This window comes from Acomys russatus, chromosome 19 (genome assembly GCF_903995435.1).
Source record: "Acomys russatus chromosome 19, mAcoRus1.1, whole genome shotgun sequence".
Classification (NCBI taxonomy): domain Eukaryota; kingdom Metazoa; phylum Chordata; class Mammalia; order Rodentia; family Muridae; genus Acomys; species Acomys russatus.
This window is the reverse complement of record NC_067155.1, coordinates 55,220,046-55,364,224: the sequence shown is the minus strand read 5'-3', so window position 1 is coordinate 55,364,224 and position 144,179 is coordinate 55,220,046. Positions and strand designations below refer to the sequence as shown.

The window sequence follows — 144,179 nt, the reverse complement described above, 5'->3', positions numbered from 1 at the left end:
CATTGTAGCAAATGGCTTCTATCAGCTCTGTCTCCCAAAAGCTCCAGGGAAGGAGGCAGTCCCCAGGTCAGACCACCCAAGAGCTGGTGCTCACTTGTGCTTTTTGAAACTGAGCAAAACAAAGTCTCCTACCCGGACAGCACCAGATCCTGATATTCACAGCTCCATGTCCTGTGAGTTCTGCTTCTGAGGTGGGAAGGGAACCAAGCCGAAAGCACCGAGTCCAGAGAAACTGCATCTGCATCCCCACAGCCACTTTCGACCTCCAAACTTTTCCATACACACAGGCAGCTTAGTTGGTATTCATGGGATGGCTAGGCCTGACCGAGCTCCAGCATTCACCCCAGGTGGCATCCCCTCCCTCCCTAAGGCTTTGCTCTTACTGCCCAAACAGGAGACAGAGCAAAGAAAAGGCTACTTCTGGCCAACAGCGTCTGCTTTGCCACCAAGAAATGAGGTGCAGCCCTGGCTGCAGGGGTGTGAGCCTGCTGTGCCTTTCTGAGTAGACACTGTCAAAATAATTAATGTAAACTGGATCTCGTTCACTGGTTCTCCTTGCTTCTAGCACTGCAGCCCTTCTTCCCTGGATTTCATTATTCTCTGTCTCATGGCCTGCAGCCACAGGCCAGTCAGTCCTTTGAGACTGAAAAGGACTTCAGAACTTATTCAGCTAACCACATTTTGTGCTTTCTGTCACTCTCCAATCCAGAACTGGGATCACCTCTGTGGTCCTGGCAAGCATTCTCCCAGCTCTACTGAACTGGTGAGAGAGGGTGAGAGAGAGAGAGAGAGAGAGAGAGAGAGAGAGAGAGAGAGAGAGAGAGAGAGAGAGAGAGAGAGAGAGAGACTAGTAGCCAGGCAGGGCCTGAAGCTATAAGGCAGTCTCAGAGCTGAACATACCTACCTTCCACAGACTAAGCCACACCCACCTCCCCACTGACAGTCACACCCACCTCCCATAGGCTAAGCCACACTCACCTCCACCCCACCCCACACACACAGGCTAAGCCCCACCCACCTTCCCTAGACTGCTAGTAAATAACCACTGAAGTGTTTATAGCACCTTGCTTCCTACAACCGCCCCCCCCCCCAAATTTCATGAGTTCTGGGTTACAGCTAGGGCTATCTACAACCATCATCACACCACCTGGAAACAAAATGCTTTCTTCCCCAAATGAAGGTCTTTCTCTTTACCTTGTTGTCACAGGGAAGACCTTTAAATATCATGCCAGCTGGGCATGGCCAAAGGGAGCATCAAGCTTGTTCTCGTATTTGGGGCAAAGCTTTTGTGTGTCTATTGTTAACAATGAGACTGGTTATAGACTTTTCATAGATGCCCTCCTGTGTCCTTTCTTAAAAATCATAAATAATGTCATTGTTACTATTAATATCAGGAAGAGTTGCTACAAGAACAAGACCAAAAGATTGGACACGAAACCGCAAAGGCTGCTGGGCTAATGCCACCAGCCTCCTCCACAGAGGTAAGTATTGTGATTCTTTGAAGACAAAATGAGGTAGACCAAGACCAAGAGAGAGGGGTGAATGGAAATAAAGACAAGACCCCCCCTCCCCCGCCGCTGTCCATAGAGGAACAAAGCTAACCCATCATTCGAAAGGAAAATGGCCTTTTGCCCAGAGCCACATTCTTCTGAATGACTCCCTCTTTCCCTGAGGAGTCATCCATGTGTGACATTGTGTGGCTGCATGCAGGAGACAGACATACTGCTCATGGGGTCAGGGGGGATGAGGTGAGAAAATAGACTAGTGAGCTTGAGTTGAACCTCAAGTGGTGACAGCTTTGCTTGTTCTTACTAACACTGTGGGGCTCTGAGCTTCCATTTGCACAACTGTAAAGCAGAATGCCGGCAGCATGGACACGCAGTATGTAGGGTGAACGGGGGGGGGGGGGGGGGGATCAAGCACAACATCCACTCACCTGGTACTTGACAAACTAGGGAGACTTCTGTCTGCCTCCGAAGATCATAGAGAAATGAGCCAGGGAATACATGTCAAGGTCAGAGCTACAAACTAAAACCGGGCTTGTGGCTGGATGTGGAAATCAGAACCCAGTTTAAAGATTCATGTGGGGTTTTTTTCCCCCTGCAAATCGATTTCCCCTCGAGCTAGCTACCACTTGTTCTTTTGTTGACATGATTCTGAGATCAGGCCGCATTATTTCTGTAGGCCATGTTTCCAATCTTTAAAGAAGGATTAATTTGTTTACTCTAGAACGAACACTCTTTTTTTTTTCTTTTCCTCTTTTAAAATGGTTAACCTTTTCAAATCAAGTCCCCAAAAATGGAATAGTGTTGGGCAAACCTCTCGAACTGATAGATTTTTTTTTCTTTTACACCCGTTAGGACACACACGGAGAACAGGACCAGTCATCAGAGGAACATTTATCCCTAATCTTTGTCGATGGATAAGGCATGCCAAAATTCAGCAGATGAGAATACAGAGTACACTCTTATATTTCAGTGTTGGTGGGGAGGGGAAGAGATGGAGGACAGAGAGACTTGGGGCTGGAGCTGAGAAAGGGAGGGACTGGGGTTAAAGTCAAAGATGAGAAAAGAGGTCAAGTTCCTGAGGCCTTTAGGCCAAGGCAGGAAGCCATGCTGGCAAGACCAGAAGTGGCAGCTCACATCTCCATTCCAGCACTCAGAAGGCTGATGCAGGATTGCTGTGAGTTCGAGGCCAGCTTGGCATACATAGTGAGCTCTAGACAGCTTTAAATACAAAGTAAGAGCTTATCTAGGAAGAAGAGGAGGAAAAGGGAAGACAAAGAAGGAAGGAGGATGAAGAGAGAGAGAGAAGGAGGGAGGGAGACCTGCAGAAGAACCTGGATCTCCATATGCAGAAGAGACAAGATCCCTTCTCACCTTGTATAAAAGCAACTGGAGCAAAAGCCTGAAACAGCAGCAAAACAAAATGATGTAGCAAACACTTTCTGAATGAGCTTCACAGGCTCAGCAACCAATAGCAAGAATTGACAAAGGGCACTAGACAGAGTGGCACACGCCTTTGATCCCAGCACTCAAGAGGCAGAGGCAGGCAGATCACCACAAGTTCGAGGCCAGGCTAGTCTACAAAGGGAGTCTAGGACAGCCAGGGCTACACAGAGAAACCCTGTCTCAGAAAAACAAAACAAAACAAAATAAAAAGCTTCTGCACTACAAGGGGAAGAATTACCAGACTGCAGAGGCAGCTTACAGGGTTGGTGAGTCTTTGCCAGCTACATATCTGGCAGGGAATTCATATCCAGAATATATAAAAACAGAAAACATTAAATACAAAAAGAGCAACCGAATGGAAATTCTGCAAAGGGGAAATCAGAAATGGCTGGCAAACACATAGATGGATGTTCCACATCCTGTATGAAAAGAAGAAAGAAGAGCATGAAAGTCAGTAGAGGGGAATAGGAGCAAATTACACTGTGTGTGTGTGTGTGTGTGTGTGTGTGTGTGTGTGTGTGTGTAGACATCATTAGAAAGCCTCCGTGTAGGACAGGAGATGTCTCAGCTGCTGCTCTTACAGAGGACCCGAGTTTGGTTCCCAGCACACACATCAGGTGACTAGAAACTACTTATAATTCTAGTTCCGGGGGTGGGGGTGGGATCCAGTGCCCTCATCTGGATCTGTGGGTGCCTGCACTCATGTGCACAGATTCATAGACACACACACACACACACACACACACACACACACACACACACACATACACACACACACACATACACACTCACATAAGTGAATCTTTACAGAAATTGCCACATGATCGATATAGGATAATAAAAGAAAGGAGGAATAGAGGGAAAAGGAAAGAGAGAACGCCCAAGTGTAAAAGCCTTTGATGGAGCCATAGTGGCAGAATGGTTCTATTGCCACAGCCTATTGAGACAAGGTAGAGCTACAGGTATGATGTACAGGACCTAAGGGAAGTCAAAGATGACCCTCATCGTCCAGCATGACAATCGTCCAGAGTGGCAGCAGTGTCAAGCTCTCACCCCTTGTCCCTGATATCAAAGGTTATCCAAGGTCAAGGTAAAGCCTATTGGACAGGTCCTCGAACTGCTGGAGATGGGAAGTGTGACCTAAGAAGCCACTGAAGCAGGCAGATAAGATGGCATTTGCCTGCAGTCTCAGTAGGAGGTAGAGGCAAGAGGATTGAGAGTTCAGGGTTAGCCTCTGCCACATAGCAGGTCTGGAGACAGGCCAGGATACATAAGACCCTGTCTCAAAAATAACAAAAGAAGAAGAAAACTGGGTCTGGTGGTACACGACTGTAATCCCAGCACTCAGGAGGCAGAGGCAGGTGGATCTCTGTGAGTTCAAGGCCAACCTGGTCTGCAAAGTGAATCCAGAACAGATAGGACTAATACACAGAGAAACCCTGTCTGAAGTAGAAGAAGAAGAAGAAGAAGAAGAAGAAGAAGAAGAAGAAGAAGAAGAAGAAGAAGAAGAAGAAGAAGAAGGGGCAGAGAAAGGGGAAAGAAAAGAATGCTCTCCCAAAATACTAGGACATTTCTGGGTTTTTGTAGGGGAGGAAAGAAAACTGAAAATTCTAGAGGAAGATATTCCTTCCTTGGTTTTCAGAAAGACATAAATCACTTTCAGAGGAGACATGCTTGAGGATCCCAGCTTCTTTGTTCTCACAGCTCTGCTTTGACCCCTCTCTCCCCTCACCTGCCTTCTCCCTGTCCTCAAGCACCTTTAAAAGGCCTGGGGCCATCATCAGCACTTGAGCAGAGGTGGATGTATCTCCTCGTTGCTGATCGTGCCCTGTTCAAGTACCACCATGGTTTTGTACCTTTGTCCACAGCGATTTCGAACCACAGGGTGAAGGGGCCAAATGTCTGACCCACATTGATACAGCTCTCTGCCTTAGAGTTGATAACAATTGGTTTTCGATGCCCTTGCAGTAAGTAAATTAGCTTACAAGTCAGCAAGGTAAGGGGCTGAATTTGGCTCTTATCTATACTTTTAATCTTCTAGTATGTGAGCTATTATAAACATACATACAAACACACATAGTTGCATATATATGTTACCTGTATGTGTGTGTTTAGTGCTTTAAATTTTAACTGACTACTGGCCTCAGTACACAAGCACACAGACACACATACACAGAGTAGGGAGGAGGGAGGAGATTTTATAGACTTTAGCAGGAGGTAAGTCGGGCAGGTGTTTTGTCCAACAGGACGCCCTGCGCATTGATTTTTTTTCCAGTGGAGCTGTTGGGAATTGAATTTGTTGTTATCTCTGCATTAAACAAGAGCAAGGAAAGATCTAAGATAACCCAGGCAGATCAACTTTCAAGCACCCTTCATTCTTGTCCCCATGTTGACCTGATCGTTCTGATCTCTGAGGATAGATTTGGGGTGTGGGGAGGTGACAAGTGAAGACTGTCCCCTGGGGAGAAAAACTTTCTCTGGGGTTTGTTTAATTATACGGGGTGCTGAGCCCAGCTTGTTAGCCCTGGCTGTGTTCATATAAACATTGCTGACTCATTTACAAAGGGACTCTGCAGATACAAAATCTTTTCTTTCCTTGTTATTAGCGTGTGCGAGCACACATGTGCTAAGTTGCAGGAGTCGCCTCTATTCTTTCACTGTAGATTCCAGGGATCAAAATTGGGTCAACAGCCTTGGCTGCAATCCCTTTTGCCCATTGAGCCCTCTCACAGGCCCTGGGATTATTCTAAATCTAATTTACAGAAAAGAAAACTGAGGCTGGGAAAGATCAAATAGCCGGTGCACAGTCATCAGTCTCGGGAGGGCAGGCGTGTCACCCTGCACAGTCATCAGTCTGGGGAGGGCAGGCGTGCCACCTTTGAATGACTTGCCAATGCTAAAGTCCCCAATTTCAGCACTGGGACCCTCTGTGCTGGACCAGGCTTTGTTTTTGCTGTCTCTTTGGTAGGACCTGAGACCCGCCCACTTCGCTTGCAAGCAAGGCTTGTTTGGTCAATAGCAGGGCAGCCTCCATGCACTATGAAGATGCTTTTCCTTGCCAGGTGCCCAGGCTCCTAGGCTCTTTTGTAGAGAGGCACCAAGTAACTACAAATCTGCAGTAAGGTTCTATGAAAGGACTGCAGGCCTCACTGTGGCCAGGAGCAAGCACTAGGCTAGAGAACTCACAAGACAAATCAAAACCTGGGGTCTGTGGGAAAGCTCCCCCTCAGCAGGACAGGCCAGGTTGCTTCTCCCCTCATCCCTCCCATCTCTTCCTTCCCTCCCTCCCTCCCTCCTTCCCAGAACCATCTGATTTACAGCTGCCCTCTTTGTCCTCCTGAGCCTCTAAGGACAGCTCAGGGCCTTTAGTGGCTTCTCTCCCAACAAACAGCGCCAAGGATTTGCAGCCATCTTCAGCACTGCGGACAGCGCTCGCCGGGCAGGAGGCAGGCTTGGCGCTGGGTAAGCCATTAGAACGCCTGAATAATTCACCACCCTACAGAAAGAAGCCCCTCCCTCCCCGTGCAATTTCATCTCCCTCATCTTCAGGTCTCCTCTGCAGGGCTCCCATCTGTCTGCCGACAGGAGGGGACAAAGTGGCGTCCTGAAGGGAGGGGAGAGGATCTGAGGTGTATTATTGCGGGACAGAATCCAATTTTGAAATCAAAGTCACACCAAAATTGCAGCTTCATTTGTCTCTCTGCTGGGGAGAGAGAAGGCAGCTCTGATGAGGAGCCTCAGCCAAGAGCCCTGGTGCCTGTGTTGTTAGCAATTAGGAAGAAGCAGGGGTGGGGAGGATGGGGGGAGGGGGAGGTGCAGAAACAAGCTGGTGAGAGAGAGATTGATGGAGGCCTATTTGGGCAACACCTGTGCTACTCTTGGACCCCTTTGCTTTTAGAGCCAGCTGGCACCACTCTGCTATTTGGTACCCAGACCCTCTTGCTAACTCATATGAGGATGACTCAGACAAATGGGCATCCTGGTAGAGATGAGAAATATACTGCCCCCCCCCCTGGAAACTGTCCCTGCTGGGCAAGGAGCCCTGGTTTTTGCTCCCTACAGAGAACTCAGATCACCTCCCTTTTCTCTGTCCCAGCAACCTGATATCATTGCTGAGCTCTGATTCCATCATCATCACCTTCACCCTGGTCTAGTTTGTGGTTGTTGCTGCTGTTACTATAACAGAATGCCTGCAACTGGGTGTTTTATCGAGAAAAAAGGTTTTGCTCACAGGATCAGCTGGAAGTCCATACAGCATGGTGTCTGGTGAGGTCTATCTGGGCTCACTTCACAGTAGCACTTCTATCATCACGGTAATTAATCCAGTTACGTGACCCCTAGGACTTGTCTATGAGATAGTCATCCACCCGTTTCCTGTATGGGGTCTCTATAAGTTAACCACCCTCTCACCTGTTTAAAGTATGTGGCCCTCAATGTGTTTGCATTGGAGACCCAGGTTCTAGCATGGGAGACAAGCCACATTGGAACCACGGTGGCCTGTTTAACCAATGCCTGCTTTTGAGTCTCCAATTCTCCCTGACTGGGAAACCACCTCTGCTGACTAACTCAGCCCCAGAAACAGAAGATCCTTAAGGACAGTCTTGGGGTTTAGAATATAGCCCAGTTGGTACAGCGCTCACCCAGCATACAGGAAGCCCTGGGTTCCGTCCCCATGCGCCAAATTAACTGCACATGGTGAGGCATGCCTGTCACCCCAGCATTCAGGGAGCAGGGAGGTCCTAAGTTCAAGTTCACTCTTGGCTGCATGGTAAGTTTGATGCTTTCCGGGGACACCTGAGACTCAGAATCAGAAGAACCGGCAGTACATATGCTCCTACACCAAGAGTTCAGCCCTTCAGAAGCATGCAGAGCTAGAAATCAAGCCTTCAGGGATCAAAGCCCAACAGGACATAAAAACTACAATGAGGCCTCTGCCCTTCTTGGACTAATAAAACAAAAGCATGGAAGGTGAGTTTTCACACATGAGGGCCTGGGTTCACATCCTACCTCTGTCCTTCACACTTGCCAGATGGAGAGAATGCCGTTCAATTTTTGTAGGGTTATTTGAGTAGCTAGGGCTGTCTCATCTCATTCCTGATATTGATTATAAAAACACCCTGGCATAAATAACCTATGGGAGAAGAGGTTTACTTTAACTTACAGTTGCCAGTCACAGTTCATTGCAGTGGGGGAGTCAAGGTGAGAGGGATTTAAGGAAGCCAGTCACATCACACTCACACTCCAGAGCAGAGAGCAGTGAATGCACGCATGCTTGCATGTGTCCGGCACCCCACCTCCTCATTTCTACAGCCTAGGCCCAAACCTAGGGAATAATGCTGCGCACAACAGGTGAATCTTCTCACCTCAATATATACAAGGAAGTCTCCACCCACATGCCCACAGGCCAATCCCTCCCTGAGACTCTGTTCCAGGTGAGTCTTGAGTTTGTCAAACTGCCAGTGAAAGCCAATGATCACAGGAGGATCCATGCAGTGTGTATGTGTGCACACACACACAAGGGGATATTTGGGTTTATGTATACATGTGAGGGGTCTGTGTTCATGTGTAGGGATGTGAGGGCACATGTATGCGCATGCGTGTAGCAGCCAGATATCAACCTCAGATGTCAGTCTCAAGTAGCCTTCTGCCTAGTTGTCCTAGACAGGATTTCTCACTGGGACTTGGGACTCCCAGGGATCCTTCTAGCTCCGCCTTCCTAGAGCTGGGATTACAAGCATCATCACGTCTGACTTTTTACATGGATGCTGGGGGTTGAACTCAGGTTCTTGTGTTTGCGTGGCAAGCATCTCACCTGCCAAACTACCTACCCAGCCTCCCAAAACCACATTTTGTTTGGTTTGGGTTTTGGTTTTTGGTTTTTCAAGACAGGGTTTCTCTGTGTAGCCTTGGCTGTCCTGGAACTCGCATTGTAGACCAGGCTGGCCTCGAAATCACAGCGATCCACCTGCCTCTGCCTCCCAAGTGCTGAGATTAAAGGCGTGCGGCACCACGCCCAGCACCACATTTATTTTATTTTATTTTATTTTTTGAGGCAGAGTTTCTCTGTGTAGCCTTGGCTGTTCTGGGGCTCACACTGTAGACCAGGCTGGCCTCGAACTCACAGGGATCCACCTACCTCTGCCTCCTGAGTGCTGGGATTAAAGGTGTGTACGACCACCACCTGGTAAAGACACTCTTAAGGATGGTGCCTTACTCTGCTTTTCTGTTGCTGTGATAAAAGTCATTTGTGGAGGAAATGGCTTGTTTGGCTTACACTTCTGTGTCCCCATCCATCACTGAGAGAAGTCAGAGCAGGAAGTCAAGGCAGAAACTATGAAGGGATATTACTTAGGTGTTTGCTCCCTCTGGCTTGTGCTCCTTACATAATCTGGGGCCCCCTGTCAGGGTGAGGACCTCCCGAGGTCGGCTAGGCTCTCCTACATCAATTAGAAAAATACATATACCCTACAGGATAATCTGATGGAGGCAATGCTCAGTGGAGACCCCTTAGGATAACTCTGGGCTGTGTCAAGGTGATGGCTGAAGCTAAGGAGAAGTGGCAAGTCAGAGCCCTACATTTGCTGTGTTATTTTCAGTCATTTGTGAGCCTCTGGGATACGTGAAATAACGTCCTCTGTCCACTTATAGGGGTCGGGGAGGCATAGCATCTCTCAAGGAAATTCTAGAAATAAGAAATTCATCAGTGTCAGGGAGGTCTTAAGCATAAAAGTAACACCTTCGGGTTCTGAAGAATGAAGCCTTTGACACACGCAGCTCTGTGTGGGCTCAGCAGCGCATCGGAGGAGGTGCGAGAAAGAAAGCCTCGCCTGAGACAGCTCACTGACACCATCTCTTTAGAGCCAGCGAGGACTCAATATGGCTTTACAAGTTTGGAAGCTTCCCCCAGGGGACCCAGAGTCCTCAGAAATCCTTGTCTGTCACTGCTGTGATGACAGGAGCTGAAAACCCACTCCTTACTCTGTCTGGGAATGTTTGAAATAAGCCGAGGAAGTAAAAAGCTCAAAGCAAGAAAAAGTGCTTCAAGTGAGAAAAAGGATCAAGCAGGAAGGGATTTCAATTAAAAACAAAAAAAAACAAAAACAAATCACCCCTTGCTTACAGCCGCTGATCCTTCTGTTCTGTGGCTCTTTGGACAGTGCCTGTTTAAAGAAAAACTTGGTCTGATCAAGAGGCTGGAGGAAAAACCCTAATCCTCACATCTCAGTGGATTGCTGGGACAGCAGATGCTTCTGGGAGGCAGCCAGGAGCAACCCACCCCTCCCCTTGCTGTGTTGGGAGTCGTCCCTCCCTCCTATTAGACAGTGATGAATCCAAAAGGTGGCTGAGCCCAAACCACAATCATCCAGAGCTGCAGCGACCCTGGTAGAGGTGGCCTGTTGCAGTAGCTTTGATGAGTATTCCCTGGAAAGTTTGTATCCTGGAAGCTGGGTCCCTGGTGTGCCACTAATGAGAGGTGGGGGGCCTTTAAGAGGAGGAGCTAATTTTTGAGAAATGCTAGAATCCTATGAGGCCCCTCCATGACCTAACCACCTTCCACTTGACTCCTCCTCTCTGGCTTCCTGTCTTGCCTTGTGATTACTCTGTGCCTTTCTTTTCTTTCTTTCTTTCTTTCTTTCTTTCTTTCTTTTTTTTCTTTTCTTTTTTTTTTTTTTTTTTTTTTTCTTTCTTTTTTTTTTTTTTTTTTTTTTTTTTTTAGATAGGGTCTCTCTGTGTAGCCTTGACTGTCCTGGACTTGCTTTGTAGACCAGGCTGGCCTTGAACCCACAGCAATCTGCCTACCTCTGCCTCCTGGGTGCTGGGATTAAAGGTGTGCACCACCATGCCCAGCTTCTTCTTCTTCTTCTTCTTTTTTTTTTAAATATTTATTTATTATGTATGCAGGGCTCTGCCTGCATGTACACCTGAAAGCCAGAAGAGGGCATTAGATCTCATTGCAGATGATTGTGAGCCACCATGTGGTTGCTGGGAACTGAACTCAGGACCTCTGGAAGAGCAGCCAGTGCTCTTAACCTCTGAGCCACCTCTCCAGGCCCTCTGTACCTTTCTTACACACTCCCACAATGGTGCCATGTTGGGGTACAGCCAAAAGGCTCCTCACTGGTCAATCTTGGGCTTTGGGTGTCTAGAACTGCCAGCTAAATAAAGCTTCTAGCCTTGGTTGTTGTTGTTGTTATAACCACAGAACCTAGACTCATACAGGATCATCAGAGCCCTGTGTTGCCTTTGCGGTGCCTACACCCCCCTAGCCCACCTCCATGGTAAGCAGGGTAACAACTTCATCTCCGTCTGCCTCACCTCCCCTTGGGCCATGAACAACCTACACAAGTAGCCTCAGAAGCTCTGACTGCTTGCTGTAGCACCATCTGTGGTGACTGTTAGCTGTAGCACCATCTGTGGTGGGTTTCCATGGAAAGGAAAGAGAGAGAAGGGGTCTCTTTTGCTTCCATTGTTCCTGAGGCTACAGGGAAGACACACGTCTCTGCAGAACTCCATGCTGGTCTCCTGCTCTGCCCAAAAGAAAGTAAAAGCCACACAGAGCAGTGCAGGCGTAAAAGGAGTCCAGAGTGAAAGACGGGGCTGTCTCCATCTCTGCCTCGGTGTAGCGCTGCGAACCAAGCACGGAGATGATAGGTTGAGGGCTCACAGCCTTTTTCAAAGTCATTACTGGTCACCAAGAACTCTCTTTAGACCTCTACCATGCTGGGCAGTGGGGACAATCTTAAGGTGGTTCAGGGTCTTCTCCTACAAGCATGGGGGCAGAGCACTTGTGCACCAGGAGATGTGCTGAGCACAGGTGATGATGTCCCTCACAGGCTAGTGAGCTGGCTCTGCAGGTAAAACAAATAGGACTTGAGTCGGGGTCCCCACCACCCATATAAAGTAGGACGTGGTAGTGTGCATCTGGGGAGACAGGAGGCAGAGAAGGGGGACTCCCCAGAGAAGCTCACAGGCCAGCTAGCCTGGAGTTCACAGTGGACAAATACAATAGCTCATGTTTCAAACAAGGTAGAAGACACGCATTGACACCTGAGGTTGTTCTCTGTCCTTGACAAGTGGCACTTGGGGACACACACACACACACACACACACACACACACACACACACACACACACACACAAATAAAAGGTGGTTGACTTATTTTCCAGGATCTTTGCTTTGAGGATCGTGTTAAAAACATGGAGAAGCAACGATATCCTCCCACCCCATTTCACCTTCCAGAACCTTCCATGAAGGTATAGGTACTCCCTGCACCCATATTTCTGACTCAGGCATCTCTCTGCCATTCGAGTGACTGCTTTCTTGTTTGATTCGCTTCAAGAAGAAATTTTGCAGCTAAAAAAGAAAAATAGCCCCTCTGCTTTTTTATTCCCTGGTCTTAACATGTGAAGGGAAACAGAAGGAAAGTGGACTTTCACCCCTTCTGCTGCCCCCTGGACTGTGGCAGTGGCAGGAGGGGTTTCAGGTGGCTCTCACACAAGCTGGAGGTGCTGGAGATAGGAGGCACAGGCTGCTTTCAGAAGGGAAGATGAGCACCAATAAGGGCTCCGAAAAAGCCAGGGAGAAGCCACGGTGCACGGACATCAATCAAGTGCATAAAACATGGGCCCAGAAGGTAGAGCAGGCAGGCCCTTCCCCCGCCTCACAGCCATTAAAAACGCCTCTCAGCGCCGCAGGGCAGAGAAAAGGCGTAAGCCATTAAGTTCCATTTCTGTCTGAAAAGGCAGGGAGCTAATTCCCCACTGGTGACCTACATTGTGATGGCCACCAGGGCTGTCGCTGCAGAGACAAGACGACTGCTCCATGAGGTGGAGGCAAGCAGCTGCAGCAGCCATGGAGGGTGCCCATGCATGTGTCCAGTGAGCGGCAAGGATGCTGGATCGTCCCCGGGCCTGTGAGGAATCCACCTAGACATTTCCCAGCAAGCACCCCCACAGTAGTTCTCAGCTTTCTTACTTCTGCAACCCTTTCATACAGTTCCTCATGTTGTGGTGACCCCCCCCCAACCCCCAACCTATAAAAGTATTTTTGTTGCTACCTCATAACTGGTTTTGCTTCTGTCATGGATCATAATGCAAATATCCATGCTTTCTGATGTTCGTAGGTGACCCCTGTGGAACGGTTGTTCAACCCTCAAAGGGGTCGTGAGCCACAGGTTGAGAACCACTACTTTGTAATATCTTTGCCCCATGCCATCTCCACCTCCAAAGAGTTCACAAGGGCCAGGGAGACATTTTTGAGGGCACAGCAGCCTCAGGAAACATCATAAAGTAGCAAGTGGGGGGGGGGGCACACACATTGTTCAACAATGTTTCCTCCAGTGGGCTCCAAACTTTGAATCTAATCTCATATCATTAAGCTTTTGTTTATGGTCCAGAGATCTGAGCAGAGATGCTTCGTTTGGGGAAAGGGCGCTAAGAGAAAAGCGAAGAGAGACTACTCATTACTAAGGACTGGAATGTGGCAGAGCGCTTGCCTAGCGAGCAAGGCACCCCAGGTTCAGCACCCCAGAACTGCATAAACTAGGTGTGGTGCCCCACACCCATGACCCCAGCATTTGGGGAAACAGGAGCAAGAGAACCAGAAGTTCCAGGTCACCCTCAGCTACATAACCGTTTGAAAGCCAGCTGGGCATATGCAAGACCCTGTCTCAAAAGCAAAAGCAAACAAAAGATGGCAGGCATGTGCCCGCACACACGCACAGGCACAGACAAAGCAAATAGCCGAAAATCAAGAATCATACAAACGCTCAGCATGTTTAGAGAACTACTGTGAGCCCTTTTCTGCATTTGTTTCTCCACCTTCGTTAGCAGTTAAGGGACAGGGACAGTGGTTTTTCCCATTTTACAAATAGGAAACTGGGCCAGGCGTGGTGGTGCATGCCTTTAATCCCAGCACTTGGGAGGCAGAGGCAGGTGGATCACTGGGAGTTCGAGGCCAGCCTAGTCTACAAAGTGAGTCCAGGACAGCCAAAGCTACACAGAGAAACCAAAACAAAAAAACAAAAAGGAAATTGAGAACTGAGGGTGGGCAGTCAGACTAGAGGCGGGCTGGGAAAAAGCACTGTTGTCTGAATTAATTCTTTATATAAATGTGAACACTGAATTTATTTTAAAAAAATAAAAAACAAAACTTTTTTTAAATTTTTTTTAAACCACAGAAAACAACTTACATGCATGTAGGTTTTGAAGGGAGTGAAATGAATGTGTTTTTCTTTTTCTCCTGGGGTTCTTTTTATTTATCTTCTTGGCTTGGCTGGCTGGTTTATGTAGAGACGATTTGAGATGCTACCCTGTTCTAATCAAAAGTGAGGTTTTGTAGTGGGACCAGAAATTACTAAGCCCTTCCCACCCCACACATGCCCAAATTCTGCTGCATGGAAAGTTCACTACTTGCTGTCAAGGCAGAACTCCTGGTATCCCGTGAAGATGCTGCCAGTCTAGGGCCCCTGCCGGCATCAGGCATCAGCCCTGTTCCACACAAGGGTGCTTAGCAGCCAGAGAGCCAGAATGATACTTCAGTTCTGACCTGTGATAGCAAGAGTAGATGGCTGCCTTCTCCCTCCCTAGGAAGAGCTAGTTCTCACCATCCACCTGCAGCCCAGGGGCTGCAGCTCAAGAGCCAGGTATAAGAACCTCCCCTTAGGCCGGGCATGGTGATGCACGCCATTAATCCCAGCACTTGGAAGGCAGAGGCAGGTGGATCTCTGTGAGTTTGAGGCCAGCCTAGTCTACAAAGCAAGTCTAGGACAGCCAAGGCTACACAGAGAAACCCTGCCTTGAAACAAAACAAAACAACAACAACAACAAACTCCTCTTGTCCCTGCCACCTCCGCAATTCTGAGCCTCATGATGGGTCTTCCCCACACCCCTTGCTGGGCCAGTCAGCAGCCAGATGTGGAGGAAGATGCGAGAGGAGGGTATAACCCTAAGATAAAAATGTCTTGGTTGCACCTGTTTGTGGCTTAGCTTTGTATTTAAATAGCAAACAAACAAAAGGAAATAAACTTGAAACTTATTTGTCATCATAAAAAATAAAGCAAAATACCCAGATCGAGCCAATGGACAGGACATTCTCCACAGTTGAGTGGAGAGTGGGGTATGACTTTCACATGTACTCTGGTGCCTCATATTTGACCATGTTCCCTGGAGGGGGAGACCTGGGGGCACTCAGAGGAAGGATAGCAGGCTACCAAGAAGAGACTTGATACCCTATGAGCATATAAAGGGGGAGGAGGTCCCCCTCAGTCACAGTCATACGGGAGGGGAGTAAGGGGAAAATGGGAGGGAGGGAAGAATGGGAGGATACAAAAAAAAGCAAAATTAAAATACTTCTTGTCAGGCCAACCGCCTCGACACAGACACACACACACACATACACGCACACACACACAAATAGGAAACTGAGAAAACAGGAGGCTTGAGTGGTCTGTTCACATCTAGCAAATAAAACAGCCAGACCTGGATATTCTAGACCCTGTATACCACATGAAGCTCAGAATTGGGTAGGACAAACTTCTTGTTGAAGATAGGTTTCTGTCAGGTAGCACGGGTGAACTTGAACTCCTGATCCTCCTGCCTCTGCTGCCCCATGCTTCTAGCAACTCCTTACTGCAGGCATTCCCTGTATATGTGAGTCCCATGACATTAGAGGCCACTAGCTAAGCAGGGCAGTCACTCCTGCTTCCAAATTGGGGGCCACTCTATTAAGGGACTCTCAATATGAAGTCTGAGAGGTTGTCTTGGGTGTAGTTAACTTGGGAGGTACTCCTGGGGCCAGAGTTGGAGGAATAGGACAGTGGGGTGGGGAAAGAAGGAAAGGTGTTTTATGTGAAGGTAAGCTGGTTACCTTCATAAGCAACCAGGGCTCAGCCTTGTAGGGCAACTTCTAGGGATCTCGGGGAATCTGGAAAGTTACCCACCAACTTTCATCCTCCATGGAGGAGGGTCAGCCCCAACTCCCCAAAGCCTTTCTAGGGCTCTTAGGGCAGAGAAGGGAGCCTTTGAGCAAACTCCAAGGAGCTGTCCAAAGCCACGAGCTGAAATAATGCTTTGCGGGAGAGGGAACTGTCCTCCTGGCGGTGCTGAAACTATGCCAGACAGAACGCAAACACCATCTGCAAGAAGCATGCGGCCCATCTTGCTGACGTCCATCCCAAGCTGGAGGGGACCCCTTCCCTGTTGGAGGGCCTGACCCCTTTCTGTCCTTCCTCCTGGAGTCCTCTCTTCAGTGTGGGGAGGCCATGTGTCTCACCACACAGGGAAAACAGTCTACGAGAAATGGTCGGATACAGTGGATAAATGATAAAAAATAGACATATAATAGATTAAAGACAGACAGATGATTGATAGTAAGGTAGACAGGGAGGGAAGAAGATAGATAGGTAAGTGGATAGATAGATTTAATAGAAAGATGATGGATGATAAATAGAGGTACATACATACATACAGGTAGGTACACAGGACTTTCACAGACTCAGTGCCCCGCCCACAAGCAGTCCATATAAAAGGAAGGGCAGCATACTCTGCACCTCTCCCAGAAGAGATGCACAGCCTGATCCTAACATCAGAACATGTGCCCCGGGTAGAGGGATGCTCTGCAGAAAACCAGCCTGTGACCTACACAAAGGGTCAAGGTCCTGAAAGCCAAGGAATGTGTGTGAAACCATTCCAGAGTGACGAGGATCTTAAAGACACATGGCCAGTAAATGTGATGCTGGATTCTGGGTTAAGTCTTTCAGAGCTAGGTGACTGAACCAGATACCAGGCTGTATGGCGTGACACACATTCTTGTCAGCTGATGGTTTTGATGGGAGCATTGAGGTTAAGCAGTAGGCTGTCCCAGTCTGTAGGAAAAGGGGGTGATTTCTAGCCTGTGACAATGGTTTAAACTAAATAAAACTTGTACTCCAAACTTCCCTTAAATGTGTGCCCGTTTTGGTTTTTTGTTTTGTTTGGTTTGCTTTGGTTGTTGTTGGTGGTTTTTTTTTTTTTTTTTGTTTGTTTGTTTTTGTTTTTGTTTTTGTTTTTTAAGACAGAGTTTTTCTGTGTAGCTTTGGCTGTCCTAGACTAGCTTTGTAGACCAGGCTGGCCTTGAACTCACAGCAAACTGCCTGCCTCTGTCTTCCGAGTGCTGGGATTAAAGGTGTGTGCCACCAGGCCCGGCAGGTGCCCATTTCAAAAGGATTAAATAGCTGGAGAGGTGTCTCAATGGGTAAAGGTACTTGTCACCAAACATGATGACCAGAGTTTGGTCCTCAAAGCCTGTGTAGTTGAAGTCCATGTAGTGGCACGTGTGTGTGTGTGTGTGTGTGTGTGTGTGTGTGTGTGTGTGTACAGATACACTAAATAAATGATATTTTAAAAAGCATTAAGCATAAAACAATGAGTATCTCTGGACACAATGAGTCGCCGCAGCTACCAACAAAAGCCAGCTTAAGTGCATTCTCAGCCAACATGGATGTCCTCATTATCCACATCCATCCAAGCCAGGATGGATGGACCACAGGCACCAGCAGCTGCAGGACAGTTCCTCTGACATCTGGGCACCAGCCCAGTGAGAACTGCATCCTATCGCTAAGTGGATCTTGTCCCAATCCATCAAACACTTAGCAGCCATTCCTGCCAATAGAGCAGCCATCCCTTTTCCTTAGACCATTTTACTGACAGACCACACAGTCCATCAGCCAACATCCTGTTGGCTCTCCAAAACAACCCCAGAATCCAGAAGTTTCTCAGTGCCTCCACAGCTAATGCACTAGCAATGTTCTGCCATGCCCAGCACTCTAGCCACTTCCTCACTGATCTCCCTCACCACCTTTGTCCTCAATCCCCTGAAGTCTACACAACACTATTACAAATGAAATCAAACTTAGAAACATCGCTCTGCCTCTCCTGCTGCTGGCATCCCAGTGGCGCCCTGTTTTGTTCAGAATAGGAGCTACTGGCTCCCCCATGGCCCTCAAGGTTCTGCATAGCCTCCTCTCCTCCCAGATTCCCTCCCACCTTCTCAGCAGGAAGTTCCTACCTGATAGTGTCAGCACTGGCTGTTCCCTCTGGCGTGGAATGCTAGCCCCTTCTCCACTAAGCCAGCTCCCCTGTGTTCCATCCAGGTCCTCACTCACATGCTACCTTCTCTGTGTTGTATGCCTTGGCCTACTGAAAATCACTGCACTCATCAGCCCAGAGTTCCCTCCCCACAGATCTATTGTTATTTTCCCCATAGCAACCTCTACTACCTGAAACATCATAATTTATTTACTTACAGGGCTAGCAAGAAGGCTTAGCAGTTAGAAGTACTGGCTGCTCTTCCAGAAAACCCAGGTACGGCTCTCAATACCATGAGGTGAATAATAACAAATCTGTAACTTCAGCTCCAGATGGGTGGTGGTGTCTATCCATAGGAGAGAAAGGTTCTTCTCTCCTGAGTTCTTTCATCTCCTGCTCAACCTTCTTAGTGCTTGGATGAGAGCTATATACTGCTACATGTGGTGAGTCTGTGTCTTCTCACATGTGTGCATGTAATGTGTCTGCATTGGCACACATATGAATGTGCATGTAGAGGCCAGATGTTGACGTCATGTAACTTCTTCAGTTACTCTCCACTTTATTTACTGGTTTTGCTGTTGAGAATGGCACTTACTGTGCAGCACTGGTTGTCCTGGACCTCACTCTGTAGACCAGGCTGGCCTCAAAACTCACAGAGGTCTGATGCTTCCACCTCCCAAGTGCTGGGATTAGAGTGTATACTGGGTTTGGCCTTGTTTTTTTGAGATAAGTTCTCTCAATGAACCTAGACCTTACTGATTTGGCAAGGCTGGCTGGCCAGTGAGCCCCAGGGAGCCTCCTGTCCTTGCTCACCCCCAGTCTGCTGCTGGTGTTATAGACATGCACTGCCATGCTTGGCGCCTTACACACTCATGGCTTGTGTACCCAGCACTTTACCAGTTGAGCCATGTTCCCAGCCTGATTTCATGCCTCCTTTTTAAGAAAAAAAAAAAAAAAGTTTCTCTTAAGGCCCACGCAAGTTTCTCACATCCCGTGTTTAAACAGATCAAAGAAATGGAGCAAGAAGGACAGACTGATATATCCCAGAAGTGTGTGGAATGCTTGCCTTCCCCGGGAGTCCTGTGTTAGAATGCATTTCCCAAGTGTCATCTCTCTCTCCACAAGTTCTTCCTATGAGCTAACTGGTACTCTCCACTGAGGTCTGGGAGTTGTGTTCCCTCCCTCAGGACTAGGTGCTATGAGGTCACTTCTGAAAGCCCAATGTGGCTTCCATTTTGTTTTACTGGATGCTTGCTCTTGGAACCTAGCTGCTGTATTGTGAGGGAGCCCAAGCAGCTTTCAGAGCTCAGTGTGAGACTCTGCCTCAGCATGGCCTTGCCCCAGTCTGAAAGCTAATGCCAGCTTGCCCACCATAGCAGTACAGCGCCCATACGGCCCATTCTTCGCCTTCCAGCCAAACTGCCCTCCATCATAACAAAGGAACAAAGGAGATGCCTCCCCGAATGCTGCCCGAGTTACAAATCTATGAGCAAAATAATAGATGCTTATTATGCAAGGCCACTCAGTCCTTTGTGGCACTTTCCATAGCATGAGCTAACCAGAGCAAATGAGGGATTCCTGGACCAAGGGAGCCTCGCAGGAGGAAAAGAGGCAGGAAGAGATGGGAACAGAATATTTAACAAAAAAAACTGGAACTAACTTCTTGCCCTAGAGGAGAAACACACCTCGAAGCCCACCTTCACACTCTCTCCAGATCGGGTTATGCACACAGCTATTGTAAGTACAGCCAAAGAGCATCAGCCTATTAAGTGTCCACGTTTAGACTATACCAAAACTTTTGTCCTGGTTTGGTAGTTCCTAGTTATTTATCGGTGTATCAGGAGTTAGGTAAAAACATAAATATGACTTGAATTCCTCTCTGTTGCTTAGAGTCCTTGTTGATGGGTGTGTTATCTCACTAATCATCTCTTCTTATTAAAAAGGAAAAAAAAAAGATTTTAGCCAGGCTCAGTGCCGCACGCCTTTAATCCCAGCACTCAGGAGGCAGAAGCAAGTGGATCTCTGTGAGTTTGAGGCCAGCCTGGTCTACAAAGCAAGTCCAGGACAACCAAGGGCACACAGAGAAACATTGTCTCAAAAAATAAGATTTTTAAATTTTATCTTATTTTATTTATTTGTACACACACGTGGGCATATGCATGTGAGTGCAATGCCAGTGGAGGCCATATGAGGGCATCAGCTCCCCCATGGAGCTGGAGTTACAGGTAATTGTGCCTCTTAGTGTGGATGCTGGGAACTAGAACTGGGTCCTGTATTAGAGCAGTATACTCTCTTAACCACTGGGCCATCTCAGCAGACCCTGTTAATCACTGCTTACTTTTTCTCTAGTGTCTGTACCCTCGCGAAATCCCATAAAATACATGTAGCCTGTGATCCAAGTGTGGAGATCAGGGGACAACTTTGTGGAGTCAGTCTTTTTCCAGCTTTATTTGGACCCCAATGATAGAACTCAGGCGTCCTCAGCAAGCGCTTCCCCCACTGAGCCATCTCGCTGGCCCACTTGCTTCTGGCCAAATGTGGGCTTCATCCTCTAAATCTTTAGGCGGTGACGAACACATTCATTTATTCATTCATCTGTTCTTTCCTTTGTGTCTTGCCGGAAGCCTAGACCCAGACCAGGGCAGTGAAGAGCCCCAGGAATGTCCTATCAAGGAGGAAGGGACAGCTGTGAGGGAGCCTAGGTTTAGGTGAATTAAGGAAAGTCAAGCTGGGCTCCGTAGTACTCACCTTTAATCCCAGACCTCAGGGAAACATAATCAGGTGGATCTCAATGCATTCGGAGCCAACCTGGTCTACATAGCAAGTTCCAGAACTATGTAGAGAGACCCTGTATTAAACTTTAAAAATCAACTTTTTAGAATATCACAGGGCATACTTGCTTAATAAATGTCACTGTCGTTATTTGTTTCGCTGCTAGTTTTAAGAATGGAAGGCTCGTTGTGAGGAAGAAATTTGGGCTACACATCTTCCTGATGTCACATGTGTATTTAAGAAGTCGGTTTCATTTCCTCTGTGTGGAGAAAAAGATGTCTATAATTACAGGAGGTAATCTGGAGAGTAGAGTAGGGACAGATGGAGGCTGTCTCGGTTAAGTTTGCTGTGGGTCTCCCACTGGTATTTCTTACATGTGGAGTTTTTAATTATCACAACCGTGGCCACTCTCTGGATCATAGGCAATTTTATATTTTTCTCTTTTAACTTGGCTGGTTCCTCGGGTCATAAGGATTTGTCCTGGCTGAGTAATATTCTACTGAGTGCAGCGGTTCTTAATGATTCCCCAGGGAGCGGATGCTTAGAGTCCACTTGGCTCCACCTACACAACACATTTCCCTCTTGCTCTGTTAAGGCAAAGCGACATCCTGGAAGCTCCCTGCACAACCTGCAGGCGGTTCAGTGAACAGCACCCACATCTCGTCTGTTTAATTACCTACTCTATGCATCCACTAGGGTGGCCATAAGAGGATCCCAACGCCTGGACTGCTGGGACAGTAGGACTGCTGTTTTTCTGTGCATCTCTGAGGGCTGGAGATCTAAGACAAGTCACAGAGGCTAGCTTCCCTGACCCCTGACCCCTCCTTTTATGGTCACAGTGAGAGAGAGGTCAGTGAGGAAGAGACTCCGATCTTGAAGTGTTGCCACCTGGTCTTGTGATGAATTTGGGCCCTTTTCTCCCTATGACCAAACACCTGACAAGAAACTTCTGGAAGGAAGGGTCTGGTGAGGATGGTGTGGTGGCAGGCGTCTCCATGGCAACCGAAGTGTGCGGCTGGGGCTATTCATCCATCACCTCAATCTTCTGAGAGTGGGAAGCAGGGAGTGGACAGGAAGTGGGGCAGGGCTATAACACCTCATGCCCGCCCCCAGCGGCCCACTTCCTTCAGTGACGCTTCACCACCACCACATTCCACAACTTCCCTAAACACTGCTGCCAGCTGGGAACCAAGGATTCAAAAATGTTTGCCAGTGGAGACATCGAGGAAGAGGGTCTCAGTTAGACTCTCTCTACATTGGGTTGAGCTGTGGTCATGTCTAGGGAAGGGGGATGTACCTTAATTAAATTAATCAGCATGAGAAGATCCAGCCAATGTGGACGGCATTATCCCCTAGGCAGGAGGCCCTGAACTGTAGCTGAGCACAGCAAGCATGCCTGTGTCCACTTCTCTCTGCTCTGGATTCTGGGTGTGACGCAAAGAGCTGTTTCCAAGTCCCTGCCTTGACTTCCCTACAGTATCAGAGTATAACCCAGAATGGTAAGCCAAAATAAATGCTTGCACACACACACACACACACACACACACACACACACGTTGCTTTTTGTCAGGGTATTTTGTTGCAACAGAAATATAACAGCAATAGTTATCAATGTCTGAAATTGAAGATTCAGTGTCTAATACATGAATGGGCCAGCGCCATGTTGAAACACCAACCACCACTTGATACAGACAAGTGCCATTCACGTGTATGTGATGGTGTGTGTGTGTGTGTGTGTGTGTGTGTGTGTGTGTGTGTAAGAGGGAGGGCGGACAGACAGACAGACACAAAGACAGAGGCAGAGACCGAGTACACATGTAGAGGCTAGAAAACAGCCTCTGATGTCGTTTCTCAGGCATGAAGTCCACCTTTTTCTTTTAAGGCAAGGTCTCTCATTAGATGTTAGGCCTGGAGTTTACCGATTAGACTAGGCTGTCTGGCCAGCAAACCCCAGGAGCCTGCCTGTCTCGGTCTCCCCAGCTCTGGGATGAAAAGCACATGCTGCCACATCTGGCTGTTTTGTTCAGATGCTGGTGCTCCAACTCTGGTGATGTCTTTATCTTCATTTCTGAAGAGGATGAGAGAGAGAGGGAGAGGGAGAGACAGACAGACAGACAGACAGAGACAGAGAAATCTGGATCAGAGACTCAAGGCAGAGCTAGGATCAGAGCCTGGGACAGAAGTCCTAGTGTCTCAACTACCTTCTATATCCATCCCTAACCTTGCTTGGATTTCCAGACAGATCCAAAATAATAGCTGTGGCTCCTGCCAAGTTAGGAATCTGCTCTACCAGAAGCCCCTGTGATCTTGTGTGTATGTAGTGTGTGCAAGTACTTGTGAGAGCATGCGCATGCACACATGCATGTGGTGATCGGGGGTTGATATTAGGAGTCTTCATTAGTCCCACTCTACCCTATGTTTTGAGACAGAGTCTCTCGTTAAACCTAGCACTTTACCCATATAGCTTTCCTGGCTGGCCATCAAGCTCCACGGGTCCTCCCTGTGCCAGAATCCCAGGTGCACACCATCATGCTGGACTTTGCATGGGAGTTGAGGGTCTGAGCCAAGCCCTCATGCTTGCATGGCAAGTGTCTCGCTGAATGAGCCAGCTCCCCAGCCCCACCCCCACCCCCCGTGTTTCAAGACTGCAACACTTCCCTGAAGACCCTTGACAGCCAGCCCCCCTGTGAAAACCAAGCAAGCTGTGACATGGCGGGTGCCCAAGGACAGCCACTCAAGCCACAGCCTAAGTGTGGAGATGGAGTTTGGGAGGAGAGGCTTTTCAGCTCTGAAGTACACTCCGCCTGCTCCCCAAAGCAAGATTCCAATTTAGTTCAAGCACCACTTGTAGAATTGCTTTCCCCACTTGCTGACGGTCCTACAACACAGTTCGAATGTCCTTCCTCGGGTCCGTAACATGCCTTCCAGAGGACTGCAAGCTTTCCTGGTGATGAACAGAGCAGACCCATTAAGTGCCGGGTTGGTATGCACTCCGAGAATCTAAAAAGAGCCGTAGAGGTAAGAACGCCATTTGACACGCTGTCAGATGTTTAGATCAAGCATCTCAACTTCAGACATATCAGGAGCTCAAATGCTGTAAGCCGGTGAGTGCCTGCACACTTGAAGCCCTGAACAGAGAACCGGCCTCCCAAGGAGCACCTGACAATTGTTCATATTCCTGTCCTTTTTATTCCTATTGTTATCTTAGTTCAAAGTAAAAAAACAAAAGTACGTCGCCTTATTATCACAATCCAGCCAGAAAAGTAAAGTGTTAAAATGCAAACACCAGTACCGACTTGTCCCAAAGGGTGAGACTGGGCTCTGGGAAGCACGTGCTCCTTTGTGGTAAATGACAACACACACACACACAGGCCCTCTTCATGGAGGCAGAGAGAGAGACGCTCATCCCAGGGAGATGAATGCCCTGAGTGCTAAGTGAGTCTGGACCTGAGGAGACTTTATAGGGTGGGAGGCATCTAGGACCCTTGCCTGTCCATCTGGAGCCCAGTGACCCAAGTCTCCAGGACCTTCTCTGGCTCTTGAACAGATTCATTGCGTGGGCTGCTGTCTGCTCACCCCAGTTTTCACTCTGTCCCTAAAGGCCTGTGATGTGTAACACAGAAAGTTCTAGAAGTGTGACGTGCTGGGCGTGATGTTTTCCTCCCAGGTCAAGTGAGAATAAACAGCCCTCTGTTTCTGTCCTTGACACACACAGCCCCATCCTCCTGCCCCCTAACTGCTGATCATGCCCCTCATACACATTGTCTTAGTCAGGGTCACTACTGCTGAGATGAAGAACACCATGGCCAAAAAGCAAGTTGGGGAGGAAAGGGTTTGTCTGACTTATACTTCCTCCTTGTAGTCCATCCTTGAAGGAAGTCAGAACAGGAACTCACACAGGGCAGGACTGTGGAGGCAGGAGCTGATGCAGAGGCCAAGGAGGGGTGCTGCTTACGGGCTTGCTCCTCGTGACTTGTTCGGCCTGGTTTCTTACAGAACCCAGGACCATCATGGTGGCCAGGAGTGACATCTCCCACAGTGAGCTTGGCCCTCCCCCATCAATCAGTAATTAAGAGAATTCCCTACAGCTGGATCTCAAGGAGGCATTTTTTTTTCCTCTCAAACTGAGACTCCTTCCTTTTAGATGAGTCTAGCTTGTATCAAGTTGGCATAAAAATAGCCAGGACACAAGGGTTTTTGTTTTTGTTTTGTTTTTTGTGTTTTCTTTTTTTAAGACAGGGTCTCAAGCCGGGTGTAGTGTCACATGCCTTTAATCCCAGCACTCAGGAAGGCAGAGGCAGAGTTATCTCTGTGAGTTCAAGGCCAGCCTGATCTACAAAGCAAGTCCAGGACAGTCAAAGCTACACAGAGAATCCCTGTCTTGATAAAAAATTAAGTTAAATTTTTAAAAAAGAAAAGAAACAAAGAAAGAACAGGAATTCACTATGTAGACCAGCCTGGCCTTGAACTCAGAAAAATCTACCTGCCTCTGCCTTCAAAGTGCTGGGATTAAAGGTATGTGCCATTACTGGCTCATTTCTTTTTTAACTTAGCTTCATTTATTTTTATATGTACATGCATGCCTGTATATGTGTGTGTGCCACAGTGTATGCGTGTGTGCTACAATGTGTGTACCACCACTGTGTATGTGTGTGTGCTTCAGTGTGTGTATGTGTGTGTGTGTCACAGTGTATATATGTGTGCCACCACCGTGTATGTGTGTATGCCACAGTGTATGTGCCATAGCGTATGTGTATGCCAGCATGTGTGTGTGTGTGTGTGCCACAGTGTACATATGTGTGCCACAACGTGTGTGTCGAAGCCAGATGGCAACTTTGCAGTTGATTCTCTCCTTCTTCCTTACTTGGGTTCTTGTAATTGAATACACATTGAGAGGCATGGCTGCCAGTGCTTGACCTGCTGAGGCAATTACCATGCCACACATGTGCATGTTCACATGTGCACACATACAAAGAGAGAAGGGGGCCGGGGGAGAGACTCTCTTATTAAAAGGTGAGTCACAGGCTGGAGAAATGGCTCAGAGGTTAAGAGCACTGGTTGTTCTTCCAAAGGTTCTGAGTTCAATTCCCCACAACCACATGATGGGTCACAACCATCTATAGTGAGATCTGGTGCTCTTTTCTGGTGTGCGGGCATACATGCAGACAGAATACTGTATAAATATTAAATAAACCTTTTTTTTTTTTTTAAAGTAAGTCACAGAGGCTGGGTACAAAGCTCAGTAGAGAGAATACATGAAGCCCTGGATTCAATCCCCAGCACCACAGGAAATGGCATGTGGTGGCTCATGCCTGCAATCCCAGCACTATAAAAGGTGTTTGGAAGCATCTGTGGACAAATGATGTACAGATGAGTGAGTAAAGGGGCAAAGGAGTCTGGGCTCTGTGGGTAGTATTGGCCACGCCCACAGGCAGTAATAAGTTCCACCTGCTTTTTCCCAAGCTCATCCTAGGAGACTGGCTCAGGAACAGGAGTAGCCATTTGGGGGATGCTGAGCAACCCCCAGGTACCCAAGAGTGATGACAGTCATGGCAACACCTCACAGTGGGATTTGCAAACCTGCTGGACACAGGAAGCTGGCAGGGGGTGGGGAGGTGGGCCAGAATGCTGTCTGCAGGGGCTCTGACGTTATCTCTCTCACCTTCTTTCTCTCTTTTTCCTCCCTGAGCAAAGAGAGGGCATCAAGGAGACAAAGAGGAAGGGTGGCTTGGCCATATTGTCCCTTCTTGCTTTGGCTTCAGAGCTCAGAGCTCATGAAGAAAAAAAAATCTATTTTCTTATAGTTTGGAAGGTGTGAGGAGGACATGGGTGTGCAATTGTGTGTACCCATGTGCAGAAGCTAGAGAAGTACAGTGAATGCCATGTTCTGTCACTCCCTGCCTTATCCCCTTCAGTCAGGCTCTCTTACTGTACCCAGAGCCAGACTAGCAGCCAACAAGCCCACCACCCTCCTGTATCTGCTCCTCAAAAAGCTAGGGCTACAGGTGTGCCTGTGATCATGCTCAAACTTTTTACATGCATGCTGGGATTTGAACCCACGCCCTCACACTTGCATAGCAAGCACTCAGGGTGTAAGCCCTGAGCCGCCTCCCTAACCCTTCCTCTTCTTGCATTTTAAGAAGCAGTCAAGGGGCTGAAGAGATGGCTCAGAGGTTAAGGGCACGGACTGCTCTTCCAGAGGTCCTGAGTTCAATTCCCAGCAACCACATGGCGACTCACAACCATCTATAATGTGATCTGATGCCCTCTTCTGGCCTGCAGGTGTACTGTATCCATAATAAATAAATATTAAAAAAAGAAGAAGAAGAAGAAGAAGAAGAAGAAGAAGAAGAAGAAGAAGAAGAAGAAGAAGAAGTCAAAGGTGGCTGGGGAGCCAGATCCTTGCCCAGCTCCCAGATCTACCTAGGAGAAAGTCATGCTTTATACTGAAGTCTGCTCAGCTGAGCTGAGACACACTAAAGCTGCCTCAGTCTCTGAGGAAGGCACAACCTCCTACATTAAAGCTATCAGCTGGGCAGTAGTGGTGCATTCCTTTAATCCCCAGCCCTCTGGAGGCAGAGACAGGTGGATCTTTGCATTCGAGGCCAGCCTGGCTTACAAAGTGAGTCCAGGAACTGCCAGGGCTACACAGAGAAACCCTGTCTCAAAAAACAAACCAGTGTGCATTTGACCACTGACTGGTGCAGCCTGCTGTGCATCCTGGGATCAGATGAGGAGGGGAGAGAGGAGAGTGGTACAAAAGAGCCATCGCGGAACTTTAAATCCCAGCCTCACCGCTTAGCTAGGCACATTGCTCAGCTTCTCAGAGCTTCATTGACGCCATCTTTTTATTCCACTTCCTTAAGTCCCCCACTATCTAGTGCCTCATGACTTTTCTCCTCCCGAGACTTTGTCTTGGAATTAGTATCAATCCCTTGAAAAACTCAGCCTCAAAGACTTACAAGCGGACTTTTGTTTACCAGATACAGACAAAGCAGAGATTGAGCAGAGCCCTGGTGACAGTGATAACAAGCAGGTGAGCTTAGACTGGGGAAGGAAGATCAAGAAGCTCCCAGAAGAAGTAATACAGCATCCTAGGAAGAGGATCCAGGCCTTGGTTTTCCTCCATGAGCTCGACTGTGCTAAGGTTTCCCGTCTGCCTCCCTAGTTCCTGTTCCCACACAAAGTCCATTTTACAGATGATGAAATTGAGGTCAAAGAGACTAGGCAGCCCACTCTGGGTCTCCCAGCAGCATGTGGGAGAACTGTGTTGAGGTCTCAGAGCCTTGTGGACATCTCGTGGTTCTTAAAAGACATGAGCGTGAGTCCTTGGATGGGCTGGAGCATGGGGACAGGTACAAAAGAGAAATCAGGAATGAACAGGAGTCAGGGCTCAGTGACAAGCCCCCGCCCTCCTCTACACAGGCACTGATAACGCAGGCCTGAGCATGAGCACTCTGGGTCTCTGAGGGAGGCTAGCTGCTGCAACACCTTCCCTCCCTCCGATTGCAGGCAGTCCTGTCCCCTGAAACTGTTACCATGGAAACCACTTCTCCCTGGGTCCAGGGCAAGGAGCTGAGGCCAAGTGGCAGGAGGCTGAGAGAAGGAGCTGGCACACAGCTGAGGAGTGAGTGCTGGGGGCCCAGGAGGTAGAGACAGGGTCACCAGATGGCTGCAGGGCCCGAGGCCAGCACACTCCACAGCACGAGTCCCAGGTGATCCCAGTCTGCCAGGCTCTCTTCAAAATGTTGATGCTTCTACCTAACCAGAAAAAAAAAATAAAAAGAAAAGAAAAGAAAGAAACTACAGAGAAATACATGTTTCCTTTTGCCCAGATCCAGGCCTTCTGAGTGCTAGGCAAGCACCAGTGAGCCATAGCCTTGGTCTAGACCTGAGAAACCCAATTTTCTCTCTTTAATCTTGATTGGGTTTTCTGTGTACCAGATATCCACAGGGTGCCAGGATACAATTTCAGAGAAAGCACAGATCACTACCTATCCCCAGTAAAAACAGCATTGAGAACCTCTACAAGAAACAGGTATAGTGTTGAGCAACTCTAATCCTGGCATGTGAGATGCTGAGGCAGGAGGATCACCAGTACTTAGGAGGTTGGAGACAGGATGTCCTGGTGAGCTTTAACCATCACCTAGACTCAGCCTAGAGTCATCTGAGAGCCCCAACTGAGGAACAGCTTGGATCAGATTGGCTTATGGCTGTGTCTGTGGAGGACTGTCTTGATTGATACAGGAAGGTCCGGCCCACCATGGGTGGTACCATTCCCTAGGCAGGTGGCCCTGAACTGTATAAGAAAGCTAGCTGATCATAAACCTGTCTGGCAAACAAGCAGCAACCCCATGATTCCTGCCATCCTTCTTTAGCTGTGAAAGGAGCTCCTTGGTTGGAAATAATGCACTACAGACTAGCCACCAGGCCCACCTTTAGGTTCCTGTCTTGACTTCCCTCCAAACTGGAATATAACCCAGAGGTGTAAGCCAAATGCACCCCTTCCTTCTCTGGGTTGCTTTTGATCAAGGTGTTTTATCACTCTGATACAAATAAAGCTAGAACAGAAGAAGATCTGAGGTTCAACCACATCTTTAGCTGTATGGCAAGTTCACGTGACAGCCTGGGCTACATAAGACCGTGTCTCAAAAAGCAAATCAATAAACCCACTCCAAGCAGAAGATATAGATTAGATCAAAAAGAAGCCACTCCTAGGTAGGTTTGATTTTAGGGTCCTTCACTGACCAGCTTGCTTTCATCCCTGTGTTGATGATACAGCAATAGTTATAACCCAATAACCCATTAACCCAATGGTTATCATGTATCAAGAAAGGTCTAGCCTGTGCCAACTCCTTCCATTTTCATTGTTGGATAAAATGTTAGTACAATTGCTGCCATCCCATTGCACTGAGAAGAAATAGAGGCTTAAAGAGCTTTGCCCATCAGCTCAAGAATAAACTTCTGCTAAGGTATGTGGCAGGGTGAGTGACAACAGAGAGGTGGGCTGGTAGCTTGGTTCAGATGGACTCTGCTACAGCTCTGAGACTCAGATGTCTGAGTCAGTGTGGCCGGGCAGGAACTGGTGGTGAGGGGGACCTGCTTCTCTGAAGGCTCCCAGGTGCCGTCCATCTCTCTGCCTCACCAGTGCTGAGGCTGGCCACACTCCTGCCTCTCTCCACCCAGCACTTGGAGTTTCTGTTTCTATATCACTTATGTTTCTTTGCCTGTGAAACATAAAATGTCTGACAAAAGCAACTTCATGGAGAGCTTTGAGGACTCACAGTTCATGGGTGCAGACCATCATGGTGCAGAAGGCATGGCGGGATCACGAGGCAGCTGGCCACACCCTATCTGCAGTCAGGAAGCAGAAAGCAATGGATGCCGGGGCTCGGCTCCCTGCCTCCTTTTCTTATTCAGCCCAATACTCCAGCCCATGGATGGTGCAGCCCACATTCAGGGCAGAGCTCCCCTGCTCCGGTGAGCCTTTTTAGAAACATCTTTATAGGCATACCCAGAGGTGTGTTTCCATGGTGACTTTAAATCCCATCAAAGTTGACAATGGAGACTAAGCATCATAGGCCTGTCATTTTGTCTGCCCTTTACCCTGCCCTCCTACAAAGACACTAATGATGGCATCTTCCACAAATAACCCAAACCCTCTTTCATATCAAGACCCTCAACCAGACCTCATAGGCTGTGTCTCCTTCACCATGGAAAATGACGAGGGTACAAAGACCCAGGATGAAGAAGTAGACTACTTTGGGGCTGTTATTCGCCCAGTTTGAGCTGGTAGTGGCAAAGCCAGGATCCAAGTTTGAAGTCTGTCTGTCAAGTCCATTCTGTGAGCTGTGTCATCCTTCATGCCTCATTCCCAGGAAGAGAGGGCCTGTATTGTACAGCCAGCTCACTGAGGGGCCTCACAGAGTCACCCTTAGTAAATAGCAGCCAGCACTCCAGGTAAAAGCTTTTTTAAAAATTTTATTCATATTACATCTCAATTGTTATCCCCTCACTTGTATCTTCCTGTTCCCCCTCCCTCCCTCTTTCACCCTACTCCCCTCCCCTAGGCTTATGACAGGAGGGGACCTCCTCCCCCACCATATGATCACGGCCTATCAGGTCTCATCCAGGTAGCCTGCTTACCCTTCCTCTGAGCGCTGTAAAAGCTTCTTCTATTCACCACATATAACTGTCATCTCAAAGGCTTAGTGCTGAATAAGCTTACCCTTTCTAGCTCTTTCTGAACTCTGGCTGGCTGGCTGGCTGGCTGGCTGCCTCAACTCAGCTGTTCTGGCTCAAAACTCCTCTCCAAACTGGTTCAAACTGGCTTCTCTCAGCTTCTCACTGAATTGCTCTGCTTGGCCTCAAACTGACTCTGGCAATCTGTTCTAATATCTTGGTTCCTTCTCATTCTCTGTCTCATTCTTTCCTCACCTGTGTCTAGCTTTTTTTTTTTTCTCTGCAACCTGTCTCTGTAAACTGGTCCCAGTAAGAATGGTCTCCTTTCTCTCTCTCTCTCTCTCTCTCTCTCTCTCTCTCTCTCTCTCTCTCTCTCTCTCTCTCTCTCTCAATCTCTCAAGTCATTTATTCTTCCTATGTTGTTTTCGTGTGAGTTGGACGTATCCTATCTCTGATTCACTCTGTCAAATCTTTCTCTGATTCATCACTTTGTCTGCTCCTCAAGTAGGCATTACTTTCAAACATGGCCACTTCCTTCTATAAACTATCCTTACCTACATTGTTTGGGATTAAAGGTGTGTACTAGTGGCATGTCTTTATTCTAGTCAGAGGGATTAAAGGTGTATGATGTGTCTGTATTCCAGTCGGATTACACAGACCTAGGTCTTTGGATGCAAATCTTTGCCAGAGCACCCATGCTGCTGGATTAAAATTCCTTTTCACCCCAGAGTCTCCATCATCACAGTGGCCTTGGGCTGCACCCGGCCCTTGATGGAAAATGGATATAATCAGATCACCCACCTCACAGGACTGCTTGCAGAGGGAATAAGGTCATAGAGAGGAAGGATTTAACAGGCCAGCGAGTGTGGACTCTGAGCTCTACACAGGCCAGAGTCGTTGTGGTTGTCATTACAAGAGCCATAAAAGTGAGTGGCACCTGTCACAGCCAACCCTTCCTGAATGATGCGTTCACACCTGCATGGTGTTGGGCTCCATACTAAAGGTGTTGCAGTTTAGACTGGGAATGAGTCACCACAAACAATTCCAGCATTCAGGAGAACTGAGACAGCAAGGTCACCACTTAGAGGCGAGCCTGGGCTACATCGTGAGACTTCAAAGAGTCACAGTACAGCCCAGACACCCTCCGTGGACACTGCTCAAATGTGTATATCCCTCAGGGCATCTCAGGGACCATCAAGAGAGCCCTGATCACAGTAAAAGCTTTAATGGAATGCTCAGGTGTGCTGCTGACATCCTGAAGGGGAAATGACCACAATCCTTCACTCTGATCTCAAAGCCTATCTATGTAAAGTGTGAAGCAATCCCAGGACAGGAGGCAGGGATGGTATTCTAACTTCAATTACCCAGCAAGCTCTCTAAAGCCAATTACATGGCACAACAAATAAAACAAAAGCAGCTCAGCAACACGCAGGCACTAGAGGCTGTAATTAAGGGCCTCCTGGGGTTATTCCAAATGAACAGCACACTCCCCCCAAAAATTATTTTGACAGCCGAGGCCGAGTTACTCCCTAGATAGTATGCTTATTTAAAGCAAATGTGGCTGGCAGAGCCACCCAGCCTCCAACTTACCTCTTTCTCTCTTGCTAAAATTATTTTTAAAAATAAATAAATTAATAAAAATAAAAATAAAATAAAAAATATTTTGAAACAAACTCTGTGAGTTCGAGGCCAGTCTAGTCTATAACGCGAGTTCCAGGATAACCAAGGCTACACAGAGAAACCCTCTCTTGGAAAAAGATTAACAATGTATTTATTTTATTTACATGAATATGTGTGCATGGGAGCATGTTTGCATTTACATGTGTGAAACCAGGAGGAACTATCCGATCATCTGAGGCTGACATTACGTATGGCTGTGAGCTGCCAGGTGGGTGCTATGAACCAAACTCAGGTCCTCTGCAAGAGGAGCATGCATTCTTAGCCCCCGAGTCACCTCTCCAGTTCCTCTTTTTATTTAACTGGAGTCTTTACAGTCCAGAAACCTCATGATGATCCCAAAAGTACATCAGTCCCGACAGGGGACTGTGACAGGGCCAGCTAGCATGGTGGTTGATGATCTGTACGTGGCAGGCAAGTACAGGCACATCCATTAGATGAAGGGGTGAGAGGGACTGTTGTCTACCTGCAGACTGCTGATCTCATAAAGGGGAATCTCATTACTTTTTTTTTTTTCTCTTTCCTAGCTAGAGAAGCAATAATTTCTATAAGTAATAAAGATTACTTCTATTATTCAGAATTGAATGTTAAAGTAAAAACATTACAGTTTTTGCACACACGCTGGGTAGGATGAGAGCGAATCTGGGCAGGGCTGAGAGGGTTCCTGGAGAGTGGTAAGAGTGACGTCAGCCCGGATCATACGAGGGAATGCTTGAGCCTCGGCTGGAGGCGCGTGAACTCAGGATGGCCTGCGTGGAATCCTGTGGGACATTACATTCACAGTGTCTAGATTCATCCCACGGAGGATCCAGAAATCAGCTCTCCAGAAAAAGAAAACATTATCATCCTTCTGGACCAAGAAAAATTGACTAGAAAATAAGTATAAAAGAGTGCATGGGCTCCACCCCAAACTCATGGTTAACTAGCAATGAGACAACAGGATGTTGCCTGGGGAGATGGTCCTACCCAGGTTAAAAATAAATATAAAATCAGGGCAGAGTGATATGTGACTATGATGCCAGCACTGAGGAGACAAAGACAAGAGGCTCCCTAGGGCTCAGCGCCAGCTAGCATAACCTACATGGTAGGTTCCAGGTCGGTGAGAGACCACCTCAGAAACAAGGTGGATAGTGCCCAGGGAAGGCTGCTGCATAGCATCTCCCTCGGAACCAGAACTCCTCCAGGGATGGTAAAGAAGGGAGGAGGCTCATAAGACTTAGGCTGGGAGCTTCCAAGTTGTAGCTTTCCTGGCTGGGGGGTTCACCAGTGTTGGGGTGGACTTCAAGGATGCTGCTGCTTCTGAATGGTCTCTGTTCCTGAAAGTAACCCCAATAAAATCTCATCGTGTGGGTGTAAATAATTGGCTCAGCAGTTAGGACCCAAGTTCGATTCCTAGCCCCCACCAAAAGCAGCTCACAACCACCTGTAACTCCTGTAACTCCGGCTCCAGGAGGCAGGCGCCTGCACATATGTGCACAGACATACATAGTCACACCAATTAAAATAACAAAAATAAATGTTTTAAAGTCCCATTGGGAAGAAGGATGATGCTATTAGGTTGCACGGTGGTAAGACATAGACACGGTGGTCAGGGTTGTCTCTCTAGAAAGTGGGATTGGTCTGTGTCTCACCACAGGGCTGCCTCTCAACAAGATTCAAGATGGTAGACTGACATGGGCGTGGCCTGTTATTTATTCAACAGCGAACAAACAGCTCTGTTATGGGGGGCTGTGGAAAGACCAGTAAGGAACATGGGACACCAACTGGGGTGGGGGTGGTTCCTGCAAAGGCTCCTCAAAGGAAGAGAGATGCTGAAGAACAGACAGGGAGAGGGAGAGGAGAAGAATGGGTCGACAGAGAGACAGAACATCACATGCAAAGGCCCAGAGGTCACAGAAGAAATCCACAGAAGACCGAGACTCTTTTGGAACAAAAGAGTGTGAGGCTACAGCTGCCACTGAAGCCTTAGAAGTTGGGTTGTGGAGCTCAGTGTGGCCCCAGGGGTCCATAGAGTCATGGGCAAAAGCAGCCATGCATGTGAGAAAGAGAGGAGACTGAGAAGACGGGTCCCCAGTGAGGAGCAAGCAGCAACTCTCAGGATAGAAAGTAGAGTTCTAGTTCACACTGGTGGTGGGAGAGTGGGAATAGTGCGTTCAGCAGCACTGGAGCCTGGTGGGATGCTGGGGTGGAGCAAGGAAGCTCCAACCCTCAGGTCAATTGTATGGTAAGGCCAGTGGATAAAATGAGTCTTCATGGGCTGGAGGGAAGATGGAAGGAACCTGCCTAATAGTGGCTAAGTTGCTACGCCCAGTGATGGCGACTCACCCTGGACCGGAAATGGGTCGGTGATGAAAGATGTAGCCTAGTTCTGTTGAGTTTTAAGGAGTTAATTCTAACATCTAACTCAGTTCCCTTCCAGTGCTAGTGTGATAGACATGCTCTCTGCTCCACCTGCTGTAAATTTTCTAGACCAAATCCAGAGCAAACACTTCTGATGAAAATTTAGTCTGTCTCCAAATTGATGCGTGATGTGTCCTGGTTTCACTTCTGTCGCTGTGGTAAAGCACCTTAACCCAAAGCACCTGGAGAGAGTTCATTTTAGCTCCTGGTTCCAGACCACAGGCTATCACAGCCAGGGAAGCCAAGGTGGCTTGCTTTCTCTACTCCTACCTAGGGAAGGGCACCGCCCACTTTCAGGCTGGGTCCCTTCGAGTCAATTAAGAGAATATATGCCACAGATATTGATCTAAACCAGTCTTCCTGGATAAGTCTAGATTGCATCAATTAAAACTGGCCATTGTGTGTTATAACAGTTAAACACACAGATATTTCAAAATACAGTGCAGGAAGAATTGTGTTGGGCGTGGAACAGCATGTCTGTAACCTCAGCGCTTGGGTGGCAAAGGCAGGATTGCAATTCTAAGATAGTCTGGGCTACAGGGTGAATTGGAGGTTAGTGCGGGCTACAAAGAAGAAAAAGGAAGGAAGAGGGGAAGGGAAGAAAATGGAGGAGAGGAGGGAGGGAAAGAGTGGGAGGGCAAGGGGAGGGAGGGGGAGGGAGGGAGGGAGGAGGGAAGGGGGAGGAAAGGGGCCTTAGCTTTCTACTGTCTTGTCAATACTATTACTAGCAATCTGAGCAGTGGCTGAAACCACAGGAAACGTCTACCTAATGTCTCCATTGGAAGCAGAGCCCTTAATTAATGAAACAAACAATTAACCTTGAGCGCAGGAATGTTCCCCAAGGCACAATCCAGGAGTTTACTCATTCAATTCAATAAACATTCATGTGGAGCCTCTCCTGGGCAGCATTTAACAGGTATTCCCTTAGGAAACAACCATCAACCAATGATCTTCAACCTGTGGTACATGCACCGATCAGATCATCCATCCCAGGCTGACAGGGGCCACCCGATTGCTCTTCCGGCCTCCAGGACCTCTTCCACTCCTGAGACCTGGGCTGCCATCTCACCATCTGGCTCGTGTCAAAGCATAACCAGATACACTGTGAAGCCAAAGCCAACCAACGGATCCCAGGGGTTGAACTCAGATCCTCAAGCTCGGCGGCGGCAAGGCCCTGTAGGTGCTGAGCCATCTTGTAAGCTCAATTTTTTTTTTTTTAAACGTCAAGTCGCTCCCGCAGCTCTATGTGTTTCTATACAACTTTTATCCTCTTCGTGTGTTTGTAGGGATTCACAGCCCCAGATCATTTGCTTCTGGGGAATATGCTGTACGTACCCATTTTCCTTTCAATAAAGGCCAAATTTCCATCCAATTCCCAAAACCACTGTGCCCAAGACTGTAAAGGAGACTTGAGTGTTGAAATGAGGCAAGTGTCCTTAATACCAACCTCACGAGGCTTCTGGGAGACATGGAGAAGGAAATGATGATAAAAGTTAACGTGGTCCTGATGGGCCAGAGTGTGAGCCTGACCGAAGCTCTACTGTTCAACTCAGGATGTTAAAATCCCCGAATCAGCCCTTAAACCCACTTAAGGATTTGAGATGGAACAGTCCTGAGGGGAGGGGGATGAGAGGACTGGACATTGCTTAAAGGCCCCAGTTAGAGTCATGTGGCCACAAATAGGATCACCCTACAAGCCTTTAAAGGAGCCTGGGGGTTGGGGGCTGGAGAGATGACTCAGCACTTAAGAGCACTGACTGCTCTTTCAGAGGTCCTGGGTTCAATTCCCAGCACCCACATGACGGCTCACAACTGTCTGTAGCTCCAGGATCCAACATCCTCATACAGACATTCTTTCAGGCAAAACATCAATGCACATAAAATAAAAAGTTAAATTAAAATTAAAAAAAAAAAAAGAGCCTGAGAGCTCCTCCTTGGGATCGTTGCCATTTTGTGTGTATGCAGGCTATTTCTGCAGAATAAACACTTTTTGTTTTTACATTCTACTTGAGTCTGGGGTCTTCCTTCAGCGATTTTTATATCTTTACAGTTGGAGGCTGGAGAGATGGCTCAGTGGTTAAGAGCACTGGCTGTTCTTCCAGAGGACCCGAGTTCAATTCCCAGAACCCACATGGCAGCTCACAACTGTCTGTAACTTAAGTTCCAGTGGATCCAACACCCTCATACAGACATTTATGTAGGCCAAACACCAAATGTACATAAAAAATAAATTTTTTAAAAAATTATTTTTTTCAAAAGTTACCATGATCATGTGACCTCCTACAACCCCTCAGGAAAAACTTTGTATCCATGAGGCATTTAACCTTCAGCTCAACTTCACTGATACAGCAGCAGCGTCCCCATTTATGGGTCAGGGATGGAGGCTGGCCTGAAGACATGCCTGCTTCTAGGAGGTAAGCTGAGGATTTGAACTCAGAACATTCCCCTCACTCTGCTTAACATTAGACTCACTCAGCTGACTGGTCTTATGTCAACTTTACACACAAACTAGAGTTCTGATGGAACCTCAACTGAGAAAATGCCTACATAAGATTCAGCCATTGGGCATTTTTAAAAAATTATTATTTCTTGAGATCCAGGCACAGTGGCTCATGCCTGTAATCTCAACACCCAGGGAGGTAGAGGCAGGTGGATCTCTGTGAGTTTGAGGCCAGTCTAGTCTACAGAGCGAGCTTAGGACAGTCAAGGCTACACAGAGAAACCATACCTTTGAGAAAACAAACAAAGTAAGAAAAAAACAAAAAAGCTAAGCATGGAAGTTAGCCTGTCATCCCAGCACTCAGGGAGGCAGAGGCAGGCAGATCTCTGTGAGTTTGAGGCCAGCTTGGTCTACAGAGCGAGTTCAGGACAGCCAAGGCTACACAGAGAAACCCTATCTCGAAAAAAAAAACAACCAAACAAATAAAAATGTATTATGTCTTAATTATTGATAGGAAAGGGCCCAGCCCATTGTAGGTAGTTCTATCCTGGGCCTGGTGGTCCTGGGTTCTATAAGAAAGCAGGCTGAGCAAGCCATGGGGAGCAAGCCAGTAAGCAGCACCCCTCCATGGCCTCTGCATCACCTCCTGCCTCCAGGTTCCTGACCTGTCTGAGTTCTTGCTCTGACTTTCTTCTATGATGAAAAGCAAGATGGAAGTGTAAGCTGATTAAACCCTTTCCTCCCCAACTTGCTTTTTGGTCATGGCAGAAAAAACAAACAAACAAACAAACAAAACCCTAACTTAGTCACTCACCATGGAAAAGACCCATGGTAGGGCCTGGCACAGCCTAAGCCCTCAGCCACTCAGTGGTCATTGTTGCTATTGGTCATAATGGGCCATGTTTGGTCCTGAGGGACTGTCAGAATTGGCTTTAACTCTTCAGCCACCTGGGGACAGTAACCTGCGATGTAACCTATAATTAAACTGAGAAGAGGCAAAGAGATCACACCTTTCCCAAAATCCATTTCTAATTCCCCTCCCCTTGCAAAGCACTCTAAAAAATTGCCTCCACTTGGACAAAGAAATCAGTGGGAGTAAGCCTTCTCTTGCCAGGTGCTGGGTAACAGGTGAAGAAGCTGCCCTGGTCTGAGCATCTGCCTGAATCCTCTATGCAAATTAACTCTGTCTTCCCAGCACCTAGGAAGTTGCTGGGGTTAAAGCCAGTTAACTAAAGCTGCCTGGATAGGGAATGGTAAACACCATGCACTTGCCCACCACTATGCCAGGGACAAGAGCAAGACCCACAAGAACATCACCTTTGTTTTGTTTTGTTTTTTCCAGACAGGGTTTCTCTGTGTAGCCTTGGCTGTCCTAGACTCACTTTGTAGACCAGGCTGGCCTCGAACTCACAGAGATCTACCTGCCTCTGCCTCTCTGAGTGCTAGGATTTCATGCATGTGCCACTGTGCCCAGCTAGAACATCACCTTTAAATTAAAAATGAAAATAAAATATGCCGGGCAGTGGTGGCACATGCCTTCAATCCCAGCACTTAGGAGGCAGAGGCAGGTAGATCTCTGAGTTCAAGGACAGCCATTAAGGCTACACAGAGAAGCCCTGTCTCAAAGGAAAAAACAAGAGGAGGAGGAGGAGAAGGAGGGGGAGGAAAGGAAGGGAGGAAGAGAGAGAAAAGAAAATATCAGGAGACCTGAGGAGATAAGTCAAAGTGCAAAGAGCTCACGGCAAAAGCCAGGCAGGGGCTGGGAGCAGTGGTGCATGACTTTAATCCCAGCACTCGGGAGGCAGAGGCAGGTGAATATCAAGCCATCCTGGTTTACATACGGAGTTCTAGGCCCTCTGGGAAGGTGATGTGTTGGGATATCTGAAGGGAATAAGAGGAGTCAATGGGAGTGGACATGATCGAGATAGAATGTATATATGTATGAAATTGTCAGTGAAAACATATTTTAAATCAGATAAAATGGGAGGAAAATCCAAATAAAAAAATTAAAATACAACCACAAAGAATTACAATACTAGAGTGGAGAGTTGGGTGAACTGCCATGAAGTAGTTGCTGAAACACTGCATTATGTAAGTGTGGACCGAGTGTCCCTTTGGATTTTGTCTTTCTTCCAGTATTTCACAGGCCCTGGTTCCCTGGCAGGATACAGATCTTCCACCCTGACTCTTGAGGCTCAGGATGGCTCCCCACAGACATCTCAGCCCCAGGAATAGAATGCCACTTTTGTCCTGCTCCACGGACTCCGTGGCTCGCTTTTGCTCATCTCCGCTGCCATCCTGGTAACGCGTCAAAACCAATACAGCAGGCAATGGCGTGGAAAGATGCAGACAGATGCTGACAGCAAGCAGAACGCTGGGAAGACAAATGACTCACAGGCACACCTTGGGACACAGAGGTTAATTACCAGCACCTCAAATATCTGAGGGGAAGCTGTGGCACACCCAGATCCCCAATTAACCTTTTTTCATCTGAGAGCCCACGGCTGTTACAATTCATAGCACTTTGACTAGCGGGCTGGCAAGATGGCTCAGTGGTTAAGGACACTCGCTGCCCTTGCAGAGGACCCAAAGGAACACTGTCCACCTCCTTTGTGACAGAGTCTCTCATTGGCCTGGAGCTTGCCAATTAAGTGAGGCTGGCTGGCCAGCAAGCCCCCAGGGATCCACCTGTCTCTGCCTCCCCAATGCTGGGATTACAGGCTGTGCCACCACACCTGGCATTTTATGTGCATGTCAAAGTGGGCCTTGGACCCCCCATGGTTGCAAGGCAGGTGCTTTTCCGACTCGGCCACGGTCCCCTCCAAGTTGCTATCTTTTCGTGTAACAGTACCAATCCCACTCACATCACATCACTCTCCAGACTTCATCACCCCCCCCCCCACCCAATGGCCTCCTAACACCACCAAACGGGGTGTGGGTGCACATTGTGCGCAATTTCTGATAAAATGATTTTAAAATATTTTTTAATGTATTTTTATATTTTGGTTTTTTTGAGGCAGGGTTTCTCGGTATAATAGCCCTGGCTGTCCTGGAACTCTCTTTGTAGACCAGACTAGCCTCAAACTCACAGAAATCATCCTGCTTCTGCCTCCTTGAGTGCTGAGATTACGGGCGCCTGGCTCATCTTTTTTTTTTTTATTTCTATTATTTTAATTATACATATGTACATGTGTGTAGGTGCACATGAGTACAGGTACCAGTGGAGGCCAGAAGGGGGCAACAGATCACCTGTGAGCCACCGAACATGGGTACTGAGAAGAGACCTCTGATTCTCTGCAAGAGTAGTAAACGTTCTTAACTGCTAAGCCACCTCTCCAGTCCCTAAATGATTCTGGTCATGCGCTTACAACAAGAGGCCTTCTGCCATCCGTCACACAGCAGAACAGAACGTGTGGGGAACAGACTGTACTCTCCTTGGCCAGACCCGGCCACATAGTCCCAACGCACTGAGAATCGCCACACGGGGACTACTTCTTGAGTGTCCCTGCCACAGCAACATGAGTCGTTGCATAAATAAGAACATCTTTACCATGGTGCTCCCTGCCTGCTCGTACTTAGTAGACAGGTGGCCCTGACTAAAGGCTTCAGAGTGCAGCTCACACAGGTGAGGAGAAGGAGGCGGCTGGCTGTCCTCACACACAGCCTTGTGTTCAGCAAGTCATCTGTCCCTGCCGGCTGCCACCGGCCTGACGACGGCTTTGTTTCAAAGAACAAATCACAGGAAACAAGGCCACAGGATTCCCCTGGGCTCCATGAAGCCACTTGGTGTGGCTCTCTGCCCGGGACTGATCTGGGTCCCCTGTTCTGAAAGCCTGAGCCTGCGGGGCTGGTGCTGGGAGCAGATCCAGTAGACTAATCCTGGAACCGAAATGCCTGCAGGGGGGGGGGGACCACTGAGGGAGGAAAATGTCCTCTTTCCTCATGGGGACAAACAGGGACAGATTCCCTAGCTCACTTAAAGGGACGGTGGCTCTCAATCTGCTTGATGTGGCTGCTTGAAGCTATTTTCTAATTTGTTGTTGTTATTATTGTGTGTGTCATTGTCATTATTGTCACTGTCATTATTATTATGTGTGTACACGTACATGATGTCATGCATGCGGAAATCAGAGAACAATATCATCATGGGTTCGGTTCTCTCTTTTTACTTCTAATCTGGATTCTGAGGCTCAAACTCGGGTGCAGAGGCTAGCACTGCAAGCTTCTTTCCCATCAGTAGCCCAGATTCCCAGTGAGAGCTCCTGGTTAGTTTTTGGTTTTGTCTTTTTTTTTTTTTTTTTTTTTAAGATAGGGTCTGCCATATCTAAAGCTGGCCAGGACTTCATTTTCTCTGGGTATAAGACAGTTCTAACCTCCTGATCCACCTGATTCTGCCTCCCAAGGTCTGGGATTACGGGCGCCCACCACCGAGTATACCCCATTTAATGTGGCTGGTAATCACCCCAGAGATTTCTTGCTCAAACTCCGAGTGAGCACTCTACCAGCTGAGCTATATCCCCAGCCGCAAGATCTCTTGGTTTTTAAATGTGAGGATTAAAAAAACAGTATTGTACACACTGTGGAGACTGGATGAAAAATCGCTGTCAGCTGGGCATGGTGGCGCGTGCCTTTAATCCCAGCACTTGGGAGGCAGAAGCAGGTGGCTCTCTGTAAGCTTGAAGCCGGCCTGTAGAATTACTTTTATTAATAATTAATGTTGATTAATATTATTAGCAATGCAGCAGTTACTCTTTAACCAGCTATTTGCCCAGATTAACCAAACAGAGAGACTAGGATTTATGTAATTTGCCTAGAGCACAATACTGAGCAATAATTACTTCATCCTAACCCTCTAAGCTAATCTACCTTCCTCCCACGCAGATTTCCCACATTATACTTGCCTTTTAATTATATCCTAGGTCCAGTTCATTTCTCCTGATATTTACCAGTGCTCTCCTCTGTCGCTCCATCTCCCACTTCCTCTCTCTTTCTCCACCCCTCGCTGGTCCAGGATGTCCCACTCTATCTTCTGTATTGCTCAACATTGGCTGTTTGGCATTTTGTTGGCAGTACAGAGAATAAATGGTGGCATGTTTACACAAACTTCAGACAGGAGATACTTAGAATAAACATCACAAGGCAGTGTCTGGATTGAAACCAGATAGTGGGGCAAAGAAATCAGCATTTGAATTAACAAGGATAGCTTGTACACAGTTCACAAGAACACCATGCCAACACCAGCCTGGTCTACAAAGGGAGTCCCAGGATTGCCAAGGCTCCATTACACAGAGAAATTGTGTCTTTAAAAACCAAAAGAAGAAGCCAGGGGTGGTGGCACACGCCTTTAATCCCAGCACTCAGGAGGCAGAGGCAGGTGGATCGCTGTGAGTTCGAGGCCAGCCTGGTCTAGAAAGTGAGTCCAGGACAGGCAAGGCTACACAGAGAAACCCTGTCTTGAAAAACAGAAAAGAAAGAAGGAAGGAAAGAGAGAAAGAAAGAAGCAAGCAAGCAAGGAAGGAAGAAGGGAAAGAAAAGTTGCTATCTAGTCCTCATCACTCTATTGCTGTTCAAATTGACACAATTCCCCGCCTTGGCTGGATCCAGTCACAAACCATCCCAGACCACCCAACCAAGGTGAAGGAATGAGGTGTCTGCCCCTACCCATGTAAACTTTCAGAAGGCCTAAGGCTTTGTGATGGGCACCCAGCTCACCACACAAGGGAAAGTCACAGAGTCAAGATCAGACCTGAGCTGAGGAGGTGGCTCAGTGGATCAAGTTCTTGCCCCACAAACACAAGGATCTGAGTTCAGTCCCCGGAACCTATATTAAAAAGCAGAGTGCAAGCCAGGTGCAGCAGCACACTGCCTCAGGGAGGCAGAGGCAGGCAGATCTCTGTGAGTTTGAGGCTAGCCTGGTCTACAGAGCGAGTTTAGGACAGCCAGGGCTACACAGAGAAGCCCTGTGTTGGGGGGGGGGGAGCCAAGTGCAGTGATGTGATATGTGCTTGTAATCCCAGTTCTGGGGAGGTGGGGAGGGTTTTAGGGTTCACTGGCCAACCAACCTAGGGAAATCAGTGAGTCCTGGGCCACTCAGAGATCCTGTCTAAAAAAACAAAATGGGCAGCTCCTCAGGAATGACACTTGAGGCTAGACTTTCACTTCCACACATGATTGTGCACACATATTCACACACACACACACACACACACACACCTCAAGTTCCATAGTAATTGACTCCCCTGCACCTCTCACTTTGTTACTACTCCTTGCTGGGAAGTCCGGTTCACACATAAAAATGAGGTACCTTGTCACGACCCCTCTGGTGGAGTCTGTGTGACAAATGATACCACACAACCCGAGGCGACAACCCCAGCCCAGGGAGAGCCTCCTGGAATGGTTCTGATGTTCCTGCCAGGAGTAACTGATTGCAGCCTTCTTGTTTTGGAACATTCTGCCTTTGTTTTTGCTTTCTTATCAGAACTTTTCAAACGTAACTGTGTTGCTAGGAGACGCCCTAACTTGGTACTACAGCCAAGGGTCATTCAGGTTCTGCTCCACTTATTAAAACAAACATGACTAAAAATTAATCACCAGTTAATAGTTTATATTATGACTTACAAATAAAGTGTTTAAGAAAGCTCATTAGTAATCCAACACAATGCATATGTAGTAAAGTTTTCATATCAAAGCTGTAAGAGAATAAGATAAGGTGGTAGAAGTACAGATGAGAAAACACTTTAGGGTTTATAGTGGAACTTATACAATAGTCAAATAGCATTTTTATAGAAATGTTATACATAGGTCCATATATATATATATATATATATATATATGTTTTGTTTTCTCTAGATATATAATGGCAGAAGTTGAAATTACACAGGATCAGAGTCCATCAGAATCATCAAGCATCAGTGTCCTTTTCTGCTGGTGTATCCAGTGCAGGCAACAAAACTCGAAATGTTCATGGATGATGTGGGCATAAAGAAGGCAACAGGGGGAAGTCTTTGAGCTGGAGAGGAGCATTCTTGGGATGTGTCTGATCTGGGACTGGTCTGTCATAAAGTTCAATTAGCAGGTCAGGACAAAAGTTCTCCCCGGATGGACATCCAGTCTTTTCTATCATTTGGTTAGTGGTAAGGCATCATTTTAAGTATGATGAGGAGATGAATATCTACTATCTCCAATTTGTAATTTTAGATATTTGTGCATTTGAGCCAGTCTCTGTGAATTACAGAGAGTACTAGTGGAATGTAAGCTGAATCATCAAAGTAAACCAGTACTGCTTTGGAATGCAGTGGCTTAATTGTGTAAACTGTCATTTCTAGATCTTTAATATAAAACATGTTAATCTATAGTATAATTACTTGAACCCAAAAAACTTTGTCACTTAAGGCAAAACTTGTAGCTCTGAGTGGAGCCTGAGTAGCTGGGCTACCTGAAACCTGATATGGGAGTAAAAGCAATTGACCAATTCTTTGTTCTGAATGACTCTGAACTGTTTTGTAGGGGGCAGTACAATAATCTTAATTTCTCCTATAAAGTCAGAATCAATTATCAGAAGTTAATATTATTTTAAAGGTGGCACTGAGGTCCAGTCCTGTACTGTCTGAAGTTGCTCACTGCACCTGTTAGATTGATCTCCATTGTCGAAGGGATTGGTTTGAGGCAGTTGAGTTACCCCAATTGTTTGAGGGGCCTGGGGCAGGCCCCTGACCCAGGTTCCTGGATTTAATGGTGGTTTTTTATTATTAGGATGTACAGCAATATTAGGTAAAGGATTGCCATTTCTATGAAAACGAGAAAAGCATTCTCTTTGCCAATGATATCCTCTCTGGCAGCGAGGGCATAGCGAACCAGGTAAGTTTGGGTTTGTACCTTGAGTGGGATTAGGAGAATTAAGGTTAGTAAGACCTCTTGTCTTATTAGGACACTGTCTGCTAACATGTCCAGGCTGGCCACATGAATAGCATTTGTAGGTCATGCCTCCCTGACCAGACTTTCTGCTTTCTTCGATAGTTGGAAATCGAGGAGTAGTCTGACTTTGCAGAGCTGCTGCAATTGTTATGATCTGGAGGTAAGAGGGTGTGACTTCAGCACAGGCTTTTATAAAGTCAGATATATTTCCAGATTTTTTATTGGCCTCAGCAATGACTGACAAGTAGGATTAGCGTTTTCAAAGGCCAATCGTATTAAAAGGATATCTTTTGCTTCAGTGGTAGAAACCATTCTCTCCATTGTTTCTGTTAGCTGAGCAATAAATTCCTCAAAAGGTTCCTCTGGCTTTTGTTTTATACTAGAAAAACGTCTGGTATTTGTATCTCCCACAGGTATGCATTTCCACGCTTCTATAGCAGCAGCTGTAACTATCAGCAATGCTTCTCTAGGCAATTTTAGCTGAGCTGATGCTCTAAACCATTCTCTCACACCCATAAGCATATCATAGGTTAATTCTTTTCTTTCTTTCTTCTTTCCAGTCACCTTAGACAATTTGCTACAAACTGAGTCCTCATACTCAGCTTTCCAAAGTAAGAAACTTCCTCCTCCTAAGCAGGTTTTTGCCACCTGGAACCAATCAAAAGTTGTCATACACCTAGAGGCTAAACCTTCTACAAGAGTCAGAGTGTATGGAGAAGTAGATCCATAGGCAGATGTGGCCTGTTTTATCTCCTTAAGTAGTTTAAATGGCAGAGGCTCCCAGGAAGCCTCCTCATTCTGTTCATCATCTCCCATAATCACAGGAAATCACCTCAGTGGTTCACCCTGTCGTTGGGCTTGCTTAACAGCAGCAGCAAATCCCACAGGTCCTTTTGGTTTCCTTTTACATTTCTTAGGTAATCCTGGGGAGTGGCTTATGACCAAGTGCTGCAACGAAGACCACTTTGGGTTATGGTGTATTTTGGTTTTCTTTTCTAAGTCAAGTTCCTCCTCTGAGGCTGAAGTTTCATCTCCTGATTCATCATTATCCGTTTCTGAACTGCTTTCCTGGTGCTCTTTTACTAAACTATAAACAGTGTTCCTAGATCCTGTGTCAGATTTCAACAAAGGGGTTCCTTCATGAGGAAAAGAGGCTAGAGACTCTGATTTACATGGCGGTTTTCCTTCATTTGTTAATGTCTGTCTGAGCACATTCCATATAGTAAGCACTGTCATTGGCATGCCTTTTCCTCCAGTCTCCTTCAACCGTTTTTTAATATCTGTTTCTATTTTATTTTTTTTCTTAAGAGTACGTTTGATAATATCAGTGAAAATCTGTCTATCTGTACATTTGATAATATTGGCAAAAATCCGTCTATCTGTGGATTTACCTTGTCGCATCTTGAGGGATATTCAAGGGATATACACAATAAAATCAGGGCTGGTGGCACCTGACAGAAATTGGGTACTGCTGGTACCCACGAACGCAGCTACGTGCTGATGGCATGTAGCTTATCGACCTGTACTGATGGCAGCAGGTGAATTCAACTCTAAGCCTGGCTGCTGAGACTAGCTATTCTTGCTTCCTTCTCTTGTTCGGTGCCAGTTAGACTGCTGATTGATGCTTCTTTCTCTATATCTGAACAATTAAGGCTGACGATTCTTTCTCTGTTTCTTTCTCTATATCTTAACTACTAAGACTTGATGATCATTCCTGTTTTTTTCTCTCTTTTCTGGAGCCAGTTAGACTGGCGATTAGCGTTTCTTTATATCTGAACTACTAAGACTTGACGATTCTTCCTCTGTTTCTTTCTTCTCTGGGGCCAGTTGGACTGGCGACTAGCATTTATCTATGTCTGAATTACTAAGACTTGACGATTCTTACACTGTATCTTCTCTGGGGCTAGTTGAACTGGCGACTGGCATTACTTTTTCTATATCTGAACGAGTAACATTGATGATTCTCTCTTTTCATTTCTGGGGCCAGTAAGACTGGCGATCAACATTTCTTTTTCTATATCTGAACGACTATCACTGACGATTCTCTCTTTTCTTTTTTGGGGCCAGTTAGACTGGTGACTGACATTTTTTTCTCTATATCAAGACTCTTGCTTCTTCCTCTGTTTGCTCATCTATCATCTTTAGGCTCCCAAGAAAGGCATATCAATAATTACTTACCTATCCAAGGTCCCTGTTCGAAGGCGCCAGTTGTTAATGCCCAGCTAGTGCTCTGGAGAGAGTCCAGGGTAGATTATCTGGTATTGGAATGTGAATGCCCTTCTAGTTTACTTTATCTCTTGGGTGACCAGAGCTGATGGCTCAGGCAACTGATCAGGATTGAAAGAAGAAAAAGGAAGGAAAGGGAAAAAGAGCCCAAGGTTTCTTCTCTAGGGACTGGCTGTACTGTGGCTGAGGAGAACTTAAACTGACCACCTTTTTTCCTATGACTGAGGCTGTAAAAGCGGCTTCTGGCTAGAAACTGTACGAGGGTTGTAAAAGGAGGCTCTTTGATCTGTAGATAGGCCTCTTACGGAGATCTCCAGTAAGTTGGTGTAAACTTAGGCTAAAGGCTTATTAGCCATAGAAGGCTGATGCTCCTGAGTCTGATAACTTATTTGGTAATCTATAGAGAAATAAGAAGTAAGACAGAGAGATAGAAAACCAACCACTCACACACATACGTTCAAGAGAAGAGGGCCAGGAGAAAAGGTGGAAGAAGTCAGGTGTCTTAACTTCAACTGAAGTTAAGCTGCTCAATTCTCCTTCCTTTTCTCCTCTGTTCTCCTTCACTTTCTCCTCTGTTCTCCTTCATTTTCTCCTTTGTTCTCCTTCATTTTTCTCTCATTCTCCTTCCTTTTCTCCTTTGTTCTCCTGCTCACGTTTATTGTAGCCCATATATATACTTCTGAGAAAAGGGAATTACCTCATAGTTAGAAGAGTACAATTAATCACAAAAGCAGGTGAATTCTAAAATACAACAGGTTACATGCTTTAAATCTAAACATTTCTTATCCATGTATCCACTACGTAAGTTCATGGTGAGTTCAAAATGACGAAGGTTGGCAGGGTCTAAGGTTAAGAGTATACAACTTATCAGTTAGGACGGACCTGACTAGACATTATCCAGCTATCTCTTAGTTCTTTATGAGCTCAAGACAATAATTTTTTCTGTCTTTCATTTTAAGAAACAGAGTAAATTCAGACATTTATAGGTAACTTCATTCCAGATAGGTTCACATGAAGTTTAAACAAATTTGGCTACATTTATGATCAAGTTCCAGGATTCATGGTGCCATCTGCGGTGTAGGCTTATCTGAAGCCACAAATCTGCTGGTAGGCTATCCTAGTGAGGCATCTGGAGGTCCACAAAGGTATTTATTGCAGCCATAAACTAACTTTAACTTTTAAAACTATTTGAGTCTAAATCAGCAATTCCATAATCAGGGATTAATTCATCTGAATAACAAAAAGTACATCTTCAATAAGATCCTCTAGGAAGTTTGCTCAATCAGAGCTGGTCAGTACCCAGAAGCTAACAATTCACACCAATGCCAGATGTATTTACTTTTGGTTTTTTGAGACAGGGTTTCTCTGTGTAATCTTGGCTATCCTGGACTCGCTTTGTAGACCGGGCTGGCCATGATTGTAGTCCTGGCTGTCCTGGACTCACTTAGTAGACCAAGCTGGCCTTAGACTCACAGTGATTCACCTGCCTCTGCCTCCCTGGGTGCTGGGATTAAAGGCATGCGCCAACATGCCCGGCTCTAATGCCAGATTTCAGAGAGATACAGTAGTGCACAATTGACAGGGTAGTCAGAGGTTGGAAGCAGTTCTGGGGTACATCACAATACAGACCTTGCAAATATTGGATCTCCTCCAGAGAGCTCTTAAGCCTCCTGGACTTTCCCAAATCAATGGCTCCTGACAGCATGTCAGAGGCTGGAAGCAGTTTTGGGGTACATCATGGTATAAGACCTTGCAAATACCAGATCACCTCCAAGACAGCCCACATGCCTAGTGAGCTCCCTGAACAGGGCGGCTCTTGGCATTGACCCTAGTGTTTGGCCATTTAAGCTCCAAGCTCCTCTGCCCAGCAAGAGCTTGTGCCAAGCCACCTTCTGAAAGGAAGGTTTTTATTAATAGCACACTTTCAATACCAGTTTGTTGGGTTTCACATGAATTTAAACCTCTACCTTCACCTGGCTTGGCAGCGCCCTCTCCCACACTCACTCCGCCTCCTCTTTTTTCTCATTTAAGCATTTTGGAAAAAAGGACCAAAGTTTGACAAAAAGTGAAAATGTCTCCTGTTTCATACAGCCCTAGTTACTGGCAACAGTGGGTGGCTTTTCCTTTCCCCTCTTATTTTTTTTTAAGCCGCTTTTCTTTCTATTTTACTCTTTGTAGTTGGTAAATTCCCTGTGAGCAGCCGCTTGCGAAATCAAAGCCCTGAGCTGAAGAGTTCGCGTGAGGCTGCGCGCAGCTCCGGGCTCAGAAAGCCCACATACCAGGAGCAGCTGCACCCATCCGGCGCCTGCTACTTCGAGTTCCCACTCCCACTCCTAAGCGGTCCTCGGGGTCTCTCCAGGTCTCATGGTCTCCAGTGGTATTTTTAGACCTGACACTCACCCATCAAAACAGTGTCTGTTTGAGAGTTGAGAAAACCACTCAGTCGATAAAGTACTTGCTTTTGCAACCCCAGCCCTGGCTGTTGCTGGCTTCCACAGGGGTGCTGAGGATTTGAACTTAGGTCCTCAGGCTTGAGCAGGGCCCTTTGCTAACTGAGCTACCTAGGATGATTTTTTTTTTTTTTAAGGCCAAGTCTTCTCTGTAGCCCAGGCTGTCCTCAGACTCTCAAACCTGCAGGCTGAAATATGACACCTGGTCCACCATGCCTGGCTTAGATTATTTTTAAATGCCAGGTCCTGTCCCAGCTGTACACAGGTCAAGTGGAAACTGCAGACAGCAAGAGGTACAGAGGGCATGTGAGTGTCCTGCATACTGTGCCTGTGCAGGCCTGGCTGCCCTCCCTTGCTCACCACACAACATTGCAGAGGTTTTTCTACGAGAAACAGCACCACACATGTGGTTATTGGAAGATGGGCAACCCCTGCTCCGGACAATTAATTACCAAGCACTCCTCACAGAGACCCTTGACCCTTGTCAGCCTGGGCCTGGATGCTGCAAGAAACAGCAGCTGGGCCGCCTGAGAGTCAGCAGGAACTCCTGACTGGAGCCAAAGCTTAAAGCTCCATTTCCAGGCAGCTCCTAACCCTACCAGAGAGCAGAGAGTGCTGCTCAGTGCAGGTGGTGCCTGTACAAATCAGACTGAGACCTGAGATGACCTGCAGGGGGCGCCACTCATAGAGGAGGCTGTGGAATCTGCCCAGGGAATTTTCCAGGTAAAGCTCATTTAGCATTTGTTTGTTTAATTCAGGTTTTTCTGAGACAGGGTTTCTCTCTGTAGCTCCGGCTGTCCTGGAACTCACTCTGGAGGCCAGGCTGGCCTCGAACTCAGAGATCTGCCTCTGTCTCTGCCTCCCAAGTTCGGAGCTTAAAGGCATGGGCCACTACTGGCCAGCTAGTTTAACCCCATCCTTGGTGGATGCACGGGTTGCAAGAAGTGTACCCTTTAGGTGGCCAGATAAAGGTCTAGGCTGAATCTGGGTGGTACACATACAAGTGATACACACCGATAATCCCAGCTAGAGGATCTCATGTTCAAGGCCAGCCTGAGCTACAGAGTGAGTTCCAGGACAGACACAGCTGTAGTGTGAGACGCTGCCTCGAAATACATAGCTATCCAAATTGACAAAGTTAAAGTGGGTCAGTGGTAGAGTTCTTGCCTGGCATCCACAAGGACCTAGAATCAAGCTCTAATACTGAAAAAAAAAACAGGGTGGGGGGCTCAGGCTGCCAGTCAAAGGTGATGCCATTGAACGTCATAGATCTGCAGGCACAGAAATGTGTGCCATGGAGGCCTGTGTGAATGGCTCTGCTGGTGGAGAGAGAAAGAGAAGGGAGAAGAAGGGAAGGGAGGAAGGAGGAGGAGAACGGGAAAGGGGGAAGGAAAGGGAAGGGGTACCAAGAGGATTGACAGGGCACCCACAATATCTCCTGCAGGGAGCTTCTGGGGGTCTTCCTGGTCTGTCAGTGGAGAATAAAGTATAGGTGACAGGGGAATGAGGACACCCAGCCTCCAACCCCACAGCTTGGCATGTCAGTGGTCTGGGTGGGGGAGAGGTGGATGATGGGTAGGTAGATGGGGAAGGAGAAAAGAAGCGGCAAGAGCAGACCCCAGAGTCCACTGCTGGCAATGGTAATTGCAGGTGGCATTCCCTGAGGACACAGCATCATTTGGGAACTCAGTTAAAGGCGATGTTATGTGTGTCATGGTTCGCCAGGTCCTCGCGTGGTTCTGTTGGAACTCAGGACAAATGATAGGCTGAAAGGTGTCCCCTCTGGGGAATAATACACCACACAGGCTGTGCTCACAGCCCACCATAGCAGTAAGATTCCAGAAAATGCCTTCAGTCTTGGAGGAGCCTGTGAACTGCCCCCAGCTGGCCACGTTGGCACGCTAGCTGGCTTTCGGAGGGCATGGTCACTTCCTGCTGGTGAAGAGCTTCCATATTTTGAAAATCGTTCTGAACTTTCTTCCTAAACGGAGCCTAAAAATAATAAGTGGATGGCAAATGCTTGGGATTCGTGCCAGAAAAAACTAAATCAGTCACTGAAGGATTCAACAAATAAAGCCGGAAGTGGTCCTGTCCGTATGTAATCTCGATGCTTGTGAGGCGGAGGCAGCACGAACAGACTGTACTAACTGTTGCTTCCTTGGCCAACGGCCGCCCAGGCTTGGTCTGAGCTTCACGAGGTCCTGTGTGTGTCTTCAGGACAAGAATACCCATGTGAGGAACCTTGGTATCAGGGGCAAAAACAAAGCCATCCTTAGACTTTTTCCTGTCCTCCCCAGCCTCTGGTGAAGATGTTTAATTGCATATGACAGGGTCTCCTGTAGCCCAGGCTGGCCTCACACTCACTATGTAGCTAAAGATGGTATTGAACTTTTGGTCCTCCTGCCTCCACCTCCCAAGTGGTGGGATGTCAGGCTTGTGTCACTTCAGCTGGTTTTATGTGGTGCCGGGGACCAAACCAAAGTTTTGTGCATGTTGGGCAAGTACTGTGCCAACTGAGCTATCTCCAGCCCTGGACATTGGGATCTAATGGAATTTAACATGTTGAAGACCAAAACTGAAAAGCAGGGCATGATGGCACACACCTATAATCCTAGTGCTCAGGGGTTTGAGGCCAGCCAGGCTACAAAGACACTATCTCAAAATAAAAAAGAAAGAAAGGAAAGAAGGAAGGAAGGAAGGAAGGAAGGACGATGGCACATACTGTTTTACACCTGGAAGTAAAGAACCTTTGTGGAGAAGGGTAGCCCTCAATGGATATAAGGATAGCCAGAGATCTCCCAGAATTTCATACAAAATGTAGTCATCCTGGGAATCCCTGGATTTTTCTAGCCCAGAGATTTTTCCAAGTCTCTGAAATCTTCACGCCTGCCCAGTCCTGCTCCAGGCACAGACACTGTCATCGCTGTCAACTGTATCTCCTCTCGGTCACACCACCTTAGTTCATAAACAGGTGAATATGCAGCCACATTGGACCTGGTCCTCACAGTGCAGCCAAGAATTGCACCTTGGGGGAATATTCATCCCTCCCTTATTCTCTTCTTCCCTCCCCCATCTCCTCCGATTCCACCCTTCCCTCTGTCCCTGATCCCACCTCTCCCTCCTTTACCCCCTCCTTCCCTTCCCTTCTCCTCTTCCTCTCTTCCCTCATCTTCCACCTTGTCCCTTCATGTCAGCAAGTGTCAATTTCTTATCTCCCCTTCAGTGGTAAGATACCACTGAAAACACACCAGAGTTTGGGGAACTGCAGCAGGCAGGGAGCCTGCCATTCCACGCTTCTAAATTGCTCCCGGCTGCATTGTCAGTGCCCAAGGATGGCTATTAAAAATCACCTGCAGGATGACAAAAGGGCTTGCTGCAGCCTTAATTCAGCATTGATCTACGTCTTTGTCCCTGTAATCACAGCCATCTATCCTGTGGTACGGACTTATTACAATAATGGAAAAATACCCCGTCTTCCGGCCCGACAGCCCAGGCTTCTCTGAAGCCTCTTTAAACGTATCTATCATTCACCCAAACCAGTGTGTTGGTTTCAGAGGAAACCGGCAAGATGGGGAGAATGGCTTGTGGGGCGGGGGGGGGGGGGGGGGGTGTGGTGGTGAAGGATGGAAGGTTGCCATGGCAACAAAGGATTTCAGTGATGGGTATCCATGGTGATGGGCGCTAGGTTCTGAGCGGTTTTAAATGCTTTAGTTAAAATATGTGTAGCAAGCACACACAGCTGAGAACCAAGGAGGGGGAACTGGGCACTGTCTGCTCCCGGATGGCTGCAGCCCTGGGTTGTTCACAGAAGGCAAGGTAGTATGAGGAAGGGCACACGCCCTAAGCCATGAGCAGAAGCCGGCCGCCTCTAAAGAGCGCTTTCATGCTTTGGGTCCCCTTGTATCTCTATGGCCTGCTCCACAGCGTGACACCTGTGGTGGACCCAGTCCACGCCTGCTTCTTTCTTAGCAGCCCCCTCCTCAACCACATCCGTAGAATCAAAACAAGCTTTCTTTAGAAACAGTGTTGTCAAGATGTGGCCTTATTGGAGACCTAAAGCTGGCAACACTGGGCCATCCATCTCCTTCCACACCGGTGGTTCTCACAGGATGGGAGCTAGAGAGAAATCCACCGAAGAGCAGTATTTCAGAATGTCCCGACAGAACTCGGGCAGCTTTTAGCTCATTCGGAGTTCACTTTTTCTCCTTTCATACCAGAATATTCACTGGGAACAGTAGAAACCAACAAAGCAGTGACTTTAATGAGATGACGAGGCAAGGCGGGGGTCTATAATCCCAGAACTCAGGAGGCAGAGACAGGAGGATCACCACAAGTTAGAGGCCGGCCTGGCCTACATAGGACAGCCAGGGCTACGTAGTAAGACTGGCTCCAAAAACTACATCAATAAATAACACAACTGCAGAGGTTCAGGAAACCAGATTCCCTCTATGTTATTCAGCCACCATGTAAAGACTCCCTTTTTGCCGGGTGTGGTGGCGCACGCCTTTGATCCCAGCACTCGAGAGGCAGAGGCAGGCGGATCGCTGTGAGTTCAAGTCCAGCCTGGTCTATAAAGTGACTCTAGGACAGCCAAGGCTACACAGAGAAACCCTGTCTCAAAAACAAAGACAAAACAAACAAAAAACAATAAAACAAAACAAAACCTCCGTCTTCATGGTCACTTTGTTATCAGATAGGACTACCCAACTCCAGCCATTGGATCCAAGCTCCAGAGGGGAGCAAGATGAAATGAAAACAAGGATTCTCTCAGCAGCCTTTAAGAGAAGGTCTCTGGGAGACCTTGACACATTCCCATCTCTATCATCTAAGATGCCTAGCCTGTTGGGGAAGCTCACTTTCCCAGTGCTCTGAGCACAGCAGTGACCAAAGGACCCTGCTGAGCCCCCAAGTGGCCCTCTTGGGAAAACCTTGGGGCCTAGCCACCTCAGAAGGCTGTCATCTTCTGAAAGCCCAAGGTAGATGATGCCGACTCCTACAGGCCTGTGCGAGCCATTTGTTAGTCACTTTTTCTCACTGTTGTGACAAAATTCCCACCAAGCAAATTAAAAGGGGAGCCATTTATTTTGACTCGCAGTTTGAGAGGGGAGGATCCCACAGCAGGGGGGGGGGGAGGCATGGCAGAGCTTACAGCAGCAGCGGAGTGGGAGGTGGGAGGCGGGAAGCGGAGGCTGAGGCTCCTCCCACCTCAATGCGTCAGGAAACAGAGCTCAATTTGTCAAATTATAATAGGGTCCTAACTGCCCCCACGTGAAATCAGTGTTGAGTAGGAGGCGAGGGAAGGAGTCCTCAGGAGCAAGTGAATTCCTGGTTACACGGATACACGATGTGGTACAGTCACCAGGGAAAACCCACCCTCTCCTTCCCCTTCCAGTCTTAAGGGCCAGCCAGACCATACAAGGGCTTAGTGTTCACCTTTTAGCAAAGAGAGAGCCTGAGCTCTAGGCATCCCTGAACACTCACGAATACTATCTGTGGTACAGCCATATTGTCACACAATCTGTCCTTGAAGAAGTCAGGGCAGGAAGTCACTCATACTCAAAGAAGCTAAGGAGAGGCCATGGAGAAAGGCTGCTTGCTGGTTCGCTCTCTAGCTTACTCAGCTAGCTTTCCTACATAGCCCAGGAGCGCTGCATAGGAATATCATCGCCCAAAGTGGGCTGGGCCCTCCTCCATCATTTAGCAATCAACAGAATACCTCACAGACAGGGCCGCAGGTCAGTCTTTTCTGGGCAATCCCCCAGGTGAGACTCCCTCGCCAGGTTACTATAGGCTATGTCAAGTTGACAGGTGAAGCTAACTAGGACAGGGCCTTAGCCATCACAGTTGTCCAGCTAGAGCTTACTATTGCTGTTTGTTCACCTTGGTTTGATTTTTACTTGCTTTCTAGTATGGTGAGCAATCAGAATTTTCCACTTATATTTGTGGGGTTGTTTTTTTTGTTTGTTTGTTTGTTTTCAGGAGATGTCTCTTGAAAAGTTTTATTACATTTATTGAGTGTGCTGCTTGTGCGTGTGCTGGAGGTCAGAGTGTAGCCTTCAGGAGCCAGTGGGTTCCAGGAATCCAACTCAGATTGTCAGTCTTGACAGCAAGCACCTTTCCCTACTGAGCCATCTAACCAGCCCCTGTGTCTTTACATTTTCAAAAGTAAATTGATTTAAAATAGGAAATAATATTTACCAAACAGTATTAAGGCAGTGCATAGAAGCTACACTCAAATGCATGATTAAATATGGGACACGATGGGTTTAATGGAAAACAACTGCCGAGAGGCTGGATGAGGGATGAGTTCTAATCTGAGTTCCGTCACTGCCTCGCTGTGTGGTCTTAGACAAATTGCTTCACCTCTCTGCGTACTCATTCTCATATCCATAAGATGGAGGGAGGGGGTTAAGTAAAACAGCTTCAACGACCTCTAAAGGACAGAACTCTAAAGGTTCACAGAGAGCCCCAAATAACTTGGAGACCTTAGCTATCACTTTTTTTTTTTGAAACAGGTTGTCATGTAGCCTAGACTAGCCCCCCAGACCTGTTATGTAGCTGAGGCTATTCTTGAGGCCTGGGGTGACAGGCATGCGCTGGCTCAATGCCACTCTTCTGTGAAGACGGCTCCAGCAGCGGCTCACGCCACTGAGCATCTGAATGCTCACAAACAGCCAACCCAGCTCAGCAGCCAAGAGCAGGCCGCATTCGGCACATCATAAAGATGCTTTAAACCAGTGCAGAGCCATCTTCCAAACTTGTAAAATTAGACTCAATTATTTTTAAAACAATGCCTCCCTTAGTTTGCAAATGAGCACAGCAGAACGCTAAGCAGGGTCCTATTTTGGATGCTAAATATATGGCCTTTTCAATCAAGATTTTAAAGCTGTCTTCACATATACACACACACACACACACACTCACACACACACACATACACACACACTCACACACACACATATACACACACACAATTACACATACACCACCACCAACAACAACGCTGCCACCACTGCCCCTGCTGTCGCACCACCCCCTGGCTGTTTATTAATAAGCCTGCCATTTCCTGGGTTTAAATTAGTCCCAAACATCAAACTGGGGGCACAGAGCAGCTGCTGGTGTTTGCTCTGTGGGAGCTGTTTGTCTGATCTTATTCCAGATCAAAGGACTATTTCCCATTTTCTCAGGACACGTGGGCAGATTCTCCTCAGCACTCTGGAGTTTAGCTGATGTGAGATCACTGTCTCTCACACCTGAGTTCCCTGGCTCATCAAGAAACACATGTTAAAACCACAAGAGGGACCTGAAGAGATGGCTCAGCTGTTAAGAGCACAGACTAAACTAGTAGAGGACCCCAGTTTGGCTCCCAGCACCCACGCTGGGGGCTCACAACCACCTGTCACTCCAACTCCAGGAGATCCAATGCCCTCTTCTGGCTTTCAAAGGTACCTGGACTCATATGCACATACATACATACATACATACACATACATGGATACATACACACACACACACATAATTAAAAATAAGACAAATCCTTAAAAAGAAAGAAAAATTCAAGCCATTTGTGGTGGTGCACATCTTTTAATCCCAGCATTCGGGAGGCAGAGGCAGGCAGATCTCTGTAAGTTCGAGGCCAGCCTGGTCTACAAAGCAAGTCTCAGAAAACAAACAAACAAACAAAGAGGTTCATCTAGGAAGGCGGCGTCAGTGAGCATGTGTCAGGGGAGCAAGGGCTCTGCAGCCCCCTGTGATGAGTCTGGACTGAGCCCCAGCCATGCCAGGCACCAGCTGCTCCTTGTTCTAGGGTACCACAGAGCCAATGGGCCTGATGCTTTGCCTGAACCTGACAGGAAATAAGCCTGAGGGTATCAGAGGAAGGGTATTTAGGCAGAGGGAACAGACTGAGCAAAGGCCCTGAGGGTGGAGCATGCCTGATCTGATTAAGGAAGGTAAGAAGACCCATGAGACTGAAGCACATTAAGGGACGTACAGAAGGAGGTAAGGACAGAGGGTGGCCAAGGGAGTTTGACAGCCGAGGGGGGATGGGAGTCACAGAAGAATTCTGAGTAGAAGGACCCAGTATCCCTTAGGGCTGCTGGGCTGAGAGGCCCATGGGGTGGGTGGTGATAAGGAGGGCAGGAGCAGACAAGAGACTGGCAATAGTCTGAGCACAGGGTGGAGGCGGTTGGGCAGCTGGAAGCAGCTCTGGATGTAGTCAGAATTAGCTGACTCCAGATGGGACCAAGTTCAAATCCTAGTACGTTCCTGATCTTGGGCACATCACAGACCCTCCCTGAGACTGTTTCCCTTGGGGCTATTGCGTGTCAAAGCTTTCTTCAACCTCCTGTGTCCATCTCCTGTGGCATCACAGAGCTAAAGAGAAATGGGTCCAATCAGAGATGGACTCTGAAGAGTTCATGGAAGACCTCTGAGGAGGACCATGGAAGCAGGGTGGGTCATAGCCCAGGACCATCCTTGATCCAACTTTGGCCTTCCCTCTGATGTCCAGTCTCGGCCTTTCTCTTTGCTTCTCCAATTCCTCACCCCCCTCTATTAACTGCAGTCTCTGGTTCCTTGAAAAGGATTCAGATTGCCCCAGGGCCTTTGAACATACCAATCATGTGAGATAGGTAGATAGACAGACAGACAGACAGACAGACAGACAGACAGTCAGTCAGACAGACAGATGGGTGGGTCAATAAGATAGGATAGGTGATTATTATATCCTGTCTTCCCTAATGGCTTTTAGCTGGAGTCCAAGGAGCTTTCATGGCATAAGTGTGGCTGTCAGGACAGCCTAGGACAGGCTGGACACTTTGCTTCCTAACAGCCTACTTCACACCTAAACCCATCTGTTCCATCTACTGTTCCTCCATGTCACCCCCAGTGATCCAGGGCAAACACCAATCAGACCCAGCAAGTCACTTAAAACAGCAGACATCACTGGGCTGTGGTGTCCCACGCCTTTAATTCCAGCACTTGGGAGGCAGAGGCAGAGGCAGGTGGATCTCTGTGAGTTTGAGGCCAGCCTGGTCTACAAAGTGAGTCCAGGACAGCCAAGGCTATGAAGAGAAACCCTGTCTCAAAAAAACAAAAACAAACAAACAAAAAACAGCAGACATGATCAGTTAGGCTACAGCTGGAGACCATATTTGTGCCAATGGCCTGTGCTGTAGCAGAGAGTTGTGTTGCTGTCCCTGGTCTGGGCTGCCACCAGAGTCCATGCTGAAGTCTGTGGCACATGCTGACAGTAGAGAGCATGTTGCTGTCCATGGTCTAGACTGCCACCAGAGACCATGCTGAGGTCCATGGCAATGCTGACACTGGAGACTGTGTGGATGTCTGTGGTCCATGTTCCCACTGACTGTAAAGGGCAAGTAAGTGACTTTTGCAGTGGTATTGATGACTGCAGAATCACAGTTGAGAAATAGAGACATAGAAGACTTCCGTGACAACCCCTCCACTTCCTGCCCCATCCCCCCAAAACCCCCAGCTTAGACAGAAAGCCATGGAAGAGAGCTCTTAAAAATTGTGATAAGGTTTTCCACAGGCTGAAAAGTTAGCGGAAGTGTCCTTCTTTCCTTTCTGCTGGATTCCGGATGCTTGCTGCCGAAATGGGCAAGTTCATGAAAACCGGGAAAGTGGTGCTGGTCCTGGCTGGGCGCTACTCCGGACACAAAGCCGTCATCATGAAGAACATCCATGATGGCACCTTAGACCGCCCTTATAGCCATGCCCTGGTGGCTGATGGCACCTCAGACCACCCTTACAGCCATGCCCTGGTGGCCAGGATTGACTGCTATCCCCGAAAAGTGACAGCTGCCATGGGCAAGAAGAAAATCGCCAAGAGGTCAAAGATCAAGTCCTTTGTGAAAGTTTATAACTACAATCACCTCATGCCCACCAGGTACTCTGTGGATATCCCCTTGAACAAGAGTGTTGTCAACAAGGATGTCTTTAGAGACCCAACCCTGAAACGCAAGGCCAGGCGGGAGGCCAAGGTCAAGCTTGAGGAACGATACAAGACAGGGAAAAACAAATGGTTTTTCCAGAAGCTTCAGTTTTAGGTATATTTTCGTTTCCATCATTAAAAAAAAAAAAATTTTTTTTTAATTGTGATAAGGATACTGAAATGTAGCTCTCCACAACTGATGGCTTCTGGCAAGGGTGCAGGTGAGGACGAATTCTGTTTTCTTTAAGGGGCTGGCTACCAGAAGTTTGAACATGCTCTAGTGAGTATATGGGCAACAGAAATTGGACTTGGTTTTTCTTCTTCCTCTCCTCCTCCTCCTCTTCCTCTTTTTCTTTTGGGGGGTAGAGGAGTGTTAATGGGTAGAGGGTGGACCTAGGAGGACTGGGAAGTAAGTGTGAGTGCATGATGTGAAATTCCCAAATAATATATATGCATGTGACTTCCATATGTCTCACACACACACACACAGAGAGAGAGAGAGAGAGAGAGAGAGAGAGAGAGAGAGAGAGGGTTTCATATAGCCCAGGTCATATGATCCTCTTGCCTCAACTTCTGGAGTCCTGGGATGGCAGGCATGTTCGACCATGTCTAGCAAAAATACAATGTTTCTTTGTTTTATTGCATAATTTTGCCTCTGTTTGTGTGCATGAGTGTGTGCGCACATGCGTGTGTGTGTGTGTGTGTGTGTGTGTGTGTGTGTGTGTGTGTGTGTGTGTGTGACATGTGGACAACTTTCCAGGGAATTCTCTCCCTCCACCATGTGGGCTCAAACTCAGGTCATCCTGTTTGGCAGCAAGCAACTTTACCTGCTGATCCATCTGGCAGGGCCAGAGCATCATTTTCAAAATTAAGTTTCTGTTAGAAATTCTGGGAGCCTGTGCTTGATTCTTTCTGTCTTTCATAAATGTTTTCTGTCCCATCCATTTAGCTCTTTCTTACTGGATGGAGAAGTGGATGATTAATAATCTGGGGAGAAAGCCATTGGCACCATTTACATGCCAGCTGCTATTATGCAAAATTGTTATTCAGATTATGCAAACATTCTCTTCTCAGTCTTGGAGGAGGAAGGAGAGGCCTCAAAAAACACAGGCAGAGGGTCCCAAACCCCTGGAGCAGGCAGGGATGCCACTTTCTACTTGAAGTTGCTTCAGCAACCCCCACAGCACAGCCCTGAGGAGGCAGAAACAGGAGGGTCTGGCAAGACAGCCAGCCTAGCCTACTGGGCATGCTCCAGGCCCAAGAGAGACCCTGTCTCAAAGACCAAGGTGGGCAGCTTCTGAGGAATAATACCTGAGGTGCATGCATGTGTGCATTGCACACGTACACATTCCCATACACACTGAAGATACACACACACACTCACTCCCATACACACTGACAGAGACACACACACTCCCATATACACTGACAGAGACACACACACTCACTCACATATACACTGACAGACACACACACACACACTCACTCACATACACACTGACAGACACACACACTCACTTCCATATACACTGACAGACACACACACTCACTCACATACATACTGACAGACACACACACACACTCACATATACACTGACAGACACACACACTCACTCATACATACTGACAGACACACACACACACTCACATATACACTGACAGACACACACACTCACTCACATACATACTGACAGACACATACACACTCACTCACATACACGCTGACAGACACACACACTCACTCACATACACACTGACAGACACACACACTCACTCACATACATACTGACAGACACACACACACACTCACATATACACTGACAGACACACACACTCACTCACATACATACTGACAGACACATACACACTCACTCACATACACGCTGACAGACACACACACTCACTCACATACACACTGACAGACACACACACACTCACTCACATACACACTGACACACACACACTGACTCCCATATACACTGACAAACACACACACACTCACTCACATACCTACTGACACACACACACTCACATACACACTGACAGACACACACACACTCACTCACATACACACTGACAGACACACTCACTCACTCACATACACACTGACAGACACATACACAATTTTTAATAAAAATGCAGGCTCAGGCTGTGGGGATGAAACCAGTAGATAAGAGTTGCCTCTGGCAGAAAGTGAGCCACTTAGCCCTCTTCTCTCAGGGTCTGGGTTCCTCATTGAAAAAAAGAATTAAAGTTGGGCATGGTGGTACAAGCCTGTCCTCCTAGAACTGGAGAGGATAGGATAAGAGAACATCAGGAGAGCAGAGTGGCCTGGGCTACCTAATGGAGTCTGTGAAAGAAGGAGGAGGAGGAGAAGAGGAGGAGGAGGGGGAGGAGGAGGGGGAGGAGGAGGGGGAGGAGGAGGAGAAGAAAAGAGGGGGAAGTGACCCATTCTACAAGAGCATTTTCATGTTTTGTTTGCTGTTTGGGTTTTGAGGTTTTTTGTTTGCTTTTGAGAAAGGGTTTCTCTATGTGCCCTGGCGGTCCTGGGATTCACTCTGTAGTCCAGGCAAGCCTTGAACTCAAAGAGATCTGCCTGCATCTGCCTCCCAAGTGTGGGGTTAAAGGAGTGTGCCACCACCCAGCTGGCATTTTCAAGTGTTTGAGTGTTTTACCTGCATGTATGTATGTGCACTGTGTGCATGCAGTGCAGAGGAGGAGAGAAGGCCAGAAAGGGGCCAGGAGAACACTGTATCCCCTGGACCTGAAGATACAGATATGCTGGGAACTAAATCCTGGTCCTCTGCAGGAGCAGCAAATGCTCTTACTTTCTGAGCCATCCCTCCAGACACCATGTCTGGGCTGCAAACCTGGTCAAAAGCCCATGGCTCCGAACAGGGGTGGGGGTGGGGGCCGGGCATCAGCAGCACTAGGACAATAATATCCCACGTCAATCTGCTTGTGGGATGCATTACAAGGTCAGAGTGTCACCAAACATAGGGCACATCCCACCCTTCAGGGTACAACCCCAAGCACGGAGTCAAGGGACTTTATGCCAATAGTTGCTCCATGCTCTCCCAATGCTCAGGGCGTGGGAGCAGGAGGTGGGGGGGTGTTGTCACGCGGCAGCACCGGGAAAGAAAGTTCCCAGGCTGCCACGCGGAACCCAGTTCAGTGTGACGAGAGCGACAGCGGAAGCTCTATGAATGAAGCCGAACATGACTTTCTTCGAGCCTAGAAATCTGTCAGGACACAGACACCCGCAGCTCCTGAGACTAATTTCAGCCTCTTCCTCTTTCCGTTGCCATCTCTTCCCATGGTTACAAGGATCTGGCAAGTGCTTTGGGGTTCCACACGCTGGGGTGACAGGCGTAATGTCTAAGAATATCTGCAGCTGCTTCCCAAGCGTCGGTGAGGTTGTTTGCCTTGGGCTTTCTTGTTTTTTTATTTTTTAGACCCTGTCTTTGGATCCCTGCCTGCTCAATAGCCTGGCCACTTGGTAGGCTGATGATACTAAGCAGGCTTCAGATCTGAGGGCCAGCAAGATGGCTCCGAAGCTACAGGAGCTTGCCACCAAGCTTGATGACCTGAGTTTGATCCCCAAGATTCACGTAGCATGTGTGGCATGGTGGCGCACACCTTTAATCCCAGCACTCGGGAGACAGAGGCAGGTGGATCGATATGAGTTCAAAGCCAGCCTGGTCTACAAAGTAAGTCCAGAACAGCCAAGGCTACACAGAGAAACCCTGTCTCAAAAAAAAAAAAAAAAAAAAATGGAAACAAACAAAAAAACCCAAAACAAAACAAAAAAAGATTCACATGGCAGAAGAGAACTGAGTCCCAGAAATTGTCCTCTGAGCACCACATGCATGTGATGCAACACATGTGCTCCTCCCTGCCCACACACACATTCACACTGTGGTGGTTTGAATAGGCTTGGCCCCCATAGACTCATGTGTTTGAATGCTTGGCCCATAGGGAGTGGCACTTTTGGGAGTGGCCTTGTTGGAGGAAGTGTGTCGCATGGAGGCGGGCTTTAGGTTCTCTCAGATATAAACTCAAGCTATGCCAACTGTGACAGTCTCCTCAAGAGGCAGAACCCTCAGCTCCTTCTCCAGTACCATGTCTGCCTGTGTGCCGCCATGCTTCTCACCGTGACGATAATGGACTAAACCTCTAGAACTGTAAGGCAACCCCATTGAAATGTTTCCCTTTGTAAGAGTTGCCTTGGTCATGGTGTCTCTTCACAGCAATGAAACCCTAACTAAGACACACATACACATGAATAAATGTACAACATAAAATAAGGGTCAGAGAGATAGATGCCTCAGAATTTGAGACCCCAGGTCCCTCTTGCAAAGATAGGATTTGATTCCTAGAACCTACATGGTGGCCCTCAACTACCAGTACCTCCAGCTCCAGGGGAGCTGACGCCCTCTTCTGGCCTCCATGGGCACTGCAGACATGTCACAGACACATACACACATAAATGAAAATTGAAAATAAGTTTTGTTTTTCAAAATAGGGTTTCTCTATGTAGTCCTGGCTGACCTGGAACTCGCTCTGTAGACCAGGATGGCCTCAAACTTACAAAGATCCACCTGCCTCTGGTTCCTGAGTGCTAGAATTAAAGGTGTAAGCCACCACCATCCAGCTATAGGCTATAGACTATAGAAATAAATTGTAAAAAAATAAAATAAGCTGGGCACAGTGGCACTCAGGAGGCAGAGACAGGCAGATTTGGAGACCAGCCTAGCCTACATAGTGAGAACCTGTCTCAAAACAATTTTAACTGTGTAAAAGAAGAACTCAGAGGCTCCCCTCCAGAGGAACTGACAGAGGCTTGGCCATGATTGTTAAGAGCATTTATCTCCTTGGGGAAATCTGCACGTACAGCTGTTCTCAGAGTACAGGAGGACAGATGGGTGTCCTGACAGCCTCAAGAAACTGCATGCTTAGGACTGTTGCTCTGTTGTAGGGTGCTCTCATCACCTGCCCACGGTCCCAGGTTCCACCCTCAGCCCTGCAAAAGGCTGTAATCCCAGCATCTGGGGAGTGGAGGCAGGAGTCCAAGGTCATCCCCAGATACTTAGTGAGTTTGAGGCCACCCCAAAGTTAGAAAGAAAAGAAAGGGAGGGAGGAAGAGACAGAAGGAGGGAAGGAAGGAAGGAAGGCAGATAGATCTGATCGAAAGGGTCAGAAGTGGGTCCTGAGACTGTGTTGGCCACAGTCCAGAAGAGAGCGGCCGTTCTTTAGATGGAAGTGTCCAATAAGCCTCCACCCAAGACCATCACCCTCTGCTGGCTCTGCTTTGGGAACCTGAGTCCTGTGCATCACAGTAGACTGTAGCCCGTGCAGATCTCAAGGCCCTCTGACCACAGCGCCTATGCCACTTGGCCTTCTTGACTTGCCAGGGGGGTAGGACAATGTAGCTAGAGTTAGGAATGGAAAAAGGAACCAATGGGTACTTCTTTCTCCCTTCCCTACACCCCTTCTAACCCTGAAACTCCGCCTGGGGGTATCTTCCCTGGCCAGGAACCTCCCGCTCCAACCATGTGACAGAATCTACAGTCATATCTTCATGACTGCCTTGTGCCTCTCGAAGGCAGGGAAGACTAGCCTGTCTTGGGATGCAATCTGTGCTGAGTAGATCGAAACCCCAAACAAATTATTTTCAGTCTAGTTATTATAGGCTTCAGTATAAAGCTGTTCCTGATATCATGGCAGCACACGTCTTTAATCCCAGCAGTGGGGAGGCATAGGCAGGCAGATCTGTGAGTTCAAGGCCAGCCTGGTCTACAGAGCAGGCTGTAGGCCTGCTGTAGGCCAGGCTGGCCTCAAACTCACAGAGATCCACCTGCCTCTGCCTCCCTAAAGGCTGGGACTAAAGGTGTATGCCACCACACCTGGCTTCACTAGCTATATTCTTAAACTTAAAAGAAATGACATATTTCTGGGGTTGCAGTGACATTTCAATCTAGTGTACACTGTGTGGTCAGATTGAGATAGGCAGAATATTTATCATATTCAAGTTATCATTTCTTCATGTTAAGGAGCACTCAAAATCCTCACAATTAGCTGTTCTGAAATACACAATTAATTGCTGTCAACCGTAATCATCCCCCTGTGCTACAGAACATTAGGTTTTATTGCTCCCATCAAACCGCACCCCTGAGCTCATTCATCATTCGTTCCCCATCCTCCCCAGTATGCATACGTCTGACCGTGATGGCATTTGGGGTTCTAAGTAGCTGGGTCCTCACGTGACATGAACAACGAGCTGTGGTAACTGTGATTTGACACAATTGGGAGGGGGGAACCTCAACTGAAGAAGTGCCTCCATCAGTCTGGACGGTGGGCAGACTGGACTACAAGAGGGCGCAGTCCACTGGGCCATCCCTAGGCAGGTGGGTCTGGGCAAGGTAGAGGTTGTAAGACTGTAAACAGTGCTCCTACAGTTCCTATTTTCAAGCTTCTGGAATTCCTGCCTTGCTTTCTCTTGATGATGCAAATTGACTGCGAAACAAACCCTTTCCCTTCCAAGCTGTTTTCAGTCAAGGTGTGCACCATAGCAAGAGAAAAGCAAACTAGGACAACTATTAGCACTAAAATTCTAGCTCATTATTGTGCAAGCTCAGTCTTTGGAACCTGAACCAGTTGTGGGAGGGGTGTCAGGGGTGTCGGCAATGAAAGCTTTCAGGACCAAGGTCCTCGGAAGACGGAAGAATATGATGGAGGATTTGGTCCTTCAAGCAGAATAGTAGCCATCTTCCTTAGGTCAGCTTGTGCCTGCTTGCAAGTCCCTCATGTGTGACTTATGGACTGTTGACCCTCCCTCACAGGGAATGTGTGAAGAAGGTCGAGTCTCTCTAGCCTTCTGTAGGCAGTTCCTCCCTTACTGGAAATGGCCTTAGGGCCTCAGCAGCTGGTAGAGTATTAAAGGCTGGGGAGAGTTAACTGATTGGGGCCCCATCTCCGCAGCTATTGAGAGCCACCATGCATGCTGGGTGTAGACTTTAGAGTGTTACCCACACTCTGTAAGGTACCCAGTAAATTCATTTGTTGCCCAGGGTGAACTCTGGTGAACTTGTACTCTGGTTTGCCATTGGGACCTTAAGAGACAGGGACAGCTGTTGCTTGTGTCTCCAGTGGGGAAGAACTGCACTCATCTGCCCATTCTGGAGAGGTACGGCACTGGCAGGCTTTCTATAAGGACATCACCGGGCCCACCATGTACAGCCCGGGATCTCAGGGGGATGTGAGAGGCACAGAGAGGCCAGCAGTGCCCTGCATTGAGCCAGTCTCCCGGCTCCTCTTCCTTCCTCACCCCATGGCACCTTTAGTAGTAACATGCCATTAGCTACCTCTGGTGTGTGTGTGTGTGTGTGTGTGTGTGTCTGTGTGCGTGTGTGTGTGTGTTTGCGTGCGTGCGTGCGTGCATGCGTGCGTGCGTGCGATGTGTGCGTCGGGGGAGCTACTTCTAGCTCCCAGGTGGCTTTGGTTACTGTCTGTCTGGCATGGCTTAAGTGTCTGGCGTTAAAAAGGCATTCTGTGTTTTCTGGAGAACCAAGTAACTGGCTGGATCCAATAATCTTCATGATATGCCTGGGCTGGACTCTAAGGGTCATAGCATTTTACAGTGTAAGTACCCCAACGCCTTTCCCTCCCACCCTGTGTGGGTGGTCATGAAATGCTTTCTTTCTGTCCAATACATGTGGTAGTCAGAGGGACATGACTAGAGCTGGAAGTCATAGCTCTGCTGTGGAAACCCTCTCTCGAATTCCCCCAGAGAGAGGTCCAGGTGGGCTCAGTGCTAACATGCACACCTAGTACAAGTGAGGCCCCAGGATCCGCCCTCCAAGGTTACAAAATAAAGACAGCACCCTTGCTTGGACATGGCTCGTACGGGGGAGCACCAAAGTTCCCAAATGCAGTATTGTCCCTTGACATGCAACACCCGAACACCACTCTATCCTGTTTCCTTGTCATCCCTACAGTGGTCACATGCAGTTTTGGGTTCCTGGAAGCCACAAAGGGACCCTCAGGTGTGAAGCCACTTACTCTGCACTGCACAGGCCTTCGAGCAGAACCTGCCGCCTGAGGCACTCCTGTGTGAGAGCCCAACTGAGCTGCTGTGCTACTACATCTCACCACTTCTCCCCCAGATATGACAACAGAGCAAACGACAAACACCGCAATACAAGAAAATGGTTTTATTCTAATTTTTAGTTCCAGACAGCTCACAAATACACTGCCTCTGATGACACGTGGAGTATATGCAGATATACTCTGATGACTTCAGCTAAGAAAGCAGCTGACACTCATGACACAAATGGGGAGGCGACAACCTCTGAGGTTTCTCTACACGAACTATTCTGTTAATGTCACTTTTTAAAAAACCGCAGACTACACGATATGCGTGGGCAGAAAGCCAGCTGAGTGCGTCTCCTGACACTAAAGTGTAATAAACAGCAAACAGCCAACATTTACATGATTCACACCAAAATGATGACACCCAAAAACATGTTCCTTTTAAAGGACAGATTTATCAATAAAATATTATATTTCTTTAATACTCTGCCTGATGCTTCATACGCCATGGGGAAGTTAAATGTAAGTCTAGTCATCAGCTTCAGGGAGGGGCCTTTCCCATTAGCTTTTATTAATAAGAGTCACGATTAGGTCATAAATAAACAGGCAAATTATTAATCCCATGATTGAGGTTTAGGAGGAGTTGTCAAAATTAGTTTGATGCCCAGCCAAACTGCAAGCTGCTAGTGATGCAGATGCAATAAACTCTACTCAGGAGCTTATCTTCCCAAGAAGGGGGTAAAGAGTCAACAAAATGGCGGGCTAGCACAGACCCTAAGAAAGGCATCTGAAACCAGGGTGCTGTGCTCTCTGACGAGGGCCAGGAGCAGACCCCGCGCCTCTGTTTCCCTCTCAAGTGCACCTTCCTCAGTCCCAGCGCAGGAAAATCAGGCTTATGCTCTTAAGCTCCCAGAAAAACCCCTAGAAATAAAGCTGATCACTTCTGAGCTGTTCAAGGCCACCGTTTTCTGACCCCAACTTTGCAGTTAGAAAGGCACCTACTGCAATGGCAGAGGCAACCTGGGGCATCAAGAGGGCTGCACACCCGTGTGACCAGCCATTGAGACTCTGAAGTGTAGCTTTCTAGAAACATGTGCTAGGCAACTTCTCCCACCAAATACAAAATTCTATGCTTCTAACTTAAAAGGCTTAGCAGTGAGGGGACTGTGTGTGCGTGTGTCATGTCCAGCCTGCTCAGTGCTGTGCCCAGTGCCGAGTGCCCAGGAAGCCGATGTTCGCACACTGGCTGCTCTGGCCCTGTGCCCTCCGACTTGCTCATGAACCATCTGTGCAACTTTCATTTCCACTCTTTCAAATCCACACCACCAAACACTGCTCCTACCTCCAACACACAGAGTACCCTCTCCTGAGACCATGCAACCACCTTCCACCACTTCTGACAGATCTGTGAGACCTAGGGACTCTTAGGAACCTATTTCCCTATTGGGAGACAGTTGGCTGGCTTCCGGGAGGGGGATTGGAAGGAAAGTACTTGCTGTACTGAACACAGCAGGCCAAGAGCAGGCCTTTCTGCTCCGGGCTCTTGAGCTGCAGGCAGAAATGCTAACTCAGCAGAGCAGCTGGTCAGGAACCTGTGTGTGCTGGTGAGAGACTTTGTCCCCAAATTCCAGAGTCTGGACATTACCACCAACCCTAACATGGCTCTTTGTGACAATGTGCTAAGAAGAGGATTTGGGACCCTGGCTGTGAGCACTGTTCGTTACGGGATGGCCGAGAAGACTGCAGTCTCCATATTCCTGATAAGGGAACAACGCCGGGCCATGCTGTGCTCTGAGCAACTCTGACTTCAGTGGAGAAGGGGTAAGGATCAACACACAGGCTCTAAGAAAACGGTGGCCCTTTTTTTCCCCAGCTACCTCAGGCTGCCAGGGAGTAGGAGGCCTCAGAAAGGAGCGACTGCAGGGAAAGGTCCAGTCCTTCCTTTCAGAAACTAAAGCGGGATGAAAGAGGAGACCGTGCCATTGTTTGGTCATGAGCATCAATCCAGAAGCTCTCGCTGAAACACACTCTCAAGGATCAACATGAGGGCTGAGGGGCGTCTCTGGAGAAGGCACTTACGGCAGAACATTAGCAAATCTTGCTGCTTGTTAGAGAAGTGGCTAACCGGACCTGACAGGAAGCCTGGCCAGGACTGCTGCTCTTCACACTCAGCCAAGGCCCAGGAAGCATCTCACCTTCACCCATCTATGGTGCTACAGGAATGAGCTTCTACGTGCCCTCAACACACCCACCCTACCACACCAGGTCTTCAGGTAAGGAAGGTGCAGCACACATGCAGTGACAGAAAAATTGGCTCAGAAGCTTCTAGAAGGCCTGCTGTACATTTCTCATCTGACACACAGTTTACACCAGCTATTAAAAGCAGCCCGAGCTCTTGCTAGCTACAACCACTTGCTTGCATGGCACAGGTTGGGGCTGTCTGGTAGCCCCAGAGAATGGCACCTCCACCTCAGGCTGGGCTTTATTCCCTCACAGGCACCCACAGAAGTCAGGGCTATTCCAGGCCTCAGTCTGAATAAGGCCTGGCTACCTCTGCCTTTGCATCCTGGGGAACACAGAAGGGCCCAACCACCCTGCTGGTCAGACACCTAGGAGAAAAGACCCAGAAGATACCACATTAAGACAGAAGCCCAGTGTCTCAGGCATGTTACCAAGTTCCCAAGTGGCTCTCACATGAGAATGAGGGTGGGCTGGCATCAGTCAGGAACAAGTGAGGACCAAACGCCTCTTACCCAGGGGACTTACTAATAGAAGACGGTGACTCCAGTGCAAAGACAACACGGTCACTTTTCCCAGAACAGCTTCTCTGTCCACACCTGAAGCCAAGGGGTCATCTCCAGAGGAAAGACATGCCAATTCCCACGGCCTTCCAGCCATGACTTTTTATCCCTTGACCCTCTCATGCAATGGCTGAATGATCATTTCACTAAAGAAGCCACCAAAGTGAACCGTCTTGATGGGGTCAGTCTGTGTTGAATGTTCCCAGCATGCATCTGCAGGGAGCACAAAGAATTCCCAATGCCATGGTGTTGACAGATGGGACGTAAAGGGATGGCTGGGCCTTGAGGGTGCAGTGAACTCATGCTGTTGTCATGACTTGCTGTAAAAGTGAGGCCTGCCTTTGTGCTCTCCCATGCAGTGTGGCACAGCCAGAAGACCCTCACCAGGTGCAACCCTATAGCCTGGCCTCCCCGTCCTGGAACTAAACGGTGAGTCTCTGTGGTGATGAGTGACCCTAAGCAACCACTGGCCAACGCACTAGGAGCCCAGTGCAGTGCAGCAAGATGAGCAGTGCTTTACAAACTGCTGGCTCTTCGGGGTTGCTGCTCCTAAATTTTCCCAAATCTTTTCTTCTTAAGAGGGGCCCACAATTCCCAGAAGAGAGAGGAAGGAAAAAAAAAAAAAAAAATCAGATCTGTTAAGGTCATAAAAAGAAACAAAATCCTGCCCATAACTAGAATTTGAGTCCCATAATGTGTAAAATACAGAGCACAATTTAGCTACTTCCACAACTCAAAACCAATTCTATGAAAATAGCACTGTTGACAACGTAGAGCGTTTTCTCCTTAGCCAAGGAAAGAAGGTGCTGATTAGACACGCGCTCTTCAAATGGTTCCAAACTTCGCTTCTCAAAAGGCAGTCAGTCAACCCCGGCAAGCTTCTGAACGCGTGGGTCTTGGAAACTTTCTGTCTATTCTTGACATTTTTAGGGAAGGGGTGAATGTTCGCATCTGAGGAAGAAAGAAGTTGCAATTCTCAGGGAACACACATCTAAAAGTAGGCAAGCCTTACATTCTCTTTGGAGGATGCTGGGCACTGAAACTAGCACATCTCACACACACAAACACGCTGGACAAATGCTTTCTGCTGAGCTACACTGTCACTGAGACATTTCAACATTTAACACCACACTGTGTGTTTCTAACTTAGCACACATGCCTGCAACTGCGAGGGAGGCATCCCCCAGAGAAATGAGCCCAATCAGAAGCCAGGTGAGCCCAGGACCCCATGCCCTCGGAGGCACCCCTGCTCCTCTTGCCAAGAGATGCCAGGCATACACCACCCAAGTCCCATGCAGAACAGTGATGGCTGCACTTCATCCCTGTCAACTGCTCTAAGTGCCAGCCCCACCCCCATGCACAGTTAGCTGATCTGATTTTAATGCTCACTGAACTGGAATCCAAACCCAGCCTGGAGAGGGACAAGACAAGAAAAAAGAAGCTGGTTTGCAACCTCAATCACAGTACATCTTGCTCTGGGATACACAAATCATCTGCCTGTCTAGACAAGCCGCGAGTCACAGTCCCACAGAAAGCCCTGGTGTTTAAATACTTACGTGCTGCCTCCGTGGGGCTCATCTGAAACTCCTCTGCTGCTGCATGAGGCCCACATTCTCGTAAACCCGAGCGCTGTCCTCCCTCATTCTGCAGACAGAAGAAGGAAGACACTTACCTGAACTGCCATGCCCCATCTGGCCCAGCTATGACAGGACCCCCTTCCCACTCAGGAGCGGAGTCTCAAAATGGACATCAGACACATACCATTACAAAGTTGGAAAGGCAGCAGGGACGTCAGTCCTGTGCCTTCTGGAGTGTGGGTAGAGGGAAGATGGCTTGGAGGGCAATGAAGGAGTTGGGTCATGTGCACACAGACAGGACCTATGGCCATTTCCAGCAGAAGTATAAGAACAGGTGAGGGCCCCAGTCACCTTCAGAGCCTGGGTTGAAGAACTAAAGCCTCCTCCTGTTAAGAAGTGTATTAGGAGCCAGTCACGGTGGCACACACCTGTAATCCCAGCACTCATGTAGGCAGAGGCAGGTAGACCTTCGTGAGTTCGAGGCCAGCCTGGTCTACAAAGAAACCCTGTCTCAAAACACAAACTATCAGAAGCATATCAGAATCATGTGTGTGCGCCAGAATGGGAGTTCTGAACAGCCCCCAGGCCCTGGATATGAGAACAACATGAAGGGTGTGGCAGAGTAGTCTGTCAGTCACAAGTGAGCTTTGTTGGAAGGGTATACACCCAGCAGTGTGAGAGAAGAGTGCTGGCTCCCCAGCAAGTTACTGCAGTTAGTAACTTAAAACAGGAGCATCCCCAGTCTGCCTACTAGGGCAGAGGGAAGCCAGAGGAGGGAAGGTGACTCAGGAGAACACCCCTGCCACACGATTTCATTTCCGTGTTTAACAGGAAGAGAGTGTAAACATAGGCCTCTAGCTGCTCTCAGAGCTGCGTAGAGAGAGCCAATACTAAAGTCAGCAGGGCTTTAAAGGCCCACAGTGGAAGCAAATAAGTGGGATTCCAGGGGAAAGAAAAGGTAAATGTTATGGCGGACAATGAACCTTGTGGTATAGACAGCACAGCTGCTAGCCACGTGACCGACTAACAAATGTTGCCCTGTGTGTTTTTCTTTAAACCAGGAGCTGGCAAAGCCCTCTGGAAAGAACCAGCATGTGACGACTCCATAGGCCAGCTAGACCCTCTGTGTGTTACACTTTCAGGTTTTCCTTCCCCAGGCCATAGTGCATGAGGGGCAGAGGGGTATGGTGTGACATCAAGGATTGGGGAGATAGGAGGAGCACAGTGAGGGAGAGAGGTCACAGTACACTTTAGTCCTAACCTGGCCAAATGGCCCTGGAAACTGTCATTTAAAGTGCAGGATGTGCAATGTGGGATCCCCTGGAATGTGAAAGCGGGTTCTACTGGAATCCTGCCTCTCTTGGGAGTCTTCAGTGGAAGGCTACAGAGAACCAGCACAGAGGACACTTTGCCTTCAAGAAAGTTGTAAGCATCAGCCCACGGCTCCAGGCTCAAGACTGCCTAACAGACACAGAGGACGATCTGTAGACTACACATACTAAATACTAAATTCCTACACCTAAGGCCTCCAGAGCTGCTGGATTTAAGTGAACCCTTGCAGTATTTGGTATCAGAGAAAAAATAGTGAAAATCAGAAACTAATTTCCTTTTTTCATCCAAAGTTCAGTCCTATTTGAAGTCTGACTAACAGAGTATGGGTCCTTCCACGCTCTGCTTCTCAGTGTGTCTCTAGTTAACTCACATGCGGAAAATGTCACATAGCTTCCTGTCACAGATATACTATTAAAGTGCTTTCCAAATTCCCAAACTGTCAAGATGACATCATTCTGAACGCCTCTGGTGCAAAAATCTTTCCTGAGATCCAAACGCTTCCCTAGGAGGAATTCTCCAAATTACAAGGTCAGAGGTCACCATGCTCTTAAGGCTGCGGTTATGGGGCAAGCTGTGTCCTGAGAAGCTGAACTGTGCCACAGCTGCTCCTTGAAAATAAACCATCCTCACTAGCGCTGGACACCGCCCTTCAGGCTTCACTTGGTGTTCAGGAAGAGCGTTAAGCTTCCCCTTGTGTTTGCTGGAAAAGGATCCTCTCCAGCATGTCCCTAAGCAGCCTGTTGCTTCTTGTTTGTTAGTTTGGTTTGGTTTTTTTGGTTTTTTCAAGACAGGGTTTCCCTGTGTGTTCCTGGCTGTCCTGGACTCACTTTGTAGACTACGCTGACCTTGAACTCACAGAGATCCACCTGCCTCTGCTCCCTGAGTGCTGGGATTACAGTTGTGGGCCACTGTGCCCGGCGCCTGTGGTTTCTTCCACAGCAAGCCTATTCACAACTGCCTGCCATTCTCCACTGTCTCTTTGGAGTTGTTTTTTTTTTTTTAAAAAGAGCTCCTTTTTAAAAAGCGAAGCTAGGCCTGTGGGCTCTGGCTTTCTGACCCTTGGTTTAAAAACCCTGACTGCATGAAGACTGGCAGATCATAATCATGTCCACACATGAATAGAAAATTTACTTATTCTTACTTGTCAAAGAGTCAGAACACATTGTAAGGGACAAAATGCACCCGAAAAAAGAAAATGAGATTCCTCTCCCCACCGCACCCCGAGCCCTGGACTGACAGGCTTAGGGCCCCATGGGATCCCAGAGAGCCCAGCACATGCCTACTGGTCGGGGGCCATGAAACTCTTTTTAGACACAGTCCACACAGTCCATAGGGAGCCCCCATGCACTGTCAGTGCAGCAAGCCAGTATGACAGGGGAAGGACTGCAAACAGCTGCTGTTAAGCTTCTACCAGCACTAGTGCTGCATGACTACTTACTCGGCACAGGACGGTGTTGGGGTACAGGGTGGCAGGGGGCTCTGGTCACCACTTACTTACTCGGCACAGGGTGGTGTTGGGGTGCAGGGTGGCAGAGGGCTCTGGTCCCCGCTCGGCTGGTCCACCAGGGAATACTTGATATTGGTATATTCATGTCCTTTCCTTTTGCTTTTCTGAGAATCAGAAAAATGTACACGTCAGGAGGACAGAAACAAAAAGCTACTTTATCAAAGGAAAAGAGAGAGACAGATGGAAAGGCCAGACTCTTATGAACACTAACATGCTGACCAAACTGTCAGGAGCTTGCTGCCTCCTCCTCGGCCCAGCACCTGAGGGAGTACAGATCACCCAGAGCTGGAGGACTACAGGAAGTGCCCACTGAGCCAGGCTAGAGGCCTTGCCCGAAGCACAGGGTCCTTACTGCTTTTGTACAGAGCTCTCATCACTGCATGTGTGTGCCCGCTGTTCAGTAGACAATAGGAAAGGATTTCTAGAAGGATTTACTCCAAGTAGAAATGCATGCAGGGATGGAAGGCACAACAATGCACTGTATTTATTTAGCAGTATTGGAGGGGGCACCCAGAGCCCTTGCACATGGCTGGACATGTGCTTGCCACTGAGATACCCACAACCCTACAACATACACCCTAAATACACATCAGAAAAGACCACAGCACCTTAAAATGTTATTTTGAGGCTGGGCGGTGGTGGCACATGCCTTAATCCCAGAGCTAGAGGCCAGTCTGGTCTACAGAGTGAGTTCCAAGACAGTTAAGGCTATACAGAGAAATCCTATCTCAAAAAACCAAACACTAAAAACAAAACAAAACAAAATTTATTTTGATCTAATGAAAGAGTGAGGCAAGGAAACCAAAGAAAATTAGTAGGAATGTAATCTCATCTCATGACATATTTGCTGACACGTGCCACCCATGTGCAGAGAGCAGCAGAACCCCTGTAGAGTCAGCTCTCTCCATGGCGGTGAGAACTGGGCTTGCTTCCCCAGGTTTGTACAGCAAGGGCTTTTACTTTCAGAATCCATCAGGGGAGCAGTGGACGTAACTGCCTGTACCTCGGCACTGCTAGGAAGGAAGTGTGGCCACACTGAAAACTGACGCACACCTAAGAGCCACCTTCAGCTGCTGGTGGGAGGCTAAACTGAGGACACAAACACTTCCTCCCCAACCTGCACAAGGCTCTGGCTAAAGCCCTGGCACTGGAAGAAAGAAAAGATGCTGCCACTTGATCCTCAACAACGAAAGCAGCACTAACTAGCTAGTCTTTGGTAAAAATAAAAAAGCACATACTTGATGACCCTCTACATCCGTGTCTCACTAGAAACCCTTGCATGGACACCTAAGAGCTGCACAGGTGGCTGGGGCACAGTGATCTTTATAAATGTCCAACAGAGCAAAAGAACGTCATACACTCATAGACTGAAACAGTGTGCAGCAGAGGAGAGGAGAGCACTGTGTGCCAATGTTCACATCAAGTGCTAAGTGGAAAACATGAACCGAGCACAATAGCGCAGCAGGATCCCACTGGGCAACATATGAACTAGCAAACAATGGTCTTTGTGGTTTCAAGATGTCTGTATTTATGTGTCATTTATATAAGTGCCTGTGTGTCTGTGTGCATGCTATGTATGACCAAGTGCCCCTGGGAGGCAGAAGAGGGCAGTAGATTCCCTGAAGCTGGAGTTACAGGCTGTTGCTATAACTGCCAACAAGGGTAAAGGGAGGAACTGAACTCAGAAACTCTGGAAGAGTGTCAAGGGCTCTTAGCAGCTGAGCTCTAGCTTATGGACTAGCATTTTAAACACAGGAAGCCACTTCGGGAACAAGAGATGTAGCCCCGTTCGTAGAGTGCCTGCCTACCACACGTGGCCCTGAGTTCCACCCCCAGGACCACATGGGTGACAGGAACTGAACTCAAGACCACGCTGGTCTACAAAGTGAGTTCCAGAACAGCCAGGCCTACATAGAGAAACCGTCTTGAAAAACAAAAATCCAAACCAACAAACAAAAACTTGCAGCACCAAGAGGTACTCTTACAAACGACACTCATGCCAGGTGGTAGTGGTGCACGCTTTTTAAAGATTTATTTATTCATTTATTTATTATATATATAATATTGTGTCTACATGTAAACCCGCATGCCAAAAGAGGGCACCAGATCTTATTGTGGATGGTTGTGAGCCACCATGTGGTTGTTGGGAATTGAACTCACAACCTTTGGAAGAATAGACAGTGCTCTTAACCTCTGAGCCATCTCCCCAGCCCCGGTGGTGCAAAATTTTAATCCCAGCACTCAGGGAGGCAGAGACAGGCAGATCTCTGTGAGTTCGAGGACAGCCTGGTCTACAAGGTGAGTCTAGGACAGCCAAGGTTACACAGAGAAACCCTGTCTCAAAAAACCAACCAACAAACAAAAAAAGACACTCATGACGGCTTTGTCCCCACCCACCCTCCCCTTTGTACTTCTTTCTTGCTGGCAAGTGTGTGTGTTTTGCTTGTCTTTGTCTGTGTATCTATCCCTTTCCTTTCCCATGGCTGTTCACCCAACTGTCACTTTCTTATTTTCATTTAGCCTTCTTTAGCAAAATCTTTTACTCCCAAAGGGCTTAACTCTTCCCCAGTTGGAAGATTACTACATTTCGAAATAATTCATTATCCTAAATGAGTTTTGTCCTGTTACTTAATGTAAGAAGAATCTGCTGGACTTGGGCTGGAGCCACAGCACAGTGGTCAAGGGTATAAAGTGATCCTGCAGAGGGAAGCTCGGTTCCCAGCAGCAATGTTGAGCAGTTCACATCCTTGTTCAAGGGATCCAATGCCCTCCTTCTGGGATCTGTGTGCACCTGCACTCACATGCAGACACCCATACAAGGACACAAGCTCACACACAGTTAAAATTAAATTTAAAAATAAGTGTAGGGGGGGTGCACACAATTGATTCTCTTTTTTGTGTGTGGTGGTGGTTTTCTTTTTCATTGCTGTTTTTGTGACAAGGACTTACATAGCTCACACTGACCTGGAACACAGCCAAACATAACTTTGAATTTCTGATCCACCTGTCTCTGCCTCTCAAGTGCTGAGATTGCAGGCACATACTACCATTTCGGGTTTACATGGTACTGTAGATCCAACACATTGCTTTGTGTGTGCTAGGCAAGTACCCTACCAACTGAGTTATACCCCCAGTCCAAATCCTATATATGCAGAAATGTATTTTATTTTTGAGACAGGGTCTCACTATGTATCCCTGGTTGTTGTAAAACATACTACGTAAACCAGGCTGGCCTTGAACTCACAGAAATCTGCTTTCTGAGTGTTGGCCTTAAAGGCATGAGCCACAATATATATATATAAATAGATAGATTAAAAACACCAAAGTTCCATATTCCAAAATGAGAGCTAATACAATTCTGCGGTGCTAACACATGCTAGTATCAAAACTGGTCTAGCTGAATGAATGACTGCATGCACGCATGAATGAGTGCAGCCTAGCATTCTTGGGGTGGGATCAGCGGGCACTCACTTGCTGTACTCTAACATCTAAGTGACTGAAGAGCATGCTTTGTGTCCCTACCAGTAAACAATCCTTCCCCCAATCAACCAAATTAATAAGTACATTTTTTTTTCCAAAAGTATTTCCTAAATCCAACTTACAGCCTCAGTCACAGTGGCAGGGAGACTGCACGGTAAGAGAGAACACCAAGTAAACGCTGTGGGGAGCAGCCAAGAGGCCCTCAATTCTAACACAAATACAATTCCAAGAGAAACTGAGGACTTCTTCGGGTAAGATGACAGGATGCTCCTGAGTCATTCCTGATCACACTTAGCACCTCTTTTTAAGTTATTGATGGCCCCAATTAAGTGTAGCTGGAAGACATGTACAGCAGAACCTCAGTGTGACCATCCACATTGGAAGGTCTGGGAGTGCAAGTCAGTGGTGGAGTGCTGGGCTAGCATGCAGGAGGCCCTAGGTTTGCTCTCCAGCACCATAAAAAGATGCTTATGTTGCATTCAGATTTAAAACACTCAAGTTGCGGTTGAGTTGCTAGTCACTCAATTATGTGACCTCACATATATATGCACACTCGGTTTCTCAACATGCTTTTGTTACCTGACATGGTGTCTGGGTGAGTACCTAAGCTCAGGAAAGGGGCACTTCCCTCTGGTTCCCAAGGCCAGGTATAATGATGTACACCTTTAGTTCCAGTACTTGGGAGGCCAGAAGCAGGTGCATCTAAGTTCAAGACCAGTCTGGTATACATATTGAGTTTCAGGCCAGTGAGATAATCTATTTTCTTTCTTTCTTTTTTTTTTTTTTTTTTAAGCTACTCATTAAGAGACAGCCTGCCACATTGTGACACACACTGAGTCCCTATTCCCGGGCTTTCTGGAAGGCAACAGCAGTAAAAAGGACAAATGTAGTTGGTGTTTAGACACTACCCATCTGCTGCAGCACAATGGGGTTCGGGAGGGGAATAAGTGAAGCTCCCCAAAAGAACAGCTCTCTGCATATCCCTCAGCTCAGTGCATCCTAATTAACTGAGCTTTGTGTCTGTTATGAATAGCCTTACATGGAAGGGCTCCAACTGCACACTCTTCATTATGCACAGCTTATTAAAATTGAAATTCACTGTTTCAATGCAACCAAATTAGTGGCTCAAACTGCCATGCTCTATTAAGAACAAGGCAGTCGTTTTACAAGATGGAATCAGGATATATCAGCCTAGATCAAAGCTGAAGTGGGCTGGAAACTGCAGGCCCTGAGTTCTAAGCCTGGCATATGAACGCCACTTCCTTTCTGTGTGGCAGAGCCTTGACTGTCAGCTCATGATGGCACCACACTTCCCTGAGATGAGAGCAGAAGACGATGGCTACAGCTTTCAGGAAGGCCAACTGGGGTGGGAATCTCTTAACCTTTTTCAGGTTAAGGGAGCCTGTGCTCTGGCTCTAAGAGAGCAAGCCCAGGTGGCCTGGACAGGAGCTGAACCCATTGCCAGCCCCTCACTGCATACCTGTTCCTCCTCGATCCTACGCTGCAGTGTTTCAATGTAATGCTGGACGGCCATGTAGATGAACCGGTACTGTGCTTCTGTCTGGACCATCCCTGACCTCTGGGACCGCACCATCTGAATGGTTTTAGGAACGTCGATGTCACAGTCCACACCTGCAAAGCAGAGACCCTAAAGCTGCAGGGTGAGCTGCTGGGCACCCACTTTCCACAGTAGAGAGGGACACAGAACTAGTCCTTCCCATAGCCATGGGGCTGCAGGGCAGGGCTCCTGAGCCAGTCCAACGATCAGAACAAGCAGTGGAAGGGGCTACTAGGACGAAGCACCTAGGTTCAGAAGCCCCTCACTTCCCAAGAATGCCACCCCACACCACAGGCAGGGAATGAGTGGCTGGAGGGGCCTTGTGACCAGGGGAACAGAAGGCACAGTGATGGGACCAGAGCTCTAGGACACCATTTTATAGCAACAGCTGAACAGGAGAACTCACTGAAAGTGAATCCCATCCTCATTTCCATGACTGTTTCTTTCTCCTGCTAATTTTCTCTCCAGGCTATTTTCCTTGACACCCTCCTTTCACAAACTAGAAACAGGAACTGTAGTTTCTTGTCCTCCAGATGACCTACCTTTCTCTCGAATGATGTCAATAAGGATATCAATCACAATGAATGTTCCTGTCCGGCCGATTCCAGCACTGTAGGTAGAAGAGTAAATAAATAGCAGGGCGCTGGAGTAATGCATTTCACACTCAGAACCAAGCTATTGCGGTCCACAGCTCTACTCTGAATGTCTAGAAGATGCTGCATGTCACAACTGCACATCAGCGTCCCTCCGCTCAGGCCTCTAAGGTATCCTTGTTTCCTAATCTGTGGAGTTGGGGAGGGAGTGACAATACCTCTTGCAGGCTTGCCATGAGGGTCACAGTGCTGAGCCTGGAGGCCCTGAACAACACAAGGCATCTTTTCTCTACTCCTAAGTTTCATGCAACTTTACTTGAAAACAGTTGGACAAATTATGGCTTTACTAGGCATAGAAACTTGCACATGGACTCATGGCTTCCTGTCTTAAAGGCCACAGCAGACAGTCAAAGGAAGAAATGTGTGCTCATTTCTTTCCTAAATAGCCACCTACCTGCAAAGCCTACGTTAATGGTGGTTTAAAAACAAAAACAACAACAAAAAACCTGAACAGGCTAGCCATGGTAGTCCAAGCCTCTTACCGCAGCATTCTGGAGGCAGAGGCAGGGAGATCACTGTAAGTTTGAGGCCAACCTGGATGACTACATACTGAGATCCTATCTCAAAATAACAGCAGGTCGAGTGTGGTGACACAGGATTTCTGTGGCAGGAGGATTTCTGTGAGTTTGAGGCCAGCCTGGTCTACGAAGCCAGTCTAAGACAGCCAAGGCTAAACAGAGAAACCTTGTCTCGAAAAACAAAGACAAAGAGCAAACCACTGAACAACGAAAACCGCACTCATTTCTTCACTCGTTCGTTCAGCATATGAATGAGACTTTAGGAAACCAAACATCCCTAATACAACCATGGAGCCCAGCCTAGGGTACCAGAAGCCCATGCACTCTGCTGTGGTGACCCTGGGGCAGCATCCACAAAGTCACATGTGGGAAGGGAATGGCCTATGAATGATTGCTGGGAACAGTGTGTCATGTCTCCACAGAGAACAACAGACTCCAGAACCCCTGAGTTTAAAAGAAACCAAGCTAGGCCATCACCTGCAGTGAACCACGACAGGGCCTGCATCCATGATGCTTTCCTGCTTGTGGTGGACCTCCTCCAGGAAGTCCAGAACACCTCCAGGGTCACTGGGTACACCATGGTCCGGCCAGGTCCGAAAGTGGTACTGCCAGACGGTTCTCTCTGTATTTCCCTGGAGTAGAGCCAAGAAAAGCCAGAACAGAATTAAATAAATCAAGGGCTAAGGAATCATGGCTACTGAGCTTTCCTAGAACTTTCAAGAATGGGAAAGCCCAGAATCTCCACATACGCCATTCTCTGGCTCCCAGGAGTGCTTCTCTGAGAGCCAATGGGCCAGCCTGAAGGTAGCACCTGCCTGTCAGGTGATCTAAGACATCCAGCCTATCGATTTGTTCCTCTGGTTAACTGAATCATCAGATCAGGCCATGTTCCTCAGTTAGATGGCACTCAGCTCCAGAGACCACTAAGGTCCCTTAGGATTGCAGCCTGTGTTACATTAAAAATGTATCTCTCTCCTTCAACTATCAAACTTGCTGTTCTTCCCCCAGCAAGCCCCGCCTTTTACTTCCTGTCCTTCTGCCCAGCTGATTGGCTAAACAGTGCTTTACTGATGGTAGATCCATTCACTCAGCATTCCTCCACAGGCCTGTCTTCCCAGCTAGCAGCTTGGCCAACTCTGACCTCCCTCAGCATTTACTCCATATCATCTTGGATCCTTGCCCTTGCTGCCTCATACAGGCACCAATGCCTATTACAGCACTGTCATGCTGCAAGAACTGGCTTTGTGAATTAGAAGGTGAGACTTGGGCTCAAATCCCAAGCAGCACCTAACTGTAGAGTCACCGTTGCATAACTCAACCCTTCAAATCCCATTTGCAAAGAAATCGTTCTCACACAGAGGAATAAGTAGCCGGGCCTCTCCCAGAAAACAGGAAGTAACTGGGGACTGAGACCATCCTGGCCATTCTGAGTGACAATGACCAGGGACTAACAGGTACCAGGACCACTGTAAGCACAGCAGCTCAAAGCTGACCAAGTGCTTTCCCATGGAGACAAGCCAGGAGACACTGAAACAGTCCTAAAGAGAAGGGAGAGAGGGAGGGCAGGGCAGAAGATGTGAAGGGGAGAGGAAGGAGGGAGGTCAATAATTACTGACAATGGTGACTTTCTTACATCCAAGCACTCTTGCTGTGATCAAAAATTCCTGTGTGCTACATGCATTTAATTTGCTGATGTCATGGAAAACTAGCCTTGCTGTTACTAAGTGACCTGAAACTCAGGCAGCTTCCTAGGTCACAGACCAAGAGAAATAGAGCATATGTGGCCTCACTTTGCAGCAACACTCCTTCTTAGCCAGGGCATCTCTGTATATCAGTGCTGTGCAATTAGGTGCTCTGTCAGATCAAGGCAGGAGCCAGAAGGGTCCATGTCAGCCTCTACACTAGGATAAAAGCGCAAGTGCCCCACCATCTCCCACAGTTCCCTCTCAAAATCTTTGGTAGGCAAGATGGAGCAAGACTTGTGGCACTGTCTCTGTGCCCAGAGAAAAGCCACACCGCACCATCACCCCCTTCAAAGGAGGAGGGGATTGCTGAGCAAGACAATTGCTTCTTACTAGCACTAAAAAAAGAAACTGTCTGCTACTCAGGAACACTGACAAGCCTGGCAGTTCATCATAGAATGTCACAAGAGAGTTGGCACGGCAGCACAGTGAGTAAAGGCACCTGTCAGCAAACCTGAGGAGCCGAGTTCCATCTTCAGAAACCTCATGGTAGAAGAGGAGAACCAACTCCTGAAAGTTGTTGACCTCCACATGTGTGCCTTGATCAGCACCCCTCCCACGGCTTGGACACACTATGCACACACTTCTCAGCGAGCACACAAAACAGATTCCTTTCCACTCACCACAGCCCTAGGCTCTGTTCCTCCTGCCTTCCCAGCACCACAGGGGAACCAGCCCACCCCAACACACTGGGTCACGCCCTCTACTCAGTCTCCTTGATACCTGCACTTCCACGGCTCAAAGGCATTTCCACAGGACTCCTGCTGCTCCTCCTGCAGTCCACCCTGAAAATCTAGAGGCTGCATGTCATCCAGTGCTCACCACCACCCAACCCATCGCCTTCTGCTACAAGGAACCCAAGGCAGCCCTGCTGTGGCTCCCCTGCCACCACCCCAGCCTAGCCCCACCATCTCAGCTCACCATCCTGGGTAGCAGCCTCCAATTGGTCCTAAGCTCTACCTGTAAGGGCATCACCCCCCTCCAGTACTCCAGGGCAGAGGGTGAGTGTTCTGCTCCAGCAGTGGCTGCCTACATCACTAGGGTAAATGCCAACCTTCTTTCCTGACCCATTCCTCAACACACTGCATCCTTTGACTCAGCCCTAACTGCACTCTATCATGACGTATCAGGACATGTAATTCAAAGTATTCAGAACAGTGGAGTGCAACCTGAGAGAGTAGGGTCAACATCTATATTGCTCCCTAGCTCTGTCCCCAGCAAGCAGCACAGTGCTAGGGACACGTGTGCACTCTATCCAGACAACTGATGGAGATGCCTGCTCAATGGCTCAGCTCAATGCATCCATAGCCACTCTGCTTCTGGCTTTTCTCACACTGGCCACAACAATGCTGCCCACTTGGACTCAAAGCTCTAAATCTCTTTGATCTCTTTTCCTTCCAATAGCCAAGTTGTCCCCAATGCCCTGCAAACGCCTTCCCAGGGGCCTGACACTCACTGCTTCTCTTCCAGCCCATTCCCAACCAAAGGAACAAGCGCAGCAGGAATGACGCATTCACTGCTGGAAACATGAAGACCAGACCAAAGGCCTAGACCAACACAGGGGTCTCCTAGTAGGCCTGATGGCCAGTAGTCACATCCGCTCTGTCCATTCCAAGGGCTGCAGAGACCTCCCTGCACCCAGCTTTACCCCAGCCCACTGGGTACAAGAACTGAGGCAAGTTCCATGTGGTGGATAAAGCCCAAAGCTCTCAATACAACATCCTCAAACCACATGGGAGAGAGAACCAAGTCCCACTGCTGTCCTCTAATCTTTGCATACATATACGGATGCACACGCGCACACACGCACGCACACACACACACTAAATGTAAAAATAATAAACTTTAATACCCAAGAGCATTGTGGGGTACACCTTTAATTCCAGAACACAGGAGACAGGCAGGTGAATCTCTGTGAGGTTGAGCTTAGCCTGGTCTATATTATAAGTTCCAACCAAGCCAAATAAATAAAATAAGAATACTCAGCCAGTCATGGTGGCATACACCTTCAATCCCAGCACTACAGAGGCAGAGGCAGGAGGATATCTGTGACTTTGAGGACAGTCTGTCTCTGTAGCCAGGTCTAGGCCAACCAGGAATACAGAGTGAGACTCTTGTCTCAAAATAATAGTAGCAATCGTATTTATTTATAATATTTTCTAATAGGATAATGTTACTAATTTATTGACTTTTAAGGCTCTTTCCAACATGGCCTAACCCATGAGTACTTTCTCAATGCCCTCCCCACCTCTCCTGCCCTACACTCCATTTTCCTGCAGTCAGGATAACAGTATGTGACTGAAAAAACACTTGTGCCCCAGAGGCCCAACCTCACTCCAGCTAGAGAAGCACACACCCAGGGCACATCAGCCTGAAGCACAGCTGTCTGTATACGGGGCTCCTCTGTGTACCCGGCTGTGAGGCACGAAGACAAGAGTGGTTTTCTTCATCTAGGAGTCCCCAAAGACATCAAACTAAGCCAATCTAAACACAAACAAAAATGACTCCAAGTTTAACCCTGTTTTTTCTGGAGCCAGCCATTCCAGGACCAATCGGGAGCCACAATGCATGAAAAAGAGCTACCGCACTAACCTTGATGACAAACAGGCCTGGGGCACCTGCTACTCCCCCTGCTTGGAACCCATTCTCCTGCCTGCATACATGGCTCCTGCACGTGACAACTCAGCAACTGTCATGCCTCAGAAGCCTTCCTACTCACCATCTCATATACTGCACTCACGAACACGTCACAAGAGCTGACGGCCAGCAGCATCAGGAAGCTGGTAGTTCCATTTACCCTCATCTCCCCAGGCTCTGTCAGGCACAACAGTGTCAAACAGGGCCCAGCCTCTATGAGACACTCAAGGTGGCCACTCAATCAGTGAGTGACAGGACACAGGACAAAGGTTAAATGCAGGTAGGAACACCACAATAACATCGAACCATGGACAGCTAGCTACACAGTCTCTAGAATACGACAATATACTTACTTGTCCAACCTTGGAGAGTTTGAGTTCTCTTAAAGTGTAGTCATGAGCAGCACTTTCTTTGACGTTCCGAACACGCATGACCCCGTATTCTTTGAGTGCATACTCATCAGGCCAGTACTTGACACATTTGCTCTGGAAGGGGTCAAAAGGAGCCTGTTAATGTCCAAACCCTGAGTGAAAGCCCAAACCAGCAGAGAACAATCACCAGGCCTGCTGATGACACCAACAAGAAAAGGAGCCTGCCTCCATCCTCTAGCCTGCCAAGAAAAGAAAGGGGTGGTTCAAATAAGCAAAACAGGCCAAATGGGGGAGGAGGAGAGGGGGTGTGAGGTGTGGCAGTTCGGCCTGATCAGCACCCCCACCTCACACCCCTAGCCCCCAGCGGAGTGGACATCTGCTTATTTAGCTCTGGAGATGAAAGAGGCAAAGTGGGAGAGACCAGCCAATCAAAGACTGTCCCCTGGCAAGCAGAACTCCCAATCCCAGCACTCCAGCAGACATTCTGAGAATGGTCAAGGTGCTGACACTGTCCTATCATTTGTGTGCCATCATTTGTCTGACTCAAGTGTTATAGTAAATATAAAAAAATAACTGGGGCTAGAAAGATGGCTAAGCAGTTAAGAGCACTGGTCACTCTTCTAGAGGTCCTGAGTTCAATTCCCAGCAACCACATTGTGGCTCATAAACATCTACACTGGGATCTGATGTCCTCCTCTGTCATACAGGCATACATACAAATAGAACACTTATATGTATAAATAACTAAACTTTTAAAAATAGCTAATATAAATGTATATAAGATATTTAATAAAAATTGTAAAAAAGGCTAATAATGTTTATTATTAGATACAATTACTACAGTGGTATTATCTAATCAAATATCCTAATCATTAGACACAGACACCTGTTGTATTTTAGAATAAGCTTTATTTTCCCTGGGGCTGAGGAGATATTAACCCCATAAAGTACCTCCATTATCTCCAGCCCCCATCCCATGTCATCTGCTTTAATCATTTCTATCTGGGCTACTTTCCATCCATAATTCCAAAATACTTGCTTATGCTCTTCATCTGCGCTGTTTCCATTCCATGCAGAACTTCAGAGCTCCTCCTCCTGGCCCACGTTGCTCTTCCTATCCCACGGTGATTCTGCCCCTTCTTCCTCCTCTGGTAACTCGTTCCTACCCATGATCCTTCTGTCTCCAAAGCCCACAAACTTTCTCTATACCCTTCCTCCTGCCCTGCCAGGTGTAGGCCTTTTATTGGTCAAATAGGGAGGCAAGGTTAAACAGCAATACTTGGGGTACATGGCAGTTTGTTTGTAAAAGATAAGAATCTCAGGGGCAAGCAATTAACAAATACAAAGCACCAGACCATGCATGCCCCAACACCCAAGAGTGAACAGCTCACTCAGAGCTGCAGCCAGATACCACACACCAGCTTCCCAGAACTGAGCAGCTGAGCAATGGCTGCTGACTTCAAGAAAAGGTGGGACAAACACACATCATTACTAATGTCAGCATGCCTGTAATCCCAGCACTTGGGAGGCAGAGGCAGGCAGATCTCTGTGAGTTTGAGGCCAGCCTGGTCTACAGAGGGAGTCCAGGTCAGCCAAGGTTACACACAGAAACCCTGTCTGCCTAGTTTTCCACATGTTGCAGGGCCACTACCTAGGAGAGCTGCCCCAGTCTGGTTTCCCTTCTGTGCAGTGGGGGACACAGGCTGTTACAGGGCAGTCAAGAGACTAGAAGCCTATCATGGCAGCCTGTGTGTACTCCCAGGGTGAAGTGAAGACTGAGTCAAGGATGTGAGGACTAGAACAGAGTAACAGGCACCATGCCTGCCCAGTCTGTCTGCTCTGGAGTTTCCAATTGCGCTTCCAATAGCAGCTAGCCTGATTCCTCCGCTCTAGGCCCATGTCCTCTGTGCAAGGTGACCTCTTACACCTCCATCATGTAGAAGCAGGAAGTGGGAAGAGCTGTAACTGCCCAGGAACTCAGGACACCTGACATCACTGCTAAGGGCATACAGAAGTGCACCAAGCAAATCTCTGCACAAACAGCTGCCCCTCAGCTGCCAGGCTCAACTCCCAAGAGTCCTGTCTGTCTCAGGTCAGCTTCTATACATAATTGTAAAATTACACTCAATTTCTATAGAAACCAACAAAGGATATCAAAACAAAAACTCTAGCCAGAACAGAAATAAAATCCAAGACATTTCCATAATCTAAAAATATAAATTGACTTCACTTTGGGATGATGCAAAGATAACACAGTCTTTCCAGGAGATGTCCACTTTCCTGAAGATGTGGCATACTGAGAGCTTGAGGAACCCACAACATCCGAAGTGCATGGGGCTCAGCTCAAGGCTATAAGGGGACTAGGAGATGACAATGGTGGCTAGGTGGCTGATCATAAGCAATACATACACACAGAGGCCAACAACACCCAATCTAGACAAACATAGGCCACAGCCTGTGAAGACAAGAATAAAACCGTTCAGTTGAGCAAAACCACACTCCAGTGGCTAGGATGGGTTTGTCCACCGCACAGAACACAGGCCACAGGCCAATGTGTATTAACAGCGGAAGACACTACCTGTCTGATCAAGCAACACCAAGAAGCAGAATGGAGCTATTGTAGGAAAGCACAGCTGGGGCAGAGCCCTGGGCAGAAGAGCCCACAGCAAAGTGACAGCTGGGTCTCTATGCTAGAGAGGGGATGGGTGAGACAGTGGCAGCTGTAACCTTTACTGTGTGTCTCAGCAGCTCCAGGAGTGCAGAGTTGGGATGACGCAAATTCATCACGTGAAGACCTCACTGTGGCATCAATGTGCTTAGCTCCTCTAGGTCCCAGCCAGACCTGCTTCCCCCCACTTCCCCTCTGCTTCTGGACCCAGCAGGGTAACACCTTACCTGACACAAATGACAGAATTAGTGCATGTGGGTGTTAAAACAACGACTGTAAGCATAAGCCTATGGTCAAAACAGAAGCATCATGTCGAAAGGAAACAGAAAATATTAAAAACACCCAAGGCCTGGGAACAAAGCATGATGCACAGAAGACCTGGCTGAGCAAAGGCAGCTGTCCTGGCTCAGATGAACTGAGATGAACAACACCATGTAGATGGGGTAGGGAGATGGCACTGAGCAGCCTCGCATAGGGCTCTCTCAAGTAGAACTGCGGGGAGTGGGGACACAGTTTTTAAATGTCAAAAGTGAACAGTAACGGAATCATAGGAAAATCATAAAACCATAACTCCAAAATGCTCCATGGACTCCAATCACAAAGTTGGACCCACATATGGGTGCTCCCCTACAATACCAGCACTTAGAAATTAGAGGCAGGAGCATTAAGGAGTTCAAGGCCAGCCTTCTCTACATGGAGCATGAGACTAGGCTGAGCTATAAGACACTCTATCTTTAAAAAGAAAAAAATTCAAAAAAGAGGAGGCGGCAAGCACACTGAGACACATTCAGTCAAGAGTCATTTTTTCCAGAGGGTCAGCCAAACCCACCTGACATATTCAATATTTTGTTGTTTGCTTGCTTGCTTTTCGAGACAAGGAATCTGAGTATCCTGGAACTCGCTCTGCAGAACAGGTTGACCTCAAACTCAGAGATCTGCCTGCCTCTGCCTCTTGAGTGCTAGAGTTAAAGGCATGCACCACCACCACCCAGAAACACATCTAATATTTTAAGAATATTTTATCAGGGCTGGAGAGATGGCTCAGAGGTTAAGAGCACTGACCTTCTAAAGGTCCTCAGTTCAATTCCCAGCAACCACATGGTGGCTCATAACCATCTAGAATGAGATCTGGTGCCCTCTTCTGACCTACTGGCTCACACGTAGGCCAAATACTATACAAATAATAAATAAGTAAATAAAAAGAGTATTATATCTGGTGCTGAGCACCCACAGAGCCCAGAGCTGAATGTGGGGGAGGGGTGGTCAGAAAGGATAACAGTGCACACCTTCCCTCTCTCCACTTCCTTTGTGGTCATGACGATGACTCGAGAGTTCTCCTGGAACACCATCCTCCAGAAGTCATTCACCGTGTTCTGCAGGCAGCCTTGAGTGGCAATGTAACTCTTTTTGGGTTTTGAATTGTTGCATTTGGTCTCAAATTCAGGCTGCAATTAGGAAGAAAAGCCTTCAAACATTTGGAAGATGGTGTCATGGGTATAAAGAGGCTAGCAACCTACGGGCAGAAAGCACAGTGAAAGTCAAGCTTACCATGATGATGTTTGCATTGATGTAATCAGAAACGGGCTCGTTGGGATCCCCGTCGTGTAGGACGACCCTGGTGTGATCAACTGAGGAGAAAGAGCAGCGTATCAGTTCTCAGAGCTTTAGCAAAAGCCAGTCACAAGTCCTTCACAAGATCAACCCTCCAGTCAGCACACGTGCAACCCGAATGTGACAAGCATGCCATAGCAGTTCCCTGTCTGGGTGATGCTGGGGGGCGGGGGGTGTTGATCTCTGTGAATTCAAGGCCAGGCTGGTCTACAAAGCAAGTCCAGGGCAGCCAAGGCTACACAGAGAAACCCTGTCTTGAAAAACAGAACAAAACAAAGACTCACTTTTAAAAGCTGAGCACTGCCGGGCAGGTGGGGACACACACCTTTAATCTCAGCAATTGGGAGGCAGAGGCAGGTGAATCGCTGTGAGTTCAAAGCCAGTCTGGTCTACAAAAGTCCAGGACAGTCAAGGCTACACAGAGAGACCCTGTCTCAGAAAAAAACAAAAACTAAAAAAATCTGAGCATTGTAGCCTGTGTTTCTAAGCTCGGCCCCAGCAAAATGCATCAGGCAGGTCCCTGGGCTCCCTGACAAGCCACCCTAGCTAACAGACGAGCTCCTGGCTAGTGAGAGACTCTGTCTCAAAAAGCAAAGTAGATGGCACCTGAGGACCAACACCCAAGGTCATCCTCTGGTCTCCACACACACGCACATGTACTTGCACACTTGTATATAGAAACACAAAGGCACACACCGATTAAGTTAACTAATAAATGAACACATAAGCAAACATAGAAAGAAGGGTGGAGATGGATTCCGCCTGTGTGCACGTATACCTGCATATTAATAAACACAAACACAAAGGGACATACACACAGATTTCTAAACTGAGTAACTCTACAAGGAGGGCTGGGGAAATAACATGGAGGCAGAATGCTCGCTCACCTTGAGTGTGTGAGACCTGTGGTTCAAATCCCTAGCACTCCATGACAAAACAAAGTACCCTGCTGTGTGTCCACACAGTTCCAGATTAAGTCACACCAAGATGTGCAATGGCAGAGGCAGCTCCATGGAGTGAGCTCCAGCCCGTGAAGTGATGGGTCCTCACTGAAGGCTTCTGCTCCCTGCCCAAGTGTGCATGTTACAATGGGGCTCAGCTTTGGGTATTCACAAGGTCCCTTCCTTATCTGCAGGAGATGAGCCAGGAGGTGATGAGCCCAGTAGTTTTCCTTTGTCCACATGAGAAACTGAGGCCCAGAAGAGGTGCGCCTACCTCTAACTCACAGACGTCATGAGGATTAAAGACACAACTCTCAGACTCTGAGGCACATGCCTTAGTCTGACACTGAGTGTCACAACCAGCCTTGAAGTTGCTACATGTAGGCAGACCACGAGTAAATGAACAGGAGATGGCCACAGAAGGTCTCCTACTGCAGCTTTCCTGGTGTCAGTGCCCATTACAGCATGTGTCCCAGGGGCACAGTGACTGCTACTGAGGCAGGAGATTGATACTCACAGGGCAAGATGTTTTTGTATCTATTTTTGTTTTTATTTTCTTGTCTCTGTCCCTCTTTTCGGCTATAGAGAAGTTTGCATTCCTGTTGCTGTAGCGTCTAGAAGCAAAGAAAAGTAGATATTACCATATATCAAATGTGCCCAAAAGAGAAAAGTGAGAAAGCTAAGTGGGTAAGGGCACTTGCTGCCACATTTGACAACCTGAGTTCAGTCCCCTAGAACCACATGGTGAAAAAAAAGAAATTCTGAAAGTTGTCCTCTGACCTCCACACACACAAAAAACAAATGCAAAAAATAAACTTAAATATAAAAAGTGATCCCTCCCAAAAAAAAAAAAAAAAAAAGGAAAAAAAAAAAAAAAATGGAGATGCAGGGGAAGAAAAAGAAGGAGAGAGGAAAAATGGCAAGGAAAAAAAAAAAAAAAAGAGGAAAGAGAAGCAAGCCAGCCTAGCCTGTGGTCTGCTTTAGGGGTTCACCCTGTGGAACACAAGTCAGGCCCATGGAAACAGGAATGCACATCCCCACCCACAGCACAGCGACCTATGCCAGCAGGAGAAGGCTTCCTAAGTCATCATGCCCCACCCAGGTCAAGGTGCAGCACAGGGGAGGGAGGGATGGAGACAGGAAGGGAGGGAGGGAGGGAGAAAGGGAAGGAGGGAGGGAAGGAACTGGCTACTTCTCTACTAGCCAGTCACACAGAACTGTGGCTCTGCCATTCTACAGAGTTGGTCTAGAGACTATTGAGCACCTGGAAAGATGGCCACAGTTGGTCTAACTCTGAGTGGGATGTGAACCATATCTGCCTGGGTACCTGCACAATGGCAGCACACATACACCAGGAACAGGATGAAGTGCAGAAATCCTTGCCTTCTTCTTTTGTTTGACTAATTCAGTCTGTTTCTTTTTGCTGCTTTGTTTTGGGTTTTTGTTTGTTTTTTGTTTTGTTGAGGCAAGGTTTCTCTACATAGCCCTGGGTATCCTGGAACTTGCTCTATAGACCAGGCTGGCCTTGAACTCAAGAGACTGACCCAACTCTGCCTCCCAAGTGCTGGGATGAAAGGCATGCGCCACTACCACCTGGCTCCTTTTGCTGTTTTGCCCCTAAAAAACCTGCTGCAATATATGTAAAGGCCTTTTTAGACACAAGGACAGTGCTAGTGAGAGCTGGGACAGGATAGGCAAGCAGCACATGGCCGTGCTCTTCAGGAGCTTGGGGTCTGCTCAATCCATCTCAGTTCAATCAGGAGTGAGCCCCATGGCAGCCCTAGATGTGGGCATTGGAAAACGCAGAAGCAACTTGGTGCCACCAAGTGACAGGATGTCAACTGTTAGCCCAGGTTTGGGTCTTCTTATGTCACACCCAAGGCAGCACCTCAATGGTAGCCATGTCCAGAGCCACTGCCCCACACTTTCCCCCGGAGAAGATGCCAGGAGTCGGTTGACAGGACAGGGCAGGGAGGGAGATGGATTCAAGAGGACCGTGGCAGACAGTTCTGTGAGGCAAGAGTTGAGAACACCAACTGGACAAAGTCTTGAGTTAGCTCCTCCCAGGAAAGCCAATTTACCTGTGCACGGATAAGAGGAAACAGACTCCCCTCTGTTCCTGGAGAAAGCTCATAAAATCCCATTTGGTGGGAAAGGTATAATTACTCTGGCTCCATTCGACCACTTCAAAAGACCCGGAGACAGGCCCCCGAGGTTCCCAAATGAGAGCTGCCTCACTCCCTCACCCCTTTTTTCTGTCTTCTCAACACCAAGTCTTTCCCCTACTCTTGTAAGTTTTTCTTTGGTCAGTTCAGCTCGGAAGCTGGTTTCTAGACTAGATACATTGGACTCTGTGCCTGAATTAAAACCTAGCTCTTTGTCTCCCAGCTGCTTTTAATTTTGACTTAGCGCACTCTGCTATTTGGTTTCTCTTTCTTTCTTTCCTTTCTTCTTCTTCTTCTTTTTTTTTTTTTTTTTTTTTTTTGGAGACAGGGTTTCTCTGTGTAGCCTTGCCTGTCCTAGACTCCCTTTGTAGACTAGGCTGTCCTTGAACTCCAAAGATCCACCTGCCTCTGCCTCCTGAGTGCTGGGATTAAAGGCGTGGTTTTCTCTTAAGTCCAGGGCTCCCTTCTCTTGCTAGAAGAGACACAGATTTCCAGTTTTATTTCAGCTAAGTGCCAGCTACCCTGTGCTTTTTTGAGCCTGGGGCCTTGGAGCAGGGGTGGGGGTGATGACACAGTCCCTGTAGAGGAAGTTGAAAACCTGGACTCCCTCTGCCCGGCCTGAGAACGCATAGGGGCAGGCAGCCACATCCACCTCTGTTCCATTCTCAGCCCTCTGCATGACCAGATTGGGGGACAAGCCTTCCCCAGCTGGCCCCTGTGTGACCAGCTCGCAGAACCCAGGGCTCTCTACGCCTAAGACATCAACCTCCATTTGATTCTCGGCCAGCTTCCCGAATAAGAACCACAGGAAAGCAAAAAACCAGGCAGCCACAGTGAAACTGGCCCAGTCAAAAGCGGGGAAGTTGCGAGGCCAGCCCAGAGGGAGACAAGCCAAGCTGAAAGTTTCACTTTCAAAATGACAAAGAAGTGTGTCTCTCAGCAGGCCTAGCTTGTTGACTCTGTGATGCTGAGGGTGGAGCACAGAGCCTCTGGTGGACGCTAGGCCCATGATCTGCCACAGAGCCAGTAAGCTAGTTTTTGACAGAAAATCACAAACAGACAAATGAAGAAAGTGAAAGGCGCCGCTTGGGAAGCTCTCTGCAAGGAGAGGAGGATCTATCCAGCACAACTCCACAGCCTGCGCTACTTCCACTTCATGTATCTGAAACTTCAAAGATGGGTATAAATGTTAGGGATTTAAACAAGTCTTTGACTCTTAGTCTCAAAATATGGCATTCAGCCTTGTTACATGGCTGACAACAAAAGTCTTTAGCTGGTGCGGACCTGAACAGAAAGAAAACAAAGTGTGCAGAACTTGGACAGTCCAATACTTGTTTGTTTGTTTGTTTGTTTGTTTAAATGAGTTCAGGTCAAGCCATTTGCCTTCTAGGAGTTGCTGTTCTCTGGCATCAAGATAGCCACAAAGGGACGATGTTCAAAAAGCAGTGCAAGCGCCTGGTCTACACAGGGAGTCCAAGACAGCCAAGGCTACAGAGAGAGACCCTGCCTCGGAAAAGAAGGAGGAGGAGGAGAAGGAGGAGCAGCAGCAGCAAGTGCTGAGGGGGATCTGCCCTTTCAAAAGCAGTCAGAGCGAAGAGCTGGAGGGCACTGGCAGGGACATTAGAGGGTAAGGACCTGCAGCTTTACTTAAACTTAGGACCGTTACCTATGGGACAAACTTCATGTGACATTTACTTGTAAGAGCATGTGGCAGGTCATCTCTGTAAAAGGTGTGGTCCTGTGCCTCCCTGGTTCATCTTAGCTCCTACAATGGGGGTGCCACTAAGAATGACCTTGCCAGAGTAAACTTGAGAGTTCCAGGTCAGAGCACCCTCATCAACACAACCCCTTGTGTTTGCTGGACCACCCATCAGGAGCTCTGTACAACATTCCCAACTGCCTCTTACACATGCTGTAGAGGTCATTACAGGCTGTGAGCCTGAAGGGCCCCAGAGAGGCCAAGCCCAGGCCCTGCATTCAGACAGTTGGGTGCTGATGGCCAGCCGCTAGCAGCCTCCAGAGATGGCAAATGAATAATAACGCCTGCCCCAGCTTTTCCTCCATTACTCTGCAGCCCATCCCCACACATGTCCAGGGCCCAAACTGCCCAGACCTTTTCATTCCCACAGTGAGAGCAGTCCATCCAATAAGAACTCAGAAGTTAGGACTGTCTGTCACTATCCCTAGAGGCACTTGGGCTGTACCCAAGATTAGCAGCTAGCCTTTGCCAAGAACCACTTCCTTCTGGACACCAGGCTAATGGGGATATGAGTCCGATTCTACCCAGTAACCCTGCCCTACTCCAAAGTTTGTGTTCTGCACTATCCCACTCACCAGCAGGCCTGTGGACATGCACTGTCACTCAGCAGCTGTGCTGAGGAAGGCAGGCAGCAAAAGCAAAACTGGGACACAAGCTGATGACAGCATTTCCCCAGGAATTACAACCAACGCATAAGCTCTCAGAAAGAGCAGAGGCAATTGATGGGCAGATTGCAGAGGTCCAGAGCCAGAGGTGAGGGGACTACAGAGATGGCCCAGCAGTGAAAAGCACTGGGTGCTCCTCCAGAGGAGGGTTTGGTTCCCAGCACCCACTCAGCAGCTCACAATGTCCTCTTCCCAGGTACTGCATACACGTGGAACAGACATATATGCAAAGAAGACACCCATATAGTCAAAAAGCTTTGTGAACACCAACGCTTCGTTCATCTGTGCTAGGTCTGGGACAGCCCTCCTGAAGAGGTCACAGAGCCACACAACATTGAAGGGAACACTAGATACTCCAACGCTGAGAAGGGCAGGGGTGAGACTGGACAGCATTACCAGGCACTGTACTAGGAGGAGGGATAAGGAGAAATGGAAATTGGAAAAATGGCAGAGGACCAAGAGGACCAGGCAGAACAATCTCAGGACAGCAGACAGAAACACGGCACGGCCAACTTAGAATGGAACATGAAAGCAGAAGTCCCCAAGTCGAAACCATTTGGGGCATTTTCCTGGCTTTTCTTGAGAGTCAGACTCTTGCCTCTTCAAAATGAAAATGCCACGTCTCCAAAAGGAAACAAGGAGCCACTGAGGGTTCTTGACCAGAAAGGCACGTGAGAAATGCTGACATTATTGTAAGGATACATACAGGGACAGAGGCAGGAGCTGCAACAAAGAAGAAGCTCAAGTCCTCTCAAGCAGGAGACCTGAACATCAGGCTACAATCCTGTCTCCATCCTCTGCCCACCTGAGCCATCCTGCCCTGGCACAGTATCTCTCCGAGCATCTGGAGATACAATAGATGCCCACCTGGCTCATCACTCAGTGAGGCCCAATGCTCAGCAGGATACAGAGGATGGACATGTCTTCCTTCCTGAGAAAGGCAGACACTAGGAGGGACCGATAGGACTTCAAATGCCTACCATGGCAGAAAGAGAAGGAAACTGCATCAAGGGTCACCGAAGACCCAGCCTTAAGCTCCAGAGTAATGGAGGACTTCGAAAGACACCAAGTAAAAGGATCGCTTGGAGAGGAAAATGACCTGCTGGGAGGGCACAAGTCTGAAAAGCAACGACAGTAAGCAGCAGAGTGGGAAACCACCCAACCATGAAGTCAGAGCATCAAAGCAACTTGGGGATGCTGGGTCAGAGGCAGGAGAAGAATACAAGAACCGCAGGACAGTCAGCTGGAAGGGAAAAGAACAAAGCAGGGGGAGCGCGCCTGCTGCAGGTCGGAAAGACGCAAAAAAGCTGAAGGAATGAGGAGCTAGCCTGGGGTGGGGGGGGGGGAGCAGGAGGAGGGGGAAATCCTGTCAAAAAAAAAAAAAAAAGCAAGGTGTGTAAATACCTGTGAAGCTGGTACTTAGCAAGCTCCAGGTCAGTATAGGTTTGTCCCAAATACTGAAAAAGGAGGGAGGGTGCTGAGGGTACACATCGGTTGGTAGTGCGCTGATGCAGCACACACAAAGCCCTTGATCAAATCCCCAACCCTGCAAGAACTGGCTATTTAGAAGGTAGGGGGCCAGGCATGGTGGCGCACCTTTAATCCCAGCACTTGGGAGGCAGAGGCAGGGGGATCGCTGAGTTCGAGGCCATCCTGGTCTACAAAGCGAGTCTAGGACAGCCAAGGCTACACAGAGAGACCCTGTCTCAAAAAAACAAAAACAAGAAAGAAAGGAAGGAAGGAAGGAAAAAGGAAGGAAGAAAGGGGCAAAGAGTTCAAGGTCTCTCCCGCCTCACAGTGAGTTTGAGGCCAGCCTGGGCTACATGAGATCTTGTCTCAAATAACAAACAACTCCAGTGGCATCCTTCCAGTGTGTCATCTCAGTCCACAGGGAGCCAGCACACCAAACAAGTTAGGCTCACAGCTCAAGAAGAAAAGCACTAAAAAGAAATGGAAGCTGGGGAAGACCACTCATGACCTCAGAGGAAGCAGTGAGGTCCTCCATGGCAAAGGGTAGCAGAAGGGAAAGACCATACGGGCATGTGTAGTTCCAGAGCCACATGCAACAAAACCCTAAAGAGAAAAACATGAGGGAGCACTGTGGGGTTAGAAACAGGACAGTGCTTAGACTCAGCAAGGCATCCTCAGCCCCTGACACTGCTCTGCCTGGGAGAGGGTCTTCTTTTCTCAAGCTGGGACCTCCAGGGAAGGTTCTGGTCTGACACCAGCCTGCAACCTAAAGTATTTGGAGCCTGCAGTGGAGCCTGACTGGGGGCTGTCATTCAATGTTGACTGCTTAGTCACCAGGAGAGGATGTCTGCCAGAGATCACCAGAAAGAATTATCACTCTAGACAGCACCCTGGGGTACAGTTCAAGGCTTGTTTCGTTAAAGCATGACTGCCTCAGAGGAGAGACGCAGTGACTACAAGCAGGACAGAGTCCCAGCAGAGAAATCAGAGGGAGCTGCTGCTAAAGGCCCCGGGCTCCTCCCAGCCACTGGCCAGCAGAGCTGCAGGACAGGACAGGAAGAGACTGCACTCTAGAAAAGGAATTTAAAAACCCAGGGGAAAGCAATCCCAGTGAATCAGATGGTCTATGGTTCTGTTTGGGATCTGGGGCTTTTGTTGGACTTGTTCCCCTTTGTCATGTGTTACAGATTTGATCAGAAACACTGAGTTCAGAAACTAAAATCTTTCTGAAACTCAGCCCTGTGAGCCTGAATCAGAATGCCTGGGGCATGTGTGACCAGGGATCTCAAAGTCTCAGCTATGCACATCCCCGGGTTCAGTCTGCCAGTGAGGTCCAGCCCAGCACACTGCTCCTCACCACCGAAGCATCACACATTGGCAGCTCCTCTGCTGAGTCTGGACCAACAGTCTAAGGCCAACGCAGTTTTCTAAAGGAGCTCAGGTTCAACACATCCACAAACTTTATTTGAAGCCTACTTGGGAGTCAGGAGGTAGGGGCTGTCTGCTGGATCCTGAGGCACAAAGAACCAAGCAGAAGTGTCCTGGGGCCCGCATTGCACTGGTCACTTTCCTAGATGAACATGCACCACCCTCTTGTTGTATCTGCAGCTTCATCTGGGCAAAGCACTTCCTTCCTCCAACAGAGGAGAGGATCTTTCTGGATTTTAGAAAGATTTCGTTTCTGAACAACAAAAGGAACCTGCTCCTGTGGATGTGTGGTGTGTTAAGCCAATAGCTACACAGATTATTCACAAATCTGTAAGCACACATAAAATAGAACTATCCAGCTTGCAATGGGGAATGGGGAAGGCACCCCTGAGAAAAACCAGGGGGGGCGCAGCGGGGGAAAGCTGAAGCCTGAAGAGATGTCAAAAAGAAAAGGTCTTAACATCTCCTAAGTAAGAGCTGATGGGTTCATAACCTGGTCCTCTAACCTCCTTCTAGTAACAGCACCCACAGCAACTCAAGCTGTAAAATCCAGGCTCCTTTGAAAGACCATCAGAGTGCACTGAGAAAGGTGGGATCCCTACCATCAGAGTGCGCTGAGAAAGGTGGGATCCCTACCATCAGAGTGCAGTGAGAAATGTGGGCTCCCTACCATCAGAGTGCACTGAGAAAGGTGGGATCCCTACCATCAGAGTGCGCTGAGAAAGGTGGGATCCCTACCATCAGAGTGCAGTGAGAAAGGTGGGCTCCCTACCATCAGAGTGCAGTGAGAAAGGTGGGATCCCTACCATCAGAGTGCACTGAGAAAGGTGGGCTCCCTACCATCAGAGTGCAGTGAGAAAGGTGGGATCCCTACCATCAGAGTGCAGTGAGAAAGGTAGAATCCCTACCATCAGAGTGCAGTGAGAAAGGTGGGATCCCTACCATCAGAGTGCACTGAGAAAGGTGGGATCCCTACCATCAGAGTGCAGTGAGAAAGGTGGGATCCCTACCATCAGAGTGCGCTGAGAAATGTGGGATCCCTACCATCAGAGTGCACTGAGAAAGGTGGGATCCCTACCATCAGAGTGCACTGAGAAATGTGGGATCCCTACCATCAGAGTGCACTGAGAAAGGTGGGATCCCTACCATCAGAGTGCCTCCAGGTTCCAGTTCTGCTTGAGTTCCTGCCCTGACAGTCTCCAATGATGGACTACGATGTGGGAGTGTGAGCTGAATAAACCCTTTCCTCCCTAACTTGCTTTTGGTCATGGTGTTCATCACAGCAATAGAAACCCTAAGACAACCACTAAAACTCTTAGAAGACCCACGACTGGCAGCTGGAGAGATGGCTCAGCAGTTAAGAGTATTGGGCTTCCACAAGAGCCATCAGCACTCAACAGCTGAGCCATCTCCTCAGCTCCTCTTTCTCTTAACCTTCATGTTGAAGTCTGTATTAAAATACCCTTTATTTTACAATAATTAATATGCTGGAGAACATTATTGTTTAAACTGAATAAAAAGAAATGAATCCAGTATTTTATGGGTGACCAAGCATGTATTTATTGGTGATGCACTGGTGACAAAAGGCTCATCTTCATAGAAATATTCAAATTAAAAAAAAAGAAAAAGAGCTGGGCAGTAGTGGTGCACGACTTTAATCCCAGCACTAGGGAGTCAGAGGCAGGAGGACTGCTATGAGTTTGAAGCCAGCCTGGTCTACAAAGTGAGTCCAGGAAAGTCAAGACTACACAAAGTTTCTGTCTTGAAAAACCAAAAAGAAAAGAAAAAGATAATATGAATGGGTTACTGCTTAATGGGACAGCACATGCTCTGCTTGCACAGAGTCCTGCATTTGATCCACAAGATAAATAAATAAATAAATAATTGAAAGATGACCTCATGGCTCATTCTGCTCTCACCAGACTTTCACTGACACCCACATGCCTGTTCCTCCTCTCGCCACAAGAAACTTCTGAATGGTGGAAATCCCTCATCCTGGTATTCGAAGAACCCACCCAATGCCTGGTATGAGACCAGACCCACCTCTAGTCTCTATGCATCACTGCAGAGCAAGTACCAGGAACGCTCTAGAAAGAACCCATTTCCAGGGCTAGGGTTATCAGTGTCTATGCTGAGGTGGACAATATGCATGACCTCTCTGACCTCACGCTCCTCTCTCCAAAAGCTGTCTGGCACATGGTGGCACAAATAGCTGTCAGTCCTCAAGTCCTACAAAAGCCTGGACTAATCATTCCGGTAAAACAGAAAGCAGGCCCTATGAGCATACACAGGGGGAGGAGGCCCCCCTCGGTCACAGTCATAGGGGAGGGGAGTATGGGGAAAGCAGGAGGGAGGGAGGAATGGAAGGATACAAGGGATGGGATAACTATTGAGATGTAAAATGAATGAATTAATAAAAAAGAATTAAAAAAAAAAAAAAACAGACAGCAGGGAGAGGAAGGGGGAGATGGAGAAGGGTGGGTGCCAGTCAGCAAGACAGCTGTATACTCAACTATCAAAGAATAAACTAAAAATATTCCCGAAGCTGGGCACGGTGGCGCACACCTTTAATCCCAGAACTAGGGAGGCAGAGGCAGAGGCAGAGGCAGGCCGATCTCTGAGTTTGAGGCCAGCCTGGTCTGCAGAGTGAGTTCCAGGATAGCAAGGGTTACACAGAGAAGCCTGTCTTTTAAAAAAAATTATTTATTATTTATTTATTATGCAGAAGAGGGCACCAGATCACATTATAGACGGTTGTGAGCCACCATGTGGTTGCTGGGACTTGGAAGAGCAGTCAGTGCCCTTAATCCCTGAGCCATCTTTCCAGCCCCAAGAAGCCCTGTCTTGAAAAGCAAAAACACAATATAAATATAGACAGTGAGCAAGCGTTCGTGGGTTTGTCCTGTATGCAGGCATGAGTGACATAAGGAGCGTGACTGTTGAGGCAAAGAGGCCAAAGTTTGGTCTTTGCAAAAGTTCTGGTCAAATGAGCAAGCAAAGAAAATAAACCAGAGGACACAGGGGGTCAGCAGCATATGAGCACACAGGGCCACGGGACAGATTCACACCTGAACAGGGCTCAGAACAGGCATTAGTCTCTTAATTCCCCAATAATCAGTGTGAACTCACAGCTAAAACAAACCCAGGGTCCTTTTCCTGCCCTCACTCATACCAATGAAGCCCCCTGGATGCCAGAGGAATCCTATCCTTTTGTTTTTCTGGGGTCCTGCCAGTGGTCCAAACAGAGAAACAAATGGAGCTGCTGGCTCATCCATCTGAGACAAGCTGCCAACTGCTCCCGGGAACACAATGTCCTTCTGCTTCAAAGAAGTCCCCTCAGCAGCCCACTCCACACACACAGAGGAAGCCAGGCCCCAGCACAAGGCTTTCCTCTCACCTGTTAAAACAGCATCTAATAACTCACATAAAAACAATTTGTCAGTGACTTACCTCAAATTCTTCCCAAAAGCCCTGTTTGACTTTATCTGTGGTCTCAGCTAGCTTGCTTAGCTCTCGAACCCGGCTTTCAATTTCAGCAGCATTAATACGAGTTGTGTTGAGGGGCTATTGTGTTCAGCAGTGGTGGGAAAGGAAGAAAACATGTTTTAAACAATGTCAATGTAGAAAGAAAAAGACTTCACAAAAGCAAAGACAGAAGGCACATCATATATGTCTATGCCTATGTGTACATGAGTGTGCGCAAGCATGTGTATGTATAACTGTGTGTGCATGAGTGTGCTCAAGTGAGTATACGTGTGCCTGTGTATGCCTATGCATACAAGTATGCATGTCTTCACAAGCATGTGTGTGTGCCCATGTGTACAAGTGTGCATGAGTTTGCACACACGTTTGTTTGTGTATGTGTGCCTGTGAATGCCTATGTATATAAGTGTGCCATGTGTGCATGAGTGCGCACAAGAGTTGAGAGATGGTTTCCCCCTTCCTTGTTTAGGTGGGCTGCAGGGCTAGAACTCAAAAGCACCAGCACTCTCCCTGAGCCACCCTGAGGCCCAACACCAAAAACTTGGAAGCATATTTTCACTTTCTTTTCTGTCCTATCAGGAAATGCCCTTCTTCATGTCCTACAAACATTTTAGGAACTCAGCAGGTACAAATTCAAACCTAGATTTCTATACAATTACATCCAAGCATCATTTCCAGATGAGACCACTGTCAGAAAGTGAAACAGCAAAAACTCTAAGTCCCTACAGGGAACTAATGGTAATTTGCAGTAAACACTTCCTTTAAAGGGCACGCCGAACATGTGGGTAAGCCCAGGACTGAGGCAGGAGGGTCATGAGACTAGCAGGGCTGCATGGCAAGACTAAGGACTAAGAAAAGTCTACACATGTGGGCTGGGGTGGGCTTGAGTGGCGGAGCACTCGCCTAGCATGACGAAGCCCTGGCGTTTGATTCTCCAGCACTGAAGGAAAAAAATAAAACTTCTATAACGAGGCAGGTCAACTATCCCAGAGTTCAAGTGTGGTGTGTCCTGGGCTCACCACCAACCCACAACACTCTATGAGGTCTTTCAAAGATGTGGAAATGACGCAGCATCTAGAATTTGTTTCCCTGAGTAAAGAAACTAGAGACCGCACGCCTGACTGTGACTGAAGACGGCACAGCAGGAGAACGGCTGATATTCTGTCTACTTCTGCATTATACTATGGATCGTGAATGTCACCCAAGGGGCCACATGTTGAAGGCTTGGCCCCAACCCTAGATGCTACTGGGGAGTAGCAAACCCTTTAGAAAGTAGGGGGTACCTAGAGGAAGACTGGGGGGAACAAGGGGGTTGCTAAAGCAGATCAGGGCCCCTTCCTGTTTCTCAGCCATGTGATGAAACCCCCAAGTGCTCCCACCATGGTAAACGTGCCTCCACAGGCCCATAGCATCAGGGCCAGGTAACTAGGCTGACTCCTGGAACCCTTTCCTCTATTAGCCAGCCCTCACATAGCTTGTCATGGAGACAGGAAGTTGACTGATACACTATGTGGGAGATGCCAGGATAGGATTCTCACAATCCATAGTGGAAGCAGCTTCAGTTTCCTAACCTGCTTGAGCTGCAGGACTGTACCCAGAGTCTCCACCATGGGGTTCTTCTTGTAATGCTCCACCAGGTCTGTCAAAGAATCAAAGCGCTCTCCTCCACCAACATCGTATTTCAGCTCCTTTCAAGACCAAAAGATGGCCTGGTTACCTCATGCTAGGTTACTGCCTCCCCACCATCTCGCCACCACAGTGTTCTTAGTGACACTAACCTATATACAGAAACAAGCCACACATCTGTCTAGAGGGTATGATGAGAACAAGACACACATGTATCATGTTAACATGCATTATGTCCATGGCATCACAGTGGAGCACCCTCGGCCTTGAGAAGAGAACCTTGTCATTGGTGACAACTAGGTGAAGCAGGAAGGCCTCCCAGTAAATTAAATAAGCCAAGTGCTGAAAGGAACATACAATTTATATGTAGCATCCAAAAAAAAAAGTCCAACACAGTGACAAGAGATCAAATGGTGACTTTGAGGGGCTTGGGGGCAAGAAGGTGCTGGTGACACACACAGACCCTCTCTGTGTGGTGAACAGCGTCAGGAGCCCAGTCGGCAGCAGGGTGACAGCAATGAACAGTGTTACATACTGGAGATTTGCTGGTAAGGCATCTCAAGGATTATGAGGTGATGGGTATATGTAACCAGCCCAACTGCAAAAACTAAACTGTATTCAACTGAAACCTAGAGACTGACTCCCAAAAACAGTAGGCCCGACACCCACAGTACTGTGAAAAGAAGGAAGCAACAGTGCTGATGAAGCAGGTGAGGCAGGGGCCTGCGGACTGCAGCTCAGCAATGGAACAGCACCAAAGACAAGAAATGACATAAAATTAAATCAAAATCAAATGTAAACTCTCTACATGCTGCAGCACAGTTCCCATCACCTCCAGGCTCCTCGTGGTGGCTAGTACAGCACCAGTGCTCACATACACAGCTGTGATGTGACAAGGGGATGTGACAAGAAGGAAGCCTACACATGTTTAGACAGACACAGGATGCTTTTCTGAAGGCTGCTGACACCATAGGTGGACCCACAGACATGGAGGGCGAGGTGCACAGTGTCACCAGCCTGTGATACTCCTCAGCAGAACTGGTCTCACAGAGCAGAGGTTATGTACATTGAGGTATCTGTCAGAGATGGACCCAAAAGAAAAACTAGAATGGGGAAGTTGGATGTGGTGGCACACACCTGTATCCCAGAACTAGGAATGCAAATCTCTATAGGTTCAAGGCCTGTCTGATCTACACAGTAAGTTTCAGGACAGCCACAGACACATAGAGAGGCCTTATCTCAGAAAAACAAACAAACAAACAAAGCCAACAGAAAAACACAACAACAAAAGGAAAGAAAAAAACAACAAAAGTGACAGTAATTCAGAATGAGGAGACACATAGAGGAAGAACGCCATGAGCAAGTCACCAAGGACAATCTGTATGTGTCTGTACCTAGTCCTCTCTCAGAAGAAGCCCCCAAACTGCCGCTGCAATGGACCCACAGCCCCCGTAGTGCTCTACCTGACAGCGGATCATGACGTGCGTCACTTTGGACTTGCCATCGTTGCTCTCCCCTTTGTCATCACCAGTGCGGACAGAGAGAACAAAGTCTCCAGGGTGGCTCTGGCTCTCTCGAACAAGAAAGCTGCCATGCTTACCCTTCTCCGTTAGCAGTTTCTCTGCTTCTTTTCCAGACAAGTGACCATGGAACCACCTAGTATTTGAAAAGGAAATAAGCTGAGTTCAGCGGCAGTGTGCAGTATTTCTTCATGTGAGCTCTCAACACAGGTTCCTAACAGACAACATCCTCCAGGGGCAGAGTGTCTGACCAGAAGAATCCACATCCCAAACAGACAGGAAAATGACAAAGATATGTTAAAAAGGACAACTAAAGTTCATTTTCCTTATTTGAGATAGCCTCACTGTGTGACCCAGGATGACTGTGTAGATCCTCCTGCTCCAGGAATTCCCGGCATTGCCACCATACCTAGCCTCCACTAAATCTTTTAAAGGTGCTCATGATCATTTGAAAACAGTATCAGGGGCTGGAGAGATGGCTCAGTGGGTAAGAGAGCCGCCTGCTCTTCCAAAGGTCCTGAGTTCAATCCCCAGCGACCTCATGGTGGCTCACAGCCATCTGTAATGTGATGTGATGTGATGCTCTCTTCTGGCCTGCAGGTGTACATGTAGGCAGAACACTGTATACATAATAAATAAATAAATAAATCTTTAAAAAGAAAGAAAGAAAGAAAGAAAGAAAGAAACAATATCAGTCAGAAAATGGTTGCGCACACCTTTAATCCCAGCACTCTGGAGGCAGGGGCAGGTGGAGATCTGTGAGTTCGAGGCCAGCCTGGGCTATAGAATGAGTTCTAGGACAGCCAGGGCTACACAGATAAACTCTGTCTCAAAACCAAACAAACAAACAAAACCAATATCCTCAATGCTTCTTATTTCCTCCTAAGTCTCCCATCTCTTAAAAATACACTTTGACTTTTTTTTAGTACCTAACCCTGAAAGAGCCAACCACTGAGTTACAAACCTGGTTGTGGTGGCACATGCCTATAATTCATGTGTGCAGGCTAGTTTTATGTCAACTTCATAGACACTAGAGTCACTTGGGAAGAAAGAGCCTCAACTGAGGAAATGTCCCTACCAGACTGGTCTATGGGAGAGACCACCATGCATTTTCATTATTGATGATTGATGGGGGAGGATCCATCCCACTTTTGCCAATGCTATTCTTTGGCTTGTGGTCCTGGATTCTATAAGAAAGCAGGCTGAGCAACAAAGGGGGCAGGCCAGTAAACAGCACTCCTTCCTGGCCTCTGCATCAGTTCCTGCTTCCAGGTTCCTGGCTTGAGTTCCTGCCCAGACTCCCCTAGATGATGGACCACAAGCTGTAAGATGAAGTGAACCCTTTCTTTCCTGAGTTGCTTTGTCATGGTGGTATTCTGGGTTTTGGTTTGTTGGTTTGTTGGTTCGGTTCTTGTTTTTTGAGACAGGGCTTCTCTGTGTAGCCTTGGCTGTCCTGGACTTGCTTTGTAGACCAGGCTGGCCTCTCAGAGAGATCCACCTGCCTCTGCCTCTGCCTCCTGAGTGCTGGGATTAAAGGTGAGTGCCACCACCACCCAGCTTGGTCATGGTGTTTCATCACAGCAATAAAAACCCTGGCTGGGACACCATCCACTAGGGAGTGGAGGCAGAAGATGAGGAGCCATTTGGAGGCCAGCTCAACCTGCATGAGACTTTACTCAAACAACAAATCAATAAGTGATGAAACATACAAAATAGTCATCAATCTGCTCTTGTTTTGGCATTAGATAAAAAAAAGGATCTTTGTAGCCGGGTACAGTGGCACACAACTGTAATCCCAGCTCTCAGGGAGGCAGAGGCAGGTGGATCTCTGTTGAGTTCGAGGCCAGCCTGGTCTAAGTACAAGACAGCCAAGGAGAAACCCTGTCTCGAGAGGAAGTGGGAGGACAATCTCTGTAATAAATTAATTCAAAGCATTTCAGATTTTTCTGTATTTCCAAGCTAATCTTAAAGGCCTCTTTATCTGTTGTCCGGTTCTTCAACTACACTAGGTTATCCAGTCATGCTTTCTTGGAACAGGGACAGGGGTTTCCCTAACAGTGTGAGCTCCCACAAGCAGAGAGACAAGTCTACATGGAACCCAGAAATCCATACTTTAGTGTGCAAGAGTCTAGATACAGGCCGCCCAGGGCCATCACATAGCTGACTGTGAGACAACACAGATCTTAAGTTGACACAGTCACAGGAACATCATGGCTTTAGGTAAGGAAGAAGCATATCCAAGCAGGTAACACTCATCACCAGAGACCTGGACAGCATTTTTCCAACCACATGCCACTGGAAAGGCTCATGCACATCTAAAGCAGGTGCAGACAGCTGGAGGCTGGAGTAGTAGCCGGAGAAACAAAGACAGAAAGCTGGGAAAAGCAAGATATACAGGCCCAGGATCTGCAGTGAGAAGAAAGGAGAATACAGAAGCCAATACCAGGGCAAATAAAGCCAGCACCAGCTCAACTCCTGGGCTCCAACCAGATGGGAAGAGCTCTACAATGGGGCACACATTTGCGAGACAACAGTAGAAAGCGGACGAAGAGCAGGTCCTTCCAGCCTCTGCTTTTCCACTTCTAGGCTTAGCCTGACCTCTGTTGGTAGTGCTGCTAAATAGCTGGTCACAGCCACCATGGAGCATGATTGCCATTTCAGCATTTCTATCATCAAATTCTCTCTCTCCCAACTCCCAAAGCTCATCAGCTGTTGATAAAGCTTACAATTAAAGCACATCCTAAATCTACATGTAGAAAATGTAGGGTTCCTGTAGAATCTGTACAAGGAACACCAACTACAGCTGCAGCAGGAGAAGGGCACTCTGTGAACACTCTGACCCTGTTGTTCTTACTTTAAGAACACCATGGGGCTGGGGATGCAGCTCAGCGTGTGGAGTGCCTCCCCACCACGCTGCAAGCCTGTGCTCAGTCTGCTGCACCAGATAAGCAGGCATGGTAAGCATGTCTGCAACCCTAGCACTCGGGAGGCAGAGGCAAGAGGATCAGGGGTTCAGTCATCCTCAGCTACACAATGAGTTCCAGGCCACCCTGGGCTACGTCAGACCCTGTGACAAACAAACAAAACACATTTTTTTAAAATGACAGCATGAGGGACAGACACCAGCCTTTAGAGTCAAACGGATTCTATGTGCCCCACAAAGCAGGCTCACAGCATGCAGCCTTGGAGTGCAGCTCTGCATCACTAAGATGTCACTGACCTTTCAGAGGTAGGGTCTGCACAGTTCAGTGGGTACTTGAGCTCAATAACATCTCCATTCTTCTCTTTCAGCTGCCCATGATGCTCCATGTAATATTGGACCAGTTCTGCCAAGGTGGCAAACTTCTCCCCGCCATAGAGGTCATAATAGTCCCCAGTGTTCTGAATCTTGATGTGGGTAACGGCTCCATTTCTTCTAAAATAGTCCATTGTTGGGAGGGGTGTCAGAGAGCAATAGTTGGGAAAAGGCATCACATTCGGGAGAAGATTTCACCCAAACAATAGAACAAACCCAGGGAAAAGATTTACCCCATCTCTGAACCTGGAGGTCAACTAACCCTGACGACTATGGCAATGTTTGCGCCTATGCCCTGTGGAGCTTCTGTTTTGAATGGCTGGCGTATTTTATGGTGTAAGTTAAGTGACAACAATCACTGTCCTTAATAATTAAGGACATACAGTTAAAGTTAAAATGAAGCACCCACTCACCTTGTCATTCATCAATCCACTCCTAATCATTTTGCTCAAAGGCAGTGAAATTGAATAGGTACCAAAAGATTTTCAAAAGTATCAAATAAAAAGGTAGAAACTCAAAATATTTACCACAAAAATGTATCAACAGCCAGGCACTTGAGAGGCTGCTACAGGAAGACACAGGGCTTCAGAGCAAGAATATGTTTAAAATAAATAATAAATTTCTAAAGGTTTGCTTTTAAATATATAAATACCACCTCAAGAGTATGGAGCTGCACACCTATGGTCCCAGCACTTGGGAGGCTACAGCAGGAAGGTCAAAAGTTTAAGGTCAGCCTTTGCTATATGAGATCATGTCTCAAAAATACACACAAAAAAACCCAACAACAACAAAATCAACAGGACCCAGTGAGATGGCTTAGTGGGTAAAAGGGTTTACCAGCAAACTTGACCTGACATCTGAGTTCAATCCCCAGGACACATATAGTGGAAGGAGAGAACCAACTCCCAAAGCTAGCCTCTGACCTGCCCATTCATGCCATGACACTTGTGTGTGCACACACACACACACACAAAGAAATAAATGTAAAGGAATTATTTTTTTAATTAACAAATTGAAAATGTTAAATGTTTAAAAATAAAAATAAATCTGGGGATGTTAAGCTGGCTCAGGAGGAAAGCTGACAACCTAAGCCAGGACCCTGGCAGTCACAGAAACTGTGACAGTAGGAAGGAACTGACAAGCACACATATCACACACTCCAGTGACTGATAAGAAAAGTCCCAACTAGGAAGAGCTACCAGGGAAATCTAATACACATTCCCTCTAGGTAATACTGTCCAGGTAGTGCTGGCATCTCTTCTACATAAGGGTCAGAATGTTCCTTAATATCAAGACAAATGTTACAGTCCTTACAATTTTCTTTCAAAGGAGCCCAAGTGGTAGAGTGTGCTTTTAATCCTAACATGGAGGCAGGCACGTAGATCTCTAAGTTCAAGGCCAACCTGGTCTATATATCAGGTCCAGGCCAGCCAGGGCTACCTAGTGAGATCCTATGTCACAAATAAGTAAATAGATAGACAGACAGAAAGACTTCCTAAGTCTCCGTGGGATTCTAAATAAATTCTCAAGAACATGACTTACTTGTTTCTTTATGTGAAAATTAATGTCTACAAAGTCAAATCCACACAATTTAGTTGAACAGCTAGAACAGACACACAGAAAAAGTCATCTAGAAAACTCTCTGCTCAAAGGGACCATGAGAGTACAGCACACTGTCCATGACATTTTAAAACAAACCAAAGCCACCAATGTGCATCATTAGAAAAATGGAGAGGCAGGTGTGCTGGCACCATATGGCCACCAAGTAACCATCACAAAGAACAGCTGGATATTCCAGCATGCAACTCAAATAGCACTTCAGCTTATACATGAAGTACAAAACTATTAATGTGCTGGTAATATAAGTGCCCACTAGACAGTCAAGTGTGCAACACATGAGGAGGATCCAGGCCAACCTCTAGACAATGGCTTCCTCTGGCAAGTGGAGGAGGGAAATGGGACTGGGCAGGGGACTCAAGGGGACCACAACTTCCTCAAAGAGGTTTTCGTTCACGACAAAGCAAAGTGATGTGAAGAACCTACAAAGCCAATTCCCCATGACAAAACCTAAAGCAGAAAAAAAGCACAGTAAGCAAGTCAAAGGTGAGGAGCCAGGACTCAGACCTGGAGGCTCCAGGGGCATCTCTCTTCCCAAGGTATCCCCAGTCATCACTGTGAGCACAGCACTGGGGAAGTGAACACTACTTCCTAAGGCTGTGACTCTGAGAGCCCTGAGTCTGCCTCCCCGCGGGCTGAGATTACAGCACCACCACACCTGGCCATAAAATAAAATCTTAAAAAAATAAATACTGGGCAGCACTCAGGAGGCAAAGGCAGACAGATCCCTATGAGTTCGAGATCAGCCTGGTCTATGGATCAAGTTGTGCCCTGACGATCTCCACAGCACCGCAGACAGGCCTTCACAGACAAATGTGTCCTCCCCCTTCCTCTGGAAATACCCTGAGTGTCTCTCTTTACCTTCCAACTTACCTAACAGATAGAGTGAAGTCTCCGGGATTACTCTTACTGGGCCGTGCTAAAAAACTGCCGTCGACGCCTCTGGTCAGCAGGAGATTCTCTGCCTCCACACCAGTGATGTTGGGGTGAAACCATCTTGAGGGAGGAAAAAGGACATTGAGAACCAGAGCGTACTGAGCACCCTTATACCACCATGGTGAGGCCTGTGAACAGTGCTGACAGCCAGCCCTTGTCCTTAGCCCCCTTTCCTGGGTGGGACATTGGGATCCTGCTCCCTGAAGACACAGGAGGTGTGAGAGGGAAATGGCCAGTGGGGCTGGGCTGTTAACACAGTGTACTGGTGGGTTTGTCAGCCCCAAAAGATCATTCACAGAGTCAGGGAATTATCTGCATGCAAAGAAACTAGGAAAAAACAAACAAACTACTTCATGATTAAGGACAGGTACCGAGGCCCACAAGAGCCAGGTTTCATTTCTGGAGAAGGAGAGAAAGAACCAGAAGACTTGCAGGGTACCAGACTACAAAGGGAGACACCTGTGTGAACTCAGCTTTCTAATATATATGTGGAAACAAATAGCTAGGCGTGATAGCACACAACTGTAAACCCAGCACTCCAGGAGGCAGAGGCAGGTAAAGATCTTCGTGAGTTCCAGGCCAGCCTGGTCTACAAAGCGAGTCCAGGACAGCCAAGGCTACACAGAGAAACCCTGTCTCAAAACACTGAAAAAAAAGAAAGAAAGAAAGAAAGAAAGAAAGCAAAAGGAAAAGAAAAAGAAAAAGAAAGATAGAAACAAAACAACGTATATCCAGAAGTAAATGTAAGCTGCCTCCCCACAAAATGTGTTCCAAAAGCAAAACAAAAGATAAACATCACAGTAGAACAATTTAACAGCATTTTTTCTGTTTTTTGAAACAGGTGTCACTATGTACCAAGGCTGGCCTCAAACCTGGGACTCTCCCACTTCTAGCCTCTCCAGGTGAACCGCATGCCCACAGCAGAGACACTCTTCCTCAGCTGGCAGCGTCACCTGTTACAGGTAGCAAGCCACATGCCTCCCCATCTCACACTTCAAATACAATGTCCTTTAGAAGACAAAGGTGACTGACCACTGTGGATGGCATTCACTTCAGAGGATTTCCCCAGTTTCCAGCAAGTTCTCCTTCATGTGGCTGGAGAGATGGCTCAGTGGCTAAAAGTGTGTATTGCTCTTGCAAAAAAAACTGAGTTTAGCTTCCCTCAGCGCCTACCTGGTAGCTATCAACAATCTGTAACGTGGGCTCCTGAGAACTGATGCCCTCTTCTGGCCTCAAATATATAAGTAAATAAAATACTTAAGATTTCTAATGGAGACTCATCGTCTTCAGAGGCTGACTGATGTGTCTAAATACTCCCAAGGAATAAGAGTCAATAGTCAATGTTAGGAGCCCAGTAGCAGAGTACTTGCCTGGCATGCTTGGGGCCTGGGCCACACCACATAAACCAGAGGGTTAGGTACACACCAAATTCCCAGTACTGGAGAAGCAGAGGTAGTACTTGGCTACACGGGACACGGGTGGTAGAAAGACAACCTAGGTATGTGAGGCCCTGTCTCAAAAAAAAAAAAAAAAAAAAAGTTTTTTGTGTGTTTGTGTGGGAATGAGACTGAGGGCCCTATACACACTAAACATGTGTTCTCCCACTGAGCTACATGTCCAGTCCCTGAGGAACTATATTTTTTGGACTATAAAACACACCTGACCAGAAGACACACCCAATTTTTAGAGCAGCAAAACAAGAAAAACAGTAAAAACAGCAATCGGACCATAAGAGCACCCTAATTTTTGCCCCCACTTTTGGGGGGAAGTGCATCTTATGGTCCAAAAAATACAGTAACAACTGGTGAGCAGCCTGAAAGAATGAAGAGTGAGGCACCAGACACGAGCCAAGTGAACCGCCTGCTAGTCACTCAGGTGCCTGTTCTCAGTAAGCAGCAACGTTAGGAGCTAGTCTTTAAAATCACAATTAGCCCATTTTGTTCCAACAGCACGCAAGCTGAGAGCTGAAAACCCGCAGCAGTCTGACATGGACATCACTGCAGCATCTTACCAGCTTCAGAGGGTTTGAACCACTGTTCTGACTACCTCATGTCTGAGAAAAGGATTAAGACTCAAGTCAAAAGAATAAAAGAGTTGACTTTCTATCCTCTGAGAGCTGGTCAAATCCCAGAGGCAGAGGCAAACAGATCCCTGAGTTGGAGGCCAGCCTAGTCTACAAAGTGGGTCCCAGGACCTCCAGGGCTACACAGAGAAACTGTCTCAAAAAACAAAGGTCTTGGCTGCAACTTCCTAAATCTAAGTGCTCAGAGCCCCAGGAAGTAAAAAAGTAGGTAACAGTGGGCTTCCAGCTATTCAGTTTTTCAGAAAGTATGATGGTGTTCTTGCCTTACTTACATCAACTAACTTCTCTTTTACAAAACCCTGTCTGTCAAACCACCATGGTCACTCGGCAGGGTAGTCTAAACCTGAGAAGTATGAATCCCTTCTATTTAAAAAAAAAAAAAAAAAAGCCACCTCACCTGTCACTCCAGAAGACCAGGGTTCATTTGAGGCCAGCCTGGTCTACAGAATGAGTTCCAGGATAGCCAGGGCTACACAAGAAACCCTGTGGAATGCATCCACCAGTGGGTGAAAAAATCATTGGAGAGCAAAGTTTCAAATGTGGAAACCCAGAACCTCGTGCCACTGTCTTGGTTCAATAACAGCTTAGTGCCCTCAGCTACCTATTTAACCCCTATTAAGCCATCTATGAAGCAGAGAGTAGCTGTCCCCTGTGGCACAGGGACTTGAGAGGATGAGTAAATGGAGTTCACAGAGCACAGAACTTTCTAGAACCGTGCATAGCCATCCCTATGGTGGACAGAGGTGCCTACCTTAATCCTCAGGAAGTGGAGGCAGGAGGCTCAGAAATTCAAGGTCAGCCTGGGCAAGTTCCTTAGTCCTTGCGCCGCCACTCCCTTCATGTGTATGATGTGGGTGGCAGTGCCTGCCTCTCACAGGTCTGGGTGAGTCAAGGCACCAAAGGAGCTGGACGGCTGCCCCCGTCTCTCTGCCTGCAGGTTACGAGATGCTTCCGGTGCAGTGCTCACAGCCTGTCCTGTTCTCAGGAACTGATCAGACTCTATTTGCCTGTTTGTGTGACTTAGCCATTATTGCTCCTCCTGGGCCAGGCTGTCTTTTTTTTGTTGTTGTTGGTTTGGTTTGGTTTGGTCTTGGTTTTTGGAGACAAGGTTCCTCTGTGTAACAACTCTAGTTGTCCTGGAACTCACTCTGTAGTCCAGCTGGCCTCAATCTCATGAAGATCGACCTGCCTCTGCCTCCCAAGTGCTGGGATTAAAGGCGTGCGCCACCACCACCCAGCCAATCTGTCTTTTCTTTCTTTTTTTTTTTTTTTTTTTTTTTTTTGGTTTTTCGACAGGGTTTCTCTGTGTAGCCTTGGCCATCCTGGACTCACTTTGTAGACCAGGCTGGTCTTGAACTCACAGCGATCCGCCTGCCTCTGCCTCCCGAGTGCTGGGATTAAAGGCGTGCGCCACCAGTCGGGATGAGCAGGGTGGGGCACAGCTTGCTTTGGCCTCACAGCGGCTGACTAGCTTCTTTTTGTTTTCATTCTCTAGAGACTCGGTTTCATTTTGTAGCTCAGGCTGGCCTCAAACTCCTCCTGTCTCGGCCCAGTGCTTGGGTTCTAGGCGTGGCTCTATGCCTGGCTCTGGCCGTCATCTTCAACTTTCACTTTAGCATTTAAATGATCTGCAGAATTTCCCTGTTTGTAGAACGAGTCAATTTTCTTTGTAAACTTTTTAACGTGGATATGTTCATGCCTCGGCACGCATGTGCAGAGTAGCAGGAAGGGGTGTTCCACCATGTGGGTCCTAGGGTGGAATTCAAATCATCAGGGTCAAGTGCTTTGCTCACTTAGCCATCTCACTACCCTTAATTATTTTTAGATTATGATGATGGATATAATCCTAGTAGTGTTTGAAAAATTACCTATATGCCTACAACTGGAGATTTTAGATTTATTTTTATGTGTATGGTGTTTTGCTGCTGCATCAGATGTGTGCAGTACACTCAGAGGCCAAAGACGATGTCAGAACCTCTGAAGTTAGACAGGGGTGAGCGGCACAAGGGTGCTGGGAATTGAACCCAGGTCCTCTAGAAGAGCAACAAGTGCTGCTCTCAACCTCTAGGCTATCTCTCTAGCCCCCAAATTACCAGGTTATTAAAGGAGAAAATGGTGCCTCCTCCATGTGGATGGTGAAACAACCCCAGCCTCACTCTCTGGAGTCAGGGCCCATAGCCCTCCTGAGATGAACACGGCAGGCTCAGCAGTTGCTTCACTGTGCAGTTAGTTATCCAGCCTGGGCCTCACGATTTGCCTGCTGGCCTGTGCTGTCCCCACTGTCCTCTCTTCCTCCTATTTTAAAAATAAAAATCTTATAGTATTTGAAAAATTACCCTTAAGCCTACAATCAGGGCTTTTTACTTGTATTTGATGTGTGTGGGCGTTTATCAGTACATCAGGACTGGAGAGATGGCTTAGTACAGTGTCTGCATGCAAGCATGGCGCCCTGAGTTCAGATCCCCAGGACCCATGTAAAGGGGACCCTAGTACTGGAGAGGTGAAGACAGAAGGACCCAGCGAACTTGCTGGCCAGATACACTAGCCAAAACCTTGTGGGGATGGTTCTTTTGTATGGGCTGTAGAGTCACTGAGAAACCTTGTCTCAAAAATAAAGTGGTGACAGCTGGGCCATTGTAGGGCATGCCTTTAATCCCAGCACTTGAGAGGCCAAGGCAGGTAGATCTCTGAGTTCAAGGTCAGCCAGGGCAACACAGAGAAACCTTGTCTTGGAAAAAAATAAACAAAAAATAAAAATAAAGTGGAGAGGAATAGAGGAATACATCTGATCTCAACCTCTGGCCTCCATATGTAACTGCACATTGCACACACACACATGTATACACTACACACCAAAAGAAGAAAAATTTAAAGTTTGCAAAGGAAGAAATTTGCTGGTAAATGTCATTTACCAGGCAGGTCTCTGCAGGTTCCAGGCCAGCCAGTGATATAGTGAGACTTCTGTCCTCAACCTCTCGGTGATGGCACCCTCAAGCTCTATTAACTGGACTGGCAAAACCCATCCTATCTTCACCCATATTCAATCTCCATCCTCATCCCACCTAGCTATACTTTATGGCTCTAGGGTGTGTGTGTGCGTGTGTGTGTGTGTGTGTGTGTGTGTGTGTGTGTGTGTGTACGTACACACACACACGCATACACACATACAAAGGCTGTGCCAGCCCTGATACTGGTAAACGCACACACATGCTTTTTCCTTTTGAGGTATGAGCTCGCACTTGTCCAGGTACACGGAAGACGTCAGCAGCTGGCCTGCCATCAAGCTCTAGGGCTCTGTGCCTTCAAGCTACTTCAACCACGTGCCACCACTTCAAGCTTTTTTTCTTTTTAAGGTGTATTTGTTTTTACTTTATGAGTTTTTCGCTTAAATGTGTATTTGCACTGCATCTTTGCATAGGGTCAGTGAAGGTCAGAAAAGGGGGGTTAGAGTTCCTGGGACTGGAGTTAGAGACAGTTATGAGCTGCCATGTAATTTCCCGTGTTCCACTGGGAACTGACTCAAGGCCTCTGCAAGAGCTGCCAAGACTCTTCACCCAGCCCTGCAGCCCCCATCCAGAGTTTGTTTTAACATGGGTTTGGGGAGTTGAACTAAGGTCCTTGTGCTCATAAAGAGGGGAAATTTAGAAACTGCTTTTATCCAATACTTTTTCTTTTTCCTTTTTGAAACTATGCCTCGTTGCCGAGCTGTCCCTGAACTCTGGGCTTAAGCACTCCTCCTTAGCCTCAGCCTCCTGAGCAGCTGGAGTTATAGGTATCCAATACCTGCCAGCTTCTGTGTTTATGCATGCATATGATGCTGGGAACTAAGCCCTCAGCCTCACACCCCACACACAAGCTCTCTACAGACCACTGAAGCCAACCATAGCTCCTGTCCCTCTGACCATTGAGATCTGGTATATTTGGGGATTTTTTTTTTTTTTTTCTGTTTTTGTTTTTGTAGACAGGGTTTCTCTATGTAGCCTTAGCTGTCCTGGACTCGTTTGTAGACCAGGCTGGCCTCAAACTCACAGCGATCCGCCTGCCTCTGCCTCCCAAGTGCTGGGATTAAAAGCGTGCACCACTATTTGAGTATCTTAATGAGAAGACAAACATACTTTGTGAAATCTTTTTAATTCATTTGTGACAGTTCAGACAGGAACTAGGTAGGTCTGGTGGTACAAGACTATAACTCCGCTACTCAGAAGATCCCCAAGTTTAAGATTTCCAAGTAAGTTCAAAGCCAGCCTGAGCAACACAATGAGACTCTGTCCAAAAGAAAATGTAAACGGAGCTCAGGTTGTGGATCGGTGGTGAGCTTGTATGACTGTATCAGCGTGTATCAGTGGTAATGCATGGTAGTAGCGTGCATGCACACGTCCTTTAGTACAGTGCCCAGTACCACAAGAGAAGGGAAGAGATGGCCGGGCATGGTGGCACAAGCCATTAATCCCAGCACTTGGAAGGCAGAGACAGGTGGATCTCTCTGAGTTCCAGGCCAGCAAGGGTGTCATAGTGAGATTCTGTCTCAAGGAGAAAAAAAGAGAGCAAGGAAGAAAGGAAGCAAGGCAGGAAGGAAGGAAGGAAGGGAGGGACAAGTCCCTTGAGACACTCAATTGAACTTGTTAGAAGTAACTAATCAGGGCTGGAAGATGGCTGAGCAGGAAGAGGCAGGCCACCAAGCCTGAGGACCAGACCCAAAGGTGGAATGAGAATCCACTCCTCTTTGACCTCCCCACAAATACATAAGAGTAAATAATTTTAATTGGGTTTCAAGGCCTGTGCACGTACATCTCCATGTTCATGCACGATGAAAATGTGTGCACATGTGTTGGACATGCTTTCTCCATATTGCCTGTGAGAAACTCAGCAGTGTACGCACAGGCGGGAGCCTGACCTTGAAAGTCTCCCTGTAGAAATAGATTCTGTCGTGAGTATACAATATTCCACCGTAAGAATGTGCCACCGTACTCTAAGCCTTGATCTAAGAGGTTTATGCAGTTGCTTGTGGCTACTCACATCTGTACTATCAGGCAGAGGCAGGTGGATCTCTGTGAGTGTGAGGCCAGTCTGGTCTACACAGAGAGTCCAGGGCAGCCAAGGGCTCTGTCTCACAAGAAAAAAAAAAGGTGGGGGGGGGGGGGGTGGGAGAAAACCGACTCCATAAAACTATCCTCTGATCTCCACTTGCACCATGGCAAGCCTGCTCCCCTGCATAATAATAAATAATTTATCAATAAAATGTTTAACCTATATAAGTAATTGTTCAGTTTTGTTTTGTCTTGAGACATGCTGCCCTATGGCCAGGCAACATTGAGCTCAAAAGATCTCCCTGCCTCCATCTTCCAAGAGCTGCAGTTACTACCATGTGCCACTAGGCTCCACTTTAAGGGATTCTTTTGTGTATGAACAAATGTGGTACTGGACTGAACCAGACTGGCATGTGCTAAACACTGAGCTGTATCCCCAGCCCCTAACTTCTATGGTGATGAATACTGCTGACTACCTTGAGAAGGCAGACCTTCTACGTGAAATTTCATCCCTCTCTTTTTCCAACACTGCATAAATTATCAAGCTGTCTGTGCCTCTGACCAGTGGAAAGTGGTTCCACCTTGATTTGCATCTTTGACACCTTTTCATGTTTCCAGCCCGCTGATTTCCTTTCTGAGCTGTCAACTTCTCATCCAATTCCTCGTCTTTCTTTTCATTTGTTTGAGACAGGGCCTCAGGCTAGCTTCTGAACTCGCTATATACTGAAGATGACCTTGAATCTTGAACTTCTTGCTTCGCCCTGAGTGCTGGGACTTTTCTTCCCTTTTGAAGTTTCTTCTTACTAACGTGTAGGAGCTTGTGACATAACCAGAAAATAATCCTTAGCTACAAGCGTGGCAGGTACCTCCTGCTTTTGCTGCCTCTTCCTCTGCTGTTTTTTCCTACAGAAGTTCCTCCTGATGAGTTAAATTTGAAAGATTTTCCATTGTGAGTTCGAAGTTTCCTGCCATGCTTAGAGCTGAACCTGCGTGAACACTGTCATGTGATGGAAGTTAACGTAAGGAGTTAGCGTAAGGACAGCATCGTGCACAGGCCAGGTCAGAGGCTCAGCATCGGAACCAGGCACTGATTTTAGTGAGAAGAGAACTCTCACAGGCTGGAGAGATGGCTCAGTGGGTAAAGGTGCTTGCCATCGCGACTGATCATCCCCAGAACACACATGGAGAAGGGAGAAAATAAGATGCCCCCAGCTGTCCTCTGACTTTCACATGTGTCATGGTACCCATGCGCCCTCCCCAAACATGTGTGCGTGTACACACACACACACACACACACACACACACACACCTAATAAGCAAATAAATACTAAGGCAGTGAGGCGGCTCACGTACTGCTGATCTGGCAAGCCCTGGAATCAACACGGTGAAGGAGAGTACCATCTCTAGCCACACCCAGGGACAGACAGACACAGACAGGCACACTCACGTTCTCAGTCATAAAATAAGCAAAATTTTAAAATAAATAAAAGTAATAAAAATTTTAAGAGAAAGCAAAGTCACAGATTTTGATGGGGCCCTACTGCCTCTTGTACTCTGTTAACCTCTAGTACGTACATACTTGTGGCCTCTGAGCATGTTTTCCCTCTGCAGCTCCAGACATCCACCCCAGCTTCTCAATGAGCCCTGTACTTCCCCTGGGTGCCACACAGCTCGGTGCCTAGTCCAGATCACAACAGCCGCCATGTTCAAGGCTGGGCCAGCAATTCCATGGGGGCAGAGGACTGAAGATGTGGCTACTTCTTTCTCAGTGGACCCCAAAAACCTGCCAAGAGCTAACACACAGCCAGGTATTCCTGGCTAAGAGCTAACACACAGCCAGGTATTCCTGGCTAAGAGCTAACACACAGCAAGGTGTTCCTGGCTAAGAGCTAGCACACAGCACGGTACTCTGGAGTCAGGGCCTCCCTCTGCAGCCCAGGAGGCCACAGTCTCCCTAGCACTGGAACACAGAAGAGCCATACTCAAGGGAGCCAGCAGTTCTCCACGACGGCAGAGAATGGATGGTGACTCTAGAGCATCCCTCATGCTCACACATGCAAGTTCCCCTTCTACAGGCCACTGCAGAGACCCTCTCAGCCAGGTGTGGTAGCACATAGTTGTAATTCTCAAACCTAGGGTGTGAGGGAAGAAAGATCAGGAATTCAAGGCCAACCTCAGTATAGACAAAGTCTGAGGCTAGCCTGAGCTACATGAAATCCTTTCTCAAAAAATCAAAAACAAAAAACAAAACAGATTTAGAAAGTGACTATCTAAGGACTCGGCATAAGCTAGAAGCTAGTTCAAAGGTTCTCATTAGGAATATCAAATTTCCCTATTTTCACTAGCACTGCTGGTAGAGAAAAGTCTTCAGCCATCTCTCTCTGCTGCTGCCTGCACTGGCATCCTAAGAGCACTTGACCCAGTTTTGTCCCAAGCCCGGCCTTATAACATGGTGTATACTGGTAAACAATACAAACTTAAAACAACATGGGCCAAGGTTCTTTACCAGCAGCTGAAGTGGACTCCATGGTGAAAAGCACCAAAGAGACCCCATGGCAAAGGCCTGGAAGGTCCTCTGACTTAACTGGGACGGTCTACCATGCTCAACAGGATGGGAAAAGACAGCATCATAAGGGCTCTCCAAAGGTCAGTACAGACACAGGAGAAAAACCTCACCTTTGACCTTAAACTATGAAAAAAAGCCATTATTTCTACTAAGTGCACTTAACAATTAAAAATACATATTTTTGGAACCATCATGTGGTTGCTGGGAATTGAACTCAGGACCTTTGGAAGAGCAGCCAGTGCTCTTAACCTCTGAGCCATCTCTCCAGCCCCTTTTCTTTTCTTTTCTTTTTTGATGGTGACTTGTTATGTAGCCCTAGCTGTCTGGGAATAAACGCCCATGGAATTATTACTGCTTTTTATATATATTGAACTATGTCTTTACCAGTTAAATTACAACTTGAGAAAGCCTGGGGTCTGGAGAGTGAGCTCAGTGGTTAATAGCATTTGTACTCTTGCAGAGGACTGAAGTTGGATTCCTAATCCGAGCACACACAGTAGCTAACATGTGGGTACCCACATCAGGCAGCTCACAGCCATCTGTCATTCCAATTCCAGGGCAACCAATGTCCTCTTCTGGCCTCCCAAAGCACCTGTACAAATGTGTATATGCACAGACATGTAGAACACACATACACAGATGATTTGTTTTTAATATTTCAAAGGAATGAGGTAGGCAACTGGTAGAAAGCTCACCTAAGTATTGAGCACCAGAACTAAACAGGAAAATATGTTGAGTATTTTTAGTGATAAAGAGTTGTGAGCAGCGGGGCGTGGTGGTGCACGCCTCTGACCCCAGCACTAGGGAGGCAGAGGCGGGCGGATCTCTCCGGGGCTTGAGGCCAGCCTGGTCTACAGAGTAGCCACAGTGTACACAGAGAAACCCTGTGTTGAAAAATAAAACAACAAAAAGTTATGAGCTACAGAACTTACCCTGAATGTTCAGAAAAGTATTACAATATACTTTGCATCTGTAGATATGCACACACATAGAGAGGAAGAGAAGAAATGATAAAACAAAATGGCATTAAACTGTTAACACTGTGGAGACTGGAGAGAGGGCTCAGCCATTGTGTGCATGCGCTACTCTTTTTTGTTCTGTTTTTGCTGTTATTGTTTTGTTTTTCTAAGACAGGGTTTCTCTGTGTAACAGCTCTGGCTGTCCTGGACTCACTTTGTAGCCTCGAACAGAGAGATCTGCCAGCCTTGGGAGTGCCGGGATTACAGGCGTGGGCAGCATGGGCTACTCCTACAGAGAGCCTGAGTTCAGTTCCCAGCAGCCACAGAGGCAGCAGGCAGCTCACAACAGTCTGTAATGCTAACACCAGGGGACCTATCACCTCTGGCCTCTGTGGGCACTTGTGCTCACATTCACATAACCACATTAAAGACACACACATAATTTAAAAAGGTAGAAATCTTAGCCAAGTGGTTGGCGGTGCACACCTTTAATCATAGCACTTGGAATCACTGTGATCCCAGGGCCAACCTAGTCTACAAGGCGAGTCTAGGACAGTAAAGGATACAAAGAAACTCTGTCTTGAAAAACAAAAACAAAAATAGAAATCTTTTAAGTTCAAAATTAAATGCCAAAGAAAATACACTTTTAAAACTTAATAATAATATAAACTATAAATTTTTAAAGTTTTTTTGTTTTGGTTTGGTTTGGTTTTTTTGTTTTGGTTTTTCGAGACAGGGGTTCTCTGTGTAACCTTAACTGTCCTGGAACTAACTCTGTAGACCAGGCTGGCCTCAATTTTACAAAGATCTACCTGCTTCTGTCTCCCCCAGCACTGGGATTAAAGGTGTGCACTATCACACACAGCAGATTTGTATATTTTTAAAACACTATAACTTTTTTTCTAGGTCCACCTGGTCTATAGAGTGAGTTCCAGGACAGCCAGGGCTACACAATAAGACACTGCCTAGGGGAGAAAAAGTTTGCCTTTTTGAGTTTTTAGAGACATGGTCTCACTGTGTAAACCGGGCTAGCTTACAACTGACAATCCTCCTTCCTCAGCCTCCAAACTCCTAGTATTATAGTCAGCAGCCACATGCAGCCTGAAAGCAAATTTAACCATTAGTCTTCTACTTATTTCTAACTCGGGACTAGGTGGTCCTCACCCTGGCTATCTCAGTCTCCTCTCTTCCCTAGAGCATCCACTATAGACACCGAGGTAGGTGTTGGGGGGTGCTGTGATAGCTGCTTCCGGGCCTCAGGTGAGGTCCAGTAAACATCCCTTTACCCCTCAGCAGTATCAGCAGGCGATAAGGCAGGTGGCCCTTCCTTACCCTTCTATTAAATAAACTGCAGTATTTCATTTACAACTTATAATTATGCTTGTCCTGTTATTAAGAGTGAGCAGATGAGAGTGCTGTTTTCAGGAGAACTGTAGGAACCAGTATTTAGTGCAGAGGCCCAAGAGAGACAAGGTTTAATGAGCATTAGTTCCCCGCTGTTGTTCCTGGTGGATGCCCTGAGGGACAGAGCTCTCCTACATAATTAGGATCATTTCCCACAAGCTGTTTAGTGTGTCATTTCACTTCCACTGGCTTTCCAGGCGCTTCGCTTCGGTGTGTCTCGGGGCTGTCCCTATGGCATTTCAAACAGATCTTTACTCATCGAAGTTTCCATGCCATCAGCCAGCTCTTTGAGCCTGAATAGACATTCAACCCCACTCTCAGCTAATTTTTTGAGAAAGCACTTGTGATGACCAAAGCCTTCCCTCCAGTACATGGACAGGTAACAGGACAGCTCTGTGGTCAACAGGATGCTGACTAGTGAGGAGCAGTGTGTACAGAACCTGCTGCCGAGAATTTGGTTGGGAAGATATACTGAAAGGACAGGACTAAGAGGAATGTTTATTTCCAGGGCTGGCCTCCAGGGCTCTATGCACTCATGAAGTTCTTTGCTTCTTTTAGTGTCTGATTTATTATTATGTGCATACAATGAGTGTGCAGTACAGAGGCCAGAGGGCAACTCTGGAAGTCAGTGCTCTCCTTTACAGTGGGAGCCAGGACGCAATTCAGTTGGTCAGGCGTGTGCAGCCAGGACCATCTAAAAGGCCCTGCACTTATTTTTTGTTCTGAAGAATTGTTTCTGGTTTTGTTATTGTTTTGAAGCAGGAGCTCATGTAGCCCGAACTAGCCAGTCTCAAACCTGATCTTCCTGCCCCTACCACCCAAGTATTGTGTGATTATACGCCTAGACCACCCAAGACTCTATCTCAAGTACTGAAACAAACAAACAAAACTCTCCGAATAGCTCTTCCTCACACCTTGTACCTAGCAGAATTTACCACAGTAGGGACTAGCCCAGAAACCAGCCACACCAGCACCACCATGGAGCTGTGTCCATATCACCCTTAGAAGAAAGGCACATGGAATGACTCCATTTGAGTTTAACATGAAGTGGCTGATACTTAGTGAACAAGAAGACACTTGAGGATGGCTGGGGTATGCTACATGATGGCTGGGCATCCAAGTATCCCAGCAGAAGTACTTATGAAAAGGAGCCTCAAGTCAGCATCTGAAACAGGCATCAGAATCTATTACCCAAAAGCCCTCTGCTAGGAAGGCTTGAAGAAATAAAAGGCAGAATCCTTTAAGGTTACACTCAAGCCAGGTGGAAGCCCAGCTCTCAGGACCATGAGTTCAAGGCCAGTTCCACTACACAGCACAGTAAGTCTTGGAGGCCAGCTGGAAGTACAGGACACCCTGTCTCAAAACACCAAACAAGGTCGGGCGTGGTGACCGCGTGCCTTTAATCCTAGCACTCAGGAGACAGAGGCAGGCGGATCGTTGTGAGTTTGAGACCAGCCTGGTCTACAAAGTGAGTTCAGGACAGCCAAAGATGCACAGAGAAACCCTGTCTTGGAAACAAAAAACAAAAAACCTGGCATGAGAGTACATGTCTATAATCCCAGCATGCACAAGGTAGAGGCAGGAGAATGAGAAATCCACAGTCATCCTCAGTTACACAGGAGAAGCTGAGGCCAGCTTGAGCTGTATGAGACTGTGCCTCAAAAATTAAAAATTAAGTATACAAATCAAACTATTTAAAGGGAATTCAAAGAGAATCTAAATCCTGGGTTAGGGACCAGGCACGTAGCTCAGTGAGTGGTAGAACATTTGCCCAACACAAGGAGGCCATGGATCTAATCCTCAACACTACATTAATTAAAACACAGGGCTCTCAGGCTGGAGAGATGGCTCAGCAGCTAAAAGAACTGACTGCTCTTCCAGAGGTCCTGAGTTCAATTCCGAGCAACCACATGGTGGCTCACAACCATCTATAATGTGATCTGATGATCTCTTCTGGCCTGCAGAGGAACAAGCAGGCAGAGCACTGTATACATAATAATAAATAAATCTTTAAAACACAGGGCTCTCCTGTTTGTAGCTAGGAACTTGTATCAAGTGAAAAAAACATTTTTTTTTTACCTGGGGTCTATGTGGTCCTGGCTGTCCTGGAGCTTGCTATGAGTTTGAGGGCTGGCTTCAAACTCATAGAGACCCTCCTGCCTCTACCTCCTAAGTGCTGGGATAAAGCTCCGAGCTACCGCACAGCAATAATAGATAAAATTTAATAAAAACAAATGTTGATAAAACAACAGGCAACATGACAGTGCTGACATTTGCTCTCTGAGTGTTTCCCACCCCCAGGGACACAGGAAGAGCAGCTGCAGTGAAGAGGGGTCAAAGTTGGAGGTCCACAGCCTCCTTTCAGCTTCTTGAAGCAAATATGTGACCCTGTCCTACCCTTCTCACCTCTGGCCCCAAGAAAAGCCACGTGTCTTGCAAGAGGAGTGCTACAGCTTGGTACTCTGTGCAGATAACAAGAATCCATCGTCTTCCTTAGTTCCTTGTGTGTACTCTACAGGAAAGGCTATGTCACGAAGAAAGGTGGTCATTAGGGTCGAGCAATCTAAGCAAGACGAACAAAAAGTCATGAGAGCAGCTCTTCTGGAGTAGCAGACACTTTGTCTGGATAAATCACTGTCTTCTGGCATCTCACTGGTCAGCATCTCCATTCTGATGACAAGACAATAAAAGAAACCGGCCTCCAGAAGCCTCTTTCCACAGAGTGCTTCTCACCCACTTCAAAGGCTCGCTTTTCTGATCCCTCTGAACCCCTCCTGCGATCCTGCCTTCCCAGGAGCCAGAAAGATATTTTTAACCTGATCACTTCATGCCACTCCCCATCACATCCTTCTATGGTTTTCACTGTTCTGAGGCACACACGACACTGAAGACCTTAGGAGCCCCCACAGGGCTGGGGGTGTAGCTCAGTAGCAGAGCACAGACTGAGCATGCATGAAGCCCTAGGTGCCATCCCCAGCACAAGAAAGGAAAAAAATTACAAAAAAATTAAAATAAAAATAAATTTTAAAAAGGATTCCTGTGAGGCCCAATCCCTACCCTATATGCATCCCCAGTCCCACAGGCCCCATACATGCTACCTCCTGCTCACCAGAGACCCCTGGGACTTCCCCCAGCTCAGCACTTTCACACCACTGTTTCCTTGTACCTGGAATTCACAGTGTCTAGCACAGGAGCTGGGGATCCCACCCTGAGTGCAGTGAACCACCAGTAGGGTACACCTGCAGTCACAACATTCAGGAGGCTGAAGCAGGAGGATCTTGAGTCCCAACAGCATGGGTTCAGGGAGACCCTGTCTGTAAATAAATAAATAAGCCAGGCACATTGGCACACACCTATAATCCCTACAAAGGCGGCGGCGGCGGCGGGAGGATCATGAGCTCAAAGGCATCCTCTGCTGCTTGTAAGTTTTAGACCAGACAGGCTACATGAGAGCCATCACAATGAACAAACTAAACTCATCAGTGAACAGATAGACACTTCATTACTTACTTGGGCTGATGCAATAAGAAGGACTTGTTATTGCATTTGTTTCTGGTTTTGCTCCTTAAGTCCTATACCTAGGTCGGCCTCAAGTTCACAGCAATTCTCCTGCCTCAGGCTCTTGGGTGCTGGGATTATAGGTGTGCATCACCAAACCTGGAATTATCTTTAACACAGACTGTAGACTCGAAGATGCAGGTTGGTGATACAATGTTTGCTTAGTATGCTAAGGCTCTGGGTCCAAGCCTAGCACTACAAACACCAAGGTGGCATGTAGTAGCACAGGCCTATAATGCCAGCACTCAAGACAGAGACTCTGAGGCAGGAGGAGTCTAAATTTGAGACCAGCCTGAGCTGCACAGAGACACCCTGTCTCTAAACTAATTTATTAAAACAGACCGTGTGTAGACAGTGAAGGAACTCTAGCCAAGCTCCGGCAGGCCTTTTCCTTCTCCCTATTTCCTCTGAGTTGCTTTAAAAAAAAAAAAAAAAAAAAAAAAACATGAGCTTATATTCTTAAAGCTAGAGAACAAGGTCTATTCCCTTATTTGGCCACTTCCTCCTCTTGAGGCTGACTACCAGGGTCCAGCTATCAAAATATTGTAGCCCAGCAACCAAAAGCCCCCATTTGGCTTATCTAATTAACATGCCCAATTAAAAATAAACACCCTTACATGGGGTTTCCCCTTTTGCCTTTATAAACCGACACTTGCCTATTGGTCACAGCGGTCTCCTCTCTATCCAGAGGCAGTCCCCTGGGACAATACCCATGCCTGCTCTTCCTTGCTCCCGCCCCTTCTGCCTCATCCTCTAGCTCCTTTCTTTGTCTCTTATTCTCTGCCCTCTGTCCCTCTGCGGCAAATAAATCTCCTTTACGCTAAGAACTTGGTCTTTAAAAAAAGGCTGGGCTGGAGAGATAGCTCAGAGGTTAAGAGCACTGTCTGCTCTTCCAAAGGTCCTGAGTTCAATTCCCAGGAACTATATGGTGGCTCAAAACCATCTACAATGAGCTCTGGTGCCCTCTTCTGGGATAAAGGCACACATGCTGGCAGAACACTGTATAAATAATAAATAAATAAATCTTTAAAAAAAAAAAAAAAAAAGAACTTGGTCTTAAGGGTCTGATACCGATCTCTTACAGAGAATCACACACATTACCTAAGTACATATAAACATACAATTGCATATATGTGTTCATCACAATGTATTCAAACCAATGTATTCTATATGCTATTTCACACACTAACCAACTGCAGATCTCAACTTGGTATTAGTTTTACCAAACTCATCTGATGGAGGTAAAGAAGTCAGTCTCCTCCATAAACTCAACAGTCTTTGGAAAGATGCACAATCCACAGGCCCTCTCCCATGTTGACACTGCTAAGCACCACAACAGCTCTGCTGAACACACACAGCACTCACAAAGTCACGGTCTGAATTGAGCTGTGCTCCAGAAAATCTGAACCCATCTGAGGAGGCTCAAGCCCTGGTATAATCCAAAACTCCCCTGGTACCTGCCAAACAGCAGTGTTTATCCTTCCCCTAAAAATGCCAAGTGCTGCCTGTGTTTCCTAAAGCAAAGATCAATCCGCTCAGTGTCCCTATTGTTATGTGGCTGCCTAGCTATGTCCACCAGGGCCTGCTAGTGACAATTACAAACATGAGTTGGCCCTGCCTTGCCAAGATCATGTGCATCTCCTAACAGTGTACACATTGAGCACATTCAAGAATGGAGAGCAATTGGTACAGCCCGTGCCCTTGGGCAACTCCAGCCCAAACCTTGGCTCTTTGTGGGGCAACGACAGGAATACGATGCAGAATGAGATGGACTGACGGGGACTGCTGGTCTTCAGCGGCACAAGCATACTTGCTCCCCCAGGAGATAAACCAGCCACATTAGGCTGCCATGGAGCACCTGGGACAAAAATGTACTTGGCTTGCAATGGCAAACTAGAGCCCTCCAGTCTGAGGACAGCTCGACATTCCACTCTCAGCTCAAGTCATCACATGCATCTTTTGGAGGAACAAAAGCCGACTGAAGGAAGGAGACTTGAGAAGACAGGCAGTTTTGTCAGCTGGGTGAGGGCATGATAGGGCATAAGGCAATTTTAACATCTAAATTCATCATTCTCTCAGCTGGATTCCCCAGGACCAGTCATTTAATTATCCCGTGCTTTAGTTTCCCTACCTTCAAGACTGAGAAGGCAACATGCTGAATACACCAACATGCTGGTTACAGGATGTTATAAAAATGTAAAGCCTGCAGATACTAATCAAAATGAACTAGTTTAGGACCAGAGGTGGTAGCACACACTTTTAATCCCAGCACTCACCAGGTAGAGGCAGGCGAAGTGTGCTCAGGGTCAGCCTGTTCTGCATGGCAAATTCTAGGACATCCAGTGTGACATGAGACCCTGCCTCAAAAAATTTTTTTAAATTTACTGTGATAAGTAAAACAAACATCAATGTGGTGCTTGTCATTCAAGTGTCAGTTCCTATAATCACTTCCTCAAAAAGACCTTCCCTGGATCCCCATCAAAACTCAGAGTGTTCTCAGCTCCTGAGGTCAGCAAGACGGCTCAGTGTGTAAATGCAGTTGCCTAAGGACCTGACCTCCATCCCTAGAATACCACTGTTTTCTGACTTCCACGTGTGAGCACACACCCTCAGCATGCTCTGGCACACGTTCACACGCTCTCTCTCTCACGCATTCACACACACACTTTTTTAAAAGAGTCAATAATCAAGATCATGGGGATGGGAAAACTATTAAGCAGTTAAGAACACTTGCTATTCTTGAAAAGGATCCAAGTTTGGTTCCCAGCACTCATGTGAGGAAACTTAAAACCACCTTTAACTTAACTACAAGTCCAAGGGATCTGACATATTCCTCTGACACTTAAACAGAAAATTAAGAAGAAAAATAAATGGAATGGACATGAACTTAGAGAAGACACCAACTCACATGAAGGACAGCGCTCAACAGCGGGGAAGACTACCTGCAGAGACTGGACAGCTGCCTGAAAGAACTGGCCGGGCGTGGTGGTGCATGCCGCCTTTAATGCCAGCCTTGGGAGTAGAAGCAGGCAGATCTCTGGGGGTTTGAAGCCAGACAGTCTACAAAGAGAGCTCAGGAAAGCCAAGGCTCTATGTAACAGAGAAACCCTGTTTTGAAAAAGAAAGAAAGGAAGGAAGGAAGGAAGAAAGAAAGAGCTAGCAGGTAGCCACACTTTATACAATAATAAATTACTGGCCTCTGTGGGAACATGTTGCACATGCCTGCAAAACCACCATACATGCAATATAAAAACAAATCTTTTTTTCCCCCCAAGTCACAGTTTCTCTGTGTAGCCTTGGCTGTCCTGGACTCACTTTGTAGACCAGGCTGGCCTTGAACTCACAGAGATCAACCTGCCTCTGCCTCCCAAGTGCTAGGATTAAAGGCCTGTGCCACTTTGCCCAACATAAAAATAAATCTTTTTTTTTTGAGGGGGGGGGGGTCAAGACAGGGTTTCTCTGTGTAGCCTTGGCTGTCCTGGACTCACTTTGTAGAGCAGGCTGTCCTTGAACTCACAGCGATCTGCCTGCCTCTGCCTCTGCCTCCTGAGTGCTGGGAATAAATCTTAAAAAAAAAAAAAAAAAAAAGGAAATCAGGCAGCCAGGCATGGTGGTCCATCTGCAATCCCAATACTTAGGGAGGCAGAGCTGGTGGATCTCCATGAGTTTGAGGACAGCCTGGTCTACAAAGCAAGTCCAGAACAGCCAAGGCTACACAGAGAAACCCTGTCTCAAGAAACAAAATTTTAAAAAAAAGGAAATCAGGACTGTAATATCATATATCATTCCACAAAAATGGCTCAGATCAAAAGGACTGACTGTACAAAGTCTGTCAAAAATATGGACAAGTTTGTGTGCATCTCTCACAGAGTATAGCTGGAAAGTAAACAGGAAAAGCACTTTTGCAAACAGGCTGCAAGTGTCTGTAAATAGTAAATTCAACCATCCAACTTGTGGATGGCTAATGAAGAGAGATGAGACGATGCTGACACCGGTCCAGGAGCATTCACAGCATGTGAGTGTGAGTGACAAGTTCTGGAAGCAGCCAAAGGTCCATCAAAAAGGGCAAATAAGTAAGCAGCCCTGCAATGGGATGCTACAGAACTAAGCAGTAACAAGTAATGAAACTGTCAGACACACCCTGTGGACGAGTCTCTAAATACCTATGTTATGCACGGATGTGGTGGCAGAGGTCACCACACCTGACAACCTAAATTCAATCCCTGGAACCTGTGTGGTAGAGAGAGCTGATTCCCACACGTCATCCTCTGATGTACAAATGACATGGGCCCACACACAATGAATAAATTCATGTGAAAAGGGGGGGGGGAACCTTCAATAATAAAAAAAAAAAATCAGGTTTCTTCCCCCACCGAAATAAAGAGTCCATATCCCAGCACTCAGGAGGCAGAGGCAGGTGGACTGCTGTGAGTTCAAGGCCAGCCTACCCTACAAAGGGAATCCAGCACAGCCAAGGCTAAGCAGAAAAACTTTGTCTTGAAAACCCCCCAAAAATAAGTCCCTATCTGTCTAATGCCATTAATATAAAATTCTATGAAATGCAAACTAATGATAATAACAGAGCTGTGGAGAACAAAGGACTGGTAAGAGAGTGCTGAGGAAACTTCACCAAGAGTGGTGGATAGCTCCCCTATCTTGACTGCTGTGATGATCTCCCAAGTGCACACAGAAGTCAAGGTTTATCAAACTGTCAGCTGAATCAGTTGCAACTCCATCCCAATAAAGCTGATTTTAAAACTAAATAAAACAAAACCCTTTAGTGATCCAGCCTGCAATGCCAGCACCTTAGGAGGCTGCGGTATATAGGGACTGTAAGCTGGAGGCTAACCTGGCCAAGACAGCAAGAGTGAGGCTCTGTTGCAGTCCATCAACCTCGCTGCTTAAAAATAACACCACAACAGGCACTTTCTGGGCCTTGGGTTCCACAACGTGAGTCTTCAGGGAGCATCTGCTTCTCTGTAACAGGTGAAAAAAGCACCAGGGCTGAGGAGAAGGCACAACTCTATTCCAAACTGTCATCTGGACCACTTACTACTGAGGCTGTGCCCACACTGCTCTGCTTCTCCACCAAGAGGCTAGACAATGCAGAGTCCATTACTCCTCGCCCTGCTCCCCACCCCCAACGCCAGCTTTCTGTCTCCTAAAACAGCAGATCCTTACTAATCTGGAAGTGCAGACAATAGGCTGAATGACTATTTGGCAGATTAAAGACTAGACAACTGTGTTATTTTAAAACTCCCTGAAGAATGGAACATGCGAAGCCATACACTGTTCTGCTGAAATACAGTGAGGTATTACCCGGACCTGCAAGCACGTGCCAAGTGACCTGTCCAAGACATTCCTTTCCTACAAGTTTACAGTTTCCTTTCTTTCTTTCTTTCTTTCTCTCTTTCTTTCTTTCTTCCTTTTTCCTCTCCATTTTTGGATCCTGAACCATGAAGTAATATCACTCAGGTGTATTTCTGAGGAGCTAATATTTTGAAAGGGCTCCTGTTCAACTACATGCCAACAGCTTGAAACCATTTTTTCAAATGTCTCAGTTGGTGGCCATAAAACTGAATCGTCATGGAAAAGAACAGACAATGGGACAAGTGTGAGAGTGGCCTGGGAGAGGTACAAAACAGCACCATCCTTATTATAAAACCAGAGGTCACACTAGTGTTTAGCAACAAAATTATAGCTTACAAATAATTAGCGACAGTTAGAGAACAATAACGGCAACATGGTAATTAACTTTGAGATTCTGTCTCCACCACATACAAGGGTAACATACGACAATGCACTTAATTCTGAAAACTCAATTTGCTGGTGTTTAGGAGGTGAGACCACCACTGACCTCATACCACTGCGGTACAAAATGCGTTAAGCTGGCTTCTAGTAAGAGCAAAGTCAATGTCGGCAATTGAGTCTTGTTATCCTGAAGTTTCAAAGAAGCCCATTAACTCACTAATCTTCCTCCCGACCTTAGCTTCAAACCCTGTCCTGTCACGAGCGCGTTACTTCGGAACCTCAATTTCCACACCCGTAAAACGGGAACCGGAGGGAAGAATTCCACGACCAGGTAAGATTCCCTTCCCTCCCACCTTTCAAAGCAAAGATCACACTCCCAGCGGCTGCAGACAGCGTCAGTTTTCCCACTTTTGGCACTTGGAGGAGAGGGTGAAGACACACGGAAAGGGGGCACCTGAAAGGGTCCCGCGTGAAGGCTCCGCGGTGACCCAGGCGCCTCCCCGAGCGCGCGGGGTTATTTCGGAATCCCCGGGAGGCGACGCTCATGAGGCAATGGGTCAGGAATGCGGCGGCCAGCCGGGCCGCGAGTGACTCCACGGGCATCCCGGGCCGCGGGAGCAGGAACTCGGGGAGGCAGGAAATGAATGGGGACCTGCGGGCGGGGCGGTAGCGGCGGGAACGCCGGGCGGACAAGGAGACCCGGTGTAGCCCTCAGCGGCCACGCAGCACGGAGGCGGCGGGGACCCAGGCCGCGGCCCGGCCCCTGCAGGCGGCTCACCTCCGCGATGTCATGTTCCTCCCGCCTCCGGCTCCGCACGGACCCGCTGCTCGCTCAGGCTCCACGGGGTGCCGTCACATGGGGGGAGCCGAGCGAGGCCCCACTCGGGAGCCGACACCGGTGCTGGCTGAGCCGGCCAGCCGCGCGCACAGCCCCTGCCAGGCCTGGATCCCGGACACTGCGCGGCCGCCCCGCCGCCCGGCTCGCTCCGCCTTCGCCCCCGCCCCTTGCCGCTGGCGCCGGAGTGACGTCAACACGTGCGCCGCCGCCACCACTTCCTGCTTCCTGTTTGCCAGGCCCCCCTCCCCCGCCCCCCCTCAATGGCCGGGGGTTTCCCTCTTCTTTAAGTGTACAGCCACACACCTGTGCATGTTGGAGATTCGGATGCGGTACACCGGTGCTAGTATACCATACGTGTCCAGCGCACAAGTGAAAAGAAACAAACAAGCAGGGATGGGGAGGCGGCTCAGCGGTCAATAGCGATCTCTGCCCTTTAGGAGAATCCCGAGTTCGGTTCCCAACACAACCTGCTGTAAGTTCAGCTCTAGGGGATCCGCTGCCCTCTTCTGCCACCGCGGGCACTGCACTCACGTGCACATACCCATACATGCACACATAATGTTTTGTAATTTATTCCTTTTGCCGGGAAAGGTGGAGTACGCCTTTAACCCCAGCACTAGGGAGGCAGAGCAGGTGTATCACTGTGACTCCGCGGCCAGCCTGGTGTATATTGTAAATCCGAGGACAGTTATGTAGAGAGAGACTCTGTCAAAGGGAGGAGGGGCGGGGTTTTTCCTTTTTTATTATTTTTAATCTTAGCGTGTTAGTAGCTGGCTTTCCTTTAGGTATGTGCACTGCATGCGTGCCTGGTGCCCTGAAGAGAGCAACAGCCCCTGGAACTGGAGTTATGGCAGTCGTGAGCCACCATATGGGAACTGGGAACCAAACTTAAGACCTCTACAAAAAGTGCTCTTTGCTGCTGAGCCATCTGGCCAGCCTCTCCCGTTGATTCTTTTTTTAGTTGTGTTTGTTTTTAAGAAACAACCGCCAGGCAGTGGTGGCACACACCTTTAATCCCAGCACTCGGGAGGCAGAGGCAGGCGGATCACTGTGAGTTCGAGGCCAGCCTGGTCTACAAAGCGAGTCCAGGACAGCCAAGGCTAACACAGAGAGACCCTGTATCGAAAAATCAAAAAAAAAAAAAAAAAAAAAAAAAAGAAAGAAAGAAAGAAAGAAAAAGAAAAGAAAGAAACAACCTATGCACCATGGCCATAGCTTTTATAGCTTGAAGTAAAATTAGCACAAATTTCACCCTTTTCGCAGTTTTATACAATCCTGGCAAATTATTTTTTTCCTATGAAATTTTACCTTTTCACTTAAAAGGAACACTTCATAAGCTCTCTTTCAAATATCCAAATTGTTGGTACCAGTACACTACAATTGGGAGGGGGGCACTTTGTTAGATAAATGAAGTTTTCTTGAACAACTGCATCTTGATGAAGAATGAAATTATAAAACTGATGAGCTGGAAGCTGAACAGATGGATCAGCAGATAAGAGCTAGCTGCTCCTGCAGAGGACCAGGGTTCACATCCCAGCACATACCCAGGGTGGTTCATCACTATCTTAACTCCGGCTCCCAGGGGTCAGTTGCCATCTTCTGTACCCATGAGCAGCTTCAAGCACCTGCACACAGACAGACAGACACACACACACACACACAGGTTTTTTTTTTTTTTTAATAATTGAGCTATTTCTGGAATTTTCCAAATAATGGCTTCAGATTGCAATTGGCTGTGGATATAAGGGAAAGCAAAATCTCTGGAAAAGAGCTAACAGCATGATCATTTTTTAATTATTTGATTTTGTTTTTTGGGGAGGACAAGGTTTTTCTCTGGATAGGCCTGGAACTCGCTCTATAGGCCAAGCTGGCCTCAAATTCAGAGATCCTCCTGCCTCCACCTCCTGAGTACTAGAATTAAAGACATGTGCCACCCTGCCTGGATATGATCATTTCTTTAATTTCATTTATTACTATTAATTGAGGGGAGCATCTGGGCATGTACATGCCTCAGCATGTGTCTGTGTGGAGGTCAGAGAACACCTTTAGAGTTGATTCCAGGGATCTAACTGTTACATTAAAAAAGTATTGGTTCAGCCTAAAATTGCTAAATAAAGACACAGAGTCTGAAGTGTACTTTAAAGCTGCTAGCACACCGCTGGGCAGAATCTAAACTAATACAAATCTATTCCTAAACTATGGTAAACAAACTACTCTAAACTGATATATAATACATATACCCCAAGCATTTGCTACTATGATGCTCCACAGGCCATTCTTCCCTTTTCTTCCTCCCCAGTCAACCATCTCTTCAACTGACCAACCTCCTCGCTCCCCTCCAGGAGGTCCCGCCTTCCACTCCCTGTCCTTCTGCCCAGCTGATTGGCTAAACAGCACTTTATTGATGGTTGATACATCTGCTCAGCGCATTCCTCCACAATTCCCCTTTTTAGTCTAATTAAAAAAAAAAAAAACCAGCCGGGCGTGGTGGCACACGCCTTTAATCCCAGCACTCGGGAGGCAGAGGCAGGCGGATCACTGTGAGTTCGAGGCCAGCCTGGTCTACAAAGTGAGTCCAGGATGGCCAAGGCTACACAGAGAAACCCTGTCTTGAAAAACCAAAAATAAATAAATAAAAAAAAATAAAAAAAACCTTTTACCTATACATTTATATCATTACACCAATATACAAATACACACACAAGAACCACAAAACAATCGTTATAGTCACGTTATAATGTTTCGCTGTCTTCAACCCCATCAGAGACTTGAGAAGGAATAAAATTAATTAGCTGAGTAAATAGGAAGTGCAGGTTAGCAGCTTCCAAAATGAAAAAAAAATGACAGAGTCACTTGAAACTCTTTAACATGTCGGAGCATCACCTTCAGCCTTCTGGGCTACTTTATCTGACAGACATATTTGTGAAGCAGGGACTATTGAGGACTTGCTTACCCTGTCTTGGCAGAGTTTGGCTGTCAACTCCACCTGCATCCAAGCTTGCCCATTTCAGGCATAATTCTGTCTGTGGCAGAAAACAAGGACATTTTTGCCCAGTGGCTTGTTTGCCACATCCGAAGCCATCTCCATAAGGAGGTTCTTCAATGCTCATTACCTTCTTTGAGACAGGCTGGGTGTTGCCAGGAGTCAACCTGTCTCATTTTCAAAGAATCCTCAAAACAAATAAAATGTCTTTAAATGCCATATTCTGTAAGTCTCTGGGGTTTTTGAAGATTTAATCTAAATATTTTACTTATCTGTCTATTAAACCTAGGCTGTATAGTCTTGTGATAAAACTGAATAGTACAATGAATTAAAAATAAACTTATTTTACATCACTCTCTAGTATTCAATACCAATGCATTAGAAATAGCTTTGTGGCAGCTGGAGAGATAGCTCAGTGGTTAAGAGTACTGGCTGCTCTTCCAGAGGTCCTGAGTTCAATTCCCGGCAACTACATGGTGGCTCACAACCATCTATAAAGTGATCTGATGCCCTCTTCTGGCCTGCAGGTGTACATGCAGATAGAGAGCACTTGTATACATACATAAAATAAATAAGTAATCTTTTTTTAAAAATAAATAAAAAATAGCTTTGTGAGTAACAATCAAGGCCTTAAGTTGAAGAGTAGATTCAATAATCCACCTTTTGTCCCATCATTCCTATATACTTCTATGATCTCAGAGAAAAATCCCTGAGTCCAACCTCTTCTCTTCCGAATAAAACCAATAATAGCACAACCAATTCCCAATGAAGATAAACATCCATAGCCCAAAACCCTACTCAGCCCCCTTTTAAGGGAAATGGGATGGCACTTTCTTTTTAAGGCTTCTTCAGGCTGCTTTGGGACGAATAATACCCATACAGGGGCCCAAATAAAACTAGAAAAATGGTTAAACAAGATGAGATGACATTTGTGGTCCAGTCTCTAACTGTTGAGAAATTCAGGCTTAATAAAAGGTCTGTGTGGGACGGTCTGAAATGCTGAACCAATTGGAATCAGGAGCTTTCTCCAAAGCTGTCCTGGGAGATGTTCTGTTCTGATGACAAACAGCAACCGAATCACTTGTGGGTGGTACACAAAGAACGCAGGATAGGGGGCTGGAGAGATGACTCGGAGGTTAAGAGCACTAACTGCTCTTACAGAGGTCATGAGTTCAATTCCTAGCAACCCCGTGGTGGCTCACAACCATCTATACTGTGATCTGGCGCCCTCTTCTGGCCTGCAGGTGTGCGTGCCGACAGAGCGCTGTATACATAATAAATAAATAAATGTTTAAAAAAAAAAAAGAGCACAGGATGACAGGATGTCAGCATCTCAGGATGCTGGAGGATGAATCCTGTCAGGTCTGATCCAGCATCCGTGTCTGGTACTTTAATTCTGAAATTATATAATTTCTCACAAGCATTATACAATTCTAAAACTATAAATGCATAAGGAGTGCAGGATGCAAAGAACAAGGGAGGCTTGTTCTGTAGTTTGAATTCATGTACATATAGACTGACTTAAGTCAGTAGTCTCCTTTTCATCCAGGTCTGTTTTATTTTGACCTCTTTCAAAAAAGGAAGTATAATATTACCATTACCAAAGACCATACAATCATTATTTAATCAAAATCAAAACAAGATTATACAGTTCTTAATGTCCTTTTCTAGGCTCTGTGGCGCCTGATGGGTAGGCTAGGCCGTTACCTGTCTCCCGAGGAAATGCACCCCGTTTTAGAGACAAGCCAGTTTCCTGAGCAAAAGAAGAGGCATAAAGCCTTAAATAAGCATATGTATACCCTAGGCGTTCACTTACACCTAACTCAGGTCAGTAGCCCTGTGCTGAATGCACCTTTAACTATTGAGCCAACTTGCTGCCCCCTCCCACCCCCAACCACCCGTACCACATTTTAAGTGGTAGTGTAGGTTCCACTGAAATGACAGTTGAACACTAGTCTGTAAAGGAGCAATCTGCTGAGATAATTTAGAAGAATATCAATTCAAACAAAGAGGCCATTTCAAAGATCCTGAGGCAGAGGTTGTCTCCTATAAGACTGAAAAGGGCTCTTTGTAAAGTGGAACGGCGAAGGAACAGAAGGAACTGAGCTTAGAAAAGGGGAAAGCCAGGCACAGCAATCTATGCCTTTAATCTCAGCACTGAGGAGGCAGAGGCAGGTGGCTTTCTGAGAGTTCAAGACCAGCCTGGTCTCTATAGTGAGTTCCAGGACAGCCAGGGCTACACAGAGAAACCCTATCTCAACCAAACGAAACAAAACAGAGGGGAAGGTAGAAATGAGACTGAGTGCCACGTCATCTCCAGTAGAGTCTGCGTGACAATGCTGTGCCGAGGACCTGAGGTGACAACGCCAAAAGGGAAAGTCTCCTAGAAAAGGCCATGGTGTTCTTTCCCTGGGAGTGTTGATAGTGGCCTGCTTCCTGGTATGCCTGCTTGTTTGCTCTATTATTCTTCTCACACATAGTCAAGGCAACAAGGTGACAGGGACACGGTACCAGGAGGTGAACTGGACAAAGGGCCAGCCTGGAAACTGCAGAATGAGACGCCTCCTCCAAATGCGCCTAATTTATTATTAGTCATCCTGAAAGTTCTTAAGAATAATAAAACAATGGAGAATTTTTTCCTTGGGAGAGTATTTCAAGACAGGGTCTCTCTGTGTAGCCTTTGCTGTCCTGGACAAAGGGAGTTCAGGACAGCCAAGTCTACACAGAGAAACCTTGTCTCAAAAAAAAAAAAAAAAGGAAAAAAGAAAAATCCCCCCAATTAAATGAAGGGTCTTTAGCAAAGGCAGAGCCCATTCAAGGAAAAGGTAACTTGGACAAGAGTGAAAGTAAAAGCGGAATTTTAATTCCCACAATACAAAACTCCATGTGGCCTGGCATATGTATTGAAGGGCAGTCGCTGGTGTCCTCCTAGATATAGAGGACCCTATAGATTGGCTGCTACACCTCGTCCACCTCTCCCCTACACAGGAGTGTGTGAGGGAGGGGATGGATGGGTAGTCATCAATGGGGAAAATGTGTCGACATTAACTAACAGCAAAAAGTTAATCTTACGGAGGACTGTCTCCAGCCCCTGGCTCAACCTGAGAATGTAATATCTGCCTGTGCCAAGTGAATGACTTAGAAACAATGATGTTATTACTATGTACTTTGTACTGTGTATTCTAGAAGCCTAATTGCTTTACTGACCCCCTTGAATCTACTCCATGGAAAATGTAACCACAAAACACTCCCTTTTTCAAAATGTGTATAATAATCTAGACTGCTTGCCTGAAAATACACTTGGATTCAAACTGCCTCTGTGTTTGTCTCTGTTTGTCACTGCCGACTCCTTGCCCACCAAGTCTTTGAGGACCCTCATCCCAGGAACCCCCATACCTGACTGGCAACTGAGGATATAGCTCGGTGGTAGACTATTTGCCTTGTATGCATTGGGCCTTACACCCAATGTCCACTATTTAAAAACAAAAGGGATGCCCAGGCATGGCAGGCTGAGCCTTTAATCCCAGCATTCAGGAAAAAGAGGCAGAGGAAAGAGGATCTCTATGAGTTCAAGACCGGTTTGGTCTATCTACAGGGAAAGTTCTAGGCAACCAGTACTACAAAAAAAAAAAAAAAAAAAAAAGACCTTGTCTTAAAAGTTAGACAGCCAGGCAAAAGTGGCCCATGACTTTAATCCCAGCACTTGGGAGTCACAGGCAGGTGGATTTCTGAGTTCCAGGCCATCCTAGTCTACAGAGTGAGTTCCAGGACAGCCAAGGCTACACAGAGAAACCTTGTCTCAAAAAAACAAAACAAAAAAAGATAGACAGACTGACAGACAAAGGGGAGGAGAGGGTAATCATGGCACTCAATCCTATAGGCTATTTATGTAGCTTTGGCTTATACTCAGGGAAATGAAGTTTCATGGCTGAAGATGAGAGTTTCTGAAAATTGTCCTTTGACTTCCACATGGGTGATGTTCTGTCCACACAGGCACCAATACACATGCATCACCAAACCCAGTGGAATATTTTTTTAATTTATTTATTAGGTATACAGAGTTTTCCCTGCATGTACACCTGCAGGCCAGAAGAGAGCACCAGATCTCATTGTAGATGGTGGTGAGCCACCATGTGGTTTCTGGGAACTGAACTCAGGACCCTTGGAAGAGCAGGCAGTGCTCTTAACCTCTGAGCCATCTCTCTTTTTAAAATATAGATTAATAATCATAGCCGGGCAATCACTCTGGAGGCAGGCAGGTGGATTTCTGTGAGTTCGAGGCCTACCTGGTCTGTGTAAGCCACCACTGCCTGCTTTGAAATACTCTTCAAACCTTTGACCAGCTAGAAACCTAATTGTCAGGCAGTACCAAGTAGAGTTAACACTCTGGACACACGCCTTGACCACTTTCCAGAAATAAGTAAAAACCTCTTCCTGTGGCCTCGGGGGATGCTTGCCCAAGCCTCTATCATCCTGTGGCCTCGGGGGATGCTTGCCCAAGCCTCTATCATCCTGTGGCCTCGGGGGATGCTTGCCCAAGCCTCTATCATCCTGTGGCCTCGGGGGATGCTTGCCCAAGCCTCTATCATCCTGTGGCCTCGGGGGATGCTTGCCCAAGCCTCTATCATCCTGTGGCCTCGGGGGATGCTTGCCCAAGCCTCTATCATCCTGTGGCCTCGGGGGATGCTTGCCCAAGCCTCTATCATCCCCTAACACACTTCAGTGTCACTGGGGCTAAACTTTCTGTGCCTTCCCTCAGACCACAAACTCCTAGAATGGCGAGGTCATTGCCTACTTCCACTACACATGCCCTGAGCCTGTCACAGTGACCAGTTTATGACAAGTTCAAATATATTCATTTAAAGAAACGGTGTTTTAAAAAAATAAAATAAAATAGAGAAAAGGTGTTTGACGACCACCAAGATGGATCAAGCAAGGAAAAGAGCTGACTTCTGCAAGTTGTTTTTTTTTTTTTTTTTTTTTGGTTTTTCGAGACAGGGTTTCTCTGTGTAGCCTTGGCCATCCTGGACTCACTTTGTAGACCAGGCTGGCCTCGAACTCACAGCGATCCGCCTGCCTCTGCCTCCCGAGTGCTGGGATTAAAGGTGTGCGCCACCACGCCCTGCGCAAGTTGTCTTTTTTTTTTCCTTGAGACAGGGTTTCTCTGTGTAGCCTTGGCTGTCCTGGACTCACTTTGTAGACCAGGCTGGCTTCGAACTCACAGAGATCCTCCAGCCTCTGCCTCACAAATGCTGGGACTAAAAGGTAAATTGTCCTTTGACTGCCACACGTGCCCTGGCATGAGTGTACAAGATTCACACACTCAAACTCACACACACACACACACACACACACACACACACAAATGAGTGTAATAAATTATTTAATTTTTTTTTTTCAATGGGGCAGTGGTGGGACACACCTCTAATCCCAGTGCTTGGAAGGCAGAGGCAAGCAGATCTCTGAGTTTGAGGCCAGCCTGGTCTTTGGAGTGATTTCCAGGCACAGCTAAACACAGACACCCTATGTCAAAAAAACAAAAAGAAAAGAAAAAGAAAGAAAGAAAGAAAGAAAGAAAGAAAGAAAGAAAGAAAGAGAAAATGGTTATTTTAAGCTGCATAGGCAACACATGCCTGAGATCCCAACACTCAGGGCTGTAGGCTCAATTTTCTTAACAATTATATTTTATTTTGAACATATCAAATGAGCATACCTCCCTTATAACCCAACTAGCATAAGCCTAAGAAAAAGAAGATTAAAGAACACAAAAATTAAACCCTCTGGGTATCAGTTCCCAGGAACGCAGGAACGACTGTCCTGGCACCATCAGCAGGATTTCTTCTGCTGGAACCTGGGGCAACTGGAACCCAAACCTCAGCTAGAGCCCAGAGCCCAGAAGCCTTCACTGGAGCGGTTCTCAAAAGCCAGCCATGACCAGCCACCCAATCCCAAGTCTCCAACGACCATGCCTCCTGTTTTGGGCTCACATTTATATCTCCTCTCAGAATTTATTCAAGGATGTTTTTCATTTGGTAACAGCCAAGCTCCCCCACAAAGTGGTTCTACTTCTAAGGGGATAAAAATCACCTCTTCTCTCACAAGTCTGTTCCTCATGCCACACTGGGGATCTAACCAAAAACATGTTTATCTCTCCTTCACAGGGCTAAGACAGAAAGGTTGCTGAGAGTTTGAGGCTAGCCTGGGCTATTTACTAAGTATCCTTCTAGCTAAGGCTACATAACAAGATACTGTCTCAGAACATAAAAAAGCATGAGCTGGAGAGATGGCTTCAAGGTTAAAGCACTTACCATCTTTTTGTTTGTTTGTTTGTTTGTTTGTTTTGTTTTCCGAAACAAGATTTCTCTGTGTAGCCTTGGCTGTCCTGAACTCACTTTATAGACCAGGCTGGCCTCAAACACACAGAGATCCGCCTGCCTCTGCCTCCCAAGTGCTGGGATTAAAGGCATGCACCACCACACCTGACCTGCACTTACCTTCTTTGGTGGCTATTCTTTTTGTCTTTTTTTTTTTTTTAATGACTATTCATGCTTGTCAACTTGACTACACCTGGAATTAACTAAAACCCAAAAGTGGCAGGACACACCTGTGAGTGATTTTTTGCTTAGTTAGATCATTTAAAGTAGGACAGTGCATCTCTAATCCAGATCTTTGAGGTGGGAAGACATACCTCTAATCTGGGCCACATCTTCAGTTGGTGGCCTATGTAGAGGACATGGAAGGAAGAGGCTCTTGTTGTTGTCTGCTTGCTCTCACCCTCAAGGCAAGTCCATCCCTTCACTGGCATTGGAGCCTTCTACTTCTTCAGGGTTCTGGCATATAGGGAAGACCAGCTGAGACATCCAACATGGGGGACTGGGCAACTGCTGAATTCTTGGACTTTCATTCATAGGCATCTATCTTTTAGATTAATGACCACAGCCTGTAAGTCATTCTAGTAAGTCTCCCATAGATAGATAGGTAGATAGATAGATAGATAGATAGATAGATAGATAGATAGATAGATAGTAGATTAAAAAATAAGTAGGTTTTACATAGAAGTTAGATAGTAGAGAGATTATAGATAATAGATAGTAGATAGATGTTAGATAGAAGACAGATAGATAGTTTCAAGCTATGTTACTATGACAATCATGTTAATACAATGGTTTGAGCCCAGGGGAATTTATGATTAAACTTTCCCAAGTATTGTTTAAGAAATAATAATCAGGTCGCCGGGTGGTGGTGGCACACACCTTTAATCCCAGCACTTGGGAGGCAGAGGCAGGTGGATGTCTGTGAGTTCGAGACCAGTCTGGTCTACAATGCGAGGCCAGGACAGCCAAAGCTACACAGAGAAGCCCTGTCTTGAAAAAACAAAAACAAAAAACAAACAAACAAAAAGAAATAATAATCAGGTCATGCTGACCATTGCTTGAATATTGATTGGTTTTTGCTAATATGCCTTATTATAGGTTGTTCTCTTGCTTATTGATTTTTTTGTTTGTTTGTTTTTCAAGACAAGGTTT

The 144,179-nt window shown here is 47.3% G+C and overlaps 2 protein-coding genes and 1 long non-coding RNA gene across 4 annotated transcripts; 2 read left to right on the top strand and 1 right to left on the bottom strand.

The window, feature by feature from the left end:
• The first annotated feature begins 59,627 nt into the window (after window positions 1–59,627).
• LOC127202801 (60S ribosomal protein L27-like) lies at window positions 59,628–60,148 on the top strand. The gene has a single exon (XM_051161585.1). It carries the CDS (start codon window positions 59,681–59,683, stop codon window positions 60,146–60,148), a length of 468 nt encoding a protein of 155 aa, XP_051017542.1. The 5' UTR covers window positions 59,628–59,680.
• Window positions 60,149–71,545: 11,397 nt separating this feature from the next.
• Ptpn11 (protein tyrosine phosphatase non-receptor type 11) lies at window positions 71,546–133,815 on the bottom strand. 2 transcript variants are annotated; one of them, XM_051161581.1, is made up of 16 exons: window positions 133,611–133,815; window positions 111,422–111,544; window positions 108,857–109,051; window positions 105,580–105,772; window positions 104,062–104,178; window positions 102,458–102,571; window positions 92,038–92,134; window positions 90,517–90,596; window positions 90,255–90,413; window positions 86,283–86,414; window positions 82,028–82,194; window positions 80,922–80,989; window positions 80,302–80,453; window positions 75,333–75,445; window positions 72,482–72,569; window positions 71,546–71,876 (listed from the first exon to the last, which is right to left on the bottom strand). In XM_051161581.1, exons 1-15 carry the CDS (start codon window positions 133,622–133,624, stop codon window positions 72,500–72,502), a joined length of 1,794 nt encoding a protein of 597 aa, XP_051017538.1. In that variant the 5' UTR covers window positions 133,625–133,815; the 3' UTR covers window positions 71,546–71,876; window positions 72,482–72,499. The 2 variants fall into 2 exon arrangements, with proteins under 2 accessions (XP_051017538.1, XP_051017539.1); XM_051161582.1 differs by having other exon boundaries at window positions 82,028–82,182.
• Window positions 99,505–99,892, top strand: LOC127202808 (uncharacterized). Its single transcript, XR_007832358.1, has 3 exons — window positions 99,505–99,630; window positions 99,699–99,732; window positions 99,801–99,892. It is a non-coding gene; the product is annotated as an uncharacterized LOC127202808 (long non-coding RNA).
• Window positions 133,816–144,179: the final 10,364 nt, after the last annotated feature.

Excerpts from the sequence above, each read along its gene's own strand:
- LOC127202801 (XM_051161585.1), top strand. The coding sequence starts at position 59,681 with ATGCTTGCTGCCGAAATGGGCAAGTTCATGAAAACCGGGAAAGTGGTG.
- Ptpn11 (XM_051161581.1), bottom strand. Across the intron at positions 90,597-92,037 it reads ATACAAAAACATCTTGCCCT|TTGATCACACCAGGGTCGTC; the intron begins GTGAGTATCAAT and ends CTTTCTCCTCAG. Across the intron at positions 80,454-80,921 it reads TGACATCATTCGAGAGAAAG|GTGTGGACTGTGACATCGAC; the intron begins GTAGGTCATCTG and ends TCTGCTTTGCAG.